This window comes from Nelumbo nucifera, chromosome 7, assembly GCF_055504915.1.
Source record: "Nelumbo nucifera cultivar China Antique chromosome 7, China Antique-T2T, whole genome shotgun sequence".
NCBI classification, from domain to species: domain Eukaryota; kingdom Viridiplantae; phylum Streptophyta; class Magnoliopsida; order Proteales; family Nelumbonaceae; genus Nelumbo; species Nelumbo nucifera.
This window is the reverse complement of record NC_142655.1, coordinates 26,224,509-26,368,687: the sequence shown is the minus strand read 5'-3', so window position 1 is coordinate 26,368,687 and position 144,179 is coordinate 26,224,509. Positions and strand designations below refer to the sequence as shown.

The 144,179-nt window shown below is 37.7% G+C and overlaps 2 protein-coding genes and 2 long non-coding RNA genes across 4 annotated transcripts in view; 1 reads left to right on the top strand and 3 right to left on the bottom strand.

The window, feature by feature from the left end:
• Nucleotides 1-21,280: 21,280 nt before the first annotated feature.
• Nucleotides 21,281-23,496, top strand: LOC104593429 (uncharacterized). Its single transcript, XR_734570.3, has 2 exons — nucleotides 21,281-22,916; nucleotides 23,001-23,496. It is a non-coding gene; the product is annotated as an uncharacterized LOC104593429 (long non-coding RNA).
• An 8,923-nt stretch (nucleotides 23,497-32,419) lies between these two features.
• On the bottom strand, nucleotides 32,420-105,477 carry LOC104593430 (Cyclin/Brf1-like TBP-binding protein). Its single transcript, XM_010253262.3, has 21 exons — nucleotides 105,081-105,477; nucleotides 104,818-104,966; nucleotides 103,381-103,453; nucleotides 103,055-103,136; nucleotides 101,435-101,510; nucleotides 96,956-97,041; nucleotides 96,791-96,867; nucleotides 93,304-93,360; nucleotides 93,068-93,180; nucleotides 85,430-85,509; nucleotides 85,181-85,267; nucleotides 69,860-69,940; nucleotides 62,228-62,395; nucleotides 61,994-62,143; nucleotides 45,485-45,584; nucleotides 45,243-45,367; nucleotides 44,875-44,955; nucleotides 44,303-44,440; nucleotides 40,528-40,617; nucleotides 40,125-40,178; nucleotides 32,420-33,130 (listed from the first exon to the last, which is right to left on the bottom strand). Exons 3-21 carry the CDS (start codon nucleotides 103,443-103,445, stop codon nucleotides 32,903-32,905), a joined length of 1,938 nt encoding a protein of 645 aa, XP_010251564.1. The 5' UTR covers nucleotides 103,446-103,453; nucleotides 104,818-104,966; nucleotides 105,081-105,477; the 3' UTR covers nucleotides 32,420-32,902.
• A 16,559-nt stretch (nucleotides 105,478-122,036) lies between these two features.
• LOC104593431 (uncharacterized) lies at nucleotides 122,037-125,537 on the bottom strand. Its single transcript, XR_016078725.1, has 5 exons — nucleotides 124,891-125,537; nucleotides 124,704-124,808; nucleotides 123,168-123,323; nucleotides 122,991-123,068; nucleotides 122,037-122,203 (listed from the first exon to the last, which is right to left on the bottom strand). It is a non-coding gene; the product is annotated as an uncharacterized LOC104593431 (long non-coding RNA).
• A 17,331-nt stretch (nucleotides 125,538-142,868) lies between these two features.
• The window catches only part of LOC148790311 (glucan endo-1,3-beta-glucosidase-like), a 2,696-nt gene continuing 1,385 nt past the window's right edge, over nucleotides 142,869-144,179 (bottom strand). Inside the window, exon 3 of the mRNA XM_088892438.1 lies at nucleotides 142,869-144,179. This exon is cut by the window's right edge and continues 508 nt beyond it. Coding sequence (XP_088748564.1) covers nucleotides 143,750-144,179 — 430 coding nt within the window. The 3' untranslated portion in view covers nucleotides 142,869-143,749.

The window sequence follows — 144,179 nt, the reverse complement described above, 5'->3', positions numbered from 1 at the left end:
TAAATTTAATAATTACCAGTGCTTTCACAGCTCACAAGTAACTAGTTTCATTGGTTGATCCATTTGCACCAGCTTAAACTTTGTTTCCCAATTTGAACCTTTTAATTTTGAATTTGTATTTGACACGTGTTTTCTTTTTGTGGAAATTGAGGCTAATTGTTATTTAATTAATGATCTTAATCACACTAATTGAGTGGCACGTGGAAGAAGAGATTAACATAATGAAGAGAGACGAAAGAAAAATCTAGAGAGAGAAAATGGACTATGAGACTCAAATTTCTGTTATTTAGAAATATTTTCCATCTTAATTAGGTTTGCATCGAAATGGATCCGAATTTCCTGTATTTTTTTTCTTGCATTCCCAGCAAGATAATAAGTTTGGGAGTGTTTTAAGTGTTTATTCAAATAAGTACTTATTGGAATGCTTATTTATTTATAAATTTTTATTCAATTAGTGTTTATTTATTTTTTCATCCATCATATATCTATGGTGTCATTTTAAAACTATCTATGTACTCATATTTGAAATATGTGTTTTTTCATCAAACATTCATGAATGCTTATTAGGATAAATATTTATTTTTTTTATTCACTTATTCAACAAGTATTTATTTATCAAATAATTACTCTCAAACATGGGAGTAAACTGTAAAGCTTATAATTATTTTTTTAATTACTTATTCAATAAGTACTTATTTATCAAATAATTACTCCCAAACATGGGAGTAAACTGTAAAGCAAGGTTTTAAAAACTGACCTAGAAACGGAACCGTTCTAGCTACCAGTTTCTGGGTTGACGGTTCGATCGTCCGAGTCGAATGGTTTCAAACGATTTACATTAGGGCAAGATAGCAAATGCCAAATAGTATATGAGAAATAGAGAAAGGACTGAGAGTCTTTGTCGACTGAGAAAGAAGAGAAGAAGGAAAGAAAGAAAGGAGAAAGGGAAAAAAAAAGAAAAGAAGAGAAAGAAAAGGAAGGAAATAAAGAGGGAAGAAGGGAAAAAGAAGGAAGAGGAAAATGATTTGACGCTCACCAGTGACGGCGACGGCTGTAACAACGCAGATGGTAGATCTAAGATCTGAGATTGATTTTTCATTTTTCTTAGATCTAGATCTGAGATTTGAGAAAAAATGAAACTTTTTCTACAATTTCTCAAGCTGTGAACCGTTGTCCGGGTCAAATGAATCAATGGTTCGACTGCCTGAGTCAATGATTTTCTGACGAAGTCAACAATTTTTTATCCAAGAGTAGGTCAGGGATGAAACGGAACCGGTTGCTTGGACGGTTTCCAGGCTGAATGGTCCAACCGTCCGGGTCAATGGTGGTTCAAAAATATTGTTGTAAAGCTCATAAATTAATCTCACATGTTCACGTTTTCTGTTCCCACATGTTGAATGAAACCATGAATGACCAATCTTACCTCAATGTCACTTGTAGTCGAAGGAGTGTTCTCCATTGCAGGGTGGGTTGCGAAGGCATCAAGGTTTTTAAAATTGAATCGGACAATGAACCGGTCAGGGGTTTAGTTTATGGGTCAAACAGTCTAATTGTTCAAACCGAATAAATGGCTCGTTCTAATAAAAAAAATAAAAAATGGTCAAAACCACTGAACGGTTCGAACAGTTCGACCTCCGGATCAGCGGTTTACTGACCAAATCAACATTTTCGAGCAAATTAATAATTTTGAGGTAAAACAGAACCGATCACTTGACGAGTTCTCTATTTTTCTGGTCCGGCCGTCCGATTCAGTCCGATTTTAAAAACCATAGAAGGCAATGAATCGAAACTATAAAAATATTAGGAGGAGAAAAAGAAGGCAGAGATAAGTATTTTATCCTAGTTATTATTCATTCTTTCCTACTTTTGTCTTGTCTACACTAATGCAAGTAGAGATGAAGAAAATTTCTACTTTTACGACTGGAAAACCGCCAAACGCAACTTTCATCAGCATCCAATCGTATTGTACATGGGATAAAAAGCAGTCGTGATGATCTTTTACGGACTCAGAAGCCAACGGAGATGGATTGATGGTAGCCCTTTAAACAGAGATAGATGTGGGCCACGATAATAAAGCCCTAGATTTTATTCGTACCGTCGGATATTGTAGGAGATTTTGTGAAAGATGGGAGATCTTCTCGTTGGACGAGTATGGGCCTCACGAGGAGGTTGATTTGGCTCTTGGCTTGGGAGTCGAGACTCGAGAGGCGCGTGCGAATCTATCTTCGTAACGGTCGGATTGTCTTCAGTCGTAAATTCTCTTGCGAATCCCATGGGCCCACCCTTATATCTGAGGCACAGGCACCATACAAAACACGTCCAACTGAGGGCAGCATGCATTGATCGGACGGTGATGATTCCTCTCTTCCCCATGGGCGAGAAGTAGCCAGTAGGTTCCAAAATCTGTGGGACACAAGTCAGGACTCAGGAGCGGTTTTTAACCGTTTAATAAATGGGTCTAAACAAGCAATTAATGGGCCAGGTTCTCGGGTTTGTTGGGCTCCGGGGCTAATAATAAATAGCGTGGAGTAGAAGCGTCATGGAATGTACAGAGTAGAGTTGGGACTATATAGCTGCCACTCTGCACGAGAATGGAAAGAAGATTCTCCTCCATTCCTATACAACAATTGCCCATTGGCACCAACTCTGTTCCTTGAGAGTGAGGTCAAGTTTTTGTCCGTTTTTTTTTTCTGAATTTTCTATTATGCATTTTAGGCTACCGTTTATTTTTCGGGAATTATTTATCTGAGTAAGTGTATTTATCAATATTCTTTTGTTTTTTAGATAAATACGATAATGACCATTTTAGTCATAAATAGCATTTATTAAAAGAGTTAATTTTGTCTCATCAAAGTGTTGATAACTTTTCTCGATATGGGAAAGTTAATCATTGACCTAGGAGGTAAGTGATATTCAAAGAAAACAAATTTTCCATAAATCTAAAAATAAAACATGGATATTCCCATTGACCAATTTTCCCCTCTTAAAATTCATAAAATGAACGGGCACTTAGGGTTAAATTAATAGAATTTACATAAATAACATGTTACCTTGAATGCAAAAAAGATAAACACAAATATATAAGTTGCTCATGATAAGGAAGTAGAAAAATGCAAATTATATTAAAGATATATATACAAGTAAAATATTTAGAAAATTTCAGCTTTTAAGATGAGAGTTACCTATTTTAATGGTTTTAAGCCTAAATGTTGATTGTAAATCAATTTTCTTTACCACATAAGCTGACCCACTTACAGGACATTTGTGGATAATCCGATAACTTTTCAGGAGTGGCAACTAAATAGAAAGCATAAAGAAACTGAAAAACTAATTTCAATTCAACAATATATTGTTTGCATGAATTTTCAGCCTTGGGCTTCCTAAAAATTTTAAAAAGTAATGCAAAAGCACCAAATTTAATTGCTTTTCACTATTGACAATTGTGTGAATGTCATTCAAATCTGTAATTAGACTAGGGATGCCAATATCTTTTAACCTAAACAACTTAATTAAAAATTGATTTCAATGAAGAATTGAGAAAGAAAGAAAGAAGGAAGGAAAGAAAAATCTAAATACTTTTCCTTTGGTGCTTGATTAAAAGGTAAACAGTTTCTAACTTCCATTAACATTTTTATTCTTCTGATCTTCTCCTCCTTGATAAGAGAACTTGACTCCTTACCACAATATATTTATATATATATATATATATATATTCTGTGTTGAGTATCCACATGAATCTCTTAGCTATACTACACACTTTGCAAATAAAAAACTGCTGTGGTCTGATAGTGGCCAACATAATCAACTAGGAGATGGTCGAGTTTATGCCACATCTCTCTTAGGTGGGGAGGGGAGATATTCAGTATTGAGCCCTAACTATATGTTTGGCAAAATTCAGTAGGTGTTAGTGTTACCATCTCATGTGAAATGTGGAGGGTTTTAAGCTGGCAGCCTAGCACCAGATTTTCAGAGATATGGGTGCCAATAAACCAAAGCTATCCTCTCAGGGAGACAGGGATGTTTCTTTGAAGGGGAGTAAGTGGGTCTTTTTCCTTTTTTTATAAACAGGAAACCTCCCTAATAAAAAGACAAATAAAAAGTTAAAATCCCTGTTTACCCAAATCATAGGGGTAACCTTTATCCTTTAGAACATCTCTCTCTCTATATATGAATAATAATCAGGGTTGGGTTGTGGCTCTTTCATATCAAAACGTGACATCTGCCCATATCAGTATCTTCTGTAAATTGAAAATGTTATCATCAGTAGTAAGTATAACAACTCATGATGCACAAAAAAGCACCCCCACCCCTAATTTTCCTGTCTTTTAGAGCCATGAGAGGCTACGAGGAGCTTAGAGCTGAGGACCTCCTCCTCTCAGGAGTCAGGAGTCAGGAGTCAGGACCTAAGGCGTTTTCATTTTGATTTCTTTTTCTTTGTACTTGCTTTTCTTCGGGGATTAATTGTTGTGATTAGACACATAATTAATGATGCCAAGGAGTTGATTCAAATCCATTCCTTAGAAAGAAAAGGAGAGAGAAAGAGAGAGTTTTTGTTGCCGGGAAATAGGGGTGTGTAGGGTGGCACAGGTTCAGATTTTTGTGGTGGTGGAAACAATAATAAAGATGGACAGGTAGCGGTTTAGGTTATCTGTGTGGCTCTGGCATCTTCCAGCGGTAGCTCCACTACTCAATATATGGGTTGGGTGGGCTCCATTCCATATGAAGAACACGCGATTAAGAAAAATTAAATTAATTAATTAATACAAAAAGTGTCCCAAAAAGTGGATAAGATAGAAAATCCCATTGAACAGATTTTGCAGTTGGCAGTGGACCTTAGCTAAACACATTCCTCACTCGGAGCCGGAGGGTTAAACAGACAGACCAAGTGGTAATTCCTCGCTGACGCTGAGCACATCTCTCAGTCTCTCACAGTCTCACCGTAAACAGTAAACACACTCTGCGATTTATTATTACTTACTGGCGGGGACGCATGCAATACACGCGAGATTTGTTATGGCTCAGTTTGGAAGGAGTACAAATACTGTGCAAATACATAATATATATAGTATAAATACATACAAAAATATAAAGCTTTGCACTCTATATATTTGCATTTGTACTCCTTCCAAATTAAGCCTAAAAAGAAAGTGAAACACTTATAACTATTACAAAGAACGAAATGCAATATTGTTTAAAATAATTAGGATTGGATAAAACTGGAATTGGAATTGAAATCCCCCAAAATCAGAATTGGAATCACCCATTCCTAACATTTATTTGGTATAATCAGGAATTGGAATCAGATTTTGGTTGTTGTTGTTTGGTTCATTGAGAGTTGGAATCGGAATCAATTAAAAATTTTCTGTTTTGTATTAGTCTATTTACTATTTTATTATTACTTTATTAATATTTTATGAATATATAATTATTAATATTTAATAATTAATATCTTACTATTTATCACTAATTTATTAATATTTTGTTATAGTATTATTATCTTATGAATATTTTATTATTATTTTACTAATATTTTGTTAATAATTTATTATTTTATTATTAATATATTTATGATTATTATTAATTTAATAATATTTTATTATTTCATTAATGTTAGGGTTTGGGGGGGATTTTTGTTATGAGTTCGTTACTTCTTGACAAACTCTGGAATCAGAATCACATTCCTGCCAAATAAATAGTAGGAACTGGAATGGGTCATTCCGATATGATTTTGGGCACCTATTCCTAGAAACCAAATGGACCCTTAATCTTTATTTTATAATTTGTCACAAAAATTAATTATATTAATAATTTTTAGTAAAAATAATAAATTACTACTAATTATTTAATAGAATAATTATTTTTTCATATTACCTCTTAGTGTTCTATTTTATTTATTTAGTGTATTAATGACCAAATGTTACAATTTTTTTTTGTAAATATCACTTAAATATTTAAATATTAGTAAATACATAAAATTAGGTTGTACTCATAATTAAATTAATTTATAGATTAACTTTCTTAATCATTATTAAATTAATCTAAGCCTAAGCTCGAGGTTTAAAGAAGGGAGATACACCACAAATTGGGCCAAGGCCTACAAAGTTTCTCAGTGAGTCAATAGATTCACTATCATTGGAGGAGAACTATATCGGAGGAAGTGGATTACATCTTACGAGAGATGCATGAATGCATCTATGGCGAGCACTTGGGGGAGGACCCTAACACACAAAACTTTGAGAAAAGAATATTTATGGCTAACCATGAAGCAGAATGCAACTCAGCTCGTCGAATGGTGTAACAAGTGGCAGAGACACTCTAACACCATCCACCAGCTCGCCATTGGCTTGACCCCAATTAGTAGGACATGGCCTTTTGCCTAGTGGGGAATGGGTATACTAGGCCCCTTTTTTACTGCAATAGGATAGGAGCAGTTCTTAATCATAGTTGTCGACTACTTTACAAAGTGGGTGTAGCCCAAGTAGTGGCACTAATCATTGAAAAGAATGTCCACTAGGACCACTACTACTTCTAAAGATCAACCATTTGTTGATTTGGGATACCTTATATCCTCATCACTAACAATGAAAAGCAATTCAATGATGTCTATTTAGAGAATTTTGTGAACAGATTAACATTGAGCATAGATTCACCACTATCCCCAGAGTAATGGATAGACCAAGGTAACAAATAGAACACTCCTTCACATATTAAAGACACGGCCTAACTAGGTAAAAGGACTCTAGGAAGAAGAATTGCAAAACATATTATGGGCATACCGAACAAGGTCATTGATGGGAAAGGCACCAATTCAACATGGCATTTGGGACTAAGGTCGTTATACTCATGGAGATTATCTCACTGACCCTATGGACTGAACAATTCAATGAGATTACAATTGGTGAGTAGCTCAAAGTGAACTTAGACTTGTTAGAGGAAGCTTGAGAAGAAGCTTGGCTTAGAATCGTGGCTTACCAATAGAGGACAACCAAGAACTCTTGTGTTCATGGAGGCATTTCATAGAAGGCAACCTCGTGCTCAAGGATCAAGGCTTTGCTTCCCATAACTATAGAAGGTAGAGTTCACTTTAGATATTTTGTGTTAGGCTGTCAGCTAGTGCAGGAATAGTAAATCTTAGTTTGATAGTTCATAATTTGTGAAACATCCTCTCCCTTTTATTGCAAGCCAACAATAATTGTTTTAGCATTAGAACTTGTAAGACTTCTTCCGATCTATTTTATGGGTATGTCAATTATAAAGCTTGTCACTAAGGAACTGAAGATGTGTATCTGAATATCTAATCCACACATACATTTCCAAAACTGATCAAGTTGTAGATTCACTTGCAAGTTGTCTTGAAAGGCTTATGGTGTTATGGTTTGGTTGTATATGCCAAACCCCTAAGCTTTGGCAATTTTCATTCTTAACTATGAAGTCTTTCTTTAGTTTCCTGATATTTAATTCGGATTGTTGAAATACCTTATGAGTCTTCCCAGGATTTGGAATCAAGATGAACTCACACTGACTTGTTGCACCTGGATCCTTTAAGAAAACTTTGGTAATTGGGATTGTGGGTCAAAAGGGCAAAGGTTGATCAGGAAATGGAACAGAATGCTACTAATGAAACTCTTTTGAGGTAAATTGTATCAATCTTAGTTTGGACTGTGCTTTAGTTCAGTATGCTCTGTTTTGTAAGGAAGGTGCAATCTTGTCACCTATTGCATGTGACTGATTTTTCTATTTAATAAAATTTCTATTTTTACTCTTCAATAAAAAAAGCAAAGGTGCAAATTATGTAGTTTGGTGCTCACTTATTTGAAGTTTCTTTATTTTCAAGTACAAGAACTATGATCTTAGTTCTTAGTTTTTGTCTTTTCATATCTGACCCTTCTTTAGCAAGACATTCCCTACCAGAATAGTCATTGAGTTGATACTTGAGCTATCAATTTGAAACTTCTCTTATCTAATGATTGATGATGGAATAGAAGTTATAATTGCTTCTTTAAAGAGTGGGTTTTGCACAGTAGGAAAATGAAACACGTTGAGAAAAGCTTCAAAGAAAATAGCATAAGTCGTATTAACAGAAAGAAGGATTCTTCATTAAATAGTTAAGAGAAAATTCAATATAAAAAACTGTCTTAGCCTTCCCCTAACTACTCTTTATATAGACATACACCCTTATAGATCCTACAAGAAAGTTTCATATTCTATGAAAACACTCCATAATAGAATCCTACTAAAACTCTTCGAAAAGAAAGTCCTAATTGAATACAAATTTGAAATCTCGCTATAACGCTAACTTGGTAATTACAAACTAAGATAGAAACTCTGATACCAGTTGCATAGCTCTGCTATCGGTAAATATTTGCTAAGTTGGACCGGTGGCATCATCTTTACTTCTTATGTGTCTTGGAATGGTCCCAACTTGCATAGCTCTGCTATTTCTCATTGCGTTTTGTTGTTGGGTTCCTACTCCATGATGTGAGCTATTTGTTTCTTTTTAGGATTCATAATCCAAAGAATTATCAAACATGAGCTCTGATACCAGTTAGCACAGTACAGAAACAAAACGCACTTTAAAGAAAAGAGTAGAAGTCGAACTACCAAGAAGAAGAATTCTTCACTGGATAATACGAATCTAAGAAAACACTTCATAATAGAATTCTATTAAAACTCCTCAAAAAGAAAGTCTGAATTGAGAAATCCTAATCTAAGAAAACACTCCATAATAGAATCCTACTAAAACTTCAAAAAGAAAGTTCTACTTGAATACAAATTTGAAATCTCACTATAATGCTAACTTGGTAATTACGAACTAAGATAAAAACTCTACGATGTCGCCAACTTGGTAAAAATGAACTAAGATAGAAATTCTTTGGTGATGCTATATCGGTAAATATTTACTAAGTTGGGTTGGTAGCATCATCTCTGCTTCTTATGTATCTTGGAATGGTCCCAACTTGCATAGAACTTATTAGCTTTCTTATGTGCTGCATCATCCTCTCCCTATATGTACTAAGATGGGTCTTCGAAAACCAACTTTGTAAATATTTACTCAGTTGATCCGAATCCCATACTGCATCAGGGTTGGTTGTTAGTTTTTCAAAGAGCTTCAATAGCATGACCGGGTAGTTTTGGCTAGAGAACATAAAAAGAGTAAATCATGCTATATGCACTAAACTTGCAATAGAATCCACAACTGTACTTTATATTCTAGCTATCTATAGTGATCAAGTGTTGAAATTTTGCCCAACAGGCCTAGATTTTAGTGTTGTTTCGGATACTATGAATATAATTTTTTAACAAAGGTTTCTAGAACATAAATGCAACATGGTAACATAAATTCTCATTATGGAATTTCTTTAAACACCTCGCATTCAGCTTGAATTTCTTTGTGGTGTTTGTCGAGACTTTATTCATCAGAAAGATAATAAAACTAATCTAGCTAGGGAGCACTATAAAGGACTACAAATTCTATAAAATAAATAGATAAATAAAAAAAAATCAGATCTACCAAAGTAGTTCAGACTAAAGACAAAAGAAAATAATCAAGCTAGATAACCAGGCATACAAGAAAATAATAGGGTTAATCAAATCGATCAAGAACATATAAATGATTTACCTAATAACACTCATTTGTGTTTTGGTTTTGATCAAATTGAATCGACTAATTTGGAGACAACATTCGAAATCTTCACGAAGAGATGGTAGCAAGAAACAAACGGAGATTGGAATAGCTCTTTCACCTCAAGCACTCAAAGTTCTTTCTTCTTCTAGAGATTTCTTATCTCCTTCATGTTTGTATCCAAGTCCAAGACAAGAGGGAGAGAGTTGATGAGAGGAAGAGAAGAAGGGAAAAGGAGATATAAAACAGAACGCGGGAATTGATATTTTCTATTCAAAGTCAAAATCCAAGATACCCACTAGTCATTCTATTTTAGATTGGTTTACTATAGGTTTACACCCAGTTCAATTTAAAATCTCCGTCCCACTTTTTTATTTTTGCATTGTTTAATTCAGAGTTGGCGGCCATATTAAAACCGCCACCATAGGTACATCTAAGTCGATGAAAATTTCAACCGCTGGCCTAGTGTGTTTTTCTTGTAGTGGGGGTTTTTGAACCTTCTATTATATTGTTCTAATCTAAATAAGATTCCCTAGACTGTCACTGAACTTTTACAATGAAGCTTATCTAGACTGTCCTATGATCTATTTACACAATTGATAGGGTTGTGCTATGGATTGATTCTACAATCGACTTTCTTTCTTGTTAGGACGTCTCATGATGGCTTTTGGCAAAATAGGGTTGTGTATGAAGATTTATCAAAATATTAATTGAACCTTGACATAAAGAGGACAAATGTATGAAGTAGAAGAAGAGAATTAACAGGATGATCCCGCTTGATTAAGAAGGTGAGGAATAATAATGAGGCGATCAAAGAAGAAGAGGAAGACAAAGACGCTTTATCGTCCTACTGCGGGAATTGTGAGATCCTGTATTCATGACTCTAGAGTGAGACCAATCATCAATTGATTAAACACCCATGAGAATGAGGACTCTAATGTTGTAGAAGTGATGTGTAAAAACAAGAGGATTGATGGAAAAAAGTAATTCAAGTGTTTCATTAATTTGATTTAAATATATACAAGATACAAGATTCTAGAAGCAGGCCATGTGACAAATAGTTTGGTATGTGGCAAATAGTTTATTACAACCGACCAACTGTTTCGGTTATGTACAGATTGTAATATGCCCCCTCAAGTTAGAGCATGGCTATAGATAATGCTCAACTTGGATAGAGCTATACTGAATTGATCCTTTCCTAGAGCCTTAGTGAAGATGCCAGCCAACTGATTCATTGTAGGGAGGTGGGAAGTGACTATGAGTCCTGATTGAAGATGATGTTTGATAAGTTGTAGTCAATTTCAATATGCTTAGTATGCTCATGGAAAACTGGATTTTCTACTATGCGAAGTGCTACCTTGTTATCGCAATACAACTCCATGGGTTGATGATGTTCCAGGCCTAAATCTTTGAAAAGCCGATAGATCCATAAAAGTTCACTAATAGTTGTTGCCATAGAGCGGTATTCTGCTTCCACTGAGGAGCAGGATATTGTACATTACTTCTTTGATTTCCATGACAAGGGAGAATGACCAAGAGTGATGAAGTATCTTGTTGTGGATCATCGGGTAAATGGACACCCTGCCCAATCAGAACCGCAGTAGGCACGCAAAACCATATCATTGTCGCTAGATAGGTGAATGCCTTGATTTGGGCATGACTTCAAATATCAAAGGACTAAGGGCTGCATCCATATGCTGTTGACATGGTTTGCTCATGAATTGACTTAAAATGTGTACGACATATGTTATCTTTGGCTGAGTAATGGTCAAGTAGATGACCCTTCCCACCAATCGTTTGTAGCACTCAGGATTATCAATGGGTGGACTTGCATTTGGCTCAAGATGATGTTGTTGCTCCATTGAAAAGGAACATGGCTTACAGGCCATCATTCCGGCATCTTGGAGTATGTTGAATGTGTATTTGCTCTGACATATGGAGAAGCCATTATTCATTCTTAAGACTTTGATGCCCAAAAATATTTCAGCAGGCCAAGGTCCTTGATTGGAAAATATTTCTAGAGATACTGCTTTAGTGTTGCTATTTGAGTGGGATCACTGCCAACTATGAGTAAATCATCAACATAAGCCAAAATGGCAAGAGCTGAGTTGTGATTAAAAGACGTAAAGAGGGTGGTGTCAGCTATGGACTGAGTGAATCCCCGCTCTTTGAGGGCCCGTGTTAAGGTTTGAAACCAATTTCTAGAGGCTTGCTTAAGTCCATAGATAGACTTATTAAGATGACACAGACGCGGGTTAATGGGGTTGAGTAGACCCGGGGGTGTCATGTAAATTTCCTCATGAAGTTCACCATGCAAGAAGGCATTATTCACATCCATTTGATGTGTTTCCCACTTTTGGGCTGTAGCTAAAGCAAGTAGTCAACAAACTGTCACTAGCTTTGCAACCGGAGCATAAGTCTCACCATAGTCAATTCCTTCAGCTTGAGTGTATCCTTTGTTTTCCAAATGAAATTTAAATCGTTCAATAGAACCATCAGGTTTCATTTTGGTTTTGTAGACCCATTTGCACCCAATAGGGAGTCTTGCCCGAGAGTACAAGTGTGGGCAAGTAATTGATGATGTGTGCCACAGTGAGTATACATTCCCCCTACCCCTAGAAAGTAATTGGCAGACTTGCTTGAAATCTGAGGGCCCTTGATATCTCCAACAGATGCCTATGTTTTCTTTCAACAACTCCATTTTGCTGTGGAGTTTCAACATAGGATCTCTGATGCTCTATCCCATGTTCATGTAAGTAAGAGAGTATTGATTCAGAAAAAAACTCTAAACCATTATCTGATCGTATGCTCTTAATGGTAGTGTGAAATTGATTTTGTACAAGAACCGAAAACATGACAAAATAGGAATAAGCCTCAGACTTATGCTTAAGCAAGTATACCCATGTAGCTGGAGAAAAATCATCAACTATAGTGAGAAAGTAATGAGCACCACTATGGGAAGGGATATGATAACCGCCCCATATATCATAGTGAATTATTTCAAACAAAGAAGATTCATTATTACTATTGATAGGAAAACTAAGCCTTGTTTGTTTGGCTCTGAAACAAGTATCACAACATTTATTAGGAGGGGGTACAATCTTCAAACTAGGTATTTTTGACAGTCGTGAGTAAGAGGCATGTCCCAATCTTGAGTGCCTTGTCCAAGAATTCTCAATGGTCGAAGAATGGAAGGCCACTGTTGTTGTAGGTGCAACATGGAAGTGATAGAACCCATCATGCATGATACCCACCCCAATCAGTTTCCTGGTGGCTCGGTCCTGCAAAACGTAGAAGGTGGGAAAGAACACTATGACACAGTTCAATTTTGATGTAATCTTGGTCACCAAAATAAGTTACACTTAAAGCCTGGTATGTGTAACACATCCTTTAAGGCTATATTAGAGTTCAAGGGAACTTGTAGTTTAGAATCAACAGGTAAAAGAGTACCATTGGGTAATAGAACTGGATTGTGATGACAATTTGGTCCAGTCACATCTTCAACATGGCAAGTCATGTGATTCAAGGCTCCACTATCAATGAGCCAGGATCTTGAACTAACAAGGTTAACTGAGCCAGAAAACTTACCTGCAAAATTTGCAAATGTCGTAGTGGTGGACTGATTCTCACCATCAAGAAAGCTAACTAGTTGATAGTATTGTTCAATGGTTAAGCCAGGGACTGGGGGCTCTGAGGGAATATTCACTGTAGCTTGTTTGGAGAGAGATTGTTTCTTGTAGATGTTTTTGTTGCTGAATTTATTCTGGTTTTTCAGTCCGATGGATAGCCGACAAGTTCATAACATTTGGCTTTCACATGCCCAATCTTTTTGCAATATTTGCAACATGGACGAGGTCGATCTTTCTGTTGTTTTGGATGTTTGGATCCAGATCCACTTGCATAGAAGGCTGCATTTTCCATAGTTGGTGGTCTATTACCACTTAAAGAAAGATGTTTTTCTTCTTGTGATACGAGTGCATAGACCTTGCTGACACTCGGCAATGGTTCCATGGTGAGAATACTGGACCTGATGGTGTTGAATCGTTCACCAAGTCCTATGAGAAATTGATAGACCCACTCCTTCTCTCTTTCGGCCAGGATGTCTTTGACAGCACCACTGCATGAGCAGTTAGGAGTGGACGAGTACACAGAGATGGCATCCTACAGGCTTTTGAGTTTCGTATAGTATATTGCAACTGAAAGATTTTCTTGGCAAAGTAGATACAAGTCTCATTTTAGTTCAAAGACTCGTGAAGCATTTCCTTGTAAATACCGGTCTTCCAAAATTTTCCAAATACCTCTATCTATCTCTACATAGGCTATGCTTTCATGCAGATCCCTGGCTACTGCATTAATTGGACCATGCAAGAAACTCAATGTGGTTTGCCAGTTCTGGTTTTGAGATCAATCCACCCACGAAGCCAACCTTGTGCTTGACATTGAGGGCATTCAGCATTGCCCTTCTCCAGGTTGCATAGTTGTCTCCGGTCAGTGGGCAGGAGACTAGAAGTCTAGAATTGCTCCTGGATTGTCTGAAGGATGGAGGTAATATGCAGACGCCGGATCTCCGATCATTCCTCCGGCAATGATGTTGGGTGTTATTGAAGACATGGCCGGGCGAGCTCATGCATTCTTGAAAAAGAAAGGAAGTTTAAGCAAGCAGATGTGATGAAGTTTATGACGAAAAGAACATGCGATGAGGTCTTGGTTTGGGAAAATCTTGCAATGAAGCTAGGAATCTGCGATGAGGTTAGGAACCTGTGATGAGGTTTACCCGATAGGTGGAAAGAAAAGGACTGCAATGAGTATTTTAATAAAAGACGCTCTGATACCATGTAAAAACAGGAGGATTGATGGAAAAAAGTAATTCAAGTGTTTCATTCATTTGATTTAAACAGATACAAGATACAAGATTCTGGAAGCAGGCTACGTGGCAAATATTTTGGTACAACTGACAAATGGTTTGGTACGTGGCAAATAGTTTGTTACAACCGACCAACTGTTTCAGTTACGTATAGACTGTAATATGATGGATTAAAATATAAACATGCTAGATTTTCTCTATATATATCAATTTATTCTAAGAGAAGAGGCTATTACTTTGTGCAAAAGTTTCAAATTAAAGTTTAGATTTTTATTTAGTTCAGCTCTCTAAAGATAGACCATGTGTAGCTGAGATTATTGCCAGATAAATTATCTTTAGCAGCATTCATCTCTTTGTTATATAGGAACTTTACACACCCTATATAGCTTGTCGCATGGGTTGTAAGGCTAATTGTTCTTGCGTTTCTTGAAGCTCATTTAAGCTTATCTTTGGTTTTATTTCATACACTTTCCCTCAACTTTCTTTTTCTCTCTTTATTTTCTATCAAACCAAAAACAACCTAAAAGGACGAGTGTGCAACTATTTTATACTGCAAAGGATATATGCCTAGGTGATAGAAAAATTAAGCAGATGATGGCCATTGCAAATTAGGCTTGTCAAGAAAGGAGAACATATAAGCGAGCTAGGGGAGACAAATATGATAAGAGAAAGTAATGGTGAGAGATGATCAAAGAAGTTTGTATGTGTGTATTAATTCCTCCAAATCAAAGAAGTTTTCAATATATTTGAGCTTAATTTTGAATGGAGGCAACGACAGGATGGAAACTAAATGCCATCATCATGTGGAAAATAGAAGCAATTGTATGGAAATCAAGAGATTGTAAGTGTCAATTGTATGGACAATAGAAGCAAAACAGGGTGGAAGGATCTATTAGAAATCAAGAGATTGATTTTCCTCTTCGAAAATGCATGTATTTCTATATGGAGGCTCTTAATTAATGCAAGTTTCCATGCATGGTGTTGTGGTCTAGAAATTTTGAAATTATTATATATGGAAATTTGTTAGAAATTCCCAATTTCCAACTTAGCATGCTATTTATAGAATTCTCATGTGGTGGATCCAAGCTTCTAGTGGTTCTCAAATTCACCATCTCATTATTAGGACCTTAATTTCCTCCTTTTGATAGTTTGGATTCTTCCTTCTCTGATCATTGCATTGTTTGGATAATTTGAAAGAAAAGGTGTTATTGCAGATTTGAAGGTAAGAAATCCCCTTCTTCTATTCTTATTCTTATGGTAAACAAATTGTTAAGGGAAATTAGTATTGCTTATGGGAATAATTGCTTTTACGGTGGCACTTTTTCTAGTGTTTGACATACTCAACATTCATATCTATTCAAAAATTAAGGAAGGAAAAGATTAGGTGGTCGGTCATTTGAAAACCACCTCAAACATTTTCTTATAAATTAAATGTCGATGGTGCTTGTCGTAGGAACCTTGGGACCAATGGAGGAGGTGTAGTGAGAAACTTTGTAGGAGGCTTTTGCTTCACATTCCACAATTTTTATAGTGAGGGCACCTTTATTTGTACTGAATTTAATTCCTTCTATGATGGCCTGCAGATTTGCCTATCTCACAATGTTTGATTGATATCCTCCTTGAGATATCAATGTTTGATTGATATCCTCCTTGAGAAAATTCCACACCCTTGGCATCTAACATATTTCCTTTAGAAAATAAAGAAAACAAGTGTTGTCGTGTATGTGCCATTCCTTTTCTTATACATTAAGGGGGCGTTCTTTTTCTGGATTTTGAGAGGGGGAAAGTTGGTCAATAGGATTTTGATTCCCATTGACCAAAAATTACATGTTCTTTTTTTATATTTATGTGGGGACCAAGAAAAGTTTATTTTCCTGGGTATCACTTAGGATACCCATCTCCTAGGTGGGTAAATACCTTTCCCGCCTTGGGGGAAAGTTACCAACACTTGAAAGGGGCAAAAATGTCTCTTGTAATAATGGATTTTTATGGATAAAATGGAATTTACATGAGAAATAAAAGAACATGGGTATATGCACTTACCTGGGTAAATCTTTCCTGAGAAACGATTACCTGGATAAATGCATTTATCTGGGTAAATAACTTACCAAAATGCGAACGGGACTAAGAAAGGCAACAAATGTGCTGACTTCTTTGCTAATAAGGGTATCAATGAAGGGAACTTCTGTGTTTTTTAAAGATCCAAGGATTGCTTAAGTTTTGAACCTGTTTATAGAAAAAAAAGGCATTCAACATCAGTTATACAGCCAATGGACTTCCATACAGTACTGCATGATAATTTATGAAACTCACTTAGGAGAATTTGAATACCATATCAGTTGGAGCAATTAAAATTTGCTAGAGTTAGGAAATGGGAACACTGCTGCTATCTGACAAAGTAGTCTTTTTTACTCACCATGACATTATAAAACACCCTTCTTTGGGCTTCCAAATGGCATGTCTCAGTTCATGAAATTTGGTTAGAGTGATGGAAATTGAGATAATTTCATCAAATATTATATTTAGAGTAGAATTCTGCACAGAAGCTATATATATATATATATATATAGCAATCATGTAATGTTTTATTGGTTCAAAATGTACTTATTAATCACATTAAAGATTTTAATTAACAATGTTAAATATGTCATCTATAACTCTCACTAATTCACTTTTTTGTTTCAAGGTACAGTTGCTACTTCAAAGATTTTGCCTTATATTAATAACAACACTAACAATGATATCATTTTCAATATCATACTAAAACATAGTAATTTAAATTGTCAATCTAGAAGTAGTCAAGTACCAATACTGTATACGTAGTCTGAGGACAATCTTTTCAAAACCCATGATGACAAAAATGTCGGATTATAAGATAAAAGGAAACAAAAGCTTGATTGTTGAAGCACAAGATCTATCTGAAGATCCTTTTATGGGCATGAAACCCTCTGTGTGCTTCGGTACTTGTTCTGTAACAAAGAATGGTGTCTGGAAAGTCTGGACTCTCCCCTTTCACCCCTTTGTGAAGTGAAGCATCATTCTGTGTTTTTCTTTTATTTATTTATTTATTTATGTATTATTTTGTTCTTTCTTTTAGTATAAACTTCTAACATTAAATATATGTTTTACTAAATGGGTCCTCCAGAACGAATCAGAAATGCAACTTATTTAATTTTACTAGTTAATACTAATATTTAAATCTATTTAACATATTTAACATAGTAAAGGCTCATCCTTACCCATCCTAGACCAATAGATTCTTTGGAAATGGGATTCTCCTTTTCCATAGAAGCTTGACACCTAGGGATGACCGAACATTGGGGGTATTTTTTGAAACCGAACCAGTTCTACTGGTTTTTGAAAATCCCCAAATTAAAATCAAACTGAATCAACCCGGTTGATCGGTTTTAGTTTTTGACTAGTTTGGTTTTTTGGTTTCTTGGTTTATATATTATATTTATATCTATATTTATATCTATTTGTCTCTATAATCATTGGTTTTTTTATGTTACTAAAAATTGAACTGATCCTTTAGTTTTTTCAAAAATATCAAACCGAAACCGAACTGATTGGTTTGGTTAACTGGATTTTTCAATTTTTTATGAGAACTCCTATTTAGGGGTGAGCAAATGTATAGGTTCTACACAAAATCAAATGGAACCAACATCGAACTAACCTTGAAACGGTCCTGCACACAATTTATTATAGGGTAGGGTTGGTTCCAACCAAGCTGGTTCCAGGATCTAGGGTTTACCATATCCAAACTGATATGATGAACTGGCCCTAATTGGCCTTGGTGGAACTAGCCTTGGAACCGAACTTGTTGTGAAACAAAACTCAAAATACTTTTAAATGTAAAGATTTGAACCCAAGCACTCATGGTTACAAAGGCCATGGTCTCACTTGACCATTGAGTTACTTAAGTGATTTGATAATTTGTTTTCATTTTAATATTTGAATGTGTATAATAAATAATGTAAAAGGTAAGATTTACAAATTTTAAATTATAATGATAAATTTTGAACCATACATTAATATATTATGATAATTTACATATTAAATTACTCAATTTAATCAATAAAGATTATATAAGTTTAAAATTATATATTATATTTATTGAAAATCAAGTTTTTAAAGAACAAGTCATTTTTTAAGGGGGAAAGTCAAGAAAGAATAGATTCCACGAGTAGAACCTAGAACCAACCTCGGAACCGCCAAGGCCAGAACTGACCCTAGAACCGAACCCTACAAGGTAGGTTCTGGTTCCAAAAACCTGGAACCGACCCCTACAAGATAGGTTCCAATTTCTACCATAAAACTGAACCAAACCGACCCATATTCACCCCTTCCTTTATTTACACACAAAAAAAAAAGTAAGAAAAAATCAAAGAGAAATTATCATGTTTTTTATTGTGGTTGTGTTTCTAAAAAATGTTTTTTCAATGAAATAGTATTAAGATTCTTGGAATATACTCGATCTTTTGCATAGATGTCAATAATTTAGATGGCTGTTTCTGGTTGAGAACACAGTAAAAATAGAATCACTCTGAGACCCGATTTTATTAGAAACGAACCAATTAGGAAAAATGACCCAATTGGAGAATACCCCTTAGAGTATCAAGACTAATTGCCCCTTTCCATTTTAACCAAAGAGCTTTGATAGAAACCATAAAATCTGCCATACAAGAATCACATTATTAATAAAGGGTTCAATAATTTTTTATCAGTAAAAAAGGATTCAAGAATTAATGAGCAAATCTTATTCCTAGGTCAATGAATATATCAAAACGATAGATGGAATATTAATCATAAACCATTTCCCTTCATTGACTACGATAAACTGTTCTTTTCCAAAATTATCATCAATTACAGTTAGACGTGTAGCATTACGAGGTTCTCATGGAAAAAATAAACTGTCATTGATTTAAAATTCTAAGAAGGAATTAGGAATTATACTATATCCCTTGCAAGTTCTGAAATTACTCTTTTTTATCCGCTGCCAAATGAACTTAAAATATTAATTTCTTGACCTTAGTGCTATTGGTTCCATTTCTATGAATAATTCGTTTGTATTAGCTGATAAAATTGCCTTAATCAACTAATATTCATTCTGACCTTCAGAATTTTCTTTTTATATTGTCAGAATTGAGAAAAGTTATCAGTTTATATTCTTCCTATTATTGTTATTGTATAATTTACTATAGATATAATTTTATATCTTCAATTAAACACCTTGCAGATATAGTAACTAGCTTATGTTTCCCAGCATCCAAAAGCATGTGAGGTTATAACAACGAGAAATAAAATTTAAAGTTGAGAGAGAGAGATATTACTGTTTTTAATTGCTGAATTGCTGGGTGTTAAGAGTCAGTCGGAGTGTTAATGGTTTATCCAGAGCTTACAGGTGTAAAACTGTATTAGAGCAAAAGGGTTAATAGATGGAGGCATGATTGGACAATTGGTGATGATGGATAATTGGGTGTCAAGAGGGTACCATTTTGTAGGCAGCTTTTTGTGTTGACAGGACGGAGAGTGCAGTGAAGGAGAATCTGATGTGATACCCCAGTCCAACCAAATTATTTTCGCCTTTCCATTGTAAAATTACTTTCTCTCCCCTCTTGATCGTCGTTTCTTGATTCTTGTCCTGTAATCTCTTTCCATTGTAATCTCTGTATCATTCACCCCCCCAAAAAAAAAGTAATCTCTGTATCAGTAATGTAATCTCTATTTGAGCCCCAGAGATTCCACATTGTTTCTTTGTACAATTTCAAAATGTACGTCAAATCCAATCTCTCGCTTCCCCAGCCGGCAACCCTAACACTAAAATAGATAATTAAGTTTCCTTCTTTTTTGAAAAAAAGTTGATTCAGCGTTCTCTTTAGGCATTGAAATCATTAATCTTTGATTTAACCCTTAAAGCTAAATCTCAGACTTATTAGTTAATAACTGGGTCTATGTCCCTATGAAGAATCATGAGTCAGATCTGAATTTGGGTGCAAACATTTGTAGGCTTGTAGCATAATCTCCCTACTGTAAATCCCTTTCTCTCTCATTCTTAACAAAGATTAATTAATGTTTTAAGTTTTAACCGTTAGAAAACGTATAAACTTAACAACAGTATCTCAGACCTCAGCTTTGTAGCTAGCAACAGACTGAGATTTGGACATATAAATAAAACTTGTCAATTAAACAACAGTTCTAGCTAATAAATATACAATATATCAGAATCTAACAATAAAATAGAAAACAATCCTTACGTAATCTCTAGAAATGCAGTAAAACAGTCGTTGTATCGTCAGGCTTTCATCTTCTTCTACGTGATTGAATGTCAGCCAGTTTTCTTCCTTGCCAAATCCAATTTGATTTGCATGACAATGATATAAAGATTTGGTTAACACAATCTCTAGTTTAAAAGTTTATAATACTTCTGATTTGTCCTTATATACAGTCCTTAGTCCTTACTGGTCATTCATTCATTGGTGCATAAGACGAAACTTCAAACAAAAGTTCTCTATGTTAATCTTAATCTTTCATTAGTCCTTGTGGGTCCTACTTGGTATATCTGTTAACTGGTAGGTCAGAAAATATAAGTATTCCATTTTTTTACAATACAAATACACGAATATACAATACAAAAGCTTCAACTTTAAGAATTAAGCTATCTACCGTAAAAAAAGAAAAAAAGAAAAAAAAGGAGGTAAACTAGAGCTTTTTTTTTTCCCCCTTTGGTTACTTTAGATACCTAACAACTTTCTCGCATATATTAATTAAGCAGTGTGATTTATTATGGTATTTTAACTGTAGAATAATTGCTTACCTAAAATAACTATGGATACACTATAATAGAATTAGGGTTTGGTTGCTACATGTTTGTTGTATCTTGTATCAATAATTTATTCAAGGTGAGGAATATGCAAAGGAAGTGATAGGCTTTCCCATCAGCAGGCGAGGGATTGGAGGGAGGGTACATACCAGCAACAAGGAAGGAATATGAATAAGTCCCTTTCTTTTAATGGTGTTTTTTTTAATATTATTTTTATATTTTCTGATCTTACCTCTCTTTTAGCTATATAAAGCCATTCTTCCGTTCACAGATCCATGAAGTTGCTTGCTTCTTATAGTGATTATAGCTCTTCTTCTCTACCCTCTCAGGGTTCTGGGTGTGGTGGTGAGATGTTGTTTCTATGTCCAATCACTGTTCTCAACTCCTCTTCTTTCTCTCTGTGCCATGCTTCATGCTTAGTTCCTCTCTCTTTCTCATCTCTTTTCTGCTATATAATTTTTCTGTTTCCTTGTGAGCCTTTCTTGTTTCTTATTTCCTTCTCTGTAGCCTCCTTTTCTTGTTCGTAGGATTTGGTTCACTACTTTGAAGGATCACAACGGAGCTTCAGCCATACTTTATCATGATTTTGACAGGTTGATTTGATGTAGGGTTAGCTTAATTGATAATGGATGTTTCTTAGTTAATGCTGTGCAAGTTGGTAGATCACTGTACTAATCTCACAGCCACAGCCCACAATGTTATTACCATGTTAGTACGAGTACTACTGGGATGAAATTTTGCAAAGAGAGCTTCCTTCAGTCCACTCATGGGAGGTGGTAAGATTTAATTAACTGCCGACTCATTCACCCAAATACCAAGTAAAGAAGGGAGCCACTGCTTGGTAGATGAGCGAATGATGCGGGAGATAAGTTGGATCTTATGCTTCCCGTTCTTGGACTGAAGGGAGCTCCCTTCACAAATCATGCTATCGAAGCTTCTTTTCTGGGTTGGAATTCTAATAATAAACAAACTTATGCACATGATGTATCTGTTATTTTTCTTCAGTTTTTCATTTGTTATGCCTAGATCTGTTTGATAACTGGAGAAGGATCTGGTTGATTTATATGATTCTTGTATTTTGTTAGTGTTCCTTAACTATAAAAATCATTATCTGTTTCTCTGTTGAGTTGAGTTTCGACTGAAGTTGTTTTTAGCCTTTGCCCAGGCTCAGTTGTAAGTTGATGTTCTGTTACTTGTAATAGGCGCATTAATTGTTTATCAAATTACTTAAGGTTTGCATGCAGTTAGATCCTGCAGGCTATTCTTTGTAGGAGATGCTTTCTGCCTGGGACTTTCTATATTCTCTCTCTCTCTCTCCTTTTTTTTTTCTGTTCTCCTTTTCCTTTTCTTTCTTTCTTTCTAAAACTGCAGGCCTACTATGGTCATTCTCTGTGTTTAAAATCATGGTTGTTTGTGAAAGTACGCTTATTCTCTTTCAGTTAGTACTTGAATAAACTTCTTCATTTGTAACTCGTGACTAATTGCTGTTGTTGAGGATTCCAAACCCATTTGAGCTAGGGTTTGCAATCAACGATCATATTACCAGGGTACGATGTAATTGATTTTATCTTGGAAGTCTGATCATTCGCCATGAAGATTGGGATATGGTAGGTTTTCTTCTATATTTAGTTACCAAATTATCTACCCATCAAAACAAAAAAAAAGTTAACAAATTATCTATGAATGGGCAGATTCAAAGTAGAAAAGAAGAGTTTCTACATTCTATGAATGGGCAGATACAAAGTAGAAAAGAAGAGTTTCTACATTCCAGGGTGATTCATAATTTCTTCTCTTGTTAATTCTGTGTCACTGCTCAATGGCAAGAAGCAACACCACATGTGGGAGAAGCCTCATACCTCACGTTCTACGACGATGACATCTTGGGTTATGCTCTTTGTACTGCAACAAGTCCCTAGACATGTCTCCTTGATGGTGCAATTACCAAAAAAAAACCCTTTAGTGAGATCTCCAGAACACTGCAAGTTGAAGCTACTCTTCCTTCATTTAATTTTGCTTTCTTTTTTTTTGGTATTTGAAGATTCACAATGTATGAATTAAAAGTTTCTCTTTTTAAGTTTGGATTCTCTCATATCAACTATCAAGAAAAGTTAAGTCTGTATTTTTCTGTAGTTTAGTTTATATATATAAGATAAATGAAATGAAACAGTTTTACCCGGTTCTGACTTCTGAGTTGCACTTATTATCAGTAACAGATGGTTGAGGCATTGGTTTTCATGATGGAAGATAGTGACTGGCGAGTCTTTTTTGCAAGTATGATAGTTAGGTTAAACTTTACCATCTAAAGGTGGTTTAATAAAAAACTTAAAAGTGATTACTGATCAGGAAGGACAGAATGAGTCAAGGAAACCCTAAAAAGGATTGGGTATGTTTTGTTTTTTTGCCAAGATAAGTCATGACTACTGATTGACAAGTTCCACTCCATATTTATGGTTCTTTTGTGCATTGGGTGTATTTTACATGAGAATCTATGTAGGAAAAGGGTTCCGCTCCACCACACTCACACTCACGACAATATATATATATATATATATATATATATATATATATATATATATATATATATATATTTCTTTACAGGTGTTGCCTTTTCTTCTTTTGTTATTAAATTTCCTATTTCAAGCAATAGTATATATATATATATATATATATATATATATAATACCAAACGAGGCTTTGAGCTTTTCTCCAAATTCCTTTCCCGCTTTCCTGAAAAGCTTCAGACTCAAATATCTCTTCTCCTGGAACTGATTGAAGAATTAATGCACCATCTTTTCTCAAAGCAAATACCATTGTTTTTCTTTTTCCATTAGCGCTTGTGAATTATTAATGGAGAGGGGCCTTCTATGGCTATCGCCACGGCTTGTTCAAGCACGGGACGTCCAAAGTTATGGATTAAACCCTTTTTTCTTCTCTAGCTACACCATTTTTTTCTTCTTAAACCCTTTATTCTATGGGTCCTAGATGTTTTGACCCATTATCAAAGGTCTAGTGCATATATATGAATTTGACTACTTTGTTTTGTTGATGGCTCTTTAAATTCCATTACTGCAAACTAAATCAAAAGAGAAGTAAACACGCGCAGAGAGAGAGAGAGAGAGAGAGAGAGAGAGATCATTGCATAAAATCACTTAAACAAATTATGCTCTTCAGTTTTCCAATACTAGTTCCAGGAGATGAGATTGGTGCATTTTGTTCTTGTGCTTTATTCGATCTGCATATCCCTTTGTAATCACGATTCTAGTTGTACATCTTGTAGTTGTAGATAAAACCTATAACAACCCTTGAAGGCTTGAACAATGACCAAGAGAGTATTAAAAATCCAGAGAAATGATGTAAAGTCCATAATAACATAAGATAAACCGGCGGTCAGCCGGATGCAAATTAAAGAAAAGTCAATAGCCCATTCATTTTGTTTTTAGTGCAATTTGAAAACTCTTTAGTGTTCGCTTAAAATGGAGAAAAGACTGGGCTTCTATTGAAGAAATGAACTTATCTGTGACTATAGCCTACAGGGCATTTTGAGGATTTTCGAATTGGTTCATTTTAAATAATGAACTTGCACATAAAAAAATGCTATAAAACGCGTCACGTGGAGATGCATTTTGCCATTTTTTTTTTCTAATAATGGAGAAGTTTGGTCACCCAAACAGACCCTAATATGTCATATGTTGCTGTACGAAAAAAGAGTTTCGCCCATAATATAATTGGGAGGTAAACTGAATACATTTCTTTTAAATTTTTATTTCTTTAGCCATTATCAATGAAATTATTTACAAATATAAGGAGAAAATGGAACAGATAAATGAAACATTATATATTGAAACATCGATACGTATGCCATGTATAAATTGCTTTAATTCTTATTTCCATAAGCATTTCCATCTCTAGTTAGCCTTTACAGGAGGCTGTAAATGACTGTATGATGGGGTGTCAACTTTATTTCAATAAGCATCATGATCAATGGTGCATGTTAAGCATAAGCCTGGCGAAAGTTGCATGTGGCATGCATTCTTTCTCTTGGTTAGGGCATAATTCCAAATTATTATCTTTTGAAAGCATGAGCTGATTTAAAGCTTGGGTTTGTAAAAGCTAGTAAGACTTTATGTATCAACTTTAGGAGTGCAAGTCGGGCCGGGTGGAGGTCAACCCTAGCCCAAACCGAGCTATTGAACCCACAACACTAAGTTTTTGGGTTGGACTGGAATTAGGTTGGTTCAATTTCTCTATTTCCTTTTGTAAATTGTCAATTAATATTGTTATAATATATAAGAGGACAGTTATCATTCTTTAGAGAAAATTTGCCTCTAAATTTAATTTTTTTGGCATACATACTTGCCTTGATATCTGTATAAATCGTAAAATAACTATGTTTTACATCAATGTTTTAAAAACTGACCCGGAGGCCAAACCGTTTTTGCCTCTGGGTCGTGGGTCACCGGTTTGATCAGCTGGGTTGAATGGTTCAGACCGTGCCACATCATATATATATGTGTGTGTGTGTGTGCGCGCGCGTGTGTGTATTTTAGATATGTTATATGTATTTTTATATTTAATTTATATTTTTAGCTCGTTTTTTTATTTTTTTTTATTTATAAAAATATTAAAAATTACAATTTGAGGCTAAAAAAGAGTTTTTTTTTTTTTTGCAAAAATAGCGGAGCAAGCACCTATGACCCCTTGGGATGCATAGATTTCGAAAAGTTACAAAAAAAAAAAAATCACCCCAGTCGGACATCATAGTGCAAAGTTACAACCTCCGAAAGTTTGCATACATAGGATGTGCAACCCAGAACCCGCGACTTGGTGATCGGGTCGAATGGGTCAATGGTTGAACCGGCCGGGTAAAAGGTTCTTGACCAAGTCAACAGTTCTTAACCATTTGACAAGTCTTGACTAAACCAGACTTGAAATATTGGCTGGGTGACGATTCAAATGGTTCGATCAACCATGTCAACAGTGGGTTGAAAACACTATTTTACATATTTTTGTTGGGAAAATTTATTTATTTAGTATTTTTATATAGTAACTCTATTTTCTTCAAATAATAACTATGCTTTCCTTTTTAACATATAATTATGTGTAAAATAAAATATATAAATGATCTAAGGTAGATGAAATATATTATTTTTATAATGTTTAGTTTTTATTAATTTTTTTATAAAATTTAAATATTAAATAATTTATTTCAGTTTTTATAATTATATTTTTTAATTTTTATTAAAGATGAAAAACAATCAAAATGTAGTCAATATACAATTTCGTCAAACTGTATCCACTGATATAGCACGATACAACCTGATATGCACAATTCATGAGATATGTATGCCCCCGTATTGGGAGTATCGTATCAATACCTTAATCCTTGGTTGTTAATCATTTGAATGTTGTTTGCTTCGGCCTCTTTAAATAATTTATCTAGAATGCTTAAAAGCAGCTAAACCAACTTAGTTGAATCTTCAACTCAACCCTCCCAAACAGGTCCTAGATGCTGATCATATCTTCTCGTGCATAAGAGAACTTTCACATCACAGGTATTGCAAGAATTTAGATAAGAGAAAGCTCATTGTCCAGAAAATCCTAACGGTGCCAACCTAAAAAGTTAGCAATCTGTACTTATCAAGTAGCCATAGAATTCTAATCCTAGTTAGAAACTTCACATAATGTATGCTAATTCATAAACACATTTAAAATTGCAAAACTTAGGCTCGGTTGCAGTTCAAATCTGATCTGTATACAAAATTTTCACCTGCTTCAAAATTTGCACCTTTTTTTGTCTCATTTGCATTTATTTACAGTGTAAATTTTGCATCTAAAAAGCAGATGCAAAATTGCACCCACCTTCCTCCTACCTTAATTCTCTCATATAAAGTTGAGACTATCATTTTTCTTCCTATCTTATTTTTCCCAAACAAACAACCTTCCTCCTATCTCTGTTCTCTTTCATATAATTTGGGGACCATGTCATTTTACTTTATATTTTATTTCTCACAAAAAGACAAGACAAGTCAAGTCAAGTCAATTATGAAGTAAAAAGTCAACCAGAATTTCACACAGCCCATTTGCACTACTTTGCATTTAAACCAATGCAAATGAAATTCACATACAAACAAATGAAGAGTTACAAATTTCTTCAAAAATATTTCAACATGAATGGAATATATCCTTAATATGTTATACATGTAGCAATAAGAGTTAGGGGCAAACTGAGGACATGGGTGGAAGCAATCATCATCATCCACTCTTTACCCCAACTATATGGGGAATCCTGTTTCGTGAATCTATTCTATTAAATGTCATATCTACCCATAAACTATTAGTGCTTAAATCATTTCCCACTACTTCTAAGTTCTACCCAAGTCATTTTTGGTCTATCGGTAGCCCTTCTATCTATCCCCTTCAACTTGTAACAAATCTCTTAAAAGATGATGTCGATGATCTTCTATGCATGTGATCAAACCATCTAAGTATATTTTCTCTCATTTCACCATCTATTGGAGTTACTTTTAGGTTCCAACAAGTGAGTTCATTCCTAACCCTATTCATTATTGTTTTTTCATTCATCCATTTTAGCATTCACATTTCTATTACATTCATGTTTTGGATATGTTGTTTCTTGACTACCTAACACCTTTCTCCATAGAGCATAACTAGCGTCAACTATTTAATGGAATTTTCCTTTCAATTAAGTGGTATTTTCCTGTCACATAAAAGTCCAAATACACCCCTCCATTTTGCTCATCTTGCTCTAATTCTTTCCCTAATATCCTTCTCAATCTTTCCCTTGTTATAAATTGTTGAACCAAGGTAATGAAAATGGTCATATTGAGTTATATCTCGGTCTCCAATCCTAATTGTATTCTGATTTACACTCTTATTATTACGAAAACTACATTTCATATACTTTATATATAAACCTACTTATTTTAAAACCTCTTATATATTTCTAAGGAAATTATTCATAAGCTTAATTTTGCACTAAATCCTCAATTAGTTTCATCAATTAAAACAATCATCTAAAATGGGGAGAACCTGCAATTTTATTCACTGATGAAAAGATTCCAAAACTCTTGATCCTCTATGTTTTTCCCTAGTTAGAAAATGTGTTTATGGCCGAGATCAAGGGACACTTTCTCTCAAATCCACAATGATTGTTTTACATTCATTGATTCAAAACATTCTCTGATTCAATTTCAAGATGGAGGTGAGTTTCTCCATGTGTTGTGAAGTGGTGGTGATCAAAGACTTTTTATTTCGTTTTCTTCATAGGGTGCCTGGTATCAAGTTAGGATAGGAGCCCTTTGCTGTTCCCTTTTCAATCAATTTTCTAGGGTTGCTTGTTAATCTTTACAATGATCAGTTTATGCATTCAATAGCCAGGTTATAGGGGGGAGAGTTTTTAAGGTCGCAGAAATGCCAAACAAAGAGCCGAAAAAAGGGACATGAAGATCAAAATTGACAAAACATGCTATATGTGAAAGATGTTCTAAGGCGATTGAGGTTCCAATTGTTTTCAATGAAGGCAATCCCGCTCAGAATCAAGAAACAACAAGTGGCCAAAGGCCAAAATTTGTTATGACTCACCATTATAGAATTTTTCCAGGATGATATAATTAGTGGAATTGGTAAAAAACTACAAAATCAAATCATTAACTCTAGTCATTTCAAAGTACACCCAAGTGAAACATATAATGGATACTAGATATGTAGTCATACACACGAGGAAAGGCAACCGCAAATGTAGGGCCTTCTATTCCTTGTATAGTTTCGAGGGTCAGGTCTTATGCCCCTTTTTATGATCATTAATAAACCCTTTTCGTTTTATTTTTACAAAACAATATCATCTACAAGCAACATGCATCATAAAACTTTCATATCCAATACATAATTTAGCAATGGATATGGCATTGAAAAGAATGAAATGATGAAAAAAGACTCATGTAGATAATACTATATAGTTGGGGCAAGGCTTAACGATGATGATAATACATAGTAATGATTTAATATGAGTTGAACTTTAGAAAATATTTTTTTCATAGGGCAGTAGAACATGTTTTCAATATATTAAACATGAAGTTCCTTCTTTTTATTCCTTCTGTATGATTTTTATTCATAAAAAAAAACATCCATAAGAATATACTGCTTAATTCGATCTAATATCACAAGTAGGGGTGTCCACGGTTTGGTTAACCAAACCATGGCACTTTTTTATAAATCGACCGGTGGTACTGGTTTTTCCAATTCTCCAAACCGAAACCGAACCGGTATCACCAGTTAACCGGTTCGGTTCTTCGATTTTTTCGGTTTTTTATATTTATAATATATATTATACAAATATATGTATAATATTGTATTACAAATAATAAATGATATATAATATAAGTATATATTTTTATATATAATGAATATATATTTATATATAATACATAAAAAATATGTGATATTAAAAATATATATAAAATATACATAAAAATATATATACCGGTCAGTTCGGTTAATTGTTAATTTTTTGTAGGTTAACCGAAAACCGAACCGGTCCTTCGATTTTTCAAAAATTCCGAAGCAAAACCGAACCAATCGATTTGGTTAACCGCATTTTGCAGTTCAGTTTTTCAGTTTTTCATGGACACCCCTAATCACAAGCCGCTTTCTCTCTCACGTGTGTGAGGGTTTCTCTCTCACATCTATGGATGTTAGTTTTCATCTATTTCTTTTACTATCGATGTTTGTTTGAGAAGCTCTTATGACAAATTTGTGTGATGATGGTTTTGATCCCGGCCCATGGAGAAGACTTCAGATCTATGTTCTAATCCTTCTAATCTTTGTTTACTCTCTGATCTTTTTCTCATTTCTGCTGGGCCTTGGTTGAATTTGTGTGTAGTGTCTGCTGTGGGACTCCATTTGTTTTCCCTTTGAACATGCAAGATGTCGAATTGGGAGTAGCATAAATATGTTTTTCTTCGGGGTGGATTTGTACTTTCGATTGATTTTGCTACAAAGGGGTTTCTGTATGATTCTCGTTGCTGAACCTGGTGCCACTTCAAACCTGCTTTGGGCTATTCGTTGCTTCTTCACTTTCTGGAAATATTGCTTTTGCTCTAGTGCCTGGCTTTCTGTGCATCCAATTCAGGCGTTTTGGGTATTTCATTTGCAACGGTGTTACTGTTCCTGCTGTCGATCTTTGGGTTCTCTCCCTTATCGTTCATACTTCAACCGTTTCGGTTTCTACAACATGGATGGGTAGTTTTTTTGCACATTTTACGCCCCTGCAGTTACGTGTTTTGTGGATTTTTGGCTTTCTGTGGGGCCCATTCCTTGAACTTGCCTTAAGGCATAAAAAAAGATATATGATATAAAATTGAATCCATTTATTGACATTCTTTATAGGGAGAGGAGCATCACATTAACGTCATCTCTTACTCTTAGGCTATGTTTGGTTTGAATGAAAATATAAGGGAAAGGTAGGGAAACCATAATAAAGTTTTTATGGGTTTCCCTACTTTTTCTTTCAAACCAAACACAGCCTCAGGTTTTCCTATTTGCAATTTAGTGGGCAATCATGGTATATGTTTGGAAAGTGAATCTTAGGCTGTGTTTGATTTGAAGGAAAAGGTAGAAAAACCTATACAACATATGATTTAATAGAACAAATGATTTAAGAATTCCATTAATAATGAATTATTGACCATCCACAAGAGGTTTCTCAAGTAATCGGCCACCCTAAGACCAGTGGTTCATTGAATGGTTCATCTGGGTTATTGATGTATATACATCTTATTGTCGAAGATAAATGGCATAGTTCACTCCCTTGTGAACAAACCTTAATATTGATAGATCACAGCCCAAAACCATATTCAAACTTAACTTCAATAGTTGATTGAGTAGATGATATTATAAGAAGGTAACTATGTACCAGAATGGGCGAAAAAAAAAAACAAAAATATGTACCAGAATGAAGATGCTACACTGCTAGCTTAAACATAAACCAAGAGAATACCCAAAAAAAAAACAAGAGATCCTCTCAATACCTAGCCCGCAGCTACAAATGCCCATTAAGTAGTTGAATCATGAATGTGAGAAAGCCTGTTGTGGGTTGGATGTTGTCAAGCACAGTGAAACTGAGTCCTAATAGTTTGAGTTCGTACGATATGGACGCAAAACAGCAAAACATGGTGGCAGTATTCGGTGGAATTCATTATAAAGGAATCATACCCGGACCCAACATGAGTAGGCCAGTGACACCAGTCATCCAGGCATGGATACTGGACATGGTCAATGACAATCACAGACAATAATCAAATTAATCGTCGTGTAGTTCAAAATTCCAATGCATATCCAGGCAAAGAAAATGGAGTGCGCTGGCGCTGAGCCAATTGGGGATCAGCTCAACAGTGGCAAAGATGTGCAAGATTGAGGTGTTCGCTTTTAAATGTTACAGCCTTACAGGTTTGTCGTTGTAAATTGCATCAAGAGGACAGAGAACTCAAGGATGGAACATTGAGGTACGACCTGTGATAATGTTAGAGAGATGACCTTCCATAAGAATTTGCAGAGGGGCCTCATACCCCCTCACCCCTGGTCGACATTTGGCCTTATCCCCACCGTAACATCACAATAACTGTTTAGAATTTCAAATGCCTGACACACAAGGAATGTCGCGTGGGACAGTGTCTAGTCAATTTTTTTTTTTTTTTATGTAAATTCATTAGTTCAGTGAATGGGCATTGACCAGTAAACCAGTAATTTGCTTTACTTGTCAGATTTCAACTCAATATGTTAAAGACAAAAGTCCATACGAATGTTGAATTCCCATTTTCGTGACACTTGTACCTGCTTCACTCTTCAATAAGGGGGAGAATAATTTACCAGCGCTCACAAAAATAAGGGGAAAGGAATAGGATTAGGAATCACCATTAGCTTGAAGCCTTTAAGTGTTCAGAAGATCTTTAGCGTGCTGCGTGCGGCTGCACAGAATGAGTATGAAATATGAACACGGGTACAGAATCGTGAAAGAATAATGAAAGACTATCTTTAACCTTTTATCAGTAATAATTCGGATGGATTACATCAGATTCCCTTGGACCTCTCAATATTGAATTGAACCTTGCTACTGAAACTGGATACCTTTACTGTTGATTTTCTCATATAAGTACATGGTACACAACAGTAACATTTTGAGGCCTGGGTAGCATAGGCCTCAAGCCCAATAAACAGATCATATCCCACCGAACCAATCTACAAGACTAGTCAAATTGAAACTATATCAGCCCTATTGGATATAATAGTATTCACAAGCTGTTCAAAGTAGCAACAGCAGCCACAGCAAGGATAAAATGACAATAAATAAACGACTGAAAAAAAGCCTAGTAAAACTTATTGCTACAAGATCTAGCAATAATTTTGGCTGCGTTACCACCAAATAATGGCCTTTTAGCACAGGGAAATAAAATACCAATACCTCTACTCCATTACAGATAGTTTAATGGTCGGACCAGGGCGCTAGTCGAAATAAATCGCTTTACTCGAAGAAATGGTCTTCGAACACCTCTGGCTCCTCTTTCGTATACCTGCCACATCAATAGTCATCATAACCATAATCTTCATCGTAACCATATCCATCTTCATTTTCATAGTACAAGTCGCCATAAGCACTGCCATTCTCTTCATATTCCTCTTCTTGACCCAGCTCATCATTGTTGTCCTTCCAATCCGGTTCAACTTCTTCCTTGCCTGATTTCTTGTCAGTGCCCTGCCTAATGGCATCATCTGACTCCATGCGTTTTTTCTTGTTCTCAGGAGTCGACTGTAACGAGCAGACATCAATCCTTTTAGGTGTTTTCAGAAAAAGGAGTTCAAAAACAAACTAGAAATCTGTGCAAAAAATAAAGTCACTATTTCAGTGAGTTCCAGTTAATTTAAAAAAAGTAAAGTTTGTATTGAATAATCTGCTTCACTGTATCCAAGCCATTCTTCTGCTACAAAGAGTGTTTTGGTAAATGTAAACAGGGCTCCCATTATCCACATTGAGAAATACTTGGACATCATGTTGGCAACTAAATGTTTGTTCTGCTACAAAGAGTGTTTTGGTAAATGTAAACAGGGCTCCCATTATCCACATTGAGAAATACGACATCATGTTGGCAACTAAATGTTTGAGCAATTAAGCATTATTTTGTTATTTGAAGGAACCTAGCTCTAATAGGTAATAAAATGAGAGAAAATAGACTAAGATGGTTAGGTCAAGTGCATAGAAGACCATCAACACACCCACAAGAAGTGATTTGTTGCAAGTTAAAGAGGCTAGAGGTGGACCAAAAAGCACATTACATTGGTAGTAGTAGTAGTAAGAAATGATTTAAGTGCCAATGATCTAACAATGGATATGGCATTAAACAGAGCAAAATGGCAAAACACGTTTTACATAGCTGATTCCATATAGTTGGGATAAGGCTTGGATGACAATGACTTCGTAAGCATTATTTTCCAGGGCTCCAAAATAAGCCTTGCAGTGAAATTCCAGACCAAGGGTTAGCAAGATTGCAGATTATGCTCCACCCAAGATGTGTTGTGACATATATAAGGTTCAGATTATGATCCAGTTTCGTGCAAAGCACAACTCTTTTGATGGCACAACAAATTTCATACATGTCATGATAATGATGGAATTTATCCAAAGAATGCGATTTAACTCTCCTAAACAAGTAAAAATCATGGTTTAAAATGTCCTTAATTTCCCTAAAATTTCCACGACATATTTCCATTTCCATGGGTAGTGATATGAAATTTTACCGGAATCAACATTTCCCCAATGAACACTACCAGCACTATGTGGTGTACAACAAATAGTTTCCACAACATATTTCCATTTCCACTTCCATGGGTAGCGACATGAAATTTTATTGGAATCAACATATTTCCCAATAAACACTACCAGTACTATATGTAGTCCAAGAGATAGTATTATAACATAAGTTGGTACAATATTGTAAATATGTTAACTAACAATTTTATTGTCTGCCTAACTTACATGATTATCACTTTGAGCTAGCTCAATATTCATTTCAAACATGAAGTTAAAAATTAGTTTTTTTGTTTCTGTAATAGATTAATCTGTTGATCTATTATAATCATTTACATTTTCTATATGTTAAAATATTGCCTTAACTCATTTTATCATGAAGCTCTGAATCTTAAAATTTTATAGGGCAACTTCTGAACGTATTCTTTTGTCTATAACCTTAGTTTCTTAGCTCTATTTAATGATTTGCAACAAGATAATAATTTAAAAAGGTGTGCCTATGCTTTTTTTTATCATTTCATAAAATATCTTTCTATATTTTGCATATTTTTAAATGTTTCCACCATGTCTATAATTTTTACAATATTTCCATACAGCATTTCCGACATGTTTCATATATTTGGATGACCGACATTTCCACTGCATCAACATTTTAAACCTTGGTAAAAACAACCTTTACCCTGCATTTAACCACTTCATTTCCATGTCCTCCAGTCTTGAATTGTTCCAAGTGGAATGAAAACTTGGACCTTGTGTTCTGTGGAAACACTTCTGACAGAACCGATGACATTATTGTACATCCTCTCTGTTTTAATATTTTTATCAGTAACAGATCAAAGGGGTTTATCAACAAGAAGGGTAAAAGAGTACATAAAAAGGTAGGGCTGTCAATGGGTCGGGTCTACCCGATAGACCCGAACCGTATTTATAGGTTCCGGTTCTATGATTCATTCCGATGGGTTGGCTCTGGTTTTATTTTATGTGTCCCGATTAATACCGGTTCGGGACCGGTTTTGACTGTCCCAAACCGACTAGACCCAAACCGATTATATATACATGTTTTAGAGTTATAGGTATGCCTAAAAATGTAATTTTACTTTTAACACCTAAAACCCTCGAGCTCAAAACCTTTTGGCCTTTACCCTTTTGTTTTGCTTTTGCCGTTTGTAGCTTATAAAGTTCTACTCGTCACTTTCTCTCTCTGAGAAAGTTTCTCATCACCGTCTCTGTGTCTCACCTATTCTCAGACCTCACTGATTCTCAGTCACCACCGTCTCCTACACACCAAGCTCTACCTATGGATAAAGAAAAAGAGAAGATGGGGTAGAAGAAAAAAAGCTTATCATAGTTTAAATGCCACCCATGTAAACCTGGGACTGGGAGTACCAGATAAATGGACGGCTAGTAAGTGGGTTCTAGCTTAATTACTGGATATTTCAATTCTTGAATAAGGAGGCAGTTTAATTTAAAGATCACTCGATATATGCAGGTTTGCTTAGTTTTTTCCCATTATCTTCAATTTAATTGCTATTCTTTTGTTTTTAGTAAGGTTAAACTGAAATTATATAGGATTGTAGGCTGTTTACAGATTTATTTTTAGCAAGATTATACAAGTAGAACAGGGATTTTTTTTTGACAAATATCCTACTGATATTCTGATAACAAGTTATTGAACAAAATGTTCTTTTCTTATCAAACTAGCATCAAGTAAGTCCTTTTCTGCTGCTGTATTCATTAGTAATATTAATTAATTAATATAGATTTTTATTAATATAGAATATTTTATCAAAAACTACAGGTCTTACCATCTTAAGTATGGGTTTTTATTTTATCGGGTCCAATCAGGGTAGACCTGATTGTTCCGATTGGCCCATTGGTTTGGTACCGATTGTGAAATAATAGAACCGATCGGATCTGGTTCGGTTCCGGTACTGTCGGTTTGGAACGTTTCTACCTGTCCCGAACCAGACCCGGACCGTTGACAGCCCTATAAAAAGAAAAAAGAGCTAGGCAAATATGGCTAGCACACTTAAAAAAATCATTATGCCTGATACAAGGGAGAACAACTCTCAATGCTTAGCCATCTTCAGCCAGGTTCTAATACAAATCAACCATATCATCTTCTTCCCTAACCTTTCTAATCAGATAATGATACAAAAGCAATTATCTGACTCACCTTTGTCCCCTCCAAATTCTGGTTTGTCATATCCCAAATGAGTATCCAGTCTCGGCCCTTAAAGGTAAGAAGTTTGGTATAAAAGGAATATCTATTGCCTATGGGATGGTCCACCTGGAGAAGAGAATTAATATTTCGCCATCATGATTATAACCCCCCTCCCAATATTTCATCTTCCCGTGTCATGTTTAAAAACATTAGACAACAAATATGGACCAAGCCAATTACGTTCCAAGGAAAAGAGCTCCTACTGTTACATCCTGTTGATGTGTATAATCTCATACTGCTATTGTTAATCCAAACAAGTTTGACTTAGCTAGCAGATTTTCATTTTCTTGTTTCTTTTTCCTTCAAATTTTATTCTTACTGTAGCTGACCACATAACGGGTTCTAAACATTGCATGGACATGGACATGGACATGAGAATTAAATCCAACACATGTCTATGAGTCTAACTTGATAAGGTGAAAATATATGGATTCACCTCCACAGAAAAGAAATAGAAGAGATTTTTTTTATCGGTATCTAAAAAAAGATATATGCTATTAAGTTCGTCTATGCACTTTGAAATCTAAACATTTATGTTTGTCAGTTAATAACATCCCATAGTCAAAGTGAAACTCATGAGTAAATAAGCTAGTAATGTATGTCCGATAAGCGAGAAAGAGGAAAATATTAACTGTCCCTCAAGAATCCATCTTTTGGAATCCAATGTGTAACACACACTGTCCATTTGGTAGAGCCTACGCAACCATGTTAGTGAGGTACTATAGATGGGGTGTTTAATATGTTGTACTATAGATGCAGGAGCTGAAGAGTCAAAATTGGAATTTTATGAAATTTTATGTATTTCTGTATTTTTGGAAAGTAGGGGTATTTTTGTCATTTTGAAAATTTCTTTGGGGCCCATTGATAGGGTTTAATTTGTCTATTTTTAGTTTGTTTATGTTTAAAATTTCAGAGTCATTGCATAAGTAGGATTAGAGTTATTGAGTCTTCTTTGAATTGATATAGGATATGACAGGCCTAGTTTGAGTCCTAATAGGATTATTGAGTCTAACAGTTTGACTCCTAAGACTATTATTAATCTAACAGTTTGACTCCTAGGGTTATTATGAGTTCAAAATCTATAAATATGTATGGACGTTTTATACAAAAGGCAATGAAATATATTGAGTTTTCTTAAGCTTATGCTAACTATGGTGAGTGATCCCATGCCCTAGAGTGATTCTTGGCCTTGTGAGTGATTCCAGGCACTCTCTCTTCCTTCTCTCCTTATTTTTCTCTCTTATTCCTTCAAGAAGCCATTACAGCCATAAAATTCTGATCAAGAAGATCATTCAACATTCTCTAAGGACTAGAACCAGTGATTTAAAGGACACACCTAGGCGCACAGGCAAGGCGCATTTTAGGGTATGTGCCTCACCTAGGTCCTAGGCGCAGCCCTTTCAAAAGGCGCATACGCCTTGTGCCTCAGCCCAGGCATGCACCTATTGAAAATTTGACGCTTTTTTGCTTTTCTTGAACATAGTAGCTGGACCGGGGGCTCCGCCCTTGAACCCCGTGCCACACTCCTCAAGGCAAGCCCAAACAAGTTCATGCTATGTGTTAAATTCTTAGTTCTCACACAAAAAATAATGAATTTATAATTTTAATTGCTTTTTAAGAAAATATTTTATCAGGATGAATGAATGAACAACATTAGCCCAAACAAGTCCGAGAACCCCCTATTTGCTAATGTTGTTCATTCACTCATCCTAATAAAATATTTTCTTAAAAAGCAATTAAAATTATAAATTCATTATTTTTTTTGTGTGAGAACTAAGAATTTAACACCTAACATGGACTTGTTTGAGCTTTGCCTCGAGGGGCGTGGCACAAAGGCGGTTCGTAGAATCAGGAATTTTTTACATGCTTGAAAATGTTTTATATGTTTGATTTTATTTTTAAATTCTCATTTGAATATGCTTTACATCTTATGTTTATGTATTTTAATATTAAATAATAGTTTTTTTAAAACATTTATTTCAAAATTTAAGTTTATATTTTTTATATTATGTTTAATATTTTTTGTTTTTTTTAATATTTTGGCATGTTTTAAAATTTTTCGATTTTTTTTTTTGTTTTTAGCATTTTTTTTTGTATTTTTGTGTCTTGCTTCAAAAGGTGTGCGCCTCACCTTGTGCCTCAAGTGCAAATTGACCCCTACGCCTTTTTTGCACCTTGCGCTTTTAAAACACTGAATAGAACTGAGTTGTTCCTACATCAACTATCCAGGCATGGTGTGGTTGAATCCAATGGGCCCTATTGTGTTATTGTTGAAACAACACAATGTTTTAAAAGCAGAAGGTGCAAAAAAGGCACAGGGGGTCAATTTGCGCCTAAGGCACAAGGCAAGGCACGCACGCCTTTTTATGCAAGGCACAAAAAATTAAAAAAAAAAGCTAAAAATTAAAAAAATGTCAAAAAAATCAAAAAAAAATGCAAAAAAAATTATTAAACATAGTATTAATAAAAATATAAACTTAAATTTTAAAATAAATATTTTAAAAAACCTATTATCTAATATTAAAATACATAAATATAACATGTAAAGCATATTCAAATGAGAACTTAAAAATAAAATCAAATATATAAAACATTTTCAAGTATATAAAACCCACAATCTCTTTTTTTCTCAATTGCATTACTTCCAAGTAGCTAATGTGATGTAAAACATATTACATTCCTGATTCTACGAACTGCCTTTGTGCCACACCCCTCAAGGCAAGCCCAAACAAGTCCACGTTAGGTCTTAAATTCTTAGTTCTCACACAAAAAATAATGATTTTATAGTTTTTATTGCTTTTTAAGAAGATATTTTATTAGGATGAATGAATGTACAACATTACCAAATAGGGGGTTCACGAAGCGGACCATTTTATTGCTTTTTAAGAAGATATTTTATTGCTTCAAGTAGCTAATGCATTAGGTCCTAGGCGCAACCCTTTCAAAAGGCGCACACTTGGGCTGAGGCACACCAGGGGTGCACCTTTTGAAAGGGCTGTGCCTAGGACCAGGGTGAGGCACCTACCCTGAAATGCACCTCACCTGTGCGCCTAGGCGCACCTTTTAAATCACTGAAACAGCATGGTTTGAACCACCACACAAGACCATTCAACATTCTCTAAGGACTAGAACTGTGCTGGTCCTACATCAACTATCCAGGCATGGTGTGGTTGAATCTACTGGGCACTACTGTGTTGTTGAAACAGCATGGTTTGAACCACACCACACCCCATGAGGTGTTTCTGTTCTGTAATGTGGTGTGGCATGTTATCAGCAAACACCCATCCTAATTCCAAAGGGGGTACTTTAGAACCATATGCGGATGGTCTCAGAAGGCACAACACCCTCAAATGAACATCCAATAGGTATACCCTGCTCCATTATCAACTAATCCACAAAAAACTATATTACCTACAACCCCCTACATGACCCAGGAATCTTTCGCTAGTATCTGACTTAGGGCCCAAAAGTGCCCACATGTTCCTCTCATATCCTTCAGTTCACAATGCAAATTTCAGCTTAAACACCACTTGTCACATAGCTAAAATAAGCCATTCTTCGTTTTTAATTAAGGAATTGAAGCTTTGGACATATCATAGCTTGGGAATGGATCCCTTATCTGATGCACGGATAGCCAATAGGATTCCTCCATGAAAAGAATGTTTTCGTGGAGGGGCTTGCCTGGGAAACTTCCCTTGATTGACTCGCTTAGGTAACTTGTCAGCTATATAAACACAAACAGGCAGAATACATGCAGATGAAAGGCCAACTTACAGAGTCATCAAAAAGCTTCTCCAAGACATCATAATTGATCTTTGAGCTTAGTCTCTGCAAAGAAACCACATTGATACATTTAAATAGGGGAAAATATGTAGTGCAATCAAAGCTTCAAGAGGCCAAGGAAAAAATCAGAATAGAAATGACCGAAAAAAGATTTACAAGGTCAACTAAGCTCAGTTTGGAAAGAGTGCAAATACAAATATGTATAGAGCAAAACCTTATGTGTGGTATTTGTAAACCTTGTATTTGTATTATACATATTTGTATTTGCACTCTTTTCAAATGGAGCCCAAGCAAAAATTGGAGCACCAATCCTGTAAATAGTGAATACTTCTCTGCTCCTTATATTTATCAAAATACTTTCAACACCTTCAGCAGTTAATTTTCTGTGTTCTACCTTCTTAGTCAACATTTGACGAGTAGCTTCTGCAGCTGTTTTTGCAGGGGGTGCATTCCTTGCTTCTGCAGCTCGTTTTTGTTGCCTTTCCTGCATGTGAGGAACACATAAAACAAGACCAAATAAATAGAAGGATGACAATGGTTCAGGCTATTAAATGATTAAGTAAAAACCAAAATATGCAAGGTCAATCCTACGATTACAAGTCATTTCAGTAATGTCTAGTTTTTCTAAAGGACCTAGTTTGAGGTACTAGCCTGCAAATACATAGGTTTCAATCCAATACTAAACAAGAAACCATACAATTTTATAGCTCAGATAGACCTTTGTTGAGATGTATTCAGGATTTCACTATTTTAACATAGACTGTAAACTACCCGGGCAACAAAATACAAAGGGGAAAAAGAAAATGAAGAAGGTTCTGGAAAGTGATGCTCCTTTACCCCTATAAACTACAATATTCATGCATATGATTACACTCTCACAGTTAATTTCTGACTGAACAATCCATGTGGGCACTTTTGGACTGTAAATATTATAGCCAAGTGGAAGATTCTCGGGGTCATTTGAGGGGTTTTAGGTAATGTAATTTTCTACGGATTAGTTGGTTGTGGAACAGGGAACACTTATTGGATACTCATTTCATGGTTCAAAAAGGCTAAAGGCATAGTTTATGCATACTGGCTCAAAAAGGTGAGACGTAAGCCTCAAAAATTAAAAAAAAAAGAATAATTAAAGCTTGTAAGTAATAAAAAGAACTTTTTATAAACTAAGATAGAACGCAATAATTTACAAGTATCCATAAAATATTAGTCTGTAAGTAACAAATTCTAGGCTTTTATCATTCAACAAAATAATTACTAATCAACTAACAACCATAAACCTTTTAGATTCAAGCTTCAAGGTCCAACGTTCTCAAATTGTTCAAATGACCAATCATATGTTTTAGATTATCAAAAATTCCCCATCATCAAAGTTTCTTTCACCAATGAGATCTTCTAATGAATCATCCACATAATTGATACTCGACTTTTGGTAACCCAGCATTTTAGGAGAAAGGAAAGAACTTTGGTGGTGTTTAGTTGGGCCTTCTAAAAAGATCTTTGAAAGTTCAAAAAATCAAAAGATCCTTCAGGCTTTAGAAGACAAAGATAAAGCACAAAGCTTGTTGAGTAAAATTTTCTGGTTGCCATAAAAATAACTTGCTTGATGAATGTCCTCAAACTTGGACCAGACCTGATGACCAGACCATAAAAACGGAATCGGTAGCCAAATGGTTTTAGGTTGGTTGGATGTTAAAATGGTAACTTGATCAAGCCTACCTTAGATACATGTGTAATGTTATAATCAATAATATTTACTGTTTTAAGCTTATTCGGGTGCCAAAGATGGTTTAAGAGAATCAAAAGTTATTTGTTATTTTTGTATTTTTTTTAGTAAATTTCAGTTCAGTGAGATGAACAATTCAACTAGATGGTTGGACAGCTTGATTCATGACCCAAATGACAAATTGATTTATGTTTATTCCAAATTTAAAAATATGCTGTGTTACTAATTCCTGCTGTAAAGGTGATTGCACTCTCACTACTTTTAAGGGTCCTTTGTTCTAAAAACTAACAAATTCATACTTCATTTTTAAGATGTGAGATCCATCTGGTTCAAGCTTTGTGCCCATACAGATGCTGATGTTACCCAATGCCATGATGATGTCAGCAGAATTGGAAGAGAAATATAAAATGCCCACGAATGGATGTTCAAAGGAGGAAGATAATCAGGATTTTGAAGAAGGGGGAGCTGATGTTAGGGAAATAGGGGGGTTCTCGGATAGGTTCAAAAAAAGCAAAAAAGCGTAAAAGCGCCAATTTTTCAAAAGATGCATGCCTGTGTTAGGGCGCAAGGGACATCAAGCATGCGCCTAGGACCTGGGCGAGGCACCTACCCTAAAATGCGTCTCGTCAGTGCACCTAGGCGTGCCTCAGGTGCACCTTTTAAATACTGCTGCATAATTGAGCAAATTTGTGAGATTTCAGATTGGAGGTTCAGTGTCTCTTTGTTGTTAGGGCACAGTTTGGAAATAGTACAAATACAAATATGTATAGTGCAAATACATACAAAATAATACAAAATTGAAGGTTTCGCACTCTACATATTTGTATTTGTACTCCTTCCAAACTAAGCCTTGGTGTAAGGTCAAGTAGGGTTGGAAGGGCAGAACTTTATCGTGTTCGAGTTTTCTCGGGTCAATTGGAGTCACCTGACTCTAAGGTCAAGTAGCCTTGGTGTAGTTTCTTGGTCTTGGAGCTTTAGCATATAGTGGGTTAAGGTTCTCACTTCTTCTCTTGGGTGACTTCTAGTCACCTTTCTTGTACTTTCTTTTTTGTTTTATTAATAAATTTAGGGCCATTTAAAAGAACACCCCCTATATTTTCATGGATTTACTTAAACCCGCACTATAGTTTTAATTTTACTAAAACACTCCCTATAGTTTGCAACCTATTTACTTAATTGACCTTTCACTAAGAAGTGTTTGTTTTTCCATCTCAAAATAGTAAAAATGATCACCTAAACTGGGTGGAAAATGTTCAAGGACATGGAGCCATGATTGTTTATTCCAAAAGTACCCCTAATACAGCAACACTTCTTGGTATAGAAAACAAAATTGACCAAATAGACCCAAATAGAGTGGTTGATATGTCGTTATTAGGGGCAAGAATGGTATTCTCATTTTTATTTATTTATTCAAATGGACATTAGGGTCAAAACAGCCATTTTTCACTGTCATCTAATGGAAGGTCAATTAAGTAAATCGATTGCAAATTATAGGGGGGCATTTTAGTACAATGCAAACTATAGGGTAGGTTTTAGTAAATCCATGAAACTACAGGGGTGTTTTAGTAAATGACCCATAAATTTAATTTTATTACCAAAAAAATGATATCAGCAAAACACTGCGAATCAGCCTTCTTAATTCCTCTTTAGAGGGTTCTAATACGAAGTTATCTTCTACATTGAATGAATGAAAGGAAGAGAATATACCAAGAGCCAAAGAAGGAAAGAGTTTAGGGTAAATTTCTGAACTGGGTCACTCAACCTATTTCCCTTTCTTTATTCAAATGAAAACTAATGGCATAATCACAGAAATACCCTTACTAATATGTTTCCTGATTCTGAATATTCTGCTTGGTATGTTTTATCCCTAGCAGCGCATTCTTCATAACATAACCTACCACTACAACATAACAAAGCTCAAGAAAAAAAAGTGTTGCCACATTTGCTTTGTTATGTGAGCTCCAATAGGTGATAAAATAAGTAGAGTAGGAAGGTTTTGGCACACACTGAGATGGCCATCTATAGCACCAGTAAGAAGAATGATCTGTTAAAAATTGAAGAGGCTAGAAAAGGCTAGGGACAGACCAGAAAGGATATGGATTGAAATGGTGAAAATTGAATTAAGGACTCATAGTTTAACAAAAATATAGCACTAAATATAATGGAATGGTAGAATAGCATTCATGTAGCCAACCCTATATGGTTGAGACAAGGCCTAGATCATAATGAAGATTAGTTTTTCACACAATGCAATTTGAAGCATATTTATTTATTACAATTATCATCCCACACAAGTAACCTTTTAAGTGATATTCTTTGAAAGCACATTTGCATAATCCATTTCTTTTGTCAGTAAGTTCATATAAACCATCAACAACAAAATGATGAGCAATCAAATACTATGATAAGAATAAAAATAAACATGATAAGACATAGAGAAAAGCACCTTTTTTGATTTTGCCACTGCTGCTGCAGCAGCAGCAGCAAGTTCCTGTGCAGCGAGCAAATCCACTGAGCAATTTTGAAAGCTGGCCTCATAAGCTTTCTTAGCAGCAGCAGCTGCCGCTTCCTTAGCTGCTTGTTCCTGTTAAAGTTTACAGCTAAGCCAGCAGTTTACCAGGCACTAACTAAAGAAATTAAGACTAGACCAACAGACAGGTTTGAGAATCAATTATCAAATGGGTTCCAAAAAAACCTCTGAGATAAGGAATGAACATGATAGGGTAAAAACCACAGTATCTATTTCATTATTTTTAGACAGAAGGAAGAATATAATGTATCTAGTTAACAAAATGGTCATAACCAACCAATTCATAAGGTAAATCTGAGTTATGATCTGTGAGTTATGTTACATGATATAGCTCAGAGGATACAACATTCATGCGTATGTGCAATGTGTGTCCTGATGTTCTGTTTATAGAAATCAATTGTCATCTACAAGCCACAGATCATGTTCCCACTCTTAGACTTCTAATTCCCAAAAGTTACAAGTATATATGAGAGAGTAATTCCAATTACCTCGAGATATTCCCTATTCATTTCTTCCCATATAATCTTTTTATACCGCTTCTCCTCCTCATTATGAAGGTATCCATTGACCTATGCAAATTTTCATATTTTGTAAGTCATAACCCAACTTATCTGAAAAGGCATGAAACTGTAGAGACATGAGAACGCAGAAAAGTTTCGAGACATGAATTTCCTAGAGTTGAGAGTTGAGCACTCTTCAATTTTTTAGGATAGGTGAACTATATGGGCTTCATGGATTTTACAAAATAAATCAGGGATTGATCTGGGCCTAAAAGCAATAAAAGGACCAAAAAGGTTCAAAAGAATCAAATTTAATAGTATAGATAAAGATTAACCAATGAGAATAGGTTGCACACCTCAACGTCATCTATATCAGAAAGGCTTTCAGATTCATCACCAGCTTTGTTAGCCATATCATCACATGCATGTGAGGGTTGATTGCAAGCTGTCTCATCAGCAACCTGATGCCCAACTGCAGCTCCTGAAACAGGACATTTTCCCAGCAGCATTTTTAGCATCGGCATCATTCAATGGCAGATCTAAAACTTTTTCGATAAAAAAAAAATGATCATTGGGAGGTTGAGAATATGCAACTGACCAGCACTTGCAGACTCTCCAAAATCCACTCCAAAATCCAGTTTTCTTTTGTCAATCACATCTGTGACGCCTTTCGATGAAGGATCTATTTCTTTCACAAACTAACAAAGAAGAAAAAGAGAGGAAAGTAACATAAGATACAAAAGAAGCTCACGTTATATAGAAGTTCATGTAACAGAAGCAGCAGAATTGACACTAAAAGCAATTAGAAAGCTATAAAGAGCATCCTATAACATTCTAAATAACATGCAGTCAAATGTCTTTCTTCTTCACAATAAGCCGTGGTCAATCAGACAAAACTCCAATTGTAGACAACATAAATCTCAACTTTGCAAATGAGAGGGAAACTGTAGCCAGTCAAATTGAATATTTGACCATAGATGTTTTCTGTCCCTCCTTTCTTCATCTGTGCATTTGAAGGAAACCATGATCAGCCTGTGGGAATAAAGCTGTAGATGACTTAACCCCTAACCAGTTTTGGTAGAAGAACCATAATCAACCAAGTAGAAGCACCTGGTCATAGATAGTTTCTTTCCCACTACTTTCATTCTTACAAGTAAATGAAAGAGAGAAGGAGAAGAATATGTATCATGAAAGTAGAACACACACATAGGAGGTATTCACAGAGAGGACTTCCCTTCCCCTACCTATGTTAGTAATGTTTCCTTCTTTTCTTCTTTGTCTTCCTCTTTCTTCTCAAAAAACTTGTCCTTTTCTTCTCTCATCACTCGGGATTTTTTTAGGACTTTTTTTTTTGATAAATGATTAAGATTTTATTAAAGATAGATCAAGATGATAAGACAATACAGGCTACCCAATGAGAGGCACGAATTGGTACCTCTCCTAAACAACAACATTGGATTACATCAGACTAGAAAACAAAAATTTACAGAACTGCCCCAAATAATCGTTCCCTTGATGCCCCTTGCTTAGCTAACCCATCTGCAATGGTATTAGTTGTTCTACCCACCCATTGTGAAGTAACAGTCATGTTCCTTGAAAACCAATTAACTTTCCTCAAAAGGTCCCTGTAGCACCAAATAACTGAACCTGGATTTGTTAGCCACCCCACAACAACTTTAGAATCTCCTTTTTTTTTTTTTGATCGATAACAGAAATCTTTATTAATGAATAATAGTTGTGAAGATTAATTACAGAAAAAGGGGAGGTAAACTATCTTAACTCCCCAACATCAAAATGGCAACAAAATACTAAAAATGTACCCAAAACAAAGAATCCTTAGCCACCCCTTGCTTAGCTAATCCATCAGCCATTGAGTTAGCACTTCTCTTCACCCAGCTATATTGCACCTCTAAGTCCTTACACAGCCAATTAAATTTTTTCTCCTCATTGCTGTAGCTCCACAAACCACTGATATCTCCTTTCAGCCACCTAATCACCACCTTAGAGTCCCCCTCAATCACTAAGCATCTAATGCTTAATTCTCTTGCTCTTTGGATTCCTTCAAGAACTGCCAGAATTTCGGCTCTAAGAGAGTCACCCTCTCCAATTGGCCCAGAGAACATGATATACCCCTCCTCATTCCTGAAAACACCCCCTATCCCAGAGGGCCCTGGATTCCTTAAACTACATCCATCAAAATAAAGTTTTATGAATCTGGCGGGAGGGGGGTCCAACTGGTACTACAGTTCCTTTTATACATAACAGCAGTAGCAACCTCTTTCCATTTTCTCATCACGTCTGCCATAGAGAATTCAGAGAATATCTCCATTGATTTCAGCCAATGAGCAACCCTTGAAAGTATCAAATCTGTTAGGTTTTCTGTGGTTCTTTCCTTATCTGAAAAAATTCGTGAATTTATTTCTTCCCATATTGACCAGCACACTGCAGCCCTAATGCTTCTCCACATAATCTTCCCCCTTCTCTTAGGCCAACTAAAGAAAGGAGAGAACAAGCATTGCACACTCCCAGGGGATTCCAAGTATACCCAAAGAGGGAAAACACCCACTCCCAAACAGTCTTAGTAACTGGACAAGTAACCATAATGTGATAACCCGTTTCCCCATCAGCTTTGCAAAGAATACACCTATTGGGAAGTAAACAACAGTTGGGCATCTTTCTTTGAAGCAAGTCATTTGTGTTAACTCTTTCCAGGAAAATTTCCCAACAAAAACTACCAACCCGAGGAGGAATGGGTTTGCTCCAAATCTCTTTAACCGGGAATGACAGACCAAGCGGTGTAGTAGGTTGGACTAATGTCTCAAAAAACGAAGCACAAGAGAAAGAGCCGGATGAAGAAGGGGTCCAGATTCTGGTGTCTCCCTTGCTAGGGTTCAAGAAAACATTTTCAATGATGGTTAGCAAAGATGACATACACCCCAAACCCAGAAGAAGAATCAGAAGGAACCGAGAAGGAGGAAATGTGTTCATTTTTCAAATCTGACAAAGCAAACAATGATGGAAATTGGTCTTTCAAGGGTAGGTCCCCAACCTAAATTTGCTCCCAGAATTTTATTCGATTACCTGAGTTCAGATCGTACCTGATCCAAGGGGAGAAAACTGGAAGCAGATCATGAATGGCTTTCCACGGGGATGCGGCAGTAGTCCTTGCCAAAATTCCAAGATCCCAGTCATTCTCATCAAGCCCATGTATGCTAGCCACAATCTTCGTCCACAATTTGTCCCTTTCCAACGGGAATCTCCACAACCATTTCCCCAATAATGCCATGTTCCTTTTCCTGATATTCCCAATCCCAAGCCCCCTAGCTTCTTGTTCCTATTTACCACTTCCCACCTCACCCTATGGTCTTTCTTCTCCACTCCTGGTTCCCATAAAAAATCCCTCATTAATTTTTCTATCCGATTTGAGACCTTTGTAGGAATCTTAAACACTGACATGAAGTAAATAGGAAGGTTGGAAAGGGTAGACCTAATCAAGGTGATTCTTCCCCCAAGAGAAAGATAATTTTTCCTCCAAGAAGCAAGCCTTTTCTCAAATGTCTCTACTACCGGGTTCCAAAAGCTTTCATTCCTGGGGTTATCTCCTAGGGGGAGGCCCAAATAAGTGATAGGCCACTCCGAGATAGCGCACCCTAACACACCTGCACAATCACTTACTTCCCTTTCCTCCAAATTCACTCCCACCACACAACTCTTATCGAAGTTCACTTTAAGATTGGACATCTGCTCAAAGAGTTGTATTATTAGTTTTAGGTTTCTGATCCATCTTATATCCCCACCCTCACAAAATAAGATTGTGTCATCTGCAAACTACAAGTGTATAAGTGGTACTTCCCCCCTTCCGACTCTCCAACCTCTTATTAAGTCTCTAGAATCGGCTCTATGTATCAGTCTCCCCAAGACATCTGCAATCAGAGTAAAGAGAAAGAGGGAGAGTGGATCACCTCGTTTTAATACTCTCATGGCCGGAAAGAAATCCACCGCAGTTCCATTCACCAATATCGAGTAATGGCAACTCCTGATACAACCCCAGATCCATCTACACCATCTGTCTCCAAAACCAAAACTTTTCATTACCTCCACCAAGAAGGACCAATCAACTAGGTCATAAGCCTTCTCTAAGTCTAGTTTGCATACCACTCCCTTTTTCTTGGATTTCCTAAAATTCTCTAAGCTCTCATTTACAATCAAAATTTGGTCAGTGATCTGCCTTCCCTTCACAAAAGCTCCTTGATTGGGTGTGGTAATGGCTAGAAGAACTTTCTTAATTCTTAGAGACAAGACTTTTGCAATTATCTTGTACAGACTATTCACCAAACTAATCGGCCTAAAATCCCTTGGATGTGATGCCTCTTTCTTCTTAGGGACCAATGCAATGAATGTGGAATTTAAACCCGGATTAATGATTCCCCTCCTGTGGAACTCCTCAAAAACCAACACTAGGTCCTTCTTCACAATATCCCAACAATCCTGATAAAATGCCATTGTAAATCTATCTGGGCCTGGAGCTTTCGTTCTATCCATTGAAAATACTGCTTCCTTTATCTCCTCTAAGTCAAAGTTTTTCTCTAACCCCACTCTGGTTTCTAAACTAAGAGTTGGCCATTCCAGCCCCTCCACCCAAATCCTCTCATTTACAGGCCTTCCAAAAATTGGTTTAAAATGGGTTGCAAAAGCCTCTGCTATTTCTGCTGGTTGGGAAAGAACAGCTCCATCAACTTCTAGCTTATAAATGATATTCTTCCTTCTTCTAGTGTTTGCCACAGAGTGAAAAAATCTAGTGTTTCTGTCTCCCTCCTTTAACCATTTACATCTAGACTTTTGTCTCCAACTTATCTCTTCCTGCAATAAGAGATCCTCCAACTGCTTTCTAACCCTCCATCTCAATTCCTTGTCTTCTTCTCCAAAAGAATCCCTTTCCTCCTTCAAGTCCAGTTCCTCAATTTGCTCCATTAAAATCTTCTTTCTTTCCTCCACTCTTCAAAATTCCAGATGGTTTCACTCCTTTATTTGAGATTTTAGGAATTGAATCTTTTTGGGGAATCTCATCCCCTCCCATTCAACTGACGGATTGTGTTGTTCCCACCATTCTTTGATCTTCTCTATGAATCCCGGATGGATCAACCACATGTTCTCAAACCTAAAGGGAGCAGGTCCACCTCCTCTTAAGTCCTCCTTACACAACACTATAGGCCAATGGTCTGAAGTGAGTCTAGGGAGTGCTCTAGAATTTAGGTTCCCCCAATGCTCCTCCCAATCTGTTGAGAACAAGAATCTATCTAACTTAGAGCATATTGGGTTAGATTGAAGGTTGGACCAAGTGTAGATATTGCTTTGGGTCGGGAATTCCTTAAGCTCAAAAGTATCCACAAATTGATTGAAATTTCTCATGCTGGTCCTTCCCATAGGCCCCTAATATCACTCAATTCTTCCCATAACCTCTTCCTCTTCCTATAGTCATTGGGGCCATATACATTTGTTAGTACCCATTCAAAACCATCTTCCACCTACTTGAATTTCATAGAAATTGAATGATCCCCTATCAGTTCTTCCAAACCTACCACCACATCTTCCTTCCACAATGTTATGATCCCACCCGAGGCTCCCCAAGATGGAGTAGCCACCCACTTTATCCCTTTAGAACTCCAGACACTTCTTGCCCATCTACTATCAAAGTCCATTCTCTTGGACTCCTGGATTAACACCACATCCGGATTGAACTTCCTAATTACTTCTTTGATAGTTGCTCTCTTCCTTGCATTACCCAATCCCCTCACATTCCAGCTTAGAATTCTCATCTCAACTTTAGAATTTAACCCTAAAAAACCACCAGATATCTATTTGAATCCTTTCCTTCTATCCCTTCTCACCCCAAACTTATTATCCCCCTCGATATCTCTTTAATCTCTCCACTTCACTCAATTTTCTTTTCTTAATCTTGCTCTCCTCCTTTCATTTTATTAGGGAAACATTTAGATCATTTAGATTCTTCAACTTACACCCCAACTTTCCAACAAATTCAACTATTGAATCATCCTTCCTAGTCTCCTTCCCTTTTTCATTTTTGTTCTTTCCATAACTAGTCCTCTCCTCCATTCTAACCTCCTCCTCATTGCACACCAGCTCAGACCCATTTGTAACTCTCCTTTGTAGCTCATCTTTCTCGATTTCACCCATCATGCTCTCAATGATTCCCCATATTCTTTCTTCCCTTAAAGTTCCCTCCATCCTCACCTCTCCCCCCTTCTTTCCTTGAGGACTCAGTGTGGCCTCCTTCTCATGGACTTCTGAGACTGGACTGGGAATCGAATCTGGAACAAGAGAAACAGAAGCCGCATCCGTAGCAAAAGCTAAATGAACAGGGTTAGCAAAGTTACCTGGGTTCGGCTGGGCAAAGGGAATTGGGATTGTAGGCGGACAGATGGTTGTCAAGCCCTGTGTGTCAAAATTGGAGTTTTCTGTCTCCTCGTTTTGAAGGGAAATATTCCCCGTCATTCTGTTTTCACAATGACTGCTCCCCTTACCCAATTGTTTACCATTCTATGATGTATTCTTGCTCAGTTCTGGGTTAACGTAAGCTAACACCTCGGTTTTCCGTACAACACTAGTGCTTGAGAGAGGCTTTCCCAGTTCTGGGCACCAGAATTGCCCCCCACCTCTTTGATTGTGAGTCTCTCTGTTTTCAGCCTCTATGTTGTGCATCTCTGCCTCCTCGTTCCCTTCTTGTTCTCCCACCAAATCTCCATGGAATAGGCGGTCCAAGTTTAGGGACTCCCTGTTATAGTCCTCTTGAGATCCTTCATCTTCCAAGCTTCCAAAACTTGAGATGACGTCTGAACTCTCCTCCTCAAAGTCATTGTCTAAACCACAGCTTATCCACCCTTGGTCTTCTACATCCCTCTCTTCTTTCTTATCCCTCAGATAGCGTGGATTAGGGCGATCTGCTGCTCTACTTTCCTGTTCCTCAACACCCAGTCGAGGGACCCAACACAGAGATCGAGTTTCTCTCTTTGTTCGGCATTTTTCCTTTTGTTTCAGTTCGGCCAACGCAGTTTTGGAAGATGATAGATGAGATTTTTCAACTATCATCGCCCTCTTTCTTCCCACGTGACAACGTGGGCCTCTAAAAGTGTTTATGCTATCCGGCTCACCCAATCTTCGAACTGGCTCAAAGTGTGCGCCCTGGTTATTACCATCCGAACCCAAACCCCTTCTTGCCACATCTGCATAGGACTGTCGATCATAGCCAAAAGTCTTTAGTTCAAAAAAAATTGAATTAATTGCTTTAAATGGAGTGCTTTGGGACTGGTTAACCTCCTGCGACTGTTCCCCTTCTGTTTTCATTGTACCAGTCTTCTTCTTCAGCCCCTGAAAGCCACGTGTACTCCAACCGGCCACCTCAGCATCTCCCCTTTCAGTTGTTCGTCTTCCCCACAGCGATGCCTCAGCTTCTGAGGCAATCCAAACTTTGTACCAGGCACCATCCAAGGATATCTCAATCGAACGGGGCACTTTTTCTGGTTTTAATCCTGCAATTCTAAGTTCCACTGCTCGCAAGCACCTCTGTTTTATCTCCAACACTACTTCACCCAAGGTTTTTGCTATTTTTTCAAAAGTTGTTTCATTCCAGAGGTGAAAAGGAAGTCCTAGCAACTTAATCCGAAAGCTACCTTCTTCTGGTTCAATTTCATTACAGATTGGGATCCATTTTTGTATCTGTACCAATCCGCCATCGATCTGTATCGTATTGAAGCTCCACTTCTGAACATCAACTTCCAGGTTAGCTTTCTTCTCAGAGAAAAGCAATAATATAGCATAACCTTCCAACTTTAACTTTTGTGCCACTGCATCTACGATTTTTGTCCAGTCCTTTACTTCCCTTTCAACCGTTAGAACCATTCTGTGCTCCCAAATTTTTCCTCCCTTCTTCAACTGTTAATCTCCGATGTACGGTTGAGCTTGCTACCGTTACTTCTTGACAGACAGGGGTCTGGTCCAGGTTGGTATTAGGTAACCACTGGGAAGAGGAGTTACTTCCCTTCTGTGATTCTTCTGCTGCCTCACTCTCAACTTTCAAGAGGAAAGATTGAAGACTGCCAGCAAAGGAGGCCCACCCTTGTTTCCTCAGACCTTCAGGCATGCAAATCATTTGCTTTTTATTAATGCCAAAGTGTTCTGAAACTGTGAAAAACCAGCCTCTCTCGTTCCTCTTCAGAACCGCTTCGTATCTTTTTCCAGAGTAGCCAAAAGAATTTTTCCACCCTTCTGCCTTGATTGAATTAACTGTTCCATCTACAAAGCCTTTCAGCCAGAAACAGGCTTCCTTTGGTAAAAGGATCGTAGCCCTGCTACCTTCCCTGACTTTCAGGTACTCTTTACCCCTTGCTCGTCCCTGCTCAAAGATGAATCTCTTCGTTTCAATGCTCAAATCTTTTCTCCACCTCCCCGCCAGCCTAAAACTTTCCTCCACCACCATTCCGATGGCATTTGGGGCGTTGATAAGTGACGGGTTTTCTTGGAGCTTAGTCTGAAAGGCAAGAAGATCACCTGACTGCGCACAGCTATGGATGGTTGTAGGTTTGGCAGATGCAAAGCTTTGATCTTGAGGCGACCGCATTTCTCTGGGAGAAGAAGAACAAGAAGCAAGAGAGGGAGGGAGGGAGGGAGAGTGATGTTGGTCAGCAACTTTAGAATCTCTTTCAATAAGCAGATTCTGAACTCCTTACTGGTCTGCAATCTGAATACCTTGTACAGCTGCTAGAAGCTCAGCTCTAATAGAACCTCCTATACCCATGGGGCCTGAGAATAAGGGTAAAATATTGCTATCTTTATCTCTCAGCACCCCTCCTATCCCTGAAGGACCTGGGTTGCCTTGGCTGCTACCATCAAAATTCAACTTTATCCAGCCTTCAGAAGGAGGCACCCACACAGCTGGTATCCTGTTCTTCCTGGTACGGTTACTAGCCACAACCATCCAGTTCCTCCAAATGTCATCAAAAGAGAATATGTGAAAGGAGTCCAAAGATCTCAGCTAGTGGATTGCCCTAGTCAATATACAATCCTTTACAGTTTGAATATTTCTCTCCTCTTGCAGTAACCTAGCGTTTCTTTTTTCCCAAATTGTCCACAAAGCAGCAACTATGATGCACCTCAACATTGTTTTACCAGTTTTTGTGGGCCACACAAAGGAGGGGTCAAAGAGGTAATTCCACCTATACCCAAACAAGGCAAGATCCAACCCCAAAGACCAGCAGAAAAAGAACAGGTTAAAAGTAAGTGGGAGCAATCCTCACCATTAGCCCTACAAAGTACACACAAGTTGGGGGACAAGCACATGGAAGGCCTTCTCTTCTGCAAGCAATCCAAGGTGTTGATATTCCTACAGAACACCTCCAGCAGAAAATAATGATTTTAGGAGGTACAAGTCTAGACCAGATCTCATTGGCTGGAAAACCCAACTGTCCCAGGGAAGAGCAAAGGGACTTAAAGAAAGAGGCACACGTGAAGTGACCTTTTGGATGAGGGGACCATATTCTCACATCAGATCTACGGGGGTCCAGAAAAACACTTTCAAATAGTGACAAGTTCTGAAACACAAGAGAGTTCATGATCCCTTAAGCCCCTACGAAACCCAAAGTCCCAATTCAGAGAGGATGGAAAAACAGGTGTTGGAAGAAAGTGAGAGAAAGCTTTTTCCTTGTAGAGAGAGGAAATAGAGAGAAGGAAAAAGATCCTTAAGAGCAGAATTTCCCACGCAGATATCTTCCCAAAATAAAACAGAATTACCAAAGTTGACATCATACCTGACAAAATTAAGGAATTGAGGGAGGATACTCTGGATTGCTTTCCAAGGAGTTGCCAACGTGGCTCGACACGATACACCAGTATCCCATCCATTTCCCAAACTGCCATGTATACTAGCTACCACCTCATGCCACAGCCTCTCCCATTCTATAGGCCACCTCCACAACCATTTTCCTGAGAGAGATTTATTCTTTAGAACTAAATTCCCTAGACCCAACCCACCCTCCTCTTTCCCACTACAAACTATTCCCCAATTTATTTGATGATCCTTTTTTCCTCCCCTGGCTCCCAAAGGAAGTTTCTCATTAATCTCTCCAACTTCTTGGCCTCCCTAACATGAAATATAGTTCATTTTCCACGATGCTAATCTTTTCTCAAACTTTTCCAGAACCAGGGCCCAAAAAGTGCTCTCCTTAGGGTTGGCTCCTAGAGGTAGACCTAAATACTATATGGGCCAAGAAGAAATGGGACAACCTAGACACTCAGCCACAGACTCAATAGCCCTCTCATCCATATTCACACCCACCACACAACTCTTATCCATGTTTATGTTTAGATTGGAGACTCTCTCAAAGTGCTTTATGAGAGATCTGAGGTTCCTTACCATTCTCCTATCACTCCACAAAAAATTATTAGGTCATCAGCAAACTGTAGGCGGGTCACCTTGATACAGTTTCTTCCTATCTTCCAACCTCTCACTACTTCTTCACTGCTTGCCTTAGAGATCAATCTGCTAAACACATCTGCAACTAGGGTGAAGAGGAAAGGGGAGAGGGGGTCACCTTGCCTAAGGCCTCTAAAAGCTGGGAAAAAATCCTTGACCACCCCATTAACCAAGACTAAAAAATGGCAAGAACTGATGCAACCCTTTATCCAATTACACCATCTACCTCCAAATCCACAAAACCCTAGGACCTCTAGTAAAAAACTCCAATCCACAAAGTCGTAGGCCTTTCCTAAGTCCAGCTTACACAAAACCTTGCTTTCTCGACTTTCTCATGTCCTCCACACACTCATTGCTATTAGGATCTGATCCATTATCTGTCTCCCTTGAACGAATGCTCCTTGAGATTGACTAATGATGGAGGGCAGCACTACTTTAATCCTCAAAGTAACACTTTACCAAGGATTTTCTAAATGCTAGTCACCAAGCTGATCGGCCTAAAATCCTTAAGATCTTTTGCTCCTTTCTTCTTAGGGATTAGGGCTAGGAAAATAGCATTATCTCCAGAGCTTACGTTATTATTGTCCTCAAATTCCTTAAACATATCACAAAGGTCTTCTTTTACCACATTCCAACAGTCTAGATAAAAAGCCATAGTGATACAATTTGGCCCAGGTGCTTTGGATCTGTCCAATGAAAACACCGCTTGCCTAATTTCCTTTTCTTCAAAACTTCTCTCTAACCAGTTTGCTTGCTCTTCAGACAGCTTGAACCAATCTAATCCTTTCAGCCTTAATCTATTATTCAACGGCTTCCCAACAATTGATTTGAAATGATCCACAAACAATTTGGCTATCTCATCTTGGTATGTGACTTCCTCTCCATTCACTTCTAATTTGGCCACACAATATCTTCTTCTCCTCCTTTTAGCCAGGGCATGGAAAAATTGTGTTTCCGTCCCCTTCTTTGATCCATTTGTGCCTTGACTTTTGCCTCTAGGAAATCTCATCTTAAGAAGAACTTCCAATTCCTTCTTTAAACTTCTTCTCAAATTCCTTTCTTGCTCAATCATGAACCTTTGAGTTTCTTTGGAGTCTAGTTCATCAATCATGGACAACAAATTATTCTTTTGATCCTCTATCCTTTCGAAATGCTCTTGATTCCACTCTTTAATCTTGGCTCTCAATCTCTTCAACTTTTTGTGGAACCTTACACCATTCCACTTTACCTCTCTCAAATCTTTATTCCACCACTTCCCAACCAAGCATCCAACGTCCAGGTGAGTTAGCCATGTATTCTCAAATCTAAAGGGTTGTGGTCCAATGCCTAGAGTTTCTTGTCCTAATTGGACAGAGTAGTGATCAAAAGTAACTCTAGGCAGAGTTCTAGCCACCAAATTCCTCCAACGATCCTCCCACTCTACATTAAAAAGGAATTTATCGAGTTTTGAGCAAAATGGGTTTTCTTGGAAATTAGACCATGTAAAATTGGCTTGCAGAAGGCGTAATTCCTTTGCGTCACAGGTGTTAACTAAGTCATTGAATTTTTTCATGCTTGTCGTAACCGCTCTTTGGGGGTTATTTGATTCGTTACAAAACCTAATAACATTGAAATCCCCACCAGGCACCACAGGCCGTCTCACAAACCTTGAATTCCATACAACTCCTCCAACATTTCTTTCTTTTCTTTAAAGTATTTGGCCCGTAGACATTAATTAACACCTAAGTGAATCCATCCACCACTTTTTTTAATTTTAAAGACACAGAGAATCTCCCTATGAGTTCTTCCATGATATTACAACATCCTCCCTCCAAAGAGTAACTAACCCTCCTAAGGCTCCCCATGAGGGAGATGAAGTCCAGCAAACTCCTCTTGATTTCCACACACTTCCGACCCATCTTCTATCCAATTCTGCCAACTTGATCTCCCATAACATGACTATATCAGGTCTCTATTCTCAATATGTCTTTAATTGCCCTTCTTTTTCTTGCACTCCCTAAACCTCTCACATTCCAACTGATGATTTTCATTGTGAGACTCCTTTCAAACACCCCTTTCTAAAATGGTTCCACCTTATGAAGAACCCTTCCTTCTTTCTCCTCTTCCACTGAACTCGATATCACCCTCTATATCTGAGATTAGTCTTTCCACTTCTGATCTCTTTTTTTTTTTTGCTTCTGATCTCTTTTTCTTTTTCCATTTTGTATTCCCCTCTGTCTTCTTAGCTGACACACTGACTTCACCCACCTCACCCCCCCAACCAAAAACTTTTGTGACGGTCCTTGTTCTAAAGAGTTGCTTCTTGTTCCCTAACATCTAAACCCACCTCCTTTTCTCCTCCAGTAATGCACAAATCTGCTCCCATTTTCTTTTTAATTCTTTCTCCCGTTTTTTCTTTAAGTTCCACCTCTACCTCACTCCGCTCACCTTCACCTAAGGTTTCCTCTCGGGATGCTGGAGTATCTGTTTCAAGCACAGGAAGCACCGAAACCAAATAGACACAATTACCTACATTGTTGGGGACCAGGTGAACTTCTTTCGAGGGAGGGGGACCGGCGTAGAAAGGAAAGTCTAATCTTGTTTCCTATGTTTGGTTCTGCCTAGGAAATTTTCCGGTAGAAGTCAACAACTTGTCAGCTTTAGCAACCAAGTTAGTCCTCCATTGTTGTCCGGCTTCAGGCAATACATTATAGACCATTCCATTAGAGTCTTTCCCTTTCAAACCAAAAACTTGTTCTTCCCGGCTAGGGGGCTAATCTCCCTTGTGGGTAAGGGCAGAACCTGAGCCTCAATCGTAGTTTCCATATGTCATTCCATCGTATTCACCTGAACTTCCTCAAAACTTTGAGAACCAGCTTCCTCATCCTCCTGAAACAATATTTCCGTTCCGAAGTTATCTTGCTCAGTGATGTCCTTCAATTTGCTTAAATCGATGCTCCCCAGGCTAATCTCCCTAGCCTTCCATCCTATTCACCTGAACTTCCTTAAAACTTGTCTGATGATAATTTGTTTAGCCTTGCTGCCGCAATCCATTGCAACGAGCCTCCAGTAGAAGAAGAGGTCGAAGTAGCTTAAATAGAGAGAGAGGTAGTTATGCAATTACCCCTCATTTAGTCTTGACACTTAAAGAGAGGCAAACTCACGTATGGGACACCTCACTTAGTCTTGATAGTTTCAGCTAACCCACTAGCCAACCCATCTATTTGGGTTATAAACTATTTTCAATTTATTGGGCTTGTTTAAAAATTTCTTTCAACAAATGCCTTTCCACACAAAGCTATCATAGGAGGGAAGGGAATCACTAGACTTCCAATCACCATTAGAAACCACAAATTTAGCAGCAATAAGCAGCCTCCACCACCCAGTGTTTTAAAAGCGCAAGGCGCAAAAAAAGTGCAAGGGCCAATTTGCACCTGAGGCACAAGGCAAGGCGCACGCCTTTTTAAGAAAGGCGCAAAATTACAAAAGGAAAAGCTAAAAGATCAAAAAAAAGTCAGAAAATTCAAAGAAATGCCAAAAATTCAAAAAATTATTAAACATAATGTTAATAAAAATATAAACTTAAATTTTAAAATAAATGATTTAAAAAACCTATTATCTAAAATTAAAACACATAAACATAACATGTATAAGTGTATTGAAATGAAAATTTAAAAATAAAAGCAAACATATAAAGCATTTTCAAGCATGAAAAACCTGGAATCTCTTTTTTTTCCTTAATTGCATTGCTTCAAGTAGTTAATGTGATGTAAAACATATTGCAGTCTTGATTCTATGAGTCGCCTTTGTACCACGCCCCTCGAGACAAGTCCAAGAACCCCCTATTTGCTAATGTTGCTTATTCATTCATTGCAATATAATATCTTCTTAAAAGGCAATGAAAGTTATAAAATCATTATTTTTTATGTGAGAAATAAGAATTTCAGACCCTAACATAGACTTATTCGGGCTTGCCTCGAGGGACGTGGTCAGGGGTCCGGGGGCAGAGCCCCTGGCCTAGCCATTAGACTAAAAAAAAAAGCAAAAAACACAATTTTAAAAAGGCGCACGCCGAGGCACACTAGGCGTGCGCCTTTTGAAAGGGTTGCGCCCGCCGAGGCACACTAGGCGTGCGCCTTTTGAAAGGGTTGCGCCTAGGACCTGGGTGAGGCGCATACCCCAAAATGCGCCTTGCCTGTGTGCCTAGGCATGCCTGAGGCGTGCCTTTTAAATCACTACCACCACCCCCCTCCTTCAGCCCCAAATCTCTGCAACCACTTACAATTACAAAGAAGAGCCACATAAAAATATCAAATCTTCTTTATGCCACTTGATCCCAGTTCACAATATGAAATTTTTTATCCTCATGCCAACCTCTCCAAAGGGATAGGGAAGAGGGGAAAAAATAAAGTTGGAAGACTACATAAAGTGCTCTTTATCTTAAGGTAATTGTTCCACCCACAAGAAGATACTTAACCTTCCAAAAGAATAGCCTTTTCTCCATCCTCTCAAGCACTGGATTCAAATGGAAGAGGAAAAACATTTGGCTCCCAAAGATAGACCGAGATCTTTTATGGGAAGAAACTCCACTCCACAAGCAATAACTTCAGCTAAGCCATCCACATCCTCCACCCATCCAAAAGGAATTAAAGAGCTTTTTCCCATGTCCACCTTTACTCCAGTGACCACCTCAAACCACATTAGACACTCCATAATAATAGAATCTGAGAATGATCCGACCCCAAAAAGAAAACGGTATCATCTGCAAAGTGCAAAATGAAGAACTTGGACCTTATTCCCTGATGGAGTCACAGTGAAACCATCCAACCTACCCCCAATAGCCACCCCCTTAATAAGGTCAATACCTCTATCACACAATGACAAATAAATAATAGTGGGGAGACAGGGTCCTGCCTAATTCCCTTCGATCTTTTGAAAGATCCAGTTGACTACCCTTTTGTTATAATAGAATATAATCTAAATATCTCCAGTTAACATTGTCATAAGCTTTTTCATCCACTTTACACACCAAGCCCAGTCCGCCCTCCCTATTTCTATAGTCAATTAATTCTTTTGTTATCAGCACACTGTCCAACATTTGCCTCCCAGACATGAATGCATTTTGCTCTTTAGAAATGATTGAACTTAGCACTTTCTTCATTCTTTGGGCTAGCACCTCAACAATAATTTTATAATAACTATTCACCAAGCTGATGTGCCTGAAGTCCTTCAAATGTCAGCACTGTTTTAGAGCAAAAGTTCCCAAACAATAAAACAAAGGTAAGACATAACAAATGGATTTACAAAAGGAGGTAAGGTAAAGGCAATTAAATGGGAACAAAACATGGACAAGCTCCTACATGTAGGATCTGCTTCTGAATAGATGCTCGGTGTTCTTCAATACAAATGGTATTCTCTTTTACTGATTGCTACAGCTCCGATTTAAACTTATATTTGATTTCAAACACAAAGCTCATGGACATTTTTTCTTTGTTCCACCTTTGTAATTCTAATGATTAGAAAGGTTCACTAGCATAGAACTGTAAAAACATTCCTATAGACGAAAAGATTCACTATACACTCCACCTTGGTTAATCCCCTATTTAGCTAATCCATAAGCAAGAGAACTCTCTCCCTGCGAATTCACCCAAAAAGAAGAGAGAGAAACATGGAAGATATATTTTTCCGTTAAAAATATTGATAGTCACCATGATCTTCTAAAACCATACACCAGCTTCTTCAATATCAAGAAACTGTGCAACTTCAAACTGGTTCCTGCTATCCCAAAACATAATCAAACTGAATTCTAATGGATGCAGTGTGGGAAACCCAAAGGAATCTTGTAGAGGAAGCTTGTAGAAATAGGCACAGTAATATTTTGAAGATATTTAAGGACCAATTGGCTAAAGGCAACTCTATAAGGGCAGAATTACTAGCCTATTACAAGGTTTGACATTGCGAAGTCCACTCAGTTATAGAAATATTGAAGTGGGAGGTGATTGTAGAGTGACAGTAGGCTGGTTTCAAAATAATAGATCAGGCATGTGACAGCAGAGAGAGATCATAAAGCAACTAAGAGTGACATTCTTCTGGTTGCAAAGATCAGCAAACAGTTTGGATGATAAATTGGCTAGACAATGGGTGCAAAGAAACCCTTTTTTTTAATAAAGTATAATAAAATTACAAAGGTCTTCCTGTACAATGAGGTTCTACATATCCACAGATAAAAGAGAAGATAATTCATCCTCCCTGAAATGTTTTAGAGGTCAGCCATTTAGTTGCATTTACAAATAGTGTGGTCAATTTATTAAATGTTCCCTCTTGGTTGTTTCAGGTTCACAGAGGATATCTCAGATGCTTTTCTTAAACTTTTTTATGACCAATATCAGAACCTTGAATACAAGAGGGTAGTAGAGTAAATTCAAGAATTTAATAAGGATACTCTAGGTTCTTTGTTTTTTATTTGTAAGGTTTCCCTAGGTTCACAGAGGAATTCTCAGATTTTCTCAAAACAGATCTTGATTTAGAAATTCCAAATGATCAATAGAATGGGATCATAACAATAAACAAAAGTAGAAGGGAAGGGAAAAAATCAGAAAACCATGGTCTTAGCAAAAGTAATTTGTATGATAATTTCAATACATCATTATGGTTGCTGCCCTTTTGGAAATTAGTAGTAAGAGTTGGTTCTTTATCCTTCTCAACAGAGGCTTTGACCATTCTCTCCCTTTCAGCACGTTGGAAAGCTGGAGGTTCTGATCCACCCTGAAGCCCTCCTGAAAGCTTAATGAACTGCAATACCAACACAAGCATGAAATATGACTTGCAGAAAACTCATAGCAACAGTTGATAACAAGAAAAAGGTCCAAGAAGTACATCATCATAACAAGCACTGCAAAGTCCATGAGCAAAATGAGGCTCTGAGCTACCCTTATGTTTGCAAAGCAATTCCATTGTCCCAGACATTTTAGACCCCAATGTTGCTGGTTGCCTTAAGCAAGGTTGTGCTTCAAGCTCTTCTGCCTTCTTGTTGAACTCCTCAATCTAGTAGAGGAAAAGAAAGTTGTCAAACCCTTATTCCCATAACAGGGATATCACGGTTATGTAAAAAACACATAAAACAAGGATAGATACTATAAATTGCTCTACAACCAAAATATTTAGTTGATGCTTATGTAGCCAGACATCCTGAGGATGAAGTAAATTGTGATATACTAGAACAGTAGCTTTGTAGTCGAGTTGATATTGGACTAAAACTCTTAAAGATGCAAAATTAACAAGAAAAGGTGGTAGCAAATTGAAAACAACCCTAGCAGTACATAGTAGAAATGTTAGACAAAGCACCAGAAGATGCTAATTCAGTTAATTCAGTCCCTAACTTTTTTTCTTAATATCAGTAATATATATACTAATTATTGTTTTCTATATGCATGCTTTTACAGATATTCAGTTAAAGATAGTTCATCTTTCTACAGTAAACGTATGGGTCTGTTGTTAGTAACGAGGGTGTAAGGATAATGCTGTGATTCTGGTCTGCAGTTATTATAATAAAAGAGTGGGTTGACCAATGTGATAGCCCTCTTCTCCTCTACGTTTCTTTTTATTATTCTCTATGCACTTTTCTTTGATTCTGCATCTCCTATTTATTTTTCTATCCTATTGCAGGTTATTTAAGAAAGTGCTATTACATATATAAATATAAGCCAATAATGTTTTTCACCATATCCAATTGATTTTCTATGTATTTGGTTGGGAAGAACCCCAATCCCAAAAGAAAAAAATCCTAGAACCTGAGGTGAAAGGTTGAGTAAGAGAGCTGATCAGGTGCTTAGAGTTCGATTCATTTGACCACAAAATCTTGGGATATGAGAAATTGACTAAAATTAATCTACCAGCTAGTATTAATATATCGACACATTATACATAGAAAAAAATAAATATACCAGATTGTAACACGAGAGTTTAAAACCCACATAGCCTGAGAGTGGCCACTTGAAAATGCTGAAGCCTAAGTCTATATCCAGTCCACCCCTCCCAAAACCACCAAACAGCAAGGACCAATTTAACGAGGCATTCCTGGTTAAGAATTCTATAGTTTGAGCTACAATTTCTAATTTTAATATTTATTATTTTAATTATATAAGTTAATCATTTATATTGGGTGAATGTCCAATGGATCTGTATCCGCTAGAGTTCAGTGGTGCAGACCTAGTGTTGGGGGTCCAATGGTTATGGGAATTAGGCCCAGCCTCCTAGATATATGCAATGAGAGCCGGTTGACAATGGACCGTCTTGGATGGTGAAACATGCCACTTAAATGAACCGAGGTCCACTCCACCACAGACCTTGAGGTTGAACACCTTTTTAAAAGATTGCCAACAGCCCAAACAGCATGTCTTTATGCGGTTGAGTCTAGAACCTACTACACCTGTTCTCACAAGCCACTGCATGGACATTGGCCAAGCCAGAATCAAGACTCCTAACAAGAATTACTACAGCAATAAGATGATGTATTCACAAAGCCACAAGGGTTGCCACCAGACTGGCCTCAGGACCACAGGATTCCAATTATCCTGGTTCCCCTCCTGCCAATACCTGGCCTTATAGATATCCACATTACCAAAAGACTGAAATCAAGAAAATTGTTACTGAACTAGGTTAGGGTACCAACAGATACATGTGCACCCTGAAGATGTTCCTAAAATGGCTTTTTGCAAACACGAAGGATATTACGAATTTCTCAGAATGCCTTTTGGGCTAACAAACGCCCTATCAACATTTCAGGCAGTGGTGAGCAACATATTTCACCCCTACCTTCAATGCTTTATATTGGTATTTTTAATATGCACCCTGGAGATGTTCCTAAAATGGATTTTTGCACACATGAAGGATATTATGAATTTCTCAAAATGCCTTTTGGGCTGACAAATGCCCTATCAACATTACAGGCAGTGGTGAGCAACATATTTCACCCCTACCATTAATGCTTTAAATGATTTTTTTAATGATATTATGGTTTATAGCCCAAATTGAGCTGCCCATTTTTCTCATCTTTCCACTATCTTGGAGCTCCTTAGGAAACATCAACTCTGTGCCAAGGCCAACATTTTCAAGCCCTCAGAGGATTAAGGCAAGGAGACCCTCTTTTGCCTTTCCTTTTTACTCTAATCATTGATGTTCTTGGGAGACTAATCAAGAAGGCTGAGGATTGCCGAGGGGGTGGAGAGTGGAAAGGGATGAAGTACCAATAACCCATCTGCAATTTTCTGATGACACAATTCTCTTACATGAAGGAGGTCTATTGAGCTGGGTTAGAAATTTAAAACTGGTTGTACAAGTTTTTGAGAAGATGTCCAATTTGAAAATCAATTTTGAAAAGAGTTGCATTGCGAGAATAATTAAGGGGCAGAAGTTTTAGGATGTGTAGTTTTTCAATGGCCTATGAGGTACTTAGGCTTACCTTTGGGGGATAGTCCAAGAAATAACAACTTTTGGAATCCAGTGATAGAAAGGTTTACGAAGAAATCGGCTTCTTCAAAAAATAATTATTTATCTTTGGGTGGAAGGATTGAATTGATTAAGTCCACTTTGGCCAAATCATAGGGACAAATTGTGGGCAAAGGTAATCATTAGCATTCATGGACTTGCGACTGAAGATTGAGACTCTGAATGCAGAATAGGGCAACAAAAGCTTCTCCTTGCAAATCCATTCAACAAGTCCTAGCATTGGGAATTGTGTTAAATTTTGGGAACATGTTTGGTTCAGTAATTCACCCCTGAAGGAAAATTCCCATCTTTATTTTTATTTGCCTTGTCAATCCGGAGGGGTGAACATATTTCCTCTTTCTTGAGTCACTCCAACTATAGTTCTAGACTTGAATGGGACAGTTTCTAGAAGAGGTCTTTGTGAATCGGAAATAAGTTCTGTCTTGAATCCTTTAAAACGGGATAGTCGCGTTTGGACACCTCCTTTCAGATCATTCACATGTGCCTCTTTTTTTAGGTCCTTAATACAGCTGAGTGATAGCCTAAGATTATCTTTACGAGTTAAAGAGGTTTGGAGTAGACCCATTCCACCTAGAGTAGCTAGTTTTTGCTGGGAAGTGTACCTAGAAAGAATTAATACCTATGATTTTCTCCAGAGAAAAAGACCTCATTGGTCATTATCCCCCCACTGGTGTACTCTCCGTAAAGCCGTGGGTGAGACTTGCTTTCATTATTAAACTCTTGCCCTTTATCCTCTTCAATTTGGGATTGGTTTTCCTCCTTGTTTGGACTGGGGTGGAATCCCCAACCTTCTGTACAAAACCTGTTTTCCCCTAACTTGATCAGTTGGTTGCTGGCAAAAGAAGAGGGAGAGAACCCTTTGAAGGTGTACAAGGGTCATTGTGCGTTGGACGATTTTGGAAGAACAGAACAAAAGAATTTTCTTAGGAGTGGAGAGAAGCAAAGGTTCTTTAATTGAAATCATTACTATTAGGGTGGCCCATTGCGTAAAGTCAACTCTATGAAGATTTTTTTGTTGGGGACTTGATGAGGAAGTAGTTTGGGATTGCATGCTCTTCTTCCTCTAAGGCTATGGTTAGGCCTTTGTGGGCACCACCTAATGGAGGCTTCATAAAGGTGAATTTTGATGGTAGTGAAGGAAATATGGGTCCTTCAAGTATAGGCAGAGTATTTAGGGATAAGGAAGGTAGAGTCCTTGCTCTTTCTTCGGGTTCAATTGGGGAGGGGAACTCTGAGGGATGGAATAATGGCTGTGATGGAAGGAGTAAAAAAAGGCTAAGGAATTACTTATCCACAAGCTGGTGATTGAGGGAGGTTCCAAGTCAGTTATTAATTGGATACAAAAAGAGGAGGATACTGGCTGGTGGGACTACATCTTTCAGAAAAGGAAAATTAGAAGCCCCATACAAGACATGGAAGTCATCATACAATGAAAAGAGATGCTAATTCTTTTCCTGACTGTTTGGCTAAAGAAGGGGTGGGGAGAAATCATTTTTTTGGGAAACATTGTAAATTTTCATGTTTTGGGAGAGTTAAGAGAATTTATATCTCCCTTTTCTTTTTCTTGTAATGCTTTGTCTCTATTATTTTAATGAAATGTTTTTGTTATTGATCAAACAAAAATCTCAGTTCCACTACTTGGGCCATATCTATGCTAATGGACAAGTACAAGCCAACCTAGAAAAGATTGCTAACATGTTGAATTGGGCCAGGTCCAGCTCAGGAAAACATTTCCTGGGCTTACAAGCTCCTATAGGTGATTCATACAAGGATATGGAATTATAACTACTCCTCTTACACAATAGCTCAAGAAAGAAGCCTTTGTGTGGACGTCACAAGCCCAACAAGTTGTCAAAGATCTTAAGTAAGCAGTCACTTCACCTCCCAAAGGAATTTGTAATTGAATGTGATGCTTTAGGAAGGCCATCTCAGACCAGGCTCATTCCAAATCCAATTATGAGAAAGAGTTAATGGCCCTTGTCATGCCAATGCAAAAGTGGAGGCCCTATCTCCTAGGGCGACAGTTTGTTACAAGGATCAATCAGATGAGCCTAAGGAATTTACTAGAGCAGCATACACTCACCCCAAAACAACAAAAATGGGTATCAAAAGCTTCTAAGCTATGACTATACAGTTGAGTATAAGCCCCGATCCACGAAAAAGGTAGTTGACACTCTCTCCCAAATAAGAGAGATGGCCCACCCAGCTTATTCCCTCCTTGAGAAAGTTAAAGAGGAAACCCAAAAGGATCCAAACCTCTCCAAGCTATGTGAACTGTGGGACCCATCTACTGTCCCTAGGTACTCAGCCATTGACTCGACTCTCTTATACAAGGGATGTAAGGCCATAACTCCTGCATTAGAACACTGTTTGACCAATCAATTGGAGCATCTTTGTCTCTTTCATAGCTCCCTGGTCAAAGGCCACTCCGGCATCCTCAGAAACCATCGATTGGTAACAAACTTCCATTTGGAAGGGAATGAAGAAAAGGGTGCAAGAGTTCCTAGCCACATGCCCCATGTGCCAGTGGCAAAAATATGAAGCCATGGGACCTGCAGGACTTCTCCAGCCATTTTTTTATTGGAAACAGTAGGACTTCTCCAGCCACTGCAAGTCCCAAACCAGGTGTGCGAACAGGTGTCTATGGATTTCATCTCCAAATTACCATCATCCATGGGAAAGTCAGCGGTGATGGTACTAGTTGACCGGATGACTAAGTACAACCACTTCTTTTCCCTACCACATCCTACACTACCATTCATGTAGCACAAGTCTTTATCCAAGATGTAGCTAAGTTGCATGGCACCCCTTGAGCTATTGTCTCATGACTCTCATATCATGATCCCACCTTCATGAGTAAGTTCTGACAAAAATATTTTAGAGACACAAGGAACCAAGCTGAAGGCTACATTTTGCTGTTGGGGACCAACAGCCTAGGCTGTTGAGAACGTTCTCAGACATGACACATTTACCCGTTTATTCCCTTGTTTGTCTTTTTAGTCAAAAGAAAATGAAGGGCAATTACTCTTTTACCCACACCCATGGAAACATGGCATGCCCAAAATCGGTCCCAACAGCCAAAGTTTTTTCCAAGCTGAAGAACTCAACCAATTATCATCCTCAATTAGATAGGCAAATTGAGGTTGTGGACAGATGCCTAGAAACCTATCTCCATTGTTTTGCTATGGAGCGACCTAAACGCCAGGTTAATTGGTTACCTTGGGTGGAGCAGTGGTACAATACAGCATACCACTCTGCCAATAGGGACAACTCCATTTTGGACACTCTATGGCAAGAATCCTCCTCCAGTATAACCCTATGAAAAGGAAACTCCAATGTGGCCTCAATATAAGAACAACTTTCAGCTAGAGAAGAAATCCTTCAGTCTCTGAAAATTCATTTGCAGCGGGCTCAACAACAGATGAAGAAGCATTATGATCGAAGGCAACGATCTTTGGAGCTACAAGTTCAGGATCAAGTTTACTTAAATTATATCCCTACCAACAGACCCTTATTTCAAAGAGAGCATGGCAGAAACTAGTTCCTAGATATTTCGAGCCTTATCCCATTCTTGAACAAGTGGGCCAGTAGTTTAATGTCTTGAGTTGCCTCCTATAGACAAGTTGCACCCTATCTTCCATATCCCACCCATGAATAAGAGTTTAGCAGCATTGACATCCCTTCCCCAGCCATGCCAGACTTCACCGGTGAAGGAACTCTCCAAGTAGAGCCACTGAAAATCATAGACTTTCAATGGATTAGAAATGGCCACAAGAAAAGATAATATGGAAGAACTTAACACCAGAGGACACAACATGGGAGCCTTACTTGCAGCTGCAAAATCAGTTTCCTCACATAGACCTTGAGGGCAAGGTCGAACTTGAGGGGGAAGCTGTTAGAACCTGCCCAATTTACCAGAAGGGACCGTACTATCCTACTCTTGGCCATGGGCCTATCACAAGACTACCCCATCAACAGGTGAATACCCGTTGAGCATGCAAGACATGCCAGAGTTAAATCTGAATCTAAGTTCGCTAATAAGATTAGGTCGGATGCCAAGCTGTTATCAGTCAATTGTACTCATGTTTAGTCCATGGGTGAGCTCTAAATATGCTCATCTCACTTATCTGAATGAGCAGTAACTTCCTTTCTCTCTCACTTTGCTGTTAGGAAGATTAAGCTTCCCTTAAAGTATGTTTTTGGTGTTGGGCCAACCATAACATTGCAACTAATATCTGAGAACACTCAGATAAGTAGTCATCCCCTTTCAATGTGTTTGGTTAAACCTTTAAAAGGCCTACTCATTTCTTAAATTCTGCTCTAGACAATGATTGGGACACCACTTATCACTTATCAGTGGTCACATAAGTGTTCATTATTGAAAACTTTCACAATGACAAGAATGCATCTCATTCCCATGTTTAAATAGAAGAAACTGCAATAGCCATTGTGATCAACACTCCAACATAAGAAGACTTCAGACATAAAAATTAACTCTTATCTCCAATAAAATCTAATTAGATTTCAGAGATACCAGACTTCAAAATTCAAAACACCTCAACCAAGTAGCAATCTAGGGTACTTGGTTAATGTCTTGACAGAGAATGCTAGTTTGTCTTGATTTTATAGCAGAATCAGTAATGCATCTTGATACTTGTCATATTATTTCCTTACTTATGAAGCATATATTCTATGGGATTGGAAGGTAATGCTGATGTTTTGAACCATAACGACCAACACAATTATGACAGCCACGAGAACAAGTAGTCAGATACATCAGGCATTAGATATATCTCATATTACATATAAACAAAAACAGACAACCATTGATGTCAAATGAAGAAGCCCCCCTATGTTAAGGGCCAATGTGGCATTTAATACAACAGGCATTGGATTAGATGCATGGTGCCAACTAAGCATTCAAGGAGGCTTATGCATGGGGATTGCATACCATAGAGAACAAAATGGAAGTTGATAATTCCTTGTAAGTTTGAAACTCACCGTTAGGCTCCCTGACTCTGTATTCTCAAATTCAATTAGTCGTTTCGTCAGTGTCGCTTCACATATATGTACAACACTTATCTGGTAAAAAGCGAAACATGTATCAATTCATATGAGAAGCTCAGTCTTAGACATTAGAGATCTTAGAAACCAATATTCTTGGGAATCTAGGTGAAAGCTGAGAGAGGATGAACAGTATGGAAACAAACATTTACATGCTTGAAAATACACAAAAAAAAAAAAAACATTTGTAATAATAGTTGGAACTAACAAATTTTCAACAAAGAAAAATGTTGCAACATCACTATTTTTAAAAAATTTCAAAGGTTAGGTCTGTATCCGGTGCACCCTTTCCAAGACCCCCAGACAGCTGGGACCAACACTGGGTAATGACATTTATCACTACTTACAAATTTTGATAAAACATGACATTTAGTCGATTAAAAAACAAATGACAAGCTTTAGAAGACAGTGGAGTTTAATATCTCACAGGTAGTTTGGATCAACACATTTTTTTTGTTTTGATCAGTAAAAAGAACTGAAAAATTTATTAAAATGTACTAAATTTTGAAAATACAATAAGTCCGGTCAATCCCCACAAGGTAAAATGTTACAATTGCACCCAAAACAATTGTTGCCTATTTACCCCTTGTTTTGCAAGAGTATCAGCCATCCCATTTGCAGTCCTTCTTACCCAATTGAAAGTAATGTTCAGCTCCTGTTTTATGCTTTCAATTTCCCTAAACTCATGCCAATAGATCCATGGCGTGAGCTGACTATTCTTTGCCCAAGAAATTATAAGATAAGCTTTGAATCCCCCTCTACTTCCAACTGTTGAAAGTTTGCTTGTTTGGAAAGTCTTAAGCCTTGAAGTAGTGCCATCAATTCTGCCTTTAATGAGTCTCCCAACCCCAAGGGACCTGAAAACATAGCCAAAACTTTCCCTGTGCAGTCTCTAAAAACTCCTCCAATACCTGCCTTTCCGGTGATTCCCATGGAGTTCCCATCAAAATTCAATTTTATTTTATTTGCTGCTGAGGTGACCATACCATAACCCTCTTTTCCTTTTCTCTTGAGCAGGCTGGCCACTTCAGACCATGCCCTTATGATGTCATTTACTGAAAAATTTTTGAAAGCATCAATTGTCTTTATCCAGTGAGCTGCTCTAATTAGAACAACATCACATAATTCCTCCTTTGATCTGCTTTTCTCAAAAAAATCTTCCATTTCTTTCCTCCCAAACAGTACATACCACTGCAGCCCGAATTGCTTTACACATAATTTTTCCCCTCTTTCTTGGTTGTCTTAAGAAGCTTCGGCTGAATAAGCACACTATATCCTGTGGAGATATCTACCTGCAGCCAAAGAGAGCAACAGAATTCCCAAATGCCAAGAACAAGAGAGAAAGACAGCAATAAATAAGATTGGGTTTCACCACTTGCACGGCAAAGGAAGCATATGTGGGGTGAGAGGCTAACATTTGGCCTTCTTTTCTGAAGCAAATCGCAGGTATTTATCTTTCCAAGACAAACTTCCCAACACAAAGCCTGGATTTTAGGGATAGGCTTGCTCCAAACTACTTTCACAGGAAATTTCTCCCCCAAGTTATTGGACTGTAAGAGAGCATTAAGGAAGGAAGCACAACTGCACAAGTGAAAAGAGGATAGGAAAGGCAAACTGAAGGGGGGTTGGATGGAGTTTACCCAGTAATTGGATGAGTCTCACATTCATTGTCCCTCACCCCTTCTAAACCCGAAATCCCAGTTAATCCTTGAATGAATCGAGGAAGCAAATCTCCAGACAGCTTGTTGTTTATAGTTCAACAAGGAAAAGAGGATAGGAAAGGCAAACTGAAGGGGGGTTTCACTTAGCCAAAGGTCTTCCCAAAACAATACCCGGGTCCCACTTCCCACATCATATCTTATATAATTGATAAAATATGGGTATACCACCTATATTGATTTCCAAGGAGACAGAGAGTTTGTTGAAGAGGCTACTTTTGCATCCCATCTGTTATTCGTTGTGCCATGAATGCTTGCAATTACCTTGTGCCAAAGTCTGACATTTTCCCTTGGAAATCTCCATAACCATTTCCCAAACAGTTTCTGTATTTCAGGGGGTTAGGTTCCCTATTCCAAACCTAGCCTGCTCCTTTGGTTTGCTAACTTGCTCCCACTTCACAAGATGATCCCTCTTTTCATCCCCTGGTTCCCAAAGGAAGTCTCTCATGATTTTCTCTAGTTGATTTGCAACTCTAACTGGAATTCCAAAGGTGGAAAGATAGTAAATAGGTAAATTGGCTAATGTTGCCCTAATCAATGTTATTCTTCCACCCAAAGAAATGTAATTTCTTTTCCAGAGATCAAGTTTTCCAGTGAACCTTTCTAAAATCGGTTTCCAAAAGACTTCTGACCTTGGATTTCCACCTAACCGAAGACCAAGATATTCCAAAGGCAAATTCCTTACCTCACACCCTAGAGTCTTTGCCAAAGATCTTAATTCTTCCTCCATATCAATCTTTGCTACACAACTCTTCCCCAAGCTTACTCTCAGATTAGAAACTGACTCAAAGGAAAAAATGATGTCCTTTATGCTCCTCAAGTCCTCAAGATTGCCTTCTTCACAGAACATGATTAAGTCATCAGCAAACTACAAGTGAGTGACTGCCATCTCGTGCCTACCTACCCTCCATCATCTAAGAACCCTCTCCTGGTCAACCTTGATAATCATCCTACTTAAACCATCTACTACTAGAGTAAAGAGGAAAGGGGATAAGGGGTCTCCATGTCTCAAACCTCGTTTGGCAGGAAAGAAATCTCTGTCTACAACATTTATTAAGATTGAATTAAGCAACCACCAATCCATTTCCTCCACCTCTCTCCAACCCCAATATTTTCTAAAATTTCAAGGATGAAGACCAATCCCCAAGATCATATGCCTTCTCTAAATCTAGCTTGCAAATTAGGCTTTTTCTTTCTTTCTCCTTTTCTCTGCTACGCACTCATTTGCCACCGGGATTTGGTCAATGATCTGTCTCCCTTCCACAAAAGCTCCTTGGAATTGAGAGATTACCAAAGGCAAAACTTTTTTAAATCTTTCAGCCAAGACCTTTGCTAAAATATTATAGAGACACCCACAAGGCTTATGGGTCTAAAATCCTTAGGTGTCTTGGCTAGCCTCTTTTTGGGGATCAAGGCAATGAAGGTTGAGTTTGCTCCTCAAGAGATTTCCCCTAGAACTCATTAAACACTTCCATTAGGTCATATTTTATAACTTCCCAACAGTCTTGGTAAAATTCCATCGAGAAACCATCCAGTCCTAGGGCTTTAGACCTTTCCATTGAGAAACCATCCAGTCCTCTGACACCTTTTCCCAAGATAATTCAGGAAGGTTTGATCTTTGATCCCCTGAGATAGCAAAGAAAGTCTTGAAGTGGTCCACAAGAATTGTGATTATCCCCTCCTCCCTTTTTATCTCATGACCATCCACTTCTAAGCTAGTTATGAGATTTTTCCTCCTTCCACTAGCTAGAGAGTGAAAGAACTTTGAATTGTCATCTCCCTCTGTCAACCATTTGCATCTAGATTTTTGCATCCAAGAAATTTCCTCTTTTCTCAAAAACTCCTCTAGCTCTAGCTTCAAATTTCTTCTATCCTCTCTTTCCTCCCCATTGATTTCTCTAGAAGCTTCCTTGCTATCCAACTCCACGATCCTTAATAAAATATTCTTCTTTGTTTCCTCCACTGTCGCAAACTGATTTTTGTTCCAAATATTGGTTTTCTCTTTCAGCTTTTTTAAGCATCTACAAAACCTTAACCCCTTCTTTGAACCATTTCCCCTGATTTCACCCCACCAAACCTTAACCTTCTCCACAAAGTTGGAATCTTCCAGCCACATGTTCTCAAATCTAAAAGCTGAGGGGCTCCATAGGAAAGATCCTGAGAAAGGCTAATAGGACAATGATCTAAAGTAACCCTAGGTAAAGCTCTAGAGGCTAAATTCTCCCACATCTCTTCCCAATCTAAAGAAAGAAAGGAATCTATCCAGCTTAGAGCAAGTCGGGGACTCTTAAAAATTTGACAAAGTGTACTCTACTTGTAACAAAGGGAGCTCCTTCAACCTAAAGCTATCCACAAAAGCATTTGAAATTCCTCACGCTTGTGGTGATTCTTTGGTTAGCTTTGTTTGTCTCTGAGGTAAATCTTATGACATTAAAATCACCTCCCAAACACCAACGGCCCCTCCCATAGACCTCTAACTGCTCCCAGTTCTTCCCTAAAAAGAGCCTTGTCTCTATAGGAATTTGGACCATAAACATTTGTTAGAGCCCACTCCCTTCCATCATTTAATATTTTGATTCTTATTGAAACTGAAAATTGCCCCACCAATTCTTCCAAACATTCCAACTCCTCATTTTTCCAAATAATCATAACTCCTCCTGAAGCTCCCCAACCCCAATACGGAGCATGCGACCAGCTCAAACCCCTAATTCCCTAAATACTTCTAATCCATCTCCTATCAATCTCTGGAAGTTTAGTTTCTTGAATCATAACCAAATCTGGTTTCTCCTGTTTAAGAGTATCTCTTATTATTATCCTCTTGGTGGCACACCCTAAACCTCTCACATTCCAGCTGATTACCTTCATTCTTGAACAAAAGTTTTACCCTAACCCTTTTTCAATTGCTCATTGTCCCTCTCCTTTCTTTCTTTTCTCCTACTTTCTTCCCTATCATAAACTATCTCACTCATCAACTTCTCCACTTCACTCTTCTTTCTTTACCTGGTCTTCCCTGCATTTTTATCCTTTCTCGAGTACACCTTTACCCCCCTCAGACTTTTAGCAATAGGCTTCCTTTTCTCCTTACCCTTACTGATTTTCGATATGGAGGGCTGATTAATATTCTCTAAGACACTATCTCTATTTCTGATTAAGTTTTCAGATCCTGCTCCTTCTGGTTGCTGCCTATCACTATCTGTGTTTTCAAAACTCTCTGTCCTTCTCAACCTTAGAAACCAAACCTGTTAAATTATCTAAAACCATCCCAAAGATTTTCTCCGCCTCATCATCATTGCCTCCATCCCTTCCCTCACCTTCTGAACAGACATTAATGGTAGGCTCTAAATTCTTAGCAAGCATGGAATCTGGAATAACGGATGGGCCTGCAAAAGGAGGGGAGGACACACAATGGAGAGTCATATTAGTAACAGCCGCAGTAGGATAAACAAAGACAAGAGCATCGGAATGAATAACCAAGGGGTTAGAAGCTCCCTATTCTACACTTTCGCTAGCCAACCCTTTACCAGTCTTGTTTTGGTTAGCCAACTTGTCAGACAATCCTTGTTCTGCTTCCCATGATTGTTGCTCTTGCACTTCCTCCCACGGCAGGAGATTATGGCCTTCTATCCCAAAGTCTTATCCTGCATCTTGCTTTGGTTTGGTAGGTCGGCTTCCTCTTTTTTTGATGCAAACGAAATCTCCTTGCAATCAGTAGGAGGCTCTTCAGTTCTAAGTGATTTTATTTGCACTATTTTGTCGTTGATCTGTTCATCGAACAGATGTTCTATTCCCCAATCCTCCTCTTCCACTTTTATGTGCATCTTCGTTGAGTTGATGCTTCCAAGACTTGAAAGCTGATTTACCTCTTCATCACCTTCAAGATGAAAGTTCTCCTAGTCACTATCAAACTCCGACTCTTCTTATTCACCTCTATTGTACTTTGGGTTAGGCCTCTCTGTCATGGTGAACTGGTCTTCTGATACAGGCATCCAAGTTAGCTTACCACCCTTCCAACGATCCGATGCCCTTGATCTGGAAGCGGCTGCCGGCGTTTTCTTGTTTGAGCAATCTCCAGCATGTCTGTCAAGGGGTCCGGACGGGGACGATGATAGATGAAAATAATTTTCCCCAATCGGGCATAAGGAGCATGGTACATGACTCATTAAGGAGTCATGTGCTCCCTCAGCTTTCAAATTTGTTGGCCCAGCCTGAACCAGGGGTCAAGAACTGATAACGCTCTTTCCCTTTGACCGGTTAGCCGGTTTAAAGCCTGATTTTTCCTTGCACTGCACATCTCTTCCCTATCTGACACCACTTCTGCATATGTCTTCTTCCCAGCCTTCGATCATGATCTTTCAGTTCCTGTTTTGGTGAGAACATAGAAAGTCTTCCATCTCCATTTCCTTTATAAAACGGTCGAGTTTCCAAATTAAACTTTTGGGGTTGCCCTTTCATCTTTGGACAGGAAATATTCTTAACAGAATAGCAAAAGTTTTGGGCCGAGCCATAGAAGCTGTCAATCTGTATGATCTTAGTGCTGCAAAAATCCAGCTAGCTGGAGTGAAGCCGGAGTGCATTCCAAAAAAGATGCAGCTACTCTCCGGAGGTCAATGGTAATCTGTTTCGATAGTGTTGGAAACTGAAGCGACGCTTTGGAGAGGCAGGAGAAAGAAGGAAGACAAAGATGACTTGGCAGGATGGGTGATGCGTGGTGGAAGTGTCTTAGAAGGGGATTGGTGCCACGTGGATAAAGACAGGTTATTTAAGTTCAAAGATGAAAGGGCAACCCCAAAAGTTTGATTATGGTGACTACCACATTCATCGTAACTTTATTAGACAAGGGACACCATTTTCCAATCATCACTCGTCCTTTGCTTGTCTCTAAGGTGGTAGATTCTATTTTCTCGTCTCCAACATCTAGGTGGGCGCCTAAGCAACAAGGCACCCTTGGAGTCTCACCTCGCCTAATGGCCAAGCAGTTTTGTACATTGTGTTATAAAATACTTTTATATTCTTAATTTTTTGAGATTATTGAGATTATAATTATAAAATGTACATCATTAAACAAAAATGTTCATTTTTTGTGTTTATAAACTAATTTCTTTTTATTATTTTCTTATTTGTTAGGGTTTAATCAACACAAACATTGCTAACTTCTGTATTGAACCCTCAAAGACTTCAGAATTTGAACCAATAAGTAAGGGAAAAACTTAAAGTTTTGTCTAATCAACACATTTCTTCCTCCACATCTTCTTCTTCTTCTTCCACCTTTTCTTTTCTCCTTTTCCTATAACAAAAATAGGGTTCAGTCCCCATATTTTTTGAAAGTCCTTTTCTTTCTTCTTTTTCTTCTCATAAATATGTTGATTTTCTAGACATAAACATGAAGTTTATAATTTTCTTATGGAAATTATGGATAGTTATTAAGGAAAGATGGTTATGGAACCTAGGGAACTACCTAGGATATGTATTTTTCACTTAAAAAAAAAAATCCATTGATCGCCTTGGCGCCTTGAAAACTATAGAAACAATAATTAAATAACTTAAAATTTTGTCTAATCAACCCTTCTTCATCCTATAACAAAAATAAGGGTTCAGCCCCTATATTATTGGATTTTCTTTTCTTTCTTCTTTTTCTTCTCATAAATATGTTGATTTTCTATACTTCAACATGAAGTTTATGCTTTTCTTATGAAAATTACGAATAATAATTAAGGAAATATGGTTATGGAACCTTTTTTTTTAAGAATAAAAGAAAAAATTTATTGATATAATAAAAATCAAAGTACAACACTAACAGGATTTGTTAAGATAACACCCAGACCCACTACCAACAACAGCAAGACTTACAATGATACAAGACTAACCAAAGAAAGACTGAGAAATCCCCCCCCCCCCTCATACAACAAGGCTTACAAAGACACAAAACTAACAAAAAGAAGTACTGAGAACCCCCCCTCATATAACAAGGCTTTCAAAGAAACAAAACTAACAAAAAGAAAGACTAAGAACCCCCCCCCCTTCATAAATTGGCTAATCTCCAGGATCAAATGACTCGTCCTGCCCACCATCTTCCTCATCCCAAACTTTTTCTTCTTTTTGTCATAACATCTTCTTCAATTTCCCTTCCCTTTACTCAATTCAAATTTTTCAAAAGCTATTCTAGGAAACTCTTTGCCTCCCCAAAAGAATAGCCCTATACTCTTGCCAATTCTAACTTCCTTGTCCACCAAGGTCTTAATCTCCATTTTCTCCCCTTCCTTGTCAGCTTGTTGAGACAAAGTAAGGCAACTCTCACCAGCTTGACCTCCCTATTCCTTCTTATCCCCTGACCCTAGTCTAACCTCCGACCCTTCTTTTGTCAGGGTCGACTTTATCTCCCCTACAACAACTTGAAGCTCCTCCCCCCTCCTTTCATCACCCTTTTTCTTTGCATCTAAGCCTTTTAATCTCTTCCTTCAGTACACTCTCTTATATTTGTTGGAAGGACTTGCCCCAATTAAACTGTCTTTTAGCCTAGAAAAAACCTTTCACATATGGTTAAGGCGACGCTTGCTTGCCTATATGGCTTCTTTCGATCCTTCTATAGGTCCTACGGCACCTTGTTCATGGCTCTTCTCTACCCTAGATGTATTCTAATCCTACCAACTGAAAATTCACACTTTTGATAATCCTCACAACCCAAAGATGAGTCAGTTTTGTCGTTCTTGTCCAAAGCCTCTCTCGCAACCTCATCGTCGTGTCCAGTACGCACTCTTAGCACCACGTCGTCCCCCCCCCCAACTAGCTATACCTAACATTCCTTCCTTGTCCTCCCCTTCCCACCTCACTAACTCCTTCACTACTTCCCTAGAAACCACCTCCCTTCCTTCCTTCTAACCTTCTGAACAAACAACCACTTGGTCCTGCTCCTCTAGACTCCATGTCTGTGACGAAAAGGAGGAGAGCTCAACTATGAAGACACCAAAAGAGATAAACTTACCTGCTTGATGATCAAATATTGTCTTCTCCTTTTTCCTTTCATCGCAATGTTCTCTTAGACTAAGAGGTTCAATGAATCTTCCACATTGATCACTCTTCTGAAACACTTCGCGAGCATTCTCGGCTCTCAGACTCCAAAGCCTCTTCCCAGAGTTCAAACTGAATTGTGCGCCTAAAACTTTGAGACTGCTTGAACTTTCTCTTGTTTGAAACCATTAACTTGAAACGATGCTTCGTAGATAACTCTCCAGTGATATTGGTGAACTTTGTCTTTAAAGTTTGGTCCATTATCGAACCTTCACAATCTTTTAATGCTCGTGTCGACTCTTCGTCTTCTAAAATTCCAAGTATTTCCTTTTCTTTTGTCTCCCCATTTCTCTCCTTTCTTTCTTCTTCCATGTGTCCCAACCAATTCGCCTCACCACTTAAGTTTGCATGGTCCCCACCACTTTTATTTCTCTTTAGAACTCTACTTTCTCTGTCCATTATGCTAGCCAAGGTAAAGACCCCTATCGAACCATAATTATTTTTGCTTCCTAAAATGCCCTTGCATTCAACCTCAAGTCCTTCCCCTTTCGGTCTGACTATTCGTCTTCCCTCCAACATCACCAGAACCCAACCTAATCTTCTGGCCTTGTCACTCCACAATTCCATATTTTTGATCCATCCCGTTGGGTAAGATCCTTCTACGACCAGTCTCAAGTCAAAAGATTCACTAGCAAAACAGAGAGTTAGGGAAGTAGGACTAACATGGATCTCTTCAAATCAATTAAGATATGAGTAGTAGAAAGCTTTCTCCACAAAATTGTTCTAGGGTCAACAAATCTGAATCTTCCACATGCGTCTCCGACTATCTTAAAAATATGGAAGCTCTGCGCATGCAAGGGTATCCCGAAAACATCAATCCACACAATATTCAAAGGATCCATATCCCTGATTGCTCCGACTAAAGGATTCCATCTCCCAATTCTGAGATCAGGTTCTCGAAACTTATTCTGTCCATTCATCAGGATGTTGCTTGCCTCCTCCTCACTTTTGAAGGTGAAAAAGAGAAACCAGCATTTAGCTTCCTCACGTGAAAAGGTTTCTCAGGTAACCTCTAAGCAGCGTCCACTCTTCGATCTTCTCCACATTTGGGTCAGAATTTACGAAACAACCAACCAAACTACAGTTAAGCAACAAAAGATGATCTCTAACTTCTATATCCAGATTCACTGTCACTTCCATCCACATATCAACTATAAAGTAACACAAGCCACATGAAGTCCTCAATCTTGGGAAGAACCACTACAGCTCCACATACTACCAGTCTCTAGACTTCATACCTAACTACCTTAGGATATATGTTATTTTACTTAACAAAATCCATCGCCTTGGCAATTGGCATCAAGGTGCCCCCTATCGCCTAGCCTTGCCTTGGCACCTTAAACTATCCTTTTGCCTATCAGATTTGGTGCCATTTTCTACAGTTGTTTCAAAGACAGTGTGTCACTCCCTCCTGCATTGCTGAACTGCTATCATGTTGGATACCTAGTGGCTTCTCAACCAAGAGAAAGATCTTGTGGAACTCAGTTCCATTTGCCATCTGCTGGGTCATATGGAAGGAATGGAACAGTAGAACTTTTTAAGCTAAAGGTGCTCCCATGGAGATAATTATTGACAAGATTAAATGGACTCTCATGAGATAAGATAGGGTCTTCAATGTGTTTGCTGGTGTTCGGGCTGAGTGCTTTAGGGAACAGTGGATGTCCATCATATTTTGATCTTGTTAAAATACAGTTTTTGTTCTAGGGTTATTTTAGTCTTTTCCCTTTCTTTTAACTCTGTTTTTTGTCTATGTTCTTAAGTTTCAGTATACAAGGGTAACATTGTAATTCTCCTTTTCGTTATGAATTAAGCATACAAGGGCGGCAGCTCTCTCTTATTTGATAGAGACTGTTTTTGCCCTATTCTCTTTGTCTCCCCCTTCTCTTCTTCTCCATCACTCCTCATTCTAGAATCATACCAGAAGGTTTTCCCTTTATTTATTTAACTAAATAGAGGCCTGATAGCATCATATCAGAGCCTGGTTGATCGAGTTTCCTGACTGCATCAGTGAAGTCTGCCCTAGCTGCAACCAGAGGTGGTAGAGGTGGCTCACGTGGTATAAACAATTATCCCTAAGGTGGTAACTGTGGTGTGAGAGGAGGTCGCAGTAGAGGTAGAGATGGGAATTTTGGGAATTTTAGAGGTCGTGGTGTCAGTATTGGTGGTCGAGGTATGATCAAAGAATGTAGTTATTGTGGATGGGAAGGGCATACTATGAACTTCTGTTATGATCTGCATGGTCCACCATCCACTTGGGCTAAGCATGTTGCTGTAGAAGGAGATGGTAGTACTACAGGCAATGACCCTACTGTTTTAGGCACTAGGAAGGAGAAGGAAATGGTTTCTATCATTCGTGAAGAGTATGAAAAACTTCATCTGTCTTCCTCTTCTTCATCCGGTAATACTGCAACTCTTGCAAAGTCAGGTACAACATATCTTGTTTCCTCTTCTAAACCATGGATTATTGATTCTGGGGCCTTAGATCACATGATTGGGTCCTCAGACTTATTTGCATCGTTATCCCCTCCCTCTACCACCCAATCGGTTACCCTGGCTGATGGCACTACCTCTTGTTTCTGGTACCAGTGATGTTACATTACATTCTGATTTCTCTTTGCCATCGGTTCTATATGTTCCTAAATTTCCCTTTAATCTTATGTCAGTAAGTTGACAAAAATCTTTGAATTGCTCCATCTCATTCTTTCCATTTTATTGTATTTTTCAGGATCTCAATTCTCAAGGAAGACAATTGGTGGCAGGCATAAAGCTGGAGGATTGTATTATCTTAGATGGTGGTGGATCACACACAGCTCTTCATTCTTCCATTACACAGTGGCAGTGGCACTGTCAGATGGGTCATCCCTCTCTTCCAGCTCTCAAGAGTCTTGTTCCAGATGTCGTGTTTGTTCATAAGTTACTGTGTGAAGTTTGTCAACTTAGTAAACATCATCGTGTCTCTTTTGTTCCAAGGGAATCTGCTAGAGTTTTGAGTCTTTTTGAACTTGTTCATTCAGATGATTGGAGTCCTTGTCCAATTGAGTCTTACAATGGTTTTAAATATTTTATTTCCTTTGTTGATGATTTTTCAAGGATGACTTAGATCTTTTTAACGAAATCTTGCACCGAAGTGTTTGATATCTTTCTCTCCTTTTATGCTGAAATTAAGAATCAATTTGGTATCTCCATTAAATAATGGAAAATTGACAATACTAAGGTTGTCCAATGGCTTCTTAGCTCAATTGAGATAAACATTATTATTCTTATGAGTCTATAGGATTGCCGATAAGATGTTTGACCATATGGAGAAGGTATACTGGCAATTTAATTTATTTCATCAATATCAAATTGAGATTAGGATATTTTCAAATAGTCTAGGAGAAAAGAAGATATAGGAGAATTATGCTGGTTTTGTGAATTTATGGAAAGAGTATGAGTTAGTATACATGGATGAATCGACACCTACCTATTGTATCAAAGTTGTGAAAGAGCATTTTGACAGGAAGAAGATTATGAATTTCTTATTGCATCTAAGGCTTGAATATGAGTTAATAAGGTCCAATATTCTCAGAAGGGGTACAACACCTACACTTACTTCAATCTTAGGCGAGAACCTTAGGGAGGAGACAAGATTGATTACTCAGTCAGCCATCGGTTTGAAATTTGATTCTGGAGTTGAGGTAGTTCTTTTAGCTAACAAGTCCAAGCCAAAGGACTTATCATGAATTCAATACTTTGCATTTACTATAGGCAGAAGGAAAATATAATAGTTGAATAACGTGAATGTCCCACTCAACCACCTAAGGGGAACAATTCTGGTTCAAAGAAGAATCAGTATAAGGACTACTAGACTACTGTAGAAGGGTCAAACAACGCTACAATGTCTTCCACTTCCATTGCAACAAAGGGTGAGAATTCAGGTGCTCTTACAAAAGAGAAAATGTGAAACTGCTATCCTTGGCCATCTCCTCTACATTTCAGCCATTGGTTTATGTAGTGACTTATCCTATTATTGTTCCTCTCCCAATCACCTTTAGATTATTAACTCTAGTGCCTCTAACCACATAACAGGGGCATAGTCTAATCAATCTGTTAAACGCAATACTTGAATAAGCATAGCATTGTTGGTAATCAGGTAATGGTGAAAAATTAGACAATGTTGGTTGTAATGATTTTTTTTATCTACATTTGCTACTTCTCAACACCTTCTTAAAACCCACTTTGTTCCTAAACTTACAACAAATTTGATTTCTGTTGGTCAATTAGTTGAGGATTATAATATTGTTTCTTTTTCTCATGATGGTTGTTGATATAGGACCAATGAACTGGGATAATAAAGAAGAGGCATAGGTTTGATTTCTACTACCCATCAAATCCTGAAAAGGAGATAAGAAGGAAAGATACAAACCCCAAGGTTGTGAAACAAACAGTAATATTTCTTACTTCATAATTTACATTGATACCTGGACATCCCTAGTGACTCTGTCTCTTGCAAGCACATCTGCCACTGTATTAGATGATCTGGGCATCTATGTGAATGAGCGGTTCAAGTTAGATGGCAACAACATAGCTTATCTGACAAATTGTTTTAGTGCCCAAGATCCATGTGATTAAGTTGTTCAAGTTAAGATGGCAACAACATAGCTCATGTGACAAATTGTTTTAGTACCCAAGAGCCTTCTATCTTCTTTTCCACCCATAGTTTTCAAGGCACCAAGGCAAGGCTAGGTAACAAGGGGCACCCCATTGCCTAGTTGACTAGGCAATGGATTTTTTTAAAATAAAAATCATGAATCCTGGAGTAATTCCCTAGGTTACATAGCAACCAGAAAACATCCTTCATTTGTAATTATCTATAACCTTCATAAAAAAAGAATGAACTTTGTATTGAACCTAGAAAATCATCATATTCATAAGAAGAAGAAGAAAGAAAATAAATTTCAAAACATATAGGTATTGAGTCCCTATTTTTGTTGTCCTAGGAAAAGAAAATACAAAAGGATGGAAGAAGAGTAAGAATTTGTTGATTGGACAATATTTTCAGTTCTTCCTTGCTCTTCGGTTAGGTTTTGAAGTTCTTGAGGGTTCAAGGCATCATATACCAATATGTTGATTGAACTCTAACAAATAAGAAAATAATAGGAAGAAAGTAGTGTATAAACCCACAAAATGAATAATCAAAAATAAAGAATATACAAAACATTTCATAGTTCCATATACAAAAAATCTCTGCAGTCAACAGAGGCAACCCTCCATGGGTGTCTTGACAACTATGTCTCCATCCAATTGATGACCACTTTACAGTCTCCTTCCGCAATCAGATTGGCTCAACCCATTGAAAAATTAGGCCTGATGAAGGGCAAGAATCTCAGCTCTTAGAGAGTTCCCTTCCTCAATTAGGCCTGATGGAGAGCAAGAATCTCAGCTCTTAGAGAGTTCCCTTCCTCAATTAGGCCTGATGGACCCAAGTTGCCTAAGCTGCTGCTCCCAAATCATTGATTTGTAGGATTTTATTAAAGAATGCCTGTTCTATTGACCTTCTAGATTCTCTGATCCTTTTAACACGGCAATGACTAAGGCGGCATTTGGCAAGTCTTTCCACACAGTCTTCTTGGCTACAGCAAGCTCGCAAGACTAAAAATCGGTCTTTTTCCGCTTGCAAGGAAAAGCTGGTAAGACCAGAAGACGCGTGCAAGGAAAGACCCAAAAACACCGAATTTCAGGAAGATAAAGCTTTCTTGTCTTTCCGCATGATAAATAGCCTCTAAACACATTATTAAAAGCCCGGTAGACTGAGCCAACTTGCCAAACAGTCTTTGTCTTTAAAGACAAGACCCCAAAAGCTCAATACAGGGCCATTTGGCAAGTCTTTTTTGAAAGATCTTCTAAAAGCTCCGATGGTCGAAAGAGTAGTGAGCTTTTGCATCAAGATCTTGACAGCCTGAAGACTGTTTGGTTAAGGCGTGTCGCTCCGCGTGTCTTTCCACGCAAAGACGAGTTGAAAAAACGAAAAGCTCCATTTGGAGCTTCTCGAAAATAGCCCAAAACGGGCTTCACGCGTCTTTTCAGCGCAATGTCTTTTGGCGGCTAGATCTCCTGTGAACCAAACGGAAAAAGACCACAACGCGGTCTGCCAGGCTTCTAAATAGCTGACAGACCGTGCGGAAAGACATGCCAAACGGGGCCACGTCTTTCAGTCATCTGAGCTGCTGGTAGAACTTTCTAAAAGACTTGCCAAAAAGCACCTAAGCCTTCTGATAGATTCAACAGAATCATATTCTCTGCTGTCTCTCTGCAATACTTGTTCTCTTTTCCTGATCATCTGTCTATAATGTTTAGTACAATTGAATGCTTCTAATTCTCATTCTTAAACTCATTAGCTGTCTCATGGTGAGAATTTAAGCATGGCCTTTCAAACCTACCAATATATATAAACTTAAAAAGTTGAAAATTAATAAATTCCAGGAGCTTGACTTACAATATCTGACTTTGAGTATTTGAGGCCATGAGAAAGTGCTGATATATACAATGCTGCACCACATAACCCACTGGGTTTTCTCCCTGTCTGTAAATGGTTAATTAGTCATACTATAAAATGTGTCCTTGCTGACTATGAATCAAGCCAACGTTGATATAAAACCATCCCCAAACCCATCCCTAGCAACCAATAGAAAGAAAATAAAGAAAAGAATCACCTTTCATATAAATAGGGAAAAGAAAACCACACCTGCATCCAATCTCGTTTCATGCTAGCTATGATGCGCAATGCAGTTTTGGAAACCATGGCATTTCTTTCTCCCAATAAACCTATAGTAAACATAATTATGATTGCATCCTATTATGGAATTTATGCAAACTAGATCTATGAATAATTTACATAAATTTGTATAAACATGCTAGTCACCAACAGAAGTCAAAAATCCATAATGTTATGGTGCATAAACATGATAAAGGTCACAACATATCATAGATGTAGCCATTTATTACCAATTCCCTGTGGTTTGTCCTGAGAGTACATAGATTTTGACCAGCAACACTTCTAAAAGCAATGGTGTCATCCTTTTCTTTTTTAAAAGCAAAATTAAAATTAATTTATATCTAGTAAATCTCAGAATCTCTCCCCAAATTCTGACCTAGAAACATGAGCAAAATCTGGCAATATCAGCAGATTAGACAACCAATCTACAATCAATTTACAAATATCAACCACCATTCTTTCTACCTTCCTTCCCTTGTCTCCAAACAATCTTCTGTTTTCCTTCCATATTCCCCAAAATACTGCATAAGGGATACAACTCCAAAATAATTTAGCTTTCTTGCCTCCTTGCAGCTTCAGACATCTAGAGAATCTCTCTCCTGGACTCCTTGGCTGCAAGATCCCACACCAAAAGTGATGAAAAGAAGTGCCATATGAAATCAGCCACCCTACATGAGATTAACAAATGGCTTCCATACTTCTCTGCGTAACACGTATAGCACATGTTGGCCATGCTGAAACCTCTTTCTTCAAATGGCTTCCATACTTCTCTGCATAACATGTATAGCACATGTTGGCCATGCTGAAACCTCTTTCTTCAAATGGACAGCAGTCAGAATACTATCCATTGCAACTAACCATGCAAAGGCTTCCAGCCTCAGAGGGATAGGATTACCCCAAATGCCTTCAGTCCCAAGGCTAGTTTTGGCCCACTCTTCCACCCCTCCTTGAAGTGGTATAACTAAATTCTAATATCTGTTCAATTGGCAATCCAGGCATATCTGATTTTAGGGGAGTTTCAGGAGATATGATGGTAAAGTTATTGTACACTCAAGTCACAATGGCTATGGGAACTGTATTACTGAACTTCCAGCTTTGTTCGTGGCTTGAATTTGATGTTTGCTATGGAATTGTGTGGGTAGAGGTATATAAACTGATTCTTATAATAACATTGATTGGACTTGCAGTCTAATAGTTCCTTAGAACCTATGATATCAGAATACATGTACATGCCTTAGTACCAGTATTGTACACGATACTGGATACTACATCGATACTTCTTGATGTACTCTCTAGCCTGTCACTTCTAAAATATTAAAGTCGTATGTTTTAACAAACTATACTATAAAAATATCTAAACATGTTTGAAATTTACTTATACCCATACCAACACCCATGTCTACTACTACTACTACTATTACTTTTTCTTTTCTTCTTTTCCTATAACAAAAATAAGGGTTCATCCCCTATATTTTTTTAATTTTATTTTCCTTCTTTTTCTTCTCATGAATATGTTGATTTTCTATACTTTAATATGAACTTTATACTTTTCTTATGAAAACTATGAATAATTATTGAGGAAATATGGTTATGGTACCTAGGGAACTACCCTAGGATCTATGTTTTCAACATAAAAAAATCCTTCGCCTAGGCGACGCTTAGGTGCCCGCCTAGGCGACTAGGCAACAAGGCGCCCCCCTGTCACCTAACCTTGCCTTGGCGCCTTGAAAACCATGAATAGGTGTATCATGCACTGCCAGTTGCTACTGTAATTTGTCCCCACATCTGAATCATATTTGGATCTGGAGTTTTCCAAGTGCTTTAGAAGTGAAAGGTGCAAGAAAAGTGCAAGGGCCTTCTAGTGCCTGGTGTACAAGGTGCAAGGCAAGGCACATACTCGAATGAATCAGGGCACAATTTTTTGAAAAAGAAAAACATTAACATATAATATAGAAACTTGAATTTAAAAAGAAATTATATGTTTTAAAAGAATATTAGCTCAAATCAGATACAAAAGCAAATCATATCAAATAAATTCAAACATGTAAAACTCTCAAACATGTTTGCTTATCTCCTAAATGCATTACTTCAAGTAGCTAGTGTGATGTTAGGTGTCTTGCATTCCATATTCTACGAGGTTGGAAACTTTATGAAGGTTGGAGCTGAAAGCCCCTTGAGGCAATCACAAACAAGCTTGCATGGGGGTTTAGGGGACCAGTAGTATTATTGTTACTTCTTTAGTGGAAATTATGTTAAGATAAGATCCACAACAAGTAGGGGTTCAAGTATTCAATAAGTCATTGTTTTTCTTTGTTTTTTAAGTTAACGGGCCATTACTAATGCATAAGCACCAATAAAAGGTAACTTAGAAGTCAATAAATTATTAAAAAATGTGTGGAACACACAAGAATGTATAAAAAGAAATCAAAAAAGCAAAATTATAAAAAGTTGCACCTTTTAAAAGAGGCATTGTCTGGGTGAGTTGTGAATCACATCAGTAATAAACCTAAAATCAAACTAAAAGAAAAGGGAAAAGGAAGGAAGAAGAAGAGATTCAGAAGGAGGAAGAAAAGAATGGAAGAAAAGGGAGGAAGAGGGGAGCCGACCGTATCTTTCACTCTGTCCCTATATATATATATATATATTAAAATTGGTCCATCCATGTCAGCATATCTCTCCTTTGAGAGAAGATATTTATCTATTTTATCCATTTTTTGTATTTTTTCCTATACTCTTTTGTTTTAAAAATATAAAACAGTAATCATTGCTTATCTTGATTAGATTAAACAACCAATGATATGCACTTTCCCATAACCTAAATAATCTCTTCTCCTAAAATTTCTCCTAAACTACCTCCCCCACTTTCTCTAAAATTATCTCTAAGTCCTATTTATCTTCTAAATTATCTCTAATTCCTATTTATCTCCAAAATTATCTCTAATTTAGCAGAGAGTTTCTCTTCTAAATTATCTCTAATTCCTATTTATCCCCTCCCCTACTTTTTATCTATATCTATCTAAAGAAAGTTTGGATTAAAAATTTAAGAATTATTTAAATATTCTAACAAAATTATATAATAACTTTAAAATATTTATTAAAAAACAAAAAATAATTTTATATTTTTACAAAATATATCACGAAATTATGTACTAACAATTTAAATTATGTTTTTCTGGATTATCAACTTAAATGCTTTTCAAATATTTAATAATATGTAATAGCTTTAAATAAATAAAATTCAAATAACAAAAAGTTTTAAATATTTTATAGATAATTTAAATATCTATCATAACTAGATTTTAAATAGTTAAAATAACAAATTATGTAATAAATTTAAAAAAAAAATCTGAAAAGTAGAAAAGTAATTATAACATAATATTGAAATTAATAATAATTTAATATTTTTACATAATATTGTAAATAACTAATTCCACTTATATCAGGTAATAATTCGAGAAAAAAGCTTTCAAAAACATTAATATTTATTAATAATAATTTTAAACTCTTAATCTCTATTTATTATATAATTATATACTAAGATTAATATTTATTGTATTTTAGTAATTATTTATTGTTTTTGTGATAAATGTATTTTCAATGATTATGTATAAATTTATTTTGTTTTGTTATTTAATGCAAAACTTTCAATAATTATTAGAGATTAAACTACTATTATTGAATTTTTTAGATTTAATTTATTGTACTTATTGTATTTATTGTAATTTTGTTACAACTTATTGATTAATTAATATTTATTAGAGATTAAACTATTATTTGAGATTATACTATTTATTGACTAAGTTAATATATGTTTAGTACTTATTGTATTTTTGTAATAATTGTAATTATTGTATTTTTTCATTATCAATATATTTTCAGTAATTGTGTGTTTTCGCTATAAATTTTTAATAATTATTGGAGATTAAACTATTTTTATTTATCGGAGATAAGACTATTAATTTAGCTAAAATTATAAGTGTTCATGATTTGGTTCGGACCGGTCGTAGGCTATTTGGCCAACCAAATTGACCTGGTCAGGTTGGGGAGTTGGTCAGTTGAAGCCAATTGACCTTTTGTGAAAACCGACCCACTCAAGTTGTATTGTTTGGGTCGGTTTTCACAAAAGATTGGTCGGTTCAAAAGATTTAAACTTAAAAATTAAAGTGCAATTGTAGGTACATGGTGGTCACTTAGACCATCAGAACAGAGGAGGTGTCAAACTAATACTACGTGAATGCCTATAATAAGTCCATGCGATGAGTTCATAACTCACCACACATTTGTGATGAACTCAACCGAAATAGGTTGCGATGAACTTTGGACCCGCGTAGACTTGGGATGAGTTTAAATCCATCACAAAACGGCAGAACCGCTCACCCGCGCAAACTTGCAATGAGTTTAAAATCATCACAGAATCACGATGATCGCAAACTCATCACAGATCATAAACAAATAATAGAAACACGTGCGTCGTTAAATAACGCGCGTGACGAGACACCCCGTGAGCCTAATGAGGGTGCACAAGCTAAATAGTGACGTCACCCATGCCATGTCTTTTTAAAAGGGTCACGAAAGGAAATAGCACACATGTATTATGAGAATCCTTTGACGAAAGGAAAGTTCGTCCTTGAGATATCTCATAAGACACATAGCAAAGCCCTAACAGTGTTCCCTAACAACTGACACCAAATCCAAGATTCTCTTTCCTAATGAAAACAAAACACTTTTGGCTCCTTCCTTTCGGGACCTCGGGATCCCTCCCTATAAATAGGGGTCCAATTCATAACGAGATAATCATTCTATCACCTCATTTGCCCTAGCCTTTTGCCTACCTCCTGCACTCGGCTTTCCTTTGTCCTTCAAGGAGTCTCCCATAGGTAGATGATCTGCCTCACTCACAGCAATTATTAAAAAATAAATTTAAAACTTAGATTTATGAAATGAAACATTTTAGACTAAGAAATATGGAAATTTTCTCACATTTTCATATTAAAAAATACATTTAAAATATAAAATATTAATATATATATCCATGGTTAGGTCGTTTGATTTTGGTTGGTTTACAAATGGCCAAAGTGAAACTGATCCAACTTGCTCGAATCAGGAATTTTTTGAACCAAAGTCAACATAAAATACCAGAAAACTGACCAACTCGGGTCGAGTTGATCGAGTTGGTCGGTTTCATAAGTTTGATGAATAAACTTAACTGAAATTAATTATTGTTATTTTTGTATTATAAAAAATTTATTAAAAGTAGTATATAAAATATGAATAATTATTAATTATATAAAAAGTTGAAAATATAAAACAATTTTATACTCTTATGTGTTTTTATTAGGGTCATTTACTAGAGCACACCTTATAGTTTTATATATTTACTTAAACCTACCTTATAGTTTTCATTTTACTAAAATATCCCATATATTTTACAATTTATTTACTTAATCAACCTTTCATTAAGGAGTGTTTGTTTTGACATTAGACCCATGATTTTTTATCCCAAAAAATACCCTTAACACTTTTTTATACAAAACACAAAATTGGCCAAATATAGCCAATAGAGTGGTTGCTCGTGTCTTATTAAGGGCAAAATGATATTTTTATTTCTATTTTCTTTTGATTAAATTTATTTAAATGAACATTAGGGTCAACACTGTCATTTTCCACTATCATCTAATGGAAGATTGATTAAATTTGTTGCAAATTATAAGTGGTATTTTAGTAAAATGCTAACTATAGGGTAGATTTTTAGTAAATCCATGAAACCATAAGGGTATTTTAGTAAATGATCCTTTCTATTATTTATCTTTTGCTTAATAAATCCCGTGCATCGCACGGGTTCCCACTAGTATGTTGATTATAAAAGATGGGAAAATAAAATGAGTGCCCTAGAAAGGCAACTGACTCAAAAGACACAAAAATAATAAGTATTAATGGCCATAAATAGGGCTGTTCATAAGAATGCCCAACCCGACCAAACCGACCAACCCGGACCGACCCAACCCGAGTCGGCCGGGTTTTCATCCGTACCGGTCGGTTTCGGGTTGGGCATATGCATAAACCGAAATCCCGGGTCGGTTTCGGTTTTCTTGCGTGAAAACCGAAACCAACCCAACCCGAACCGAACTAGTATTGTACTAGTTTGGTAGTTCCTACTTCCTAGTTTGAGTAGTTTCCTAATTCCTACTAGTCTACTACTTTTAGACTTCTACTAGAACTAGAACTCTAAAAGGCCCATTAGGCAATTACAATTAGAATTCAATTAGGTGTCCTTTTTTAGTTTTTTACCTAGATTAGAATTTAGAAGGTTTCTAAATTTTTATTTTATTGATTTACCTACCTAGATTTACCTAGTTTTTTACTCTAGAAGGCCCACTATTGACATTTGTTTTTACATGAAGAATTTATTGATTTTATTCTTTACCTGAATTAAATTTAGATTTATCTTGGACTCTTGAATATCAAATTATCAACTAATTCAGATTTTATTTGGCTTTGTACAGGAGCAAAACCGAAACCGACCCAAACCGACCCAACCTGACTCAAACCGACCAGGTTGGTTTGGCCTGTCAGTGGGTCGGTTTCGGTTCCCACCTTAGCTAACCCGACCAGGTCGGGTCGGTTGGGAAAATCCCAAGAAATCGACCCAACCCGACCCGTGAACACCCCTAGCCATAAAGGAGGCCCACTACAACTGAAATAAAACTAATGAATAAAGAACACTAAGACCCATTCCGCCCAATCTCTCTGCAGGGTGCAAGTGAGGTAGTTGCCTTAAAATGTGCCTTACATGCAAGGTTCAAAGTATCGATATGATACAAGTTTCGGTCTTATCGTATCGGTACTTAGAAACGGTCGAAACTTTTTTTTCATTTTTTTTTCACATTTTGGTTTTTTGGAAAGCTTTTAACATGCTTTTTATTATTAAAAAAAATTGGGGGGTCCAAAACACCTAGAAACAGGTGTTTCGGACCATATCTTTTTCAAAAGATACGATACGATACGCCCGATATGGGGCGTATCGTATCGATACCTTGAACCATGCACCTATGTTGTTTCCCTTTCCTCATCCTCTACTTGTCTTAATGTATGTCTATGTCCAGAATTCCACCAAGGACATAAAGAAAGCCTTCTCCTTTTACGTCGCCAATAAGACAAGGAAACTTTTAAAAATTTTACCCCCATTCCCTAAAAAATATATTGTTGTTTTACCAAATCCCCATCTCATCACTTTTAGAGCTTGACATGTTAGAAACTACTTGACAGCTTTATATTATCATATTTCAACCGTCAATTATACCTTTAATGGTTAACAGTTTTAGTTATCCTGGAGACAATTGAAAAAGAGCACTTCTCTCTCTGAATTTATGCACCTTTAGTCATGCTTTTGTTTTCTTCTCTCCCAAAGTCTCTTCTACATGTCTATTACACATCAGACCACTTATGAAAGAATTTCATCCTTCAGGTTAGATTGCATAAAGAGAGATGCATCTAAACAACAACATGCCCCTATGCATATGATTAAAAACTATATCATAAATTGAAGCCAACCTCCTATAAAATCAATCAACCAGCAAGAAAACAGTTAAAGCCTTTATAGAAGCTTACGCTCTGTGAAGCGATGAATAAAAAGGCTGGGATCAACAGGTTTCTGAACAATTGGATGTTCTTCAAGCCTTAGGAGTTTACAAAGCTGCAAAAATACAGCACCTAGCACATAACTGAAGCATGATATCATGTCAGAGCATAATAAATCAGACATGCAAATTGCAAACAAAAACAGCTAACATGCATGTATATCAATTTTACATTCTTAATAGAATTAGAAAAAGAAGAACTCATACACATTTATCTGTAGGTACTCTGAAAAATCAATAAGAAGATACGCCTTCATATTTTCCCTACAAAACAACATGAAAATTATTCATTAGTTTCTATTGTTTCTTCTGGCATGCAAGCAATCAAGCTTCATAACATAACCCTACAAAAAGGCCATTTATATCCTAATCATGGTTCAAAGTATCGATACGATACGCCCGATACGGGGTGTATCGTATCGTATCTTTTGAAAAAGATACAGTCCGAAACGCCTGTTTCCAGGTGTTTCAGACCCCCAATTTTTTTTAATAATAAAAAGCATGTTAAAAGCTTTCCAAAAAAAACAAAATGTGAAAAAAAAATAAAAAAAATAAAGTTTCGGCCATTTCTAAGTACCGATACGATACGACCGAAACTCGTATCGTATCGATACTTTGAACCTTGATCCTAATAGATGCACTTGTAATTCCAAAAACCAGATTTGGTTGCTTGAGCAACGTTTTTTCATGGCTTCATAAAACTCATCTATGAGTGCAGAGATAGAGGAGAAAGATTTTTATGATGAAGGCTCTGATGAGTGCACTCGTCTATAAGTGCAAGAAGAAGGCTCTGATGATTATGATGATGATGATGGCATTGATAACAATCACATCTGAAGTTGATTATAATCAGATCTGAATTGTTCTTTTGATGTTTGTTCTTCTTTTTGCTATTGCTATAAGTGCAAGAAGAAGGCTCTGATGATTATGATGATGATGATGGCATTGATAACAATCACATCTGAAGTTGATTATAATCAGATCTGAATTGTTCTTTTGATGTTTGTTCTTCTTTTTGCTATTGCTATTGGTCAACTTTCATTCAGTTCTTTCCTTTTTTGCTGTGTCCAATCTCCCCCTTGTGAGTGGTGATTCTTGTTAATTTGATCCCCTACTCTAAATCTTTTTCCTCCTCTTGAATTCCTGTTATAAGATCTAGTTTTTACCATAAACTAGAGAATGACCCTACCAATACTAGTACAGGGCGTCAGGGCCAGTATTCTGATTTTTTTTATTCATGTATTCTGATAAATTTTGTTTGACACCCATTTTTTCTGCTGTAAATTTATATAGGCCATGTTTGCGAGTGCTTATTGAATAAGTGCTTAAAAACAAGTGCTTATTCGAATAAGCACTTATTTGCATTCAGCACCCAGCTTTCTCAAGTACTTATTTAGTATTGGGTGTTTGGTGGTATTTTTCTACAATAAGCACTTGTGACTATTTTGTCCATTTTCTTTCAAATTTTCAAGATATACACTAGCGTTTTGATCAATCTAATATCAAGCAAGAAGGGCAAGAAGTGCTCCGACGGGCTCATCTTGAGCTTTGGTGAGATGCTTATCGACTCAACTTCGTTCTGACAGTCTTTGGCGTGTCCCTGGCTGAATCCCCGGGGTTCTTGAAGGCTCCAGGCAGTGCTCCTGCCAATGTCGCCATTGCGGACTTGCAGTGGACTCCAACACCAGTTCTTAAGCTTGCAAGCTCTCTTCATTTCTTGTTCATTTGGTAACTGCTGAATAAACAACAAATGGATGAACATCTTCAAATCGAAGATTTGACGGACTTCCTTCACCTGAGGTTTTCACATCTCAGATTGAACCAAGAAATGTCCCTACTGTAATGAAGAATTGCCTTTTTTGTGTTCTGTTTCGCGTTTCCCTCCCTCCCTCTCTCTTGGCTCTCCTTGGAATTTTTCATTGTTATTATCTTTTCTTGTTGATATCTTTCATTTTTATTATCTCAATAGGTATTTCATGGCTGCATCAAAGATTGGAAGGCTTTCTCCAAGTGAAGTCCTAATGGCAGCCTTGACTATTTACAGGTACTCCCTAAATTTGCTGCTTTGTTCTGTGTTTTTCTTTATCCCAAAACTTCTTTCTTTTAGTTGGACATGAGAAACCACAACTAATGTAATAGTTTCTGTGTTGGTGGATTGAAAATAGAGCTAGTGGACTCATTCGTCAAGCAACATGTCATTGTTCTGGTCCAGGAAGTCACCGGTGGTGCCCAACGTTTTTTACATTGAAAAGGTATAACCAGTATTCTAAAAAATGACCGGGGACAATTCTAGGAGAAAAATTTTGAATAAATGCTTATTTTTAAGCACTTAAAAGAAAGCTGAAATTTTAGGCTTAAAAAATAAGCCCTTATTTTTAAAATAAGCTCTTATTTCGGGCTCATTTCCCAAACACCAATAAGTGCTTAATTGTGCAGTCCTGGCCCAAATAAGCACTCCCAAACATGGCCATAGTTTTGTTATTTAATAGATTAAATAAAGTTTTATTTCTAAATAATAACCCACTTTATGATCCTAAATCATTTGAAATGAATTTTTTGTTTTTTCTCCCTTTTAGTGGAGGTAACTACCACTTGAAGCTCATACCTTTTTTAAGTGAGTACATGTCTGAGGAAGATTTTGTATTGGGAATAACCACTTTTTTTCTTTTTGATGGATAGATTGTGAATAACCACTTTTGAGATGCTCTTTCTTGAGAAAATAAGATGCAACTTGTTTGAGGGAGAAACTCTCTAGCCTGACAGCTTTGTTTTAATACACACACATATTAGATAGTAAGTTGCAATTTTGCTACAAATAGTAATTATAAGTTATTATAAATAGTGATTTTTGTTCATAATTATTAATTATTGTCATTCTTAAATTTTGTGATTTTTAGAGGATTTTTGGAGATTTTTCAGAATTTTTTGATGCCTAGGAAAGTATCCTAGAGATTTTGCCCAAATTTTCCAAGAAAAATCAGAGATTTGCAACATTTGCTTCAGTCTTGACATTGTCATTAAAGATTGTTTTCTGGATCACAATTCGCCATTGTCCGGTTATCGTAGTCTGGTCACTCTCATATTTCTATAGAGGTAGGAAGTGGCAGAGAGATTTTAGCATCAGCTTATATTGGGGTTATCCCTACAATATTTTAGGCAGTTCCTAGTTTGTCATTTTTTTGGAAAACTTAAGGTTAGTTTGTTTCAAGATAAGAGAACCTTTGTCCAAAAATCAAAAACTAAATAAAGTTGTTTGTACAACATATTAAGTGGAATTTACTATGGTTCACATGTTTCTAAGTTTAGCTTGTCTGATTCATCACTATATTTTTTCCAAAAAAAAATAATATTGGCAAAGTACTAATTTGCATAACATAGTACATACTTGTAAATCTTCAAATGATAAACTATTTTGCAAGAAAATATGGGTCAATTTTTTTCTGGAATTATTCACTATTTCTGATCCACACCTAGACATAAGATAGAAGTTTCAAGAATAACCAACGGTGCAAGAATCAAGACACAATAACCTATGATACCATTTATTCTCATCAGTTAATCTAGGGCCCATCTCCTAGCAATCTTTGGCACTGATTAAATCATAAAAAATTTTAGAATAGTTGAGATCACCAAAATATAATTAGAGAAATGGAATAATTTTAAGAATATTTAACTTATAAGGATCATTTATTACCGGCATGCAATGTAAAGGCAAGCAGCTGCAACTTGTGATGTTCTCCGCCCTCTAGTGAAATTTCGCTCAACCGCTATCTTCGAAAATAAAGTAGATTCAGGGGAACATATGTGTTAATAGCAAATTATTTACATAATAGGAAGGCTTGCACATAAAAAAACGCACTTTATAGAAAGCAAAAGCTTGGTCAATTATTGAATTTCCTCCACCAACAGATAGGCTTGTTACCATGTCACTAATTTCGTCTCTTCCTGCAATACAAAAGGGGAGTGGAACTAATAACTGAAACTTACAAAGCTGATATAATTAATCATTCCAGACCCAAAATTGGAATGTAAGATGAAAGAATAAATAACAGGAAGCTATTTGAAGATCTGCACAAAACTAATGCCATTTCATGAAATGAATAGAAGAAAAGAAGCTAAATTAAATATTAAACATTTAATAAGGGGATCATTTCAATTTTTGGATATATCTTTGGTGGGGAGACACTCCCTTTTGTCACTTACCAGATAATGGCCTCATACTTGGTATGGGGCTACTATAGTTTTGTGCAGATCTTTGGTGGGGAGACACTCTCTTTTGTCACTTACCAGATAATGGCCTCATACTTGGTATGGGGCTACTATAGGTGTTTATTTTGTACGGCATCAACATCGAGTCATTGACTATATATCTGGTAAGCCTAGAAGCATTTAAGCCATATTTCTTCTTTGATTTGAGAGACTAAATTAGGTCTGATGTATTTTGTTCAGGACCTATTATCTACATGGAAAGTATTTGAAACCTTAGGGCTAGGCTTTTTTTAATAAATTACAGATAACTTCTATTGATTAAAGAAAGCAATGGACAATGTAGAGCTGGATTTTTTATTTGAGCCAGGAAACCCAATTAAATTCCACTTGTAATCAAAAGATATGAAATAATTTTTTAATTTGAATTAAAAAACAACACAATTTTAGAGCTAAAGTGGGAATTGTGCTACTCTAATTATACTCTTATTTTGAATAAAAACTTATTTATCCCTTTTACTAAGTTGGAGGATAATTAAACAGAGGATGATTATACCCTGGGGTTTATTGGATTCACTTGATTGTTTCTCATCTATAACCTTAAAAATTCCCCTATCACCTCATGATTCTCCTCTCTAGAGTTGGCTACTATTGGAATTTTGGGTTTAGGAGAGCATTGACAGATCACGAATCAAACAAGGTGATTAGATTAACTGATCTCCTGTAACGGTTATTTCTCCTTCATTCTAACGAAAGAATTCCGGCCTTTGACTCTAGAAGATCTGTTTTTCATCAGCAACCCTAGTAGATTGTTCTCTTGTTCTTCTTTCTTAAAAACCCTTTGCCCTTTTTATCATTTCCTCCAGATGTTTCCTATGAATGCAATTTGATCATGCCCAACTCCACAAAAAATTACAATATTTTGTTTAGAGATGTCTCTCTTGAAAAATAATACTTCTAAGGTAATTTAGAGAGTGAGGCCTAAATGATCACATATCTTCTTAGAGAACTTAGAGATGTATCTTCTTTAAGATGAATGGTAAAACTACTTATCATTTACAAATTTCCTGCCTATTTGTCACTAGAATTTGGGAGCATTTCTTCTATTTATTTGGTATCAAGTGGCTACCCCCAATGGACATTGACAAGTTGTTTAAGCCCTCTCCTCCCCCTTAAAATCACAAGGAGAGGAAACACAATTATGTAAAGATGATTTGGGAAGAAAAGAACACCAAGATCTGCTTGTGTGACTTGTAGTGACTAGTGAGCAATCCCCAAAGCCTGAAAGTGATTCCCAAGTTTCTCTCTCTCGTTTCTCTTGTCTTATCTCTTGCAAAACTTCAGCAAACCAGACCTTCAGACTTTGTTGATAATTTTTGGGACATTTTAGATATTCAAACTTGTAATGTGAATCATTTCTGTCTGAACTGAAGTTTTGATGTATGTTTGCTTTGATTAAGGGTAGGGATGCAAACAGATCGGATCAGATTCGAATCAGGGTATGTTCGAATCCGATCTGATCGGATCTGATAGGACTCGATTTGAATTTGAATCCTATTGGTAAGTCGGATCTTTGGATCTAATCCGATCCGACTTGTTTTCTTTAAAATTTAATAAATTATTAAAATAAAAATTAAATATACTAATTTAAATAAAGTAAAAACAAAAAATACAAGTATTTTTTAATTATTTTCATCATATATATACATGTTTTTATAAAAAATAAATAAATATAACAAATTTATAAAAATATAATATAAAAAATATAGTTTTAAATAAATAAATAACATATATATGTATTATATATTTATATTTATAAATATAATATATATCAGATCGGATCTTCTCGGGTCGGATAAGGGTGATCCAAAACCGATCCAATTTCTGATTGGATCCTACTATCCAATCCAATCCGATCCGAAGATCCCATCAAGGGTGACCCGAATTCAACCAAATAGGACCGGATCTCAAGTCAGATCAGATCATGATCCGATCAATTTGCACCCCTAATTTAGGGTGTTACCTTGACACCTGAACAGCTTGTACCTGTTTTTGTTTTAATAAAATTTTACTTTTACTCTTCAAAAAAAGAGTCTTCTGAAAGTAGGACACCAACAAACCTCTCCTCCACTCAAAAGTCAAAACATTGAGAAATTGTCACCTCCTTTCTAGCTAACCTGTATAACCTTTGGCACAAATCACATAACTTCCCCACTTTCAACCTTTCATCCTCCCAAAACCTAATACTAGACCCATCCCCACCCTTCAAGAAAAAAGAGGCCTTAATAAAGCATGAAAATTCATAATCCCATTCCACACACTCACCCCATAAGAAGATGTGAGCTCCCTCGAATTCCACCCAAAATTTACCACCACATATTCACAAGAAATAACCCTCCTCCAAAGTGCCTCCCTCTCCCACCTGAACCTCCAACCCATTTACACAATAAAGCTTGATTAAAAATTCTCACCCTTCTAATTCCAAAACCCCCATCTTTTTCACCCTACACACCTATTCCCACTTTACCAAATGAGGCTTCTTTTGAACTACTTTAATATTCCACAAGAACTCCCTCTGAAGACTTTTAATCTTTTTATCACTACTTTAGGGCCTTTAGAAGAGACAATTAATATATTGGTAAGTTTGATTAAACACTTTTAATAATAGTGATGCTACCACCGAAAAAAAAAGATATGTCCCCTTCCAACCCAGTAGTCTTTGCTCTATTCTGTTCAACACCAGCTGCCATGTAGAAAAAGGTGAAGCTTTTGCCCCAATAGGTAACCCCAAGTATGTAAAAGGAAATTCACCAATTAGGCACCCCAAGGCTGCAGCACAATCTTCAAACGCATCTTGTCAATCAAAACACTTTTGTTTAAGTTAATCTTCAAGCCTGAAAGCACATCAAAACATTTAAAAGAATTCCTATCAAAAGGACCCAGATTGCCAATGGCTACTTTCATCAAAGTTTAACTTTACGAAACCTTCCATAGGAGGTGACCAAGATTGATGCACAATTTTCTTCTTTTAAGAGCATCTTGCCACCTACCCCCATTTCCTCCATATATCATCATAGAAGAAAGGTGAGAACAACGTCATTGTTCTGACCCATAAATAAGAGTTATTTTTATACAAATAGAAATATAAAAAAGAACTGTAGAAAATTTTGGACACATTATTACCATCATCCTTTTTTATCAGCAAGAAAAAATTGATTTTATTAAAATAAGACAATTTAAGTTACATAAGAGAGGTGACATTTCATCCAAGAAACAGTAAACTGAGAAGCAGAGCCCAAAATACTACAATAAATCCCAAAACAACTGCTACCTATAGACCCCCTGTTTAGCTAATGTATCGGTCATCCCATTTGCAGTCCTTGTCCAGGTAAAATTAGTATTTAGGTCCCTTGCCAAGCTTTCTATTTCCCTTTGAGCATGTCTGTAGATCCAAGGTACATTGCACCTGTTAGTAGTCCATGAAACAACCAACTTTGAATCCCCATCAAACTCCAAGCTTTTAAAGTTTGATTGGTTAAGCCAATTTTTAAAGTTCAGATCCCTTGCCAAGCTTTCTATTATTACCATCATCTCCATCATCTAAAATTTGCACATGCAAAGCACGTGAACATTTGCTAGGATGATAATGTGGTAGCCAAGAACCTTCTGCCTTTCCCTTCATCTGTCTAATAATCAACCACCTAGAAGTTTCCTTACACTTCCAATTGATGGACAATTTAGAGAGCACATCAAACTCAAAGGCTCTCTCTCAAAGAGTTTCTAAAAGGACCTCCAGTCCCTAACCATCCTAGACTCCGTAAAAAGCTATTGTCAAGAATACCCCTAAAGAAGTCCAAAGCTGTGATGAAGCCACTATGATTTGGAGAAACTAAAGGACCAAAAGCTTCTCATAAAGGATCCAAAACTATTTAACTTGTTCAAGTTGAATGCAATTAAAGGATCTCATATTACACATTCTCTATGAGACTTTGACACAATATTCCAATAGCATGCAATAATCATAAGTTCTAACCAGGTATTCAGTCATTCAGTGTATATTCAGATTTTTAACTGCACAAGAGAATAAGAATATCAAAAATTCTCTTAGATGAATAAAATATTAAAGACATACCTTTCATCAAAGTCCTTTCATGTGACTCAGAATAGTCACTCTGCACAGTCCTTAAAAAATTACCTGACATTTGGCTCTGCAAACAAACAAAAGTCAGCAAACAATAAGAGAAAAATATGAGAAAAGAATTGCAGGTTAAGGCTGTGTTTGGCATGCTTTTGGAGAATAATTTCCAATATTTTTTTGATAAATGGTAATAGATTATATCATATTAGTAATCAAAAAGGAGGGCAACACACACTCAAATCATTTACAAAAGTATGCCTATGATATGCACAAATCACATACAATTGAAGCCTTTACAATGACAACTCAAAAAAATGATAGACCACTGGTAATTGGCAGGCAAGCCCACAAAAAAGAACTTCAAGCAACCACTTTTAAGTTTGAAATTTTGAAAATTGTCGGAACTAATTCTTTTTCTAGGCTCAAAACAGTTTTAAGAATTGATTCTTTGAAGCTAAAAGATGAAACTTCAAAAAAGAATCATTTTTAGCTAATTAGCTCAGAAATCATTCTTCAAATATTGACTCTTTGGAGCAGAATGTAATCCAAACTTAGCCCAAAGAACCAACCATAATAATGGTTGATTGGTTATTGACATAAAGTTTGTAGGGTGTGGCACAAGGAGGATAAGGAGAGCTAATCTACACTGAGGTACGGGGCCAGGTATTATTGTGAAATTGATTTGAGAAGGCATACAATACAAATGTGGAGTGGAGATTTCTTGACAAAGTTGTAAATATGGTGAGTTTTGGGGGGAAATGGAGTAGTTAGATTTTCTCTTTTATTTTGTTAGTTTCATTATTAGTTTTGGTGAATGGGTTGCTTATTAAATCCTTTCAAGCTTCTAGAGGTATTCACCAAGGTGATCCTCTTTCTCCTTTGTTGCTTGTATTAGTAGCAGAAATTTGTAGTAGGACTATTAGACAAGGGAAAGGAATTGGAATACATTGAAGGTTTTGAAGCAGGTGTAAATGGTCCAAGAGTGTTGCACACACACACACCACCTTTGGAAGGGGATTTACCAAAATCCCCACTACATCAACTCTCCAAAACTACAAATCTTCACTTTGAACACCTTTATGTAGCACTTATCCAACCATTTAACCTGTCCATTGGGGCACTCTAGTATTTTATTTTCCTAATTTGCACATAACTTTAGGGCTGCAAACAAATTGAATCAAATCAGATATAGGCATATCCAAATTTAATTCAAGCACTCCCAGCCCAATGAAAAGGATATAAGCATGCTCAAAAAGACACAAAAGTGCCTTCAAATTGGCTCCAAAGAACCCTGTGACATTTCTCCTTCCACACACCCCAAAACATGATAAAATAAAATATGTTACATCCTCATAACAAAGTCACCCATTTCTTTGTTTTGTAATTCTAGAATCATTTTTCTAGGAAAAAAAAAGAAGGGTCATAGTCTATGACAAATGCACATGTATAACACCAGTAGAAAACCAAGACTTCAAGAAAACTTGTTAAAACACTAGTCAGAAAATATTGGGGTCCTTCTTTATTTGAGAAACATGAACAACTCGTTTACATTAGTATGGCTTTTTGATCATACTGCTGTCAAAAAAAGAGAGAAAATATAGAAGAATAACATACCTGCCCTCCAGCATTTTTGATGAAGCTAACATCGGTGGAGTACACATCCTGATCAATGACCTTTCCACAAGAAGTACAGGATCTAAAATACAAATCAAAAGGAAAGTAGAGAGTTATATGATGAACGCATGAGGCAATATGCCCAATGACGAAATTAGACCATATTTCAGAATTTTTACGTAATTAGCCAAATTTACAGAAACAACTACATTTACTGAAACAACTCATGCATTAAACAAATAAGGAAAAAAAATAGACAAACCAAGAGATTCACAGTTGAGATGGAAATAAAAACTAAGAAAACAAAAAAGTATTAAGCTACTTACAAGAAGCCGCCAACAGGATCTCGCTCTGATATGGTATTCTTTGCACAAAACTTGCAATACACCATTGTTGTACCTAAAATAGAGTCAGACTTGTATCAGAATAATTAAATTCAACTAAAACTGAGCAGAGAAAACCTGTTGATAAGAGAAACAAGAGAAACTAAGGCCCAGTTTGGCAACAATTCTGAAAATTCTCATCAGAGAATCACTAGATGCATTTGGTACATTCATCTAATTCCTGTTTCTCAGGATTAGAATCACGTTTGGCATCACCCTGTTTCCTCAAATCAATTCTCCAAATGAAAAATACATCATGGTTTTATGTAGAGATTTTATGATCCTAGATTATATCAAATTAAACTAGGTTCTAGAATCTAGATGGAGAAAGATTCTAAAGCTTCAGTTGAAATGATTGAGAGAAAAGATGGGCCTTGGGATCCAGGAACCTGTGTTTTCTAGTGACTTAAATTGGGGAGCTGCAATTCAGCCAGGTCCATTCATTGGGATAATTTTATCTCTTCCCTTCAAGATTACTACTGTAAAAACCACGGTTGTTCAAAATTTTCTTGTAAGCTGACGGTTGCCATTAGAGATTTAAGATTACTCTTTATCTCTGATGTGTTCTTAAACTTAAATCTCTGCTCACTATCTTTCCTTACTTAAATTCTAAAATGAATGAAGAGTGAAAGGGAAGGTCCTGTAGCCGGATGGAGGATTCAAGGAATGTCCAAGAGAGGGAAGGCTTGCTGGGAGGTGGTTCCTCTGGCTGTGCTGTGGGCAATTTGGTCTGAAAGGAATAGTAGAATTTTTTAGCAAAAGCCGAGTTTGGAGGAGGTGGTTATCAACTCGGTGGTTGGCATGTTGAGAGTTTGGATGCCAACTCTTACATGTTTCAGTCGTGAGGATCTCTCGTCCACTTTCTGGAATGTAAATTTTGTGGGGGTCCTTAAAGGAGCTTATTGTATGAAATACTACTGTACAGAGGACCATACTTGTATATTTTTTTCTCAGCTAATATATTTTATACTTTCCTTCTCTCAAAGAAAAAGGGAAGAAACACAAACCACTTGTAAATCAACACAAATTTCAATTACCATGAACTAAAAGGGCATCTCTGCTTCATTTTTCAAAATCGTTTTTTCTACACACTTACTTCTGACAACGAGATAACCCGTTTACAGAAAGAATCCAACAAACAAATGGAAAAAGAGGACAAACAAACAAGTCTCTCAACCGAGAATCAACTCCATTATTATCCTTCACACAACAACGACGCTTCCGAATGCTTCATTCTTCAACCAGAACCAATGAAAACAAACAAGAAAACAGAGGCGACTTGGAGTCTTGCTTTCAAATGAATAATTCACAATGTTCTTGTTTTAAAAACTTAATTAAATTAAGGAATCTGAAACAGACAGACCCAATAACCTGTATTACCTCTTTGCGGCGCTGAGGCTTGCTTCAATGGCGGAGGGGAGAAGTTGCGGCGTTGAAGCCTTATCGACAGAGGCGAGTAGAAGAAATCTAAGTACAGATTTTTGGCTGAAATCTAGTTCAGAATCAAGGCTTTAAAAAAATAGTTCGATCTGTTCAAAATAAAATAAAAATCAGAATCAAGAAAAGAGACAATAGAGCAATTGAACTTGAAATCCGGGGCGTGAAGAAGATTATAGAAAATCCGAGGGGAGAGTTAATCCTACCAGTTTCCCGCGAAAGTGAAGAGAGATGTTGGTCGGAGTTTCAGAAACGAGTTTACAGCAAACCCAATCAAACGACCCTTCCGCGTCTGACGTGAGGCGTGGGAGTGCGACGTGAGACGTGGGAAAGGCAAAAACGAATACACATGTTTCGCTATTTAAATATTGGGCAAACTCCAAAACCCTCTCGAACTAGAGGAGGTCTGACGATGACGAACAAACTTTGCTATGTTGATAGCTTCACACTGTTGGGTTTGAGGAGGGTAGAGACAAAGACAACAGGATGAGCCGCAGGTTGCCGGGCTTCGGACTTCGTAAGAAGACTGAAGAGTGAATAGCATATTGAACGGACAGGAACGTGAAGAAAAAGGGCAAACAGGGCATATGTCCTTGAGGGCATAATTCAATTTGGTTGTAATGCATTTTTATTTGCACTGGTACAGATGCATGGGAGTGCAAATAAAATTAATGCAAAGTTTTGGTTTAATTACTTTTACTTAATTCTGATTCATGTCTTATTTTACTCAATTTGTACTACAATCAAGCAAATAAGGTAAATTTTTAAATAGAAACAATCAAACAAATCATAATTTGCATCTAAAATCATTTGCATTATCATAATTTTACATCAGTACAAATAAATTAACATTGCAACCAGGCCACGATTAAATTTCTTCAAATCTTCCTTTCCCTCCCCACTTCTTTTGATCATAAGCAAAAGATCCAACAGAATTTCTAAACTCATGAGATTGATTAGCCCCAAGCGCTAAACAATTCAAGACTTAAGTAAAAAAAAATAAAAACAAAGAGCAAGATTCACAATTTCGCAATGTATCGGATTGTATCAGCCGATCAGTATCATTCCAGCACGCGCTCGATGCATTGAATGTGTAGAAATAGTCTATTTATTTTTGTATGTATCGAACATATATACGGGCCCATATCGAGCTATTTTGGGTCTGTATCAGCCGATATGGGCATACAGCCCAGTACACTTGATTCGTTTCAAGTCCCCTCTCTCTCATTCATTTCGTTAACCAGTAAATGTGCACATTTCAAATGACAATAATAATAACAATACAATAACCAAAAAAAAAAGAAAATAAACAACGACAATAATAATAATTTAAAGTATGTTCGTTTGTTCTGAAGTTTGACATCTGGAGTACAATAATTACATTAAGAGGTATATTGGTATTGGTGAACTTTTGTTTCCTCTGAACTTTGAATGCAAAGAATGTTGTTATGAATTCTAAATTTTTTAAATTATCAAATATCCCTTTTGACCTCATACATGAGAGTTTTTGTTTGTCTTTTTGGGGGTATCATTGGAATATAAAAGGTTGTACGGTTACACTTTAAGAGATAAGAAAAAACGAACAATCATTTTTCTCTTAAAGTTAAAAGATTCCTCTTAAAAAATAAGAGTTAAGAGGAAACGAACAAGCCCTTAGTGTTCTTACCAAAACCCATGTAAGAAAGATAAGTAATCAAAGCATAGTGTGTATTGGTGAAACCAATGATCTAATTGACCAAGTCAACGATCTATGGCTGATACATTTATTTTTTTTTTCTTTTTGGTATTCTTGTTATCTCCATCATTATTCACAATAATTTTCATTTTTAGACATATTTTTATTTAATTTGATGAATAAATAATATTAAAAACATACTTATTTTCTTCTAAAATTTATAATGTTTTTATATTTTTTATTTTTTATTTAATTTATGACATCAAAAGTTCACTTGTTTGATTAAGAGGGAAATGTGGTTTCATTCAATTTTTAGAATAATGGTTTTTCATTGGTGTTTTTTATCTTATGATCAAATCAACCAATTAACCAATCACACTAGTTTTTTTGGTCCATTTATGATCAAATTACTTACTCATAAGAAGCCATTAGCTCAATTAACAATATAGTGACCCAACTATTTGAACCATTGAACTATTTGACCTAATTGGTGGGGTCACAAGTCAAATATTAGCTTTCTTTTTACATTGATTTTCCATTCTATTTCCATCATTAATAAAAATATTTTTTATTTATCATATTTATATTCTTGATATGGTGAATACATAATGTTAGCTATATTTTTTCTATTTTTAATAATTTATTGTATTCCTATCTTTTTTTTTAATTTTATTATTTAATTATAACATCATGGAATAACCCATATGACCTAGGTGCTTTAACATTGCCCCACCACTTGCATAGACGAAAAAACCAATTTACTTTTGGGTCAATTGTAGTGTATTCCACTATCAATATTAGTAAAAATAAATCTTATTTTCCCCTATATTTTTGTTTCCAAATAAGAAAGACATTCTTTGGACTAAGGTTACATTCCAATGGATGGGATAGAAGCCTCCACCCCAGTAGACTAGAGTCTGAGCTCATTCAATCTAGAAATGTATAAATAACCTCTATCCATTGTTTTTTAACCACATCATACACTCAAATAAGTAATAGGTCCCAAGTTAAATTTTGGACAGATTTGTGGTGGGGTAGTAGTCCTTTAGCCTTGCAATTCACTTGTCTTTTTCATCAATTTCCCTTAACCCTAGAAGCATGACTTCAAGCTTTAAGTCAAATTCCAACTCAATTGTCTCTTCGACATTCAATTGGTGGTGAACCCTTAGAGACCAGGAAAATTTGGACTCTTATAATTTAAAGTCCTTGCTTTTTGATGTTTGCATCTCACCCAATCAGTTAGACTAGGGAATTTGGAGTACTCACACTTTAGCAAGTCACTTTTAGTGTATTGCAGTGTGAGCAAAAAGGTCTAGCTTTTATTTCTTCTTTTAAATTTGAATTAGGTTAGTTTGCATCATGCCTGTAATTTGAATTGTAGTGTGGAGGCTTAGGAAAGAGAGGGAAATTATATTGGAATTTTGTTTCTCAAGCTATCATGTGGACCATTTGGGAAGACTGCAATCTGCACATTTTTGAGAATAAAAATAGATCTTTCGAGGAGATTCTTAATGACATAGTGAACCATTGTAATTTTTGGGCTTCTAGTAGTAAGTTCATGGGAATTAGTATGGAATAAATGAAAAAGAACCTAGTTGTCATCTACTTGCATTCATCCCCTTTTTTCCCCCCGAATGGGATCTACTCCTTACACATGGGCGCCTCACAGGCACATCCACCATGCATTGGGAACATCTCCCATGAATAATAACTTATAAGTACGGGAGATGTTCCCAATGCATGGTAGGATGTGCATGTGAGGTCGGTGTGAGGTGCCTTGTGTGAGGAGCAGATCGGGTCTCCTTCCCCCCACCCTGCACTCTTAGTAGACCACCCCTACTTGACACAGATGGCATTGTTCTCAAATTTGACGGTAGCTCCTTGGGTAACCCTAGTTTGGTTGGTTAGGGGGAGTTTTTTGGCCAATTAGAGGTGGGACCTTTTGGGCTTTTAGTGGGCCTATTGAGATTGAAAGTTCCACAAAGGTAGAGATCCTAGCCTTGCTCATTGATCTTCGAATAGATGGACAACTAGGGTTAAATTCATTTATGATTGAGAGAGATTCTGCAAATATAATTAGGTGGCTAGCTTCCAAGGTCCCATGGCAGCTAGAGAATCTACTCAATGAGGCTAGGGACCTAGTTGTAGATATGTTAGCTCCCTAGAGATGGATCATGAGGGAATTTAACATAACAGTCCGCTCATTGGAAAAGTTTGGTCTTTTTAGAGAAGATTTTTGTCTAACTATGCATTTCTGCTTTTAGTTTGGCTTTGCCTTTTGTTTTGACCCCTATATTTTTTTGAACAAAAGAGCAATTGAATTTACAAAAATACCCTTATCAATGTTAAAGTGTTACCATACAAAATTTAAAGGATCAATCTTTACCCTCTACTAATTTGTTTTGCCTCACAACTTTGAAGGCTGTGTTTGGAAACGATGCAAATAGAGTGTAAATCCCGGTTCAGGGTAAATTTGCACTTTGGTTCACTTTTGCCTGTGTTTCGCAACATTATATTTATGCATTGACAAATGATAGACCAATGCATATTTACATTGATAATAAGATGTAAAAGTACATCAATAAAAAAGAAGTAAATTTGCACTGAAGTGGGTTTTTGATAAAAAAAAAGGCATATGATTTATTGGAATTAGTGTTTGCATCCATTACAGCTAAAAGTTTGTTTGGTAAAAAGGTAAATTTGTCCATGCAAAACTAACCCAACTTTGCAATGGACCATTTTACACTCTACATATTTGCATCATTTCCAAATGTAGCCTAAAGAGTAGATCTACTCTTCTTGGGTGAAGTAAGGTAAAAAGACTAGAGTGAAGAAAAATGAAGCAAATCTTTTTTTAAGGTATTTTAGTAAATTTACATTGAATGATGTTGATTAAGGGTAAATTTGGTATTTAAAAATTTAATGCACTACATCAATGCTAATAAAAGGAAGGTATTTACACTTTTTTTTTCAAAATAACATGAGAGGTTTTAGTTAGGGCTATCAATGGGTCAGGTCTACCCGATGGACCCAAACAAGGTAAACTGATTATAGCAGTTATGGTTCCATGATTTTGTCCCAAATCCCAATTAATAATTGAGTCCATTCTAGTTCTTTCTTATTCCATGCCGATGTAGACTTGAAACCAATTATTTATTAAATATATAATATTTTCTTAATTTTTACCAAATTTTTACATTTGAAATGGTAAAATTGGTAGATAATATTAGTAAAAAATGTTTAATTTATTAAAACATAAATAATTTAGTATTTTCTATCATTTTTATTAAGGTTATATTATCAAATTTTAAATTATAATTTATTAAAAAAATAAATACAGATTAAGTACAATCAGGTCTAGACCCGATAAACCTGACTATTAAACAGGATGGTTCTAGGCTTATGATTTTATCTCAATTAATTATCATTTTGGGACTGGTTCTACCTAGACCTGACTCGGACTTAAGCATTGACAACCCTAGTTTTTGTTAAGGTCAAAACATAGGGGAGCTTCATAGGATTGTTAGGAAATCCAAGGTAATTTTTATAATTTCCCTATTTTTAAATATAAATTAAGTGGATTTTAAATTAATTAAAATATATTTAATGTTAATAATTTTTTATTACTTTTTCTTTTCATTAATCCTCATTAAATTTAAATAACAATATTCATTTTTTTATTTTTCCAATGGAATTTAAGTTAGTTAGTGAAAATTAATTATAAAACTAATAATTGTTAGATAGTTTTGTATTAATTTTAAATGGATATTAGTTTTTAATTTATCTTATTAATTTTTTATTAATTAATTAATTTTTAGTATTTCAATAAATTTATTTTTATCAATAATAGTATTCAATAATTATTTTCATTTTATTTAAGTAACTTAATAACTTATTTTTTACTATGGTTAATTAATTTTTATTATTTTCAAAAGAAATATTAATGGGTTATAATTTTTATGATGTTTTATTCACTGTTTTCAACTTGTCATTGACTTGGACAGTAAAACAATTTGAACCATCACTCAGCCATATTTCTAATTATAGGTCTCCTAAAACTTTATATTTTGTCAAAAACTGTTGAGGTCAAAACTCATTTGACTTAGGAGATTGAATCATTGACCCATTTTGACCTAGTCATTGGGTCATGGGTTACAATATATAGTGTATTGAAAACTTATGGATGACTTAACTTTGTGCTCAATTGTCTAATTGGGGATGTCTTTTTTATTATTTTAGTTTTTTTGGTGATTTTTTCAACTCCACTATACAAAAAAAATTAATTTTGTGGACTCAAATTTCAATTCTGTCACTTTTTATATATAAACATTAAAATTAAAATAAAAAATACAAGTTGGATATAAAAACAAACATACACACAAAATGTAATTATATTATATCATATTATACATATACACATAAATGATGTGTCATGATTTGACTTGTCCAATCTAGACAATTTAACTTTTGATCCATGACTTAGAGGGAAAAACTATTTAGTCTCCAAGTTGGTTTTTAAAACAATGGTTTTATCTATTGACTGAATTAAATAATATTTATTCTAAAATGTAAATTACTTAATTAATTATTTTTAAGTGGGTGTAGATTATTTTTCCTAATAATATATCATTGAATATTTCCATTTCAATATAATTATTTTTTATTTAATAATTATGGTTTAATATAAATGCATGTAATGTATATAAAAATATAGTTAAATTGAAATGAATATAGATTGAAATAAAGTTGATGAATTCTAGGCAATTAATGGAGTAATGGAGAGGAGAGAATTAGAAAAAGATATGTGCCTTTCAGAAACACGAGAAAGTAGGAAAGTGTTAACTTGGTGCATTTTGCTTTAATATATAGATTAGATTTAAGTCTAAACTCTCTCTCTCTCTCTCATTAATTAGTTAATTTCTTATATATTTTAATGTATAATTTTAAATTTGAATTTGAACGAATTCCCTCTCATTAATTTCATTAATTAATAATCCTCTCACATTAAATTTGTTTTGTTAGCATAAAAATTAATGGCATGAGTAGGCATTTCATTGGATCAGATCTGATCTTAGTACAGGCAGAATAAAATTTGGAGGGATAGACCATGCTTGGCTAAGAAATGAGCCACTTTGTTGCCTGTCATCGAAGTGGAGACTGAGGCATTTGAAAAGTCAAGCAGAAGACCTCTGCAATCAGCGATGAAAGGGTGAATTCACCAAGGAACCTCTGACTGAGGATTTTAACAGGGCATACACTGTCTTCTGTGCGTCTCCTTCAATGATTAGATGTCTAATTGAATTTCGGGTCTCACCTGTGCGTCTCCTTCAAGGATTTAACAGGGCGTACACTTCTGGATCTATTTTGGCTTCTTTAATAACACGTCCGAACAGAAGCTCCCCCGATGATCTCTAATAATAATTCAGATCCCAGAGCAGATCTCATCTGAAGCACCGTCTACATTAATTTTGATTGTCGGGGCAGGAGGAGGAGTCCAACTAATAGAATTGGATTGTGGCATAACCGAGGAGGTGGACCTAGCAGTATTTTCATACTATTTCAAAAAATTGTGCTAGCTGGTATGTAAGGGCTTGGGCCTCCTTGATGACTTTATAAGGGTTCAAATTAGACTTGGCAATTGGGTTGGGTCATGGGTGAGTCAGGTTCGAGTTGGGTCAAGACACTTTGGGTTGAATTGAATTTCGGGTTGGGTTATCAAATGCTAGACCTTAATTCTAAATGTTCAGGTTAGGGTTTACCTATGTGTCAATTCGGGTTATCCCAAAAAATAATTGAAATTTAAAATAAATAAAGAAAAATTATATGAAAATGCCAAAATTAAAAGAATTAACCTTAAAATTCCAAATATAAAATAAAAAAACTTGAACATTTAATAATTTAAAGAGTAAAGATTAAATAGAAAAAATTAAAGAGTGAAAACTTCTAACAATGCATAAATAGTCCCAATTAGACTTGACAATTGGGTTAGCGGGTTGACCCAGGACCCAACCCAATCCAGTTTTTTCCAGGGTGGATCAGGTTGGGTCATTCTCACATTCAAGTAGCTAAATATGAGACCCTAACCCTGTTTTTTCGGGTTGGGTTGGGTCAGGTTCACGGGTTGGATCAACTTTTGCCAGGTCAACCCACTCCTTCCATGATTTTACTGCACCTTGCCTTCCATAAGCACCACATTAATTCACCCAGTGTTCTGGTCTCCAATCTGGGTGGGCATCAAAATGAATGGATAAAGAGGAACCAAACCACACTGATCTTCCTACTTAGAAAGAGGTGCTCAATATCTTCATCTTCTTGCATACAGAGGGCACAAACTTTTTCGATCTTATGAGTAAATTTAGCCAAGGAGACTCTAACTGGTAAAATTCCTTTGATGCATCTCCATAGAAAGCTTACGATTCGAGGTGTGACTTCTTTGAAGTTCCAGAAATCTTTCCAAGTTACCTCAGCAAAAGCAAATCAGTGTCGTTGATGTAGCCCATTGACTAGTTAGGAGCTTATAGCCTGAAGCACAAGTGAAATTGCCATGAGGTGTGAGAGTCCAACAGAGTCTATCCTGCCCGCTTTTGGAATACGGTGGTACATCAACACTTGAAATCTGATTTGCTATCCTTTCCTCAAATAGGGAAGAGATAACTTCCCTATTCCCTCAACCCTGTTCTTTGTTTAACAAAGCAGCAACTTTCAGATTTTGGAGCTCAGAATTATGCAAAGGTATGACTTTAGGAATCCACGGATCATTGAAGACATTGATCTTCTAACCATCTGACTCCCTTAAGTAAATCCTTTCTAGAATCCAACATTCCTCGCCAAAGAAGTGAATCTGTCTTTTTCTTCTCAGCATTCCAAAAGGATTTTTGAGTGCCAATGTATTTATGGAAGAGGATTTGGGCCCAAAGTCTGTGGGGTTTTGTTAGAAATCTCCAGGATAATTTCATGATGAGAACCTTATTTTTAGTGGTTATATCATGAATACCGAGACCTCCATTTTCTTTCCTCAATAAGAATTTGTCCCACCCTTGTAAATAGATATGACGAGTTCCAGCAGAGAAACCCCACCAGAAATCCCTGGCAACTGAGTTGATTTTCGAGCAAGTGGCTTTTGGAAATAGATGGGTTGCCATGAAGTAAGAGGGTATAGCTGTAATTGTGGATTTTATTTGGGAGAATGATGCTTCAGCCCAAGATCAGAATTCATAGTCAAAAAGTACAATTGGGGTAAGTTCCAACTCGGAATTGATGCCAATTCATGGGCAGGCATTAGTGCATAGGGTGGGGGTAATTGACATTTTAAAATGTTGTAGATCTGCAATGGGCCTGTGTGTACTTCTCCGATTTGACTAAGACTTCTCTCCCTACATGAGATAGACAATGGGGCTTCCAAGATTTGAGTTTATTTTTGCATTTATCTACATCAAATTACCAAGTGGAAGCCTTTCCATGATTTAGCAAGGTTAAGCTCCTGACCTGACCAGGCACTAAATTGAAGAATGTTGTTCTTCACAGTATTGATTTCCTCTTCAGAGCTTCGACCAAAAATTAAAATGTCCTTGGCAAAGAACAAATGGTTAAGTTTTGAGCAGTTGCGAGCTACTTTGACCCCACATAAGGATCCATTTTCCAAATGCTTATGGAGGCAACGAGAAAAGACATCCATATAGAGGATGAAGAGATTCGGGGAAAGGGGGCAGCCCTGTCTTAAACCTCTTTCAGGTTTGAAGGAAGTTCCCAAATCTCCATTCAACAGAATTGAGAACGATGTTGTAGAAATACAAGCCTTAATAAGATCACAGAACTGAGTAGAGAAACCCCTACACTGAAGACTCCACAATAGGAAATCCCATTGCACACTGTCGTAAGCCTTAGATAAGTCAACTTTGAGCATAAAATTACCGACTTTATTCCTTGCTTTTTTCATTTAATGCAGAACCTCTTAAGCAATCACCTTGTTGTCATGAATTTATCTACCAGGTGAGAAGGCATTTTGGAATGGGGTGATGAGGGAGTCCATGTAATTTCGTAGCCGGAGGGCTATTATCTTCGCTATAACCTTATAAGGCACGTTTGTAAGACCAATGGGTCTGAGGTCAGTAACTGGTTCCTCCCCATCCTTCTTAGGAATTAAGACCAGAGTAGTATCATCAATACTTTCAATCAGTTCAGGGTTTTGAAAAGCTTCTTGCACAAAATGAGTGAGGTCCCCTCCTAATTCTGCCCATGCCCAACAATGCTGATAGAAGAAGGCATGCATACCGTCCGGGTCCGGTGCTTTAAGAGGCCCAATAGCAAAGAGAGCTGTCTTAACCTCTTCTATAAAAAGGATTCTATAGAGTATAGAGTATAGAGTATAGAATTAATATCTTCTGTGATTTGTACAGGTATGAGACTTGAGTCACAAGAGGAGAAATCATGATTTGAAGAAGTGAAAAACTGCTGAAATGAATCTCTGATTGTATTTGAGGTCAAGTTTCAAAGTATTGTGTATCGACAGGGGCGTATCGGTGCTAAAAATTAACTGCTTAATGTTTTCTTTAGTTTTTTATTTTTCAAACTTGATTTCTGGAATGTTTTTCAAGTCTTTTTTATTGAAATAAATGAGGGTCCTGAAACATCTGTAAATAGATGTATCGAAACCAAAAGATACGATACGATATATCTGATACGGGGCATATTGTATCGATACTTTGAACCTTGTTTAAGATAATTGTAGGATCTGAAGTCCAATCCCCGTTAACATTGCGAAACCAGTGAATTCCATTGGATCTACTTCTATTTGTTACAGAAATATGGAAAAATTTTGTTTGCCTATCTCCTTTTTGAAGCCAATCAACGTGTGCCCTTTGTTTCCAATAAATTTCCTCAGCCTCAAGAAGATTTTCAAGTTCACCCCTTAATTTGGACGACTCAGCCACATCCAGTTGAGATGTGTTAAGATACAATTCAATTTCTTTGATTCTCTGTTTGAAATTAGGTTGATTCAAGCTGCTCCAATCAAACAACTTATGTTTACAGTTTACACATTTGTCTCTGAAATTGGTAGAAGATTCATTCCAGAATTGACTAACCATGGTATTGAAATCAGAAATCTTAGTCCAGGCTGCTTCAAATCTAATATTTTTTCTATTGAACTTCTTGAAAGAAGAGGTATAGATTGCAATCGGCCGATGATCACTTCTTCCCGTAGTTAGCTGCTTCACACGAGTGTGAGGGAAATTTTCAAGCCAAGAGGTGGAACAAAGACCTCTGTCAAGGCGTTCAAGGATTAGTCCTGATTGTATTCTGTTGGAGCAAGTGAACGGCTGACCTCTAAAGCCGAGATCAATTAAAACACAAAGCTCTGTCATATTATTGAATTTCTTGATTTTTTCTCTTCTTTGTTAGAAATAGCATTTAGATCACCCAAAAGGCACCAAGGATGTGAGATAGTAGAAGCCACTTGTAAAACTTCATCCCAGACTAAATCCCACTGAATACGCACCTGGTGATTTGCAATAGAGGCATGCACCACATGATTAGAATGGTATGAAATGGCTTTGTTCCAGCCGAGCCAGATTCCACCAGATTTGCCGCAAGAATTAGGAAAGTGAATGCTGGGCACATTCCATTTTAATATATAGATATGGATTTAAGCCTAATTTTTTTCTATCATTAATTAGGTAATTACTTTCGCACTTTCAGACATAATTTGAAATTTTAATTTTAATTTTAGCACCTAATTCGAATTCTCTTTCGTTAACTTTGTTAATTAATGATCCTCTCTCATTAACTTCATTTTATTAGTATAAAAATTACAAGCTTTAGCAATAGAAAGATTTAAACCTTTGTCATTTGGTTTTAACAATTATAAGTTCACCATTAGGCCACACCCATATATTTACTATGATTATATGCATTATATATATATATATATATATATATATATATATATATATATATATATACACTATACATACACAAACATTTTAGTTATTCCATTACTTTTTCAATGGTTACTAATTGTGTCTTGATATCTTAAACTTTACATAAATTATTAAATTATGGCTTTTTACATTTGAATAAGTAAATGACTTATATTTACAATTATATAAAAGCTGTAGTTATTATTATTATTAATATATTTTTTATAATTTATTTGAGTTTCCTAATATATTTATGCATATCTTAATTTTTCATCCATATCTATGGGAATTTAAAATATATCTTAATACATCTCTTAAAATTGTATTTTCAATACATGTTGCATTTCCGATACTTTTAACCTTGTTACATGAATCACAAGAAACTCACCTAGATGGGCAAAGAAAGTAACAAAGATTTGGTTTGTACTGTTTTTATAGATTCACTAATTATGTAAAAGTGTCACCAGTGCACCAATTATGCATAAGGGATCAGCAGATCGAATAGGATTGATGTTGTTTCAGTAATAACACTGGCGCTCAAAGCATATTTCAGATCCGGCATCGTCGATGACTTGATACAACTCAGTGATGAGCTTTGCGGGATAGAGCAAGGCCCCCGGTGCTTGATCAAGAGAGACGGCTAGGGAAACCTGAAGATAAGTTGTAAATTGGAATCAATTTGCTCCTCCTCGTGGGAATTGATGATGGGTTTTTGGAATAAGAATTAAGGGTCTGTTTGGTTCACAGGAATAAGGGTCTGGAATCGGAATTTCTAGATGTTTGGTTGGGCGGAATCGGAATCTGATTTCCATTTTAAACGGAATAATGATGGAGGCCCATCTCATCATATGGGCAACAACTCATGGGAAGAATTCAAGATAAGCCAAAGAACTCAAAGAATCCAAGATAATTCAGGAATTCAAGATACATCAAGAATTCAAGAATCTAAGATAATTCAAGAATTCGAGATTATCCCAAGATAATTCAAGAATTATCAAAATTCAAGAATTCAAGATCCATCAAGAATTCAAGACTCATCAAGAATTCAAAGAATCCAAGACTCATCAAGAATTCAAAGAATCCAAGACTCATCAAGAATTCAAGAATTCTAAATAATCCAAGATTCATGCATTGATAAGATCAAGGGAGATCGGACGGGGGAGATCAAGTCAAGAAGAGTTCGATCCAATCTACAAGTTTGAGATGTTTAGATCAAATCTAATTTTTTTCCTAGTTCTTTTATAATTTCTCAATGTATTATAAATACTGCTATTTCCCAGAATTATTAATCAATTCATACTTTAGATTTTCAGATTTTCTTGAGTTTTCTTCTTTGAGTTTTCGCCACCTTTTCTCTCTCCTAGAGAAATCGGTGTTATTCGCTAGGTGCTAGTGAACGCCCGATGCTTGCATAGCCAGCTCCGGTTCTCATTGCTTCCACGCTGCGTCAGGTGGTATCAGAGCAGGGAATTCGCCCAGTCATGCCCAACCTAGACGGTAGCAGTCGCAACCCACCCCGTGACGGAGATCAGGGGTTCTCAGCTGTTTGGAGAGCAATCGAAGAGCAACGTACAACCACACGTAACATCGAACGGCAGTTGGCAGAGGTGACTGAACAACTGCAAACCTTGTTACAGGAGGTTGTCCCACGAATCCGGGAAAATCCATAGCAGATCGCAGGAGACGACCACGACAGACCACCCGTCGCTATTGCGTCCCGACGCCCAGTTCTTGACTACGATAGTGATGACGATTTCAAATTTGGTGGTGCTCAAGTTCTTCCCGGCAACGACAGAAATGGTAGAAATTGGCACAATCAAGGTAATTTCAACCCTCGTAGGAATAATGATGAATTTAAACTCAAGGTAGATATTCCTACTTTTAGTGGAGATCTTGGTATAGAGGGACTTTTGGATTGGATCACAGAAGTCGATAGGTTCTTTGATTACATGGAAATACCAAAGGAACGAAGGGTAAAATTAGTAGCTTTCCGATTAAAGAGAGGCGCATCTGTTTGGTGGGAACGGATGAGAGAGACCCGGATGAGAGAAAGAAGGGGTCCTGTTCGAACCTGGAGACGCATGAAACAATTAATCAGAGGTAGATTTTTACCTCCTGACTATGAACAATATATGTTTGAATCTTATCAGAGGTGTGCGCAGGGTTCTCGTAGTGTTAATGAATATACATCTGAATTTTTGAGATTAGCTGAAAGAAATCAATTATCTGGAAGTGATAACCAGCAGGCAGCCCGTTATCTAAGCGGTTTAAGACCGTCTATCAGAGATAAAATTGGTGTACAGATGGTTCTTAGTGTGCAGGAAGCAAAGAACCTAGCCTTGAAAGTAGAATTGATGTTCCAAGATAAGGCACGTAGTGATACTTATCGTCGGTACAGCGGGAGCGACAACAGACCGACAACTGTCGACAGGAACAAATCAGTCCCGACAGTTCAACCTTCTCACCCAACAAGTACAGATAACGCCGGTAAGGTTGTTACAGGAGGACATACTCAAGGTAACCCTTCAAACCCTCCTAAACCCAGTAATTCCTATGCAAAGCCTACTCCTATTAAATGCTTTAAATGTAATGAGGTTGGACATAGATCTAGTGACTGTCCTAGGAGGAAGGCAGTTAATATGGTAGAAAGGGAGGAGGAAGAAGATGTGGAGGAGGAAGTATACTGTGGACCTGATAGGGAAGATGAAGAGGGTCCATACGAACATGAAGAGTATACCTGTGTTGTGAGAAAATTAATGTTGTCCCAGAAAAATAAAGATACTTCTCAAAGGCACAGATTGTTTCGTACTAGATGTACTGTCAAGGGTAAATTATTTGATTTAATTATTGATAGTGGCAGTCAAGAAAATATTATTTGCAGGGATGTCATACAAAGGTTACAATTACTTCTTGAAAAACATCCAAACCCATATACAATTGGGTGGATTAAGGAAGGAGGCGGCGTACGAGTGGAGGAACGCTGCAAGGTACCCTTTTCTATTGGTAAGTACAATGATGAAGTATATTGTGATATTGTAGACATGGATGCTTGCCATATTTTGTTGGATAGGCCTTGGCAATTTGATACAGATGCAAGGCACATGGGTAGGATGAATACCTACCAGCTTGAAAAAGAGGGTATACGTTACACTTTGTTACCCATGGCTGAAGAGAATATTCCTAAGGCCCCAAAAGCCAATGAGAGAAATTTTCTTACTATTACCCATCATCATGCTGAATTTATGAAAGAATGTAAGGATACCCACGAGGTACATTTGTTGAAGGGAAAAAATATGAATGAAACACTGGAGGAAAATAAAATTTTAGTGGAAGTGCAGGGACTACTTGATGAGTTCCATGATGCAGTTCCAGATGAGTTACCACATGAACTCCCACCCATGCGAGATATACAGCATCACATTGATTTTGTTCTTGGTACTAGAATCATAATTCCCCTTGTAAATTCTTCAAAGGTTAAGGTTTGTGGTCGATGTGTAGCTACGCCAGAAGACCTTAGTTTGATGCAAGAAATCGTACTATGTGTAAGCTTTCACATTCACGGTTCCATTTTCATTGAGGGTGATAAGTCTTCATGGAAGTTAGAAGTTCCTTCATACTTCGATTCTACTCTTTGTCCTCTTCCAGCTCTTTTCAAATTGCTGAAAATTAAGCCATATCAGAAGGTAGAAGTTATCCCGAAGGATCTTGACAAGCGAAAATGTTCCTTAAGCCTAGAGGGTGATTCAGATGAAACTGCAACACTCTTGCCTCTTTTGAAACGAAGAAAGGGGGGCCAACATCCTGAGCAAAGTAACGATAAACAAGTTATCTCAAAGTCAACTCTAAATAAGCTTGTCGGTACTGCAGATACATACAATCTAGAGGAAATGGATCCCCCAAAAACACTCATGTGTGGTCTAAAGCCGTATCAGAACCAAGCCCTTTATTGGATGACAGAATCGGGGAAGGGAATTGATGTTGAGCAAGCGGCCAAAACACTTCATCCATGTTGGTCTGCCGACCGTATATGTGATAAGAGAGCGTCTGCAATTTATGTTAACAATTTCTCAGGGGAAGCTACTACACAATTTCCTAGTGCTTTAATACTTGCTGACTGTCATCGCTACCTACCAGAGACGACCCTCGCATATCCTAGCCACGACTCGGGGTCGAGTCTTTTCCAAGTGGGGGAGAATGATGGAGCCCCATCTCATCAGGGAGGCCCATCTCATCATATGGGCGACATCTCATGGGAAGAATTCAAGATAAGCCAAAGAACTCAAAGAATCCAAGATAATTCAGGAATTCAAGATACATAAAGAATTCAAGAATCCAAGATAATTCAAGAATTCAAGATTATCCCAAGATAATTCAAGAATTCAAGATCCATCAAGAATTCAAGAATTCAAGACTCATCAAGAATCCAAGACTCATCAAGAATTCAAAGAATCCTAGACTCATAAAGAATTCAAGAATTCTAAATAATCCAAGATTCATGCATGGATAAGATCAAGGGAGATCGGACGGGGGAGATCAAGTCAAGAAGAGTTCGATCCAATCTACAAGTTTGAGATGTTTAGATCAAATCTAATTTTTTTTTCCTAGTTCTTTTATAATTTCTCAATGTATTATAAATACTGCTATTTCCCAGAATTATTAATCAATTCATACTTTAGATTTTCAGATTTTCTTGAGTTTTCTTCTTTGAGTTTTCGCCACCTTTTCTCTCTCCTAGAGAAATCGGTGTTATTCGCTAGGTGCTAGTGAACGCCCGGTGCTTGCATAGCCAGCTCCGATTCTCATTGCTTTCACGCTGCGTTAGAATGACAATCCCCCATTTGAGGGAATGACCATTCCCGACCCACCCCCCAAGAATTAGATTCCCATTCCAGCTGGTTAAAACAATAAAAAGAAAAATGATGAAAAAACCCCTCTCAAACCCCCAATTGAAGTTTCCAACCCTCTTTCTCCTCTCTCTCGTCACTCCCTCCTTCAAACCTTCTGTAGGTCGGTGGTTGAACTCCAAAGGTCCGACCTGCATTACTCTGGCCAGGTCATCATAGATCTCTCTCTCATTTCCTCTTCTTCTTTTTCAAAATCCACCGCCCATGCTCTGCTTCCTTGCCTCCTCTTCCTCCTTTTCCTTCTTAGGATCGATCTACTTCTTCATTGCTATTATTAACTAATTTTCACTACAAGAAAAACAGTCTAAGATCCAAGGCGGCGATCATTGGTCTGCCGTCTAAGTAGCTGCCAGCCTAGATCAAAACCGCTGCCTTAGATACAAGAGATTGCCGCCTTTGGTGGCCGGTTTGGGGTGGCTGGTTTGGTTTAGTCCAACATCATTTACTTCCTTAGGCGGCGGTTCAGACCGCCAGTTTGGTTTGGTTTATGGCTAATCTAGCAGTTTCATGACCGCCAGCTTAGATATAGATACATTTTTTAATGTTTATGCCAGGTTAATTCCAATATTTGTTGGTACATACACTTTTTTATTAATTCATCACTTTAATACATGCTTAACAAATAAAAAAATGCAATTTAAAAAATGAAAAGTTAAGTTAAGAAACTTAAATAAAAAATGCAATTTAAAACAAAATATATTAATTAATATCCAAATCAAACTGTTCACATACAATATCCATTTGACATATAAAAATACAAGGACTTTAAAAAATTCAATTTATCGAATAAGGTTCATCTTCAAAAGCAAATCCACTTAGCGTAATTGATGAACCTGTAAATCAAAAACATATAAATTAGTAAATGAGATAACCATAAAAAATGTATAAAAAACAAGACATTCAAGGAGGCATCCTAATTTAGCATTCTCATATCAATAAATGAATTATGCAACTAGTAAATTAACCAAATCAAATTGAAACCTCTATGGCATGACAGAGTTAATGTAATCAGATTTGTAGCACATAAAAGCACATTAGGATGATTGGTCTGGATTTAATAGATAAAAAATGTAAAATATTTCAAATAATGAACCCAATCTACCCATTTAAAAGTGGTGCTATCTGTATCCTTGTGCTTATATGACCCTATTTACATATTTCACTATCATCAATAGAAGTTTACCAGTTGCCAATATAAAAAAGCTTATGTGATGTCAACAAACTGGGGTTCATGGAGTTGTTTTATTTTTTTTTCTATTTCACCACTCTTTCTTCAATATTTCAGATATGAAATCCTTCTATTTTCCCTATATCAAGATTGAATCCTTTTCTTCTTTACGTAGAACATATACCCTATAGGGACTTTTCTCCTTCACAACCTACACCACAAGTCTTATCTTTTTTTTTTTTTCATGTACCCAATGAAGTATGTACAGCCAGAAGGGCACCTCGGAAAAGAGCTCTTCACAATGAAGTATATTTACCAAAATGACCTCAAGATGAATGTATAAGATGAGAATACAGAAACTGAAGACACCTTTTCGATAAATGAAAGAAAATCTACAAAATTAAAGGAATTAAATCTACCAAAAAAACTTAAGAGCTATGTGGGTAACAAACCTGGAGAGTGAGATACAGCAGCTCTGCAAGTCTCTTCAATGTGATCCTAGAGTAATATTTTGACACGACTAATATGTTCTGAAAGCATATATGTCAACTAAATTAATTTGAATATCTAAAATCATAAAATCTTGAAAAATAATATGCCATATAACTGGATGTGCACAAGCCAATTACATGCTCAATAATTCTCTGTTTTAGATCCTCTGCTGCTTTCTCACCCAAATGACCCCCAAGCATGTTCTTTTCATTCTCAAACTCATCCTGACATGTCTCCAATTCCTTTCTGAGATGCCAACTTTAATTGTGCCCAAACTTGCAGGATCTGTTGACCTACAAGAACGGAACAGAACAGGTATTTTAAGCCATTTTGAATGATAGCTGATGAGGGCGGATTTGGCCCTCCAATGATATTGTGACACATGGTACCTTGGAACAACAATTAGGTGACACCCGGAACCACTTAGACAAAAAATTGATTCATCAATAGCAAGTACCTTCTTTATGACTATATTATATTTCCTAGATGCATGAAGTATAGAAAAAACACAATGAAATGGTAGGAAAAAGGTCCTTTCTAACAAAGAGAAAGCAATAGATGGTACCCCTTATAATGACACTAGATAAGCAATCTGTTGGATCATTTAAAAACATCAAAGTGTTGGCAAGGAAACCCCTTATAATGGGCTGATATGATGGTATTCCCTCTAAGTTGGGTGATAAATATAGTAGGGACTAGGGATATCACAACACATGAAATCCCTTTCATTTGCCCACTGATGTTTCAAAAATCAGGTCAGACATATTGAACCCAGAAAATTGGATACTGGGAAGCCCAGTTCTGGAGAAGTTATAGCTTCAAAACAGCTAAATGGTATTCAATTGGGAACCAAATAGCTTTCTTGTTCAATCTCTCTCCGATTTTCAGGACATTGATGATTTCACTCTCCCCTATGTTTGGAGTACCCGTTTGAAGTGGCAGGTATGGGTTAGTTTCAAACATTTGATCAAGTTGAATTGAATTATTAGATTTTCCAAGGGTTTTGACTTTGTTGATGACTGCTGTTACTGTTATTAACATATTACTATTTTGTTCCTCATATAGAAAAAGGCCATTAGAGGGTGGAGCTTGGCACAACGATTGGTTTTCTCCATTGTGACCTGGGTGACCAGGGTTCAAATCTTGGAAACAGCCTCTCTGTGTGTGTAGGGGTAAGACTGCATGCATCTATGTGGAGTCTTGGGAGAGGTGGACTGGATTACAGACCCAACCTTTGATTTTGTTTTGGTGAACAAAGAGGTTCTCACTTCTCAGACTCAAATCTGTGCTCTCAAGCTTGGTAGCCCAAGATTTTATGACAAAACCTATTTTTATTCCTCATATATCATTCATAAACAATTTGTGTGCATATTATGTAGTTAATAAATATGACCTCCTTGTTCCAATTGGTTTTCTAGATGACTAACAAGAGTATCAATATTTGCAATGCCGTGCCACAAAGCATGCCAGACCAAATTCCCTAGAACCAAAGCATCTATTAGTATTGAAACTGTTGGTCGAAGAAGACAAAGAAGACCAGCCTAAACAATTTTTATTGCCTTCATTACATGCCACAGGTAAAATCTATGAACAGATTAATCTGAATCATATTAATTCACTAGCTGAAAGCGAAATAGTGAACTGGTGGTTCCAATCTTGCTAATAAATATTACCTCCTTTGTTATTTTACTTCCTTGCCAATCTTTATTGAGTTTGCCCAGTACAGACCTCTCCCGTGCATTTGATTTCCTTAATACACCTTGAATAGCAGCCTTTGCCTGAAACACATACCAGATGGAGAGCTATTTACCTAAACTATTACACAAAATAGATTGTGCATAGCATAGAAAAGATAACAACCTCTGCAAGGTTTGTTGCACTATCTTCAAGTGATGCACTCAAAGACTTCTCCTGGATTCCCAATCTGGACTTTGGAGTTGAAAACCCAGTAAGGTTTTCTAACTTCTAGTCGTGTGAAGAAGTAGGCTTAGCAAGCCATTTGATAGGGACGCCTGTGTTCTTTTTTTACTGTAAATAAAACCTGCAAGCCAATGGGAGGGAGAAGATGACAATTAAAAACTGAAAATCGAAAAGTGAAAACTTCCTATATGGAGAAGTAAATGGAATGGCAAATCTAAGCAGGTGAGCAATCAAAGTAGGTAATAAATCTTCCAACAGAGCAAAATAAAGGAGATAAGCTTTTTCACAGAAGTTCTTAGTTATTAGCTAAAACTTGGATAAAATATAATTTGAAAGAAAATTAAAATTTTCAAACAAGAGCAAATAAAAACTCTACAGAACCCAAGGTTACTTATTGCAAATTTGCAATCCAAAGCTTTTCTTGGGAGGAGCCTTTGCATCAAGCCCAATGACCATTAATTTCCAAAAACAAAAAATATGGCAAACAGATGCAGTTTTTACATTTTTTCTCAACTTTTTTACTATGATCTCAAGTAGTTGCTACTTGATAGTTCTCTTCCTCTCAATTTTCTACTCTAGAGTTTTGATTTTTGAACACATCACCTCATCCCTTCTTATAAATCAAGACAGAGAGAGAGAGAGTGTGTGTGTCTATACGTGTAAGAACTATGAAAAATGCATGAAAAGCCTGAAACGTGGTGCCTAGATGCAGTACTTTTTGACATTGAGGAACCATGAACAAGCAGTGGCACTCGGTAGTCGGCACTCCACAGTGCAAAGTGAAAAGTGCACAAAATCCTTATTTTTGTGCAGCCAAGAGTGAGGTCGGCCATGGGCATAAACCCACACAAAATGGCATCATCTCTATGGTGATTGCTCCTTTTCCTCAAATCTCAGGCTCTCACCTTTTCGTGTCTTTCCTAGAACTTTGTACTGAGGATGCCTAAAAAAAGAACTTATCGAGGATCGTGGGCACATGATGTTTGATGCTTGTCTGTTTTATTTATTATTTAGTTCTTTTTAATAGGTGTTTGGCATCAATGCCGATTTTTCTAAAATGGTGCCACATCAGCATCATGTGGTCTGAAATTTATTTTTTTCTAAAAACACTCAATGATTGATTAACCATTTTATGAAAACGTTTTCTCAGACCATACTTTAGAAATAGAAAAAGGTGTTTTTTCTTCTTTTTTAAAGAGGCAAAAAATAGATGAAGAAAAACTTGCTTCTCTGTTTTAATTTTTAATTCCATACCCACCCACCCTTAATTGGCATGTAGTCATGCATCCAAATTCTTTCTCAAATCTAGGGTTTATCAAAGTGGACCCGATTACCCACCATACCAACAATTTGGACCCATATTAATAACTAAGTAGATGTTGCATATTATCATCAATTAAAAATCTGTTGAGGGTATTAATTATATTTATAGAAACTTTTATTATGAAGAAAAAGAGCCAAAGAAGTAAAGCAGGCATTCCATATTGCCATGCCTTCCATGTAGAGAAAGTGGGTTTTGCTTCTCCACTTTTATAAACCTAGAAAACTTGGAAGAAAATAACATAAAACAAAAAAATTTAAGAGCAGCCGTGGATAGGTTGGAAATCACTAATTGCAAAAGAACTTGATGTAACGATTCCTGGTCATGTATTAGTTTTTTGTGCTAAGTAACTCGTTATTTCGTTTGCTCTCAAGTGGCTGATAACTCAGAAGCTGAAGTGGAGCAGTTCCTGGATTCCTGCTGTGATGAGATTTGTTTTCATGTTAGTTGGGGATAACGCCACCAACCGGTAAGGTTGCCCATTTCCACTTGAATCGGGGAGTGGGTGAGCTAATATAGCTGTTACAAGTCATAATCCCATAAAATGTGGGGTATGGTGGTGAGCTCCTCGGGGTTGTCATGCGGTGGTCAGTCTGACTTGGAAGTGAGCTGCCCGTAAGGTGCCAAGCTGCATGGTGGCGAGCTGCCTGTGAGGTGTTGAGCTGCCTGTAAGTGCCAAGCTGCTTGGTGGCGAGTTGCCTATGAGGTGCCGAGCTATCTGTAAGGTGCCAGGCTGCTAGGTGGTGAGCTGCCTGTGAGGTGCCGAGCTGCCCGTAAGGTGCCAGGCTGCTTGGTGGCGAGCTGTCTGTGAGGTGCCAACCTTCCCGTAAGGTGCCAAGCTGCTTGGTGACGAGCTGCCTATGAAGGTGCCGAACTGCTTGGAAGCGAGCTGCCCGTAAGGTGCCAGGCTGCATGGTGGCGATATGCTTGTGAGGTGCCGAGCTGCTTGGTGGCGAGTTGCCTGTGAGGTGCCGAGCTGCTTGGTGGCGAGCTGCCTGTAAGTGCCAAGCTACTTGGTGGCAAGCTGCCTGTAAGGTGCCGAGCTGCTTGGAAGTCAGTTGCCCGTAAGGTGCCAAGCTGCTTGGTGGCGAACTGCCTATTGGCAAGCTGCCTGTGAGATACCGAGTTGCTTGGTGGTGAACTGTCTGTAAGGTGCCAGACTACATCTAATTGTCATAAGGTATCAGGTGTCATAATGTCATTGGAGGATCAAATCCGCTCTCATCAGAACTCATTCACCTTATTCTTTCCAATAGCCTGAGGCTTTTTCTAGCATTCTTGATAAAACGATGCTTTAGAAGTTCCTTAGCAGTTGGTCTTTGAAATGAAGACGGTAAAAGATATAAAATTAGAATTTTAGATTACACCTTAATAATGTATGAGCATTTAACAAGGTTTCATTATCCATAAAAAAAACTTCGTAGACATGTTATCTAGTTAATATATGATAAAAAATAGAGTTGCTTATTGACGTGGTTCCACTAGGCCAAAAGATTGGAAGACTTTAATACACCCATTACAGATTTACAGTAACATACATGAGCCCCAGACCATAATATATGTGTCCAACATGCATGGCACAACCATAATATATGTGTCCAAATTATACCAAGCCAACCCAGAGTCCCAGCCATTCCCACTGCACCTAAAACTTTTCAACAAAAAAACAAAAAACATATTGAAAAGTATAATTAGATACCTCAGAAGGCACCTTCTTCAAACACAGGGAAACAAATTCTTTCATAGGATGGGAAAAATGTTCATCCAGCTGCACAACACAAACAAAATCACCACCCTTCAAAACAATGAAAAATGACTTTTCCATATGGAAAAAGTAACTCTACTCAACAAAGCCTTAATCCCAAACTACCTCGGAAAGTCGGAATGGTTATATGGCCAAAAAAAAAAAAAAACAAAGATTCATTTTCTAAAGTTAAACAACAGCAGCAGTCTATTTGATACATCAAAGAAAACAAACCTGAGGGGGGTTTTCTCGAGGAATGATGAAAATAACCCACATTGGGTGGAGATCTACAAGTGGAGGTTTCCCTTTGGCCATCTCAATTGCAGTTATCCCCAAATACCAGATATCAGCCTGCATCAAGTAGAATCCAAATGCATGAAACAAGTGGACCAAGGTTCCGTGAAGCAAATAAAATAGGCAACCCTTCTGACACTTACCTTCACGTTGCATCCATCTGAATTTTGAATTACTTCTGGAGCCATCCAGAATGGTGTTCCTACAAATGTCTGCCAGATCTTAAATTTATTAGTACAAAGAGTTGACTGCTACATATAAATTATTAAACATTCCCATCTTATCATAAATAAAATAGATATAGAAAACTCCAATACTGTTATCAAAGCATGGAAATAGCATGACCTTTCTTCTCAAGATTGTCCTTGTTAGTTGTGCAGAAACACCAAAATCAGCAACCAGTTACACACTTTAGAAATAAGATTAAGAAACTAGAATCATCCATGATAAACATCATATAATTTTTCCATGCCAGCCAGGATTAATGATTTTGGCTTTGTTTAGACAAAAAGGCATACCTTAACATCTCCATTCTTTGTTAATAAAATGTTTGCAGCTGCCAAAATGATTATAGGAGGGGTGTTGATAAAGGGTAATTTGGCACGACCTAGCAAGAAGGGGATACATGGGCGCGATCTGATCAAGGGATGACAGCTCAGTATGGTGAGCCTACTTTGCAATATTTAGAGCTCAGGTATTCAGCCACTTCGGCCCAAAACCCACCTCGAGGTAGAGGCACCTCGGCGTTCAATCCAGTTCGAGACTAAAGAATCAAAGTACCAGCTCGGAGCTAATGACCCGAATCGCAATGTAACCGACTCCAGAGGCCTCTCCAACAGATCCCAAGTTTCTTGAGATCACGATGAGCTAATAGATCCCGACTTTTCCGAGATAATGATGAGAACTCGTCCCGACTCTGCCAGAGTCGGAGGTGAAATGATAAACCTTATCTACGTATCGCTCCTTCAAAAGTAGAACGAACCTTATCTCCACACCCCGGAGATCCCAGAGCTATTTCGTGAGACCCACGACTACTCCAGTATATAAAGACAGGAACCTCAAGGCAAAGGTACTCGTGATTACCATACTCTCTAGCATTCAACTCGCATTTACAACATACTTATTGACTTAATCAAAGCGACCTCGCTGGGTTAGCTATCCCGGGTTTTCCGATAGATTGCTTTGCAGACCGATCCAACTCGCCGTCTACCTAGAGTCTAGATCATCCTCCAGCTAGGAGTAGTTAGATCGCGCACCATCAATTGGCGCAATCTGTGGGAATTCGATCGAAAGGTCATTCCTACCTCTTTGCAGCTTCAGCTCAACTTCAACTTCAATGGCATCCTCCACCCACACCGGGAAAAGCATCGAGATGAACACCACCGGGGGGCAAGCCCAGCAACCAACCTCTCCCCAAGCTCCTACGGTGTACATCAGACAGTTCACCATTCCGTTCATAGCGTCTGGAGTCCCATCGCTAACTGCACCTCCGAGCACTGCACAGGTGAGCGCCCCACTTCCCCCAATGGTTGGCACAACTTTCTCTGAGCCCTCCGTGGTTCCTCCCGGAGTGGGGAGTTCCTAGTTCCATGACCTCGTTCAATGCGTCTGGGCCATTTAGATCCAAATGCAATAGTCCAGCAGTTTCAACAGTACCGGCATTATTACTTCTACCAGCAATACCAACACTAGTTCCCTCCACTACAGCCAAGCCAACAACCAGTCCCACCTCGGCACCCAAGGCCCCATCATGGTCAGAACCCGAGTCGCCTTGGGATTAACCAGAACATCAACCGATCCCCCCATCAGGGCGAAGAGACCTCACAAGCACTGATTCCTCTCAAGAGTCAGGTCTCACCCCGAGGGAGGAGAGACGATCAACACACTCCACCGGCCTCGCAAGGAAATCTCAGAAATAGGTCTGGGGATAGTCAACTGAATCCGCCCCGACACTCACAGCAAGAGAATGATGGCTCACGAGCAGATAACCAGTTCGGGGTTCGAGGTGCAAACTCGAGACAGGACCTCTCCGTCCCCCGTGATAGTCAGCCCCAGAATCCCTCGAGAAACCAGGATCTGCCTCATGACAGGGCCACAATACTAGATCGAAATAAAGTTAGTAGCACCAATGCCGAGCCAGTGAAGAAACAGCAGCGGAGATGTCGCAAGACACGCCGCACCTCAGTCAAGAATAGCCCGCTAGCAAAGCCAAGCCAATGAGAAAAGTAAACCAAAGGGAAGGAAGAAGCGAGCTCGGTGGCTACAAAGACCGCTCCTCCACTACTTTGCAGGTACTGAAACTTGTCCACATGTCCTCGGTGACCCCCATTAGACAAGTATGACGGGTCCTTTGATCCTAGCGAACATGTGGACTCGTTCCAGTCTCAGATGCACCTAGCTGGGACCGATGAGTCTTGCATGTGTGTAGCATTCTCTACTATCTTTAAAGGGGTAGTTCGAACTTGGTACCGGAACCTCGCACCGGGCTCGATCAAAAGCTGGTCGCAGTTCGCTGAATTGTACACACATTTCATCACCAGCAAAAAGTGTCCGAAGTCCCAAGAAAGCCTTCTCAATGTGGTTCAAAGGGAAGGAGAATCGATCAAGAGCTATATTAAATGCTTCAACGACACTTGCCTACAGATACCCGACCTCGACCTGGCAGTGAGATTCACTACAGCCAAGAAGGGAATTACCCACAAGGAGTTCAAATGGCATGTTGTAGCAAATAAACTGAAGGACATTACCGAGTTCCTAAAGCTCATAGATCAGTTTATTGGCACCGAGGAGGAGATCAATCAGAAGGTCGATAACCCACCACTGGAGAAGAGGAAGAGAGAAAGTGAAGGAACGAGTAGTGGTGGACAGAAAAGCATGTCCCCTTGCAGGGGAAGAAATAACTCTAGGACCCCTCGCGATCACGTAAATCAGGTCGGCGCTCTAGGACCCCTCCTGTTGAGAGAATGAACTACACACCCCTGAATGCTAAAAGAGGAGAGATCCTAATGGCCACTAAGGATTCCTCCTTCGTCAAATGGCCTCCCAGGTTAAGGGGAGACCCAACAGTAAGCTAAACGTGTATTGCCACTTTCATCAAGATCACGGGCACAGTATAGAGAACTACAGGAACCTTCGCGATGAGATCGAGAAACTCATCTGATGTGGGTACTTGAAGAATTTCATCTTACGAGAAAAAGGAGACATACAGATTGACAAGCAGACCGAAAGGGAGATAAGAGGAATGCCCCATAAGCCAATAGGCAAAACGAGCAGCTGCCATGACAATTGCCAGAAGAGAGACTGATCTGCGGGGTGATTAACATGATTACCAGCGGGTCCATCATCACGGGGTGTACATTGGCAGCCAGGAGGACCTCGATGCGCCAGCTAGAAAACGAAGTGGAAAACCCGCCAAAACGACCTCGGCTTGAAGGAACGATATACTTCACTGAGGATGATGCACGCGAGATCCAGTATCCCTACGACAATGCCCTAGTAGTAAAGCTACAGATCAATGACTTCGAAGTAAAGCGGATATTGGTAGACTCGGGCAGCTCAGCTGACATACTCTTCAAGGAGACATTCAATAAATTACAGCTACAGCAGAGCGACCTGAAACTGACAGACACCCCTTTAGTAGGGTTCAGGGGTGAGGAGGTCAGACCTCTTGGGCGAGTCACAGTACCTGTAGAAGCCAGCACGTGACCATACATCGTGCGGTTTGAGCACACCTTCCTGGTAGTCGCGACTCCCTCCCCTTACAACGACATAGTAGGTTGGCCCATCACGCATGTTCTACGTGTGGTAGTATCCACTTATTATCTGGCAATGAAGTTCCCGACTAATTACGGGGTGGGAGTCGTGCGAGGTGACCAGCTCGAAACGTGCAAATGCTACGTAGCTGCTTTTAAAGGGAAGGCGAAGCTAGCAGAAGATGTCGAGCTCAAGCGACCTGCGGAGTACACCGACGAGCGAGCTGCCCCGGTAGAGGAGACGATCCACATACCAGTGTTTGTTGACAAACCAGTCAAGACTCTCCAAATCGGTGCCTAGATCAATGAACCACTCCGCTTCCAGCTAGTAAGTTTCTTATTTGAAAACTTAGATATTTTTGGCAGAAATGTCTGGAATTGATTCAAAAGTTATAACTCACAAATTGAACACCAACCCTTTAGTCAGCCCAATAAGGAAGAAGAAGCGCAACCTCGCCTCGTAAAGTTGGAGGGTATTTAATGAAGAGGTTGGGAAGCTCCTAGCAGCAGACTTCATCAAGGAAGTCCATTACCCGAGCTGGGTGGCTAACCCAATTCTGGTGAAAAAGGTCAATGGCAAGTGGCGCATGTGCGTCGATTACACTGACCTGAATAGAGCTTGTCCAAAAGATTGCTTCCCACTACCCAAGATTGACCGCCTGGTGGACACGACCTCGGGGCATGAGTTGCTGAGCTTCCTGGACGCCTATTTCGGTTACAACCAGATTAAGATGGACCCTATTGACAAAGAGCAGACCACCTTCATAACCGAGTTTGAGTTATACTGTTACAAGGTCATGCCCTTTGGATTAAAAAATGCCGGGTCAACCTTTCAGTGCCTTGTAAATAAGATTTTTGAGCCATTAATTGCCAATAAAATAGAGTGTTATGTTGATGACATGGCCATGAAGACCCAATTTTTGAATTTTTTATTGAATGATTTAAAAAGTGTTTTCCAAATTTTGTGAAAATATAACATGAAGTTAAATCCAAACAAGTGTGTCTTCAGAGTCACCTCGGGAAAATTCCTAGGCTATATAGTCAATTGGCATGGCATCGAGGCCAACCCGGATAAAATAAAAGCCATCCTAGATATGGACCACCCCGCAAAATAAAAGAGGTTTAGAAGTTGACTGGCCGGATATCCGCTTTGAGCCGCTTCATGTCCAAGTCGGCAGATCACTGCCTACCCTTTTTTAAAGCCATAAAAAAGAGTAAGGACTTCGAATGGACTGAACAGTGCCAGCTCGCCTTCGACGAGCTGAAAAGATACTTAGGTACCACCCCAATTTTAACTCGACCCGAGGAAGGGGACGTATTAAAGCTATACCTCTCTGCGAGCGACGAGGTGGTTAGCTCGGTACTAATCAAAGAAGCAAATTGGGTCCAATGATCCATCTACTATGTTAGTAAAATTTTGTAGGATGCAGAAATGAGGTACCCGGAGATCGAGAAATTAACATATGCACTAATCATAGCAGCTCGCAAGGTTCGCCCGTACTTCCAGGCCCACACTATCGTTGTCCTCACCAACAAACCTCTGAGGCAACTTCTGCTCAAACCTGAGGTATCTAGCAGATTGGCGAAGTGGTCTATCGAATTGAGCGAGTACAATATCCGCTATGAGCCATGGACGACAATCAAAGCCCAAGCCTTGGCCGATTTTGTAGCAGAATGCACGTTCAATACCGCGACCCCCGAGCCGGCCGAGCTCGAACACACAATGATAGCTTCAACCAGTACAGCGCCAGTTCCAGTCAGAGCAGGACCAACCTGGGATGAGCTGGATCCTCCACATCGACGGCTCGTCCAACCAACAAGGAAGTGGTGCAGTACTGATTCTGTACGGCCCAAGCGAGGTGAAGTTGGAATACGCACTCCGGTTCGGATTCACGACATCAAACAATGAAGCAGAATATGAAGCATTGGTTGTCGGACTAACCCTAGCAAGGGAAATTAAGGCAAAACACCTCGTCATATGCAACGACTCACAACTAGTGGTCAACCAAGTTACTGGTGAGTACGAAGCCCGTGACTCCAATATGGTAGCTTATTTGGCCAAAGTCAGAGAGATCCTGCACGGTTTCATCTCCTACTTCATCAGACAAATCCCGAGGTCCGAGAACACTGATGCCGACGCCTTGTCTCTCGACTAGCCAGTACGAACAGTAACACCATGCAGACTGTGTACATAGAGGATTGACCTCAGCCTAGCTTTCTCGGGGGGGCAGAAGAGGTCGCTCCCATATCGCAAGCGGAACCGAGCTGGATCGACCCACTTGTAAGTTATCTACTTCATGGGACCCTACCTGTAGAATGCAATGCGGCCCGAAGGGTAGAGCGCCAGAATGCAATGCTCCCCTACCTGCGCTGCTTGCGACCCTCAAAAGCCGAGAATGTACTCTGCGACACCCATGAAGGCTTGTGCGGAGGACACTTGAGGGGTAGAGCTCTTGCACAAAATGCGTTACGACAAGGCTATTACTGGCCCACGGTGAAGGCAGATGCACTCGAGCTCGTCAAGAAGTGTGACAGGAGTCAGAGGCACGCCAACATTCACCATCGACCTACTGCTTATCTGAAATACCTCACTAGACCATGGCCCTTCGCGCAGTGGGGAATCGACATCCTTGGCCCTTTCCCGCCAGCAACAGGATATAGGAGGTTCCTAGTCATAGCAGTAGGGTAACGATCACAGCCCGCAACATACAAAATTTCATCTAGAAAAACATAGTATGTCATTTCAGGCTGACTCGGGTGCTAATATCCGACATTGGAAAGTAGTTCAAGGATATCAAGTTTCAAAATTGGTGTGTCGAAATGGGAATTCAACAAAATTTCACCTCGGTGGCACACCTCCAGGCGAATGGGCAAGCAGAAGTGACTAATAGAGCGATAATTCACGGATTAAAGGATCGCTTAGCCAGAGCCAAGGGATTGTGGGTGGACGAACTGCCTAGTGTCCTTTGGGCCTACCAAACCACTATCAAAATTGCAACAGGAAAAACCCCCTTCAACCTTACGTATGCCATAGAGGCGGTGATCCCGGTAGAAATCGAGGTACCCACGTTACGATTAGGGGCCTACGAGGAGGAGGCGAATGATGACGAGCTCCGTACCAACCTAGACCTAGTAGAAGAGGTACGAGACCTGGCTTACATCCGACCCGCAACTTACATCCGAACCACAGTTGACCAACAAAGAGTAGCTCGGTACTATAACGCCTGGGTCAGAAAATGACACTAACGCGTCGGCTACCTAGTTCTTCGGAAGGTTATGGTACCTGAGCCCGACGTTATTAAGCTCAGACCGAATTTGGAAGGACCATACCGAATAAGACAGGTGTTCGTGGAAGGCACGTATGAGCTCGAGACTTTGGAAGGGAAGTAGGTACATCGAGCATGGAATATCGACAACCTGAGAAGGTACTACTTGTGACCACCGAACTGGTCAAAAAGGATGACCGAACTGGAGAGAGGACTACGAGTCACTCCCATAAGCCTAAGGGCCATGGCGCCGAGTTGACATAAGACCTCGACACTGTGATAAGTCCTAGTCGCCTCATCGGCATAGGCAGACAAGTCATAGTCGCCTCTTTGGCACATGCAGACATGTCCTAGTTGCCTCTTCGGCATAGGCAAACCAGTTTTCACGCTTGAGGCATAGATAGCTTGGGTACAAATCCTACGATATCTAATTCACCTCGGTGTACTGCAACAGGTTAATCCCATTTGGGGTCAGGCCCGTTGGCTCAGCACTAAGAGATAACCAACACCTAAGCGAGTAGCCCGTGTGCAGACAGGTCGGGTATATACCCTACAGTGTCCGCCCACCTAGGCGTACAACGATACAAAGTTATTCCTACTTGGAGTCCAACTCGTTAGCTCGACAATTCTGGGTAACCTACACAGAAAAAATTCACTCCTATTTGGTTTATTCGCCAGTTCGGGAGTTATCTACACTTAGAAAAAAATTTGCACACAAAGATTGCAAAAACACTTGTATTTCATTAATATGGAAATTCGAGTACATTTTTTTTTTACATTGGACCGAGCTCGGAGGCTTAGAGTATTGAGTATTAAAGAAGGGGGTCCAAGAAAAGAGGCATTTAATCACTTCGGGGCTCCTCATCCTTACTGGAGGCTTCGACAGGAGGATTTGTCTCCATGCGGTCCTCGCCAGCATCGGTCTCCTCAACCTCTCGAGCAGGTCGTTGTCACATTCTACTTTGGAGTCTGGATCTTGGGTAGCTTCGACGACCATCTTCTCTGTGATCTTCGATGTGGTTATGGCACTAAGGTCGAGCCAGGGAAGTTCACGTCGGGTTAACCACCTGCTAAGTTTGAATCCTTTACGGTAGCCCACTGTCCTCGCCTCGACCAGCCTTTCCGGAAGCTCCGCTGAGGACTTGTACTCCTCGACAGCCTTAGCCTTGGCCTCCTCCATCTTCTGAAGAAGTAGCTCGATTCGTTCCTTCAAGTGGGCCTCGAGGTTCTCCGCCTCCCTCTTCACTTCCACCTCTCGCTCCTCGAGGTTCTCCACCTCCCTCTTCAATGCCGCCTCATGCTCCTCGAGCTCCTTCTCCAACATCAACATAGTTAGCAGCTCCTTCTTAGCTCGCACGTCGTTCTTCAACTGGTTATTTTCATTGCGAGTTAAGTTCAGTTCGGCGTGGGATTTTCGAGAAGACTCCTCAACTTCGAGAGCCCGCTTGAGGTTCACCTTGGACTGATAAGCCAGGGTGTGGATGGAGGAGTTCACCTGCCAAGAGAAGGAAACAAGCATCAAAATACAAAAAATCCAAGTACAAGATTGAAGAGACGCGACTCAAGAACCTACCACCATACAGTGAGTAGCCGCTCGAGCCCCGATCTGAGCAACTAGTAATTCGGCCCAACGAGCAACCTCCTCAGTGAATACCGCATCTTTGCTCTTGAGAAAGCTAAACTTTGGAGTCAAAATACTCTGAACTGCGTCATCGCTGCCCAAAGAAGTGGCGGCCACAGGGACGGGCTCCGAAGATGTAGCCTCCTTGAGCTTGTGGGGTGGGGAGGGCTTGCCTGAGTCCTCGACCAGATCTATCACGGGAGGCTGATCAGTGGTTGACGGGTACTCGGGCTCAGGAACGACGGGTGGTAGGTGCTCAACATGAGCCTTTTTGGAAGTTCTCTTTTTCTTCTTCCCCCTCTTCATGCTCTCGAAGAGCTCGTTGGCAGGGATGTCATCCATGACAGCTGTGACAAAAAACAGATTGTCAAATACAATATCGAAGTAAAACTATAGAAAAAGCACAACAAACAACGACCTACCAGGAGGACTCATACTGGCCTGCACAAGCTTCTTCTCGGTCACGAAGTCTTCGAACTTCAGGCCGAGCTCCGCCCAAGATCGGAGCGCCTCCCTTGTCTTCAGGTCCAACCTAATACCGGGGTCTTGGATGGCTGCCCTCTAATGAGTCGGGAAAGGCCACCCCTCAGTGTTGCGGACCACGAAATAACACCTCTTCCAGGCCGGGACCTTGTTAGTGAGCTTGTGCAAAAGTTTGAAACCAGGGCAAGGTGACAGATAGTACGTTCGCCTATGCTCAAACAGAACACAAGACAAATTCTTCTTAATGGAAAGAATAGATGAAAAGACGTCAAGGTCAAGGGGAAGGTTGTAATCGTGGAAAAGTGAAATGGTCCCTACGATGTTGCGGATAAAGTTTGAGTGTAACTGATCTGTGGTGATGTTGAAAAATTTTACGATCTCAACTATGAGAGGGTGATGTGGAAGGCGAAGACCAGCTGCGAGCTGCTCCTCGATGATCACGATCTCGTTGTGATCGTGATGACAAAGTCGTTAGGAGGTTTGTACCGGGCTACTAAGGTTAGGAGCTTGTCCACTGTCATTGTTGACGGGCCGAAGTTTTCTGGCAGCCGACCTCAGTGTGAGGTAGAAGCCAGGTTACCTAAGGCCTCTCGCTCCCGTTGAGGTGAGTTCACCTCGGGGGAATCGCGGACCACAAAGTAACCACCTTGGTAGGACAAGGATCCACGACCTGAGCCGAGGTACCCACTTCGACTCTAGCAGACTCACCGCTCCCGTCTAAGAGACTATCAAAGCTAAAGCTAGACATACTAAAAAGACATGGAATCAAAAAGAAAAAGCAAAGGGGGACTCACCAAAAGGAAGACCGAAGAAAGGAAGACGACCTCGAAAAGACACCGAACTGAAAGACTTGGGTGCGACCTCAAAGATTGCGGATTTGTGGACTTGTGGTGAGGAAAACGAGCCCCTCAGCCCTTATTTATAGCTAGTATATCTGGGGATCAACGGTCGAGATCAACACGATCCGATGGCTCCTAAGGAAACCGGTTGCACGACCCCCGAGGTTGAAATCGATGTAGCACTTGTTTTGACGTCCGTGGAGTTTATAAAATGGCGTGACGTCCACACGTGACTCAGACGCGACTTGGGTTATTCCTGCGTTGAGCCGGGCGGTCGAACAAGTCCGACCAACGATTCGCCCGTCAAGTCGCCTAGACCTCGTGCCAAATCCACCTAGACTCGTCATGAACTCCCCGCACCGGGTTGAGACCCTTGGCTCGAGGAGTGGGGGGCAATTGATGAAGGGTAATTTGGCACGACATAGCAAGAAGGGGACACGTAGGCGCGATCAGATCAAGGGATGATAGCTCAGCATGGCGAGCCTAGTTCGCAACATTTGGAACTCGGGTATTCAGCCACCTCGGCCCAAAACCCACCTCGAGGTAGAGGCACCTCGGCGTCCAATCCAGTTCGAGACTAAAGAATCGAAGTACCAACTCGAAGCTAATGACCCGAATCACTACATAACCGACTCCATAGGCCTCTCCAACAAATCCCAAGTTTCTCGAGATCATGATGAGAACTCGTCCCGGCTCCGCCCGAGTTGGGGGTGAAACAATAAACCTTATCTACATACCGCTCCTTCAAAAGTGGAACGAACCTTATCTCCACACCCTGGAGATCCCGGAGCTCTTTTGTGAGACCCACGACTACTCCAGTATATAAAGACAGGAACCTCAATGCAAAGGTATGTGTGATTATCATACTCTCTAACATTCAGGCTCTCAAGCATTCACCTCGCATTTACATCATACTTATTGACTTAATCGGAGCGACTTCGCCAGGTTAGCTACCCCGGGTTCTCTGATAGATTGTTTTGCAGACCTCGAACGAAGTGCCTATAGAGAAGTTAACTTTCTTTACTCCTCTTCTCTTCTCTTGTTCTAACGAACACAACCTCGAACGAACATTCTCTTCTCTTCTCTTGCTCGAACGAACACAACCTCAAACGAACGTTCTCTTCTCTTATCTTCTCTTGCTCAAATGAACGGCCAGAAAATCACACAACCTTAAATCGCCTAGAAAATCACAAACCCTAGATTTTCTTCCCAACTTTCTTGCTTGTGAAGAATAACTTGTCTTATTCTTCAAAATTTCTCTACTAGAAACCAGAGAACTGTTGTCTTGCTCGTGAAGTCTTTTTTTTTTTGTCAAATAGGAAGGGGGAATTCGTGTGCGGGTGAAAGAAAATTTTCCCTCCCTGCATTTCTTCGCACCAGTCCATTATAAAGTTAAACTGGTTTAATTCCGGTTCACAAAATAATCTGTCGAATGTACATTAATAATCGCCGTGCCATTTTTCAATGACCGCCGCCTTGAATATACCTATAGCAGCGGTCACAAAGACCGCCGGCTTTGACCTTTTTGTTGTAGTGTTTTTACACCAGTCAATCTAGGCAATCGGTGAGTATATCTCATAATTGATAATCTATTGATTAATTTGTTGTTTTAATTAAATCGATATGTGATAGTTGTGAGCAGAGTTTTTCAACTTTGTGATAGTTGAAAGTTTGTGATGGTCTTGGCTTGAGGAAGGAGAGTGAGCTGTGAGCATTGAAAGCTCTTTAACAACCCACCGGCAAAACAGATAAATATGATTTGAATTCTAGGGTGGGTTCTACCATCTATCAATTAAAATTTAAAAACAGCAATCAATATTAATAACAGTAATAAATAGAGGAGAAAAACAGAATGCTTTCATCCCTTTCTGTGGGTTTTTCCATTTCTGGATGGGAATACCGAATGCATAAAAAAGCCTAGAAATGAATTTCCTTCTTGACTTCTGCTAAATAACTCATCTACCCTTTTTTGATTCAACCGTTGACAGATCTAACCCTAATAGTGTTTGTACTTTGTATTGTCATCTAAGTTAAGTTATTGCTTTTTATTGAAATTAATTAAGTGCACAAAACCTCAATCAACCCATTTCATAGAGGTGATAAATTAGAAAATGGTTGGTCATAGTCGTGACTTGTGTGAACACAAGGTTACCAGGTTATCAAGTTAGGGAATGAGAGAATTTGAATTTTCTTCCTTTTTTTATGGATTTTGATTCAATTAGGGGCCCCCATTTTTTTGTGTAAATAATCATAGGCTCCTTTGAGACTTGAGAGAGAGATATTTAGGCTGAAGATTGGAATCCACTTAGGTGGTGTTTGTTCCATTGCCGTTTACAAAGGTCTAGTGTTCTCTCAGAACCAAGGTTTTTAAAACCGAAATAGACAATGAACCGGTCAAGGGTCTGGTTCCCGGGTCAAAGGTCTAGTGTTCTCTCAAAACCAAGGCTGAAGACTGGAGCAATATTTCTATATCTCTATCATTCTGAACCCATTTTGTGGAGATTTGGTATAGCCAAGGTCATGTCCTTACTTTGGAGGATTTAGGCTATCCTTTGGTACTGGTTAAGTGGGTTGGTGACTGAAGGGGGATTTCAGTGTAGTAGTCAATTGGCCAAGGGAGGCTTCAAAGACCTATGCCTCTTCCAGATTGAACAACTCAATTAACTTGCTGCCTATTGGTTCATCCCTTGTCCCACAAAGCTGGCCAAATCAGGTTTTGGTAAAAAGGAATTATAATGGCAGGTAAACATTTTGAATAGTGGGTTTGTATCATATTTCAATTACTGGAACAGAGATCTAACAGGAAAGCTATCCGGTTCCTGATTTTCTGGGTTAAGGATTCGGTTTAACAATAATGACCATGAAAATTGTTCCAAACTGGGAATTAGGACCTTGTGAAGTTTTCTGGTTCGAGCATCTGGTCCAGTATATTTTTCTAAACAAAATGGAGGTGAAGGAAGATACCTGTAGCTGACCCCATATAGTTGGGATAAGACTTAGAGATGATGATCTCTGTAATTCTCTTTTGGTTCTATCTTTTTCTGCACATTGTTTTTTGATTCTTTCAGTTTTGGATTTTGTTTGGTTTTGTCAAAATAAGTGCCGACAGATGGCTGATGCTACCTTTTAATCAAATTTATGGTTTTGTTAACGTTGTTTTTATAGCAATTTCTTTTTCCTTATAATTTTTCTTGAGGGAAATGTTATATTGTATGGCAAAAAGATGTCTACTCAAGAGGATGTACAGACATGCAAATTTGCTAAAAACTACTTGGGCAAAGAGTTGCCACTATACAAAAGCTTTATTTGGCCACACTACCTTTAATCAAGAAGCCAAGTTCAGTTCACTAGAGTGAAGATCCACCTAGTATGAATCTTCATGCCTTGTAGAATTTCTTGGTCCCATTCAATAGCTAGACCATTTGCAAAAACTGCATTATGAGCTCTATAACAAGTTTATTTTTTTATTTTTTTGTGGGTACTTGGCAATACGGGATCCTATAAGAAGGATTGTCACTTCACTTTAGTTGTGCCTTTATCTCCCATGGCTCCACTGTAAGCTCAATACATACTCCAGTTGGCATTATATAACCCTCCCTTCACTGTGAGCTCAATACAACCATTTTTTACTAGCTTTTAACAATCGATTTTTTGCTTTAGTTTGACAACAGCATTTAAACAACTCTTACAGATACCCTCCTCTTTATATACAGCTGCTTGTTTTTGGTGCTAGGCAAGTTATACCATCCACCCTAAGGATTGTTCAGCCTTACCTCAAATACTCTTCTTGTGGGGTTATCATCCAGTTATGGACGAGTGATAGTGGTAATGGATAAAGATTTCTGCACAGACAGTGCTGGAAACAAGTTTACGAGAAGTTCAAATTCGAGTTCTGTTGTACACTTTGGTGAGTCTCATTTTTTGTTTTCCATATAAGACTAGCATATACACTTCCCTGAGTCTCATCTTAACATTCTGATTCCGATTCCGGTCCTGTCCGCAAACCAAACGCACCCTAAGTTCGGTGCTGCTCTTTCCCCAAGGATTGAGGGTGAACCAGACAAAATACCTATAGATTTAAGAAGAAACAAGCATCAGAAACAAACTCATAAAATTTCTCCCGACAGATAAAAGATCGAAGATTATGAATTTGATTCACCCACACTTGGTGACATAAAAAAAAAAAAAACTAGAAATTAGAAAAAAAGAAAATAAAGTAAAAATAAAAGGACTGAAAGAGGTGTGAAGCGAGTGGAGATGATGATGGTGAATGGTGATCAGATCTGGCTATGCCCCCTTTTGGTACCAACGATGGCGCAGTAACGTAGAGAAAAAAAATGCTTTTGTTCTCAGAATGGCAATGGCAATCAGTGTTTTCAAAACCGGACCGGATCGGATGGTTGGACCGAAAAAGGGAATTGGTCACCTGACCAGTTCCGTTTCACCCCAAAACTGTTTTTTGGCCAAAAACTGTTGATCTCGGGTGGTTGAACAGTTGCGCTATTGACTCGAATAACGTTTTTTAGCCATTTTTTTGTTTTTTAATTTATTTTTTATTTTTTGTTAGAACAGGCCATTTGTTGGGATTGGACGATTGGACTATTCGGCCCTAGAGCCGGTCTCCAGAATGATTCCCTGTCCATCCAGTTTTAAAAACCTTGATGGCGATGGTGACAACACCCAATATCAACAACAATTGCTCTTGGCTCCCTTGGATCTGCCACTTAATCAAGAACATATCTTTCGAAATAGTATGAATCATATCCCTAACACCATTCCTCTAGATTGGGAAAGATTCTTGTGCAAGGCTGATGGTGAGGACAAGGGTGGTCCAACTCTGAAGATCCGAAGGAATACGGTGGTGGTTTGCAAAGGTTAGTGGAGGAGAGAGAGGAAGAAGAAACTTGGTCCTCTCTCGTCATTAACGGGTTAAAATGAGTATTATGTTAAATGGGTCCTTGTATGGGTATGATATCCTTTTTATAGTTTTTAGACCTTCTCTTTCTAGAATTTTTTTTTTTTTATATTTTTCTCTTCATCCATTTTGCCTTTGTGTTTAATTAGTGCATGTGCTCTTAATTACCTTCTAAGATATTTTTAAATATCATTGTTCTAGAAAATCTTAACTCTTGAATGCATGTTTGTAAATAATTAATAAATATTGGTCTGACCCAAATTTATACTGGGTTGGACAGATTAATGTATTTATATAAATCCACTGTTGTTGCAAGAAAATGGTGAGAAACTGAGAATATGAGCTCTCATGGGCAGCCTGGCCTAGATTAGATCCTCTAGCATCTAATCCCAACACCAATAGCAATATATCCCCAACAAAAAAGAATCAATTGTTCTATTCTTACTTGGAAATTGACACCAAGAGACGAACTTTTATATATAAATACTAATTTCATGTTCATGATCACAATTCTTCATCTACTTAGAGAGTGGAGTGCCCATACATTAATTATGTGGCTACTGACTACTGAGGAGAGAAATTAACAGGGTAGACTTCAGTCGTGTTAGGGTAAAATAGTCCCCAATGTTGCTCAAAGCCAACAGCCTTGAGGTCTTCATTGAACAAGGCAAAAATGTAAGTCTCTATATTTTGGCCTGGTCTCTTGGGTGTTCCAGAATTTGAGAGAACATGAGCAATCAAATTGTTGTTAAAGGTCCGGGCATTCTCGATGGTCGCAATATCGCCATTTCCTGCAGATGGCCATCCACACTCTGTGACTATGATCTTGACAGTATTCCCACCTACCTTCTCTAATGCCCAGTACAGTGAATCCACCATGGCATCAAACAGGTTCTTGTATCCATAGGGACCATCTTGTACAACAACCTCCCTAGCAGTGAACATTGCATACTCAAGTCTCACATACTTTGGATCATACCCATAATAAGGGTAT

Bases quoted from the DNA above. Each gene is read 5' to 3' on its own strand.
- LOC104593430 (XM_010253262.3), bottom strand. From the start codon at position 103,445: ATGGTGTATTGCAAGTTTTGTGCAAAGAATACCATATCAGAGCGAGAT. The intron at 69,941-85,180 runs GTAAGTCAAGCT...GCTTTTTACCAG, and splicing joins AATACTCAAAGTCAGATATT to ATAAGTGTTGTACATATATG. The intron at 40,179-40,527 runs GTAGAACACAGA...GTTTCTTTGCAG, and splicing joins GTCAAATGTTGACTAAGAAG to AGACTAAGCTCAAAGATCAA.